General features: G+C 46.2%; 3 protein-coding genes and 1 pseudogene across 5 annotated transcripts; 2 read left to right on the forward strand and 2 right to left on the reverse strand.

Annotated features, from left to right (window-relative positions):
• Positions 1 to 11,001: 11,001 nt before the first annotated feature.
• LOC112869542 (putative testis-specific Y-encoded-like protein 3) lies at positions 11,002 to 16,406 on the reverse strand (annotated as a pseudogene).
• Positions 16,404 to 30,234, reverse strand: PLAGL2 (PLAG1 like zinc finger 2). Of its 2 annotated transcripts, none has more exons than XM_025932461.2 (3): positions 30,105 to 30,234; positions 24,341 to 24,717; positions 16,404 to 21,525 (listed from the first exon to the last, which is right to left on the reverse strand). In XM_025932461.2, the coding sequence occupies exons 2-3, from the start codon at positions 24,598 to 24,600 to the stop codon at positions 20,295 to 20,297; spliced, it is 1,491 nt and encodes a 496-aa protein (XP_025788246.1). In that variant the 5' UTR covers positions 24,601 to 24,717; positions 30,105 to 30,234; the 3' UTR covers positions 16,404 to 20,294. The 2 variants fall into 2 exon arrangements, with proteins under 2 accessions (XP_025788246.1, XP_086558079.1); XM_086701953.1 differs by lacking the exon at positions 30,105 to 30,234 and adding an exon at positions 27,460 to 28,854.
• Positions 30,235 to 30,307: 73 nt separating this feature from the next.
• Positions 30,308 to 57,349, forward strand: POFUT1 (protein O-fucosyltransferase 1). Of its 2 annotated transcripts, XR_015249435.1 has the most exons (8): positions 30,308 to 30,538; positions 32,189 to 32,310; positions 36,624 to 36,806; positions 38,186 to 38,298; positions 48,691 to 48,883; positions 50,701 to 50,943; positions 51,916 to 52,143; positions 53,753 to 53,892. XR_015249435.1 is itself a non-coding variant. In XM_025931917.2 (7 exons), the coding sequence occupies exons 1-7, from the start codon at positions 30,406 to 30,408 to the stop codon at positions 53,939 to 53,941; spliced, it is 1,176 nt and encodes a 391-aa protein (XP_025787702.1). In that variant the 5' UTR covers positions 30,309 to 30,405; the 3' UTR covers positions 53,942 to 57,349. The 2 variants fall into 2 exon arrangements, 1 of the variants encoding a protein (XP_025787702.1); XM_025931917.2 differs by lacking the exon at positions 51,916 to 52,143 and having other exon boundaries at positions 30,309 to 30,538; positions 53,753 to 57,349.
• A 25,113-nt stretch (positions 57,350 to 82,462) lies between these two features.
• Positions 82,463 to 124,171, forward strand: KIF3B (kinesin family member 3B). Its single transcript, XM_086701954.1, has 9 exons — positions 82,463 to 82,628; positions 105,568 to 107,036; positions 110,029 to 110,130; positions 110,345 to 110,467; positions 110,586 to 110,704; positions 116,588 to 116,701; positions 117,379 to 117,484; positions 119,666 to 119,844; positions 120,732 to 124,171. The coding sequence occupies exons 2-9, from the start codon at positions 105,633 to 105,635 to the stop codon at positions 120,826 to 120,828; spliced, it is 2,244 nt and encodes a 747-aa protein (XP_086558080.1). The 5' UTR covers positions 82,463 to 82,628; positions 105,568 to 105,632; the 3' UTR covers positions 120,829 to 124,171.
• Positions 124,172 to 124,405: the final 234 nt, after the last annotated feature.

Below are 124,405 nucleotides of genomic sequence, written 5' to 3' on the forward strand. Positions count from 1 at the left end.
AGAGAGAGACAGAGTATGAGTGGGGGAGGGGCAGAGAGAGAGGGAGACACAGAACCCAAAATGGGCTCTAGTCTCTGAGCTGTCAGCATGGAACCTGATGCAGGGCTCGAACCCACGAACTGTGAGATCATGACCTGAGCTGAAGTCGGTCGCTTAACTGACTGAGCCACCCAGGTGCCCCCCGATTTTGAATTTAATGCTGTTATCGGCAGAGACCATAATGGACAAACACTGTGTATGACTTGAATCCTTTTGAATTTATTGAGATTTGTTTTATGGTCCAAAATATGCTCTATCTTGGTCCGTGTATACTTGAAAAGAATGGGTATTCTGCTGTTCTTGGGCAGAGTGTCCTATAAATGTCAGGACAAGTTGGTTGGTAGTGTTGTTCAAGTCTATGGTACCCTTGTTGACTTTCTGCCTGCTTGTTGCATCAGTGATTGAGGGAGGGGTATTGAAATTTTTGACTGTAATTTAGATGTGTATATTTTTCCTTGCAGGTCTGTTTTTCTGTATGTATTTTGAAACTCTTTTAGGTGCATATTGTCCTCTGGATGAATTTGTTTCTGGTAATAGTCTTTGCTTTGAAATCTACTTTGATATTAGTTGAGCCAATCCCACTTTCTTTTTTTTAAAAAAAATCTTTTTAATGTTTATTTTATTTTTGAGAGAGAGAGAGAGACAAAGCACAAGCGGGGTAGGGGCAGAGAGAGAGGGAGACACAGGATCCAAAGCAGGCTCCAGGCTCCGAGCTGTTAGCACAGAGCCCGGCATGGGGCTTGAACTCACGAACTGTGAAATTATGACCTGAGCTGAAGTCGGCGCTTAACCGACTGAGCCACCCGGGTGTCCAGCCAATCCTACGTTCTTCTGCACATCTTTTTCTATCCTTTTACTTTATTTTTTTTAACTTTTATTTTTAATTCCAGTGTAGTTAACACACAGTGCTATATTCATTTCAGGTGTAGAATATAGTGATTCAACAATTCTGTATATAACTCCATGCTCATCAAGATAAGTGTACTTTTTTTTTTAATTTTTTTTTTAACGTTTTATTTATTTTTGAGACAGAGACAGAGCATGAACAGGGGAGGGGCAGAGAGAGAGGGAGACACAGAATCGGAAACAGGCTCCAGGCTCCGAGCCATCAGCCCAGAGCCCGACGCGGGGCTCGAACTCACGGACCGCGAGATCGTGACCTGAGCTGAAGTCGGGCGTTTGACTGAGCCACCCAGGCGCCCCAAGATAAGTGTACTTTTAATCCCCTTCACCTATTTTACCCATCCCCTCACCCACATCCCCTCTGATAACCATCTGTTTATTCTCTATAGGTAGAAGTCTGGTTTGTTTGTTTTCCTTTGTTTTGGTTTTGGTTCATCTCTCTTTTTTTCCTTTGTTCGTTTGTTTTATTTCTTAAATTCCACATATGAGTGAAATCACATGATATTTGTCTTTCTCTAACTGGCTTATTTCACTTATCTTAATAGTCTGTAGATCCATTCATGTTGTTGCAAATGGCAGGGTTTCATTCTTTTTTATGGCTGAATAATATATAACTGCATCTCCTTTATCCATTCTTCTATCGATGGACACTTAGGTTGCTACCGTAATTTGGCTATTGTAAATAATCCTGCAGTAAAGATAGGGTGCTTATGTCCCTTTGAATTGACATTTTGATATTCTCTGGGTAAATACCCAGTAAGTGGGATTACTAGATCATAGGTACTTCTATTTTTAATTTTTTGAAGAAGCTCCATTTTGCCTACCGGCACCAGTTTGCATTCCCACCAACAGTGCATGAGGTTTCCTGTTGCTCCACATCCTCACCAACACTTGTTGTTCCTCGTGTTTTTTATTTTAGCCATTACAACAGGTATGAGGTGATACCTCATTGTGGTTTTGATTTGCATTTCCCTGATGATGAGTGATGTTGAACATCTTTTCCTGTGCCTGTTGGCCTATCCTTTTACTTTTAACCCATTTGCATTTTATATTTAAACTTTTTTATAGGCAGCATATAGTTTGGTCTTGCTTTTTTTTCAACCTTATAATCTTTGCTTTTTATTTAAAAAAAATTTTTTTTTCAACGTTTATTTATTTTTGGGACAGAGAGAGACAGCATGAACGGGGGAGGGGCAGAGAGAGAGGGAGACACAGAATCGGAAACAGGCTCCAGGCTCGGAGCCATCAGCCCAGAGCCCGACGCGGGGCTCGAACTCACGGACTGCGAGATCGTGACCTGGCTGAAGTCGGACGCTTAACCGACTGCGCCACCCAGGCGCCCCAATCTTTGCTTTTTAACTGGAGTGTTTGGACTATTTACATTTAAGGTGATTGTTGATTTGGCTAGGTTTAAGTCTATAATCTTGCCAGTTGTTTCCCATTTGTCCTAACTATTGTTTCCTTTTTCCTCTTTTTCTGCCCTCTTTTGGGTAAATCAAGTACAGTAGCTACCCCCCCCCCCATTTGTGGCTTTGCTTTCTCCAGTTTCAGTTACCTGCAGTCAACCATGGTCTGGAAGCAGATAATCTTCCTTCTAACATACCATCAGAAGGTCAATGGTAGCCTAACACTACATCACAATGCCTACATTATTCACCTCACTTCATATCGACATGTAGACATTTTATCATTTCACATAGAAAGGTGAGTATGGTACAAAAAGATATTTTGAGAGAGAGAGAGAGAGAGGCTACAATCACATAACTTTTATTACCGTATATTGTTATAATTGTTCTGTTTTATTTTTAGTTGTTATTATTAATCTCTTATTTTGCGTAACTTTAAAAAAAATATTTTTTAATGTTTTTATTCACTTTTGAGACAGAGACAGAGCATGAGCAGGGGAGGGGCAGAGAGAGAGGGAGACACAGAATCCGAAGCAGGTTTCAGGCTCTGAGCTGTCAGCACAGAGCCTGACGCGGGGCTCGAACTCACAGACCGTGAGATCATGACCTGAGCCGAAGTCACACGCTTAACCAACTGAGCCACCCAGGCGCTCCTACTTTGTGTAACTTTAATTAAACCTTATCATGGGTATGTATGTGTAGGGCAAAACATAGTATATATAGGGTTTGTACTCTCCATGGTTTCAGGTGTCCATTGGGGGTCTAGGAATGTATCCCCTGCAGATAAGGGGGAACTACTATATTTTTTTAAGTAAGCTTTACACCCAGTGTGGGGCTTGAACTCACAAACCCAAGATCAAGAGTCATATGTTCTACTAGCTGAGCCAGCCAGGCAGCCCAGGACTACTGTATTTTAATCTCCTTCATTGGCTTATTGGATATTCCTTCCTGATTTGGTATTTTAATGATTACTTTAGGGTTTGTATATATATCTAACTTATCACAGTCTACCTTCAAGTGATATTATACCACTTTACATAAAGTATAAGAACATTAAAATAGTTGCTTCCATTTCTCCCTCCCCAGTGTTCATATTATGATTGTCATTCCTTTTTACTTTATAAATCCCACAATATACTCGTGCTGTTTTTATTTAAACAGTTGTCTTTTAAGAATTTAAATAACAATAATAAAAAAATCTTAGCTAAGTACCCAGGTAGTTACCATTTCCAGTAGTCTTTGTGCTGTTGTATAGATCCAGATTTCCATCTGGTATCTTTTTCCATCTGCCTGAAAGACATCCTTCAATGTTTCTTATAGTGAGGATTCGCTAATGCTTAATTCTTCTAACTTGTGTATGTCTAAAACATCTCAATTGTACTTTCCTTATTGAAAGATATTTTTGCTGGGTGTAGAATTCTAGGTTGACAAGTTTAACCGCCCCCCCCACCCCCTTCCTAGTACTTTAAAGATGTTACTCTGCTCTCTTTTATTGCTTGTATTACTTCCAACAACAGATCTGATGTCCTCATATTTGTCCCCTCTATATGTAACAAGTCTCTTTTCTCTGACTGCTTTTTCTATATCACTGGTTTTGAACTATTTGATTATGGATATTGATGTAGTCTTCTTCATATTTCTCATGCTTAGAGTACATTGAGCTTCTTAGAACTGTGTGTTTATTGTTTTCAGTAAGTTCAGAAAGTTTTAGACCATTATATCTTCGAATGTTTTTTCTGTCCCCCATCTCTCTACATTCCTTCAGCAGTTCTTTTTTTTTTTTTAAAGTTTATTTATTTTGAGAGAGACAGAGATAGTGCAAATGGGGGATGTGGAGACAGAGAGAGAGAGAGAGAGAGAGAGAGAGAGAATCCCAAGCAGGTGCCACGCTGCCAACACAAGGCCCGATGCAGGGCTCAAACTCCCAAATTGTGAGATCATGACCTGAGCCAAAACCAGGAGTTGGAGGCCTAACCAACTGAGCCACCTGGGCACCCCTCCTTTAGCAATTCTAATTGTCCAGTATGTTAAGCTATTTGAAGTTGTCCCACCGCTGATGCCCACCCACTGATGTTCTTTTCTTTTCTTTTGTTTTTTAAATTATTTTTTCTGTGTTTCATTTTGAGTAGTTTCTGTTGCTATGCCTTTAAATTCGCTAATCTGTCATGTCTCCTGTGCCATTAACCCCATCCAGTATGGTCTTCATCTCAGACATTGCCTTTTTAATCTCTAGAAACTTGATTTAAGTGTTTTTTATATCTTCCATACGTCTACTTAACTTTTTGTGTAGAATATGCAAAGCATACAACAATTTACCATTCTAGCCATTTTAAAGTGTATAATTCATTAAGTACATTCATAATATTGTGCAACCATCACCACTAGCCATCTCCAGAACCTTTTTTTAACATTCCAAACTGAAACTCTGTTCTCATTAAACACTAACTCTTCATTCTCTTCTCACTGTAGCCCCTGGTGACCACTACTCTACATTCTGTCTCTGAATTTGGAATTAGTGGAATCATACAATATCTGTCCTGTTGTGTCTGGCTTATTTGACTTAGCATAAATATCTTCAAGGTTCATCTACATTGTGGCACATATCGGAATTTCACTCCATTTTAAGGTTTATATTCCATTGTATGTATATACCACATTTTGCTTATCCATTTGTCCACCAGTGGACAGTTGGGTTGTTTCCATTTTTGGCAATTGTGAGTAATGGTGCTATGAACATGGTATATAATGTATACAATGGTATATAAATATCTGTTCAAGTCCCTGCTTTCCAATTCTTTTGGGTATATACCTAGGTGTGGAGTTGCTGGATCATGTGGTAATTCTATGTTAAAGTCTTTGAGGAACCACCATACTCTTTTCCCCAATGGCTGTACCATTTTACATTCCCACTCTGAAAGTTCCAATTTTTCCACATCCTCACCAACACTTCTTTTCTTTTCTTTTTTTTTTTCTTTTTGATAATACCCATCTTTGTGGGTGTGAAGTGATATTTCATATTTTTTATTTGTATTTATCTAATGATGAGCAATATTGCACATTTCTTTATGTGCTTATTGGCCATTCGTATATCTTCCTTGGAGAAATGTCTATTCACATCCTTTGCCCATTTTTTAGTTGAGTTGTTTGTGTTGTGTTATTAAGTTCTTTATATATTCTGGATATTAATTCCTTCTCAGATATATGGTTTTCAAAATATTTCCCCCCATTCTGTGAGTTCTCTGTCCTTTCTGTTGATAATGTCCTTTGAGATACAAAGGTTCAATTTTGATGAGGCCCATTTTATCTATTTGTTTTGTTGCCTGTGCTTTTGGTGTGACATATGAGAAACCGTTTCCAAATCCAACATCATGAAGCTTTCCCCCTGTTTTGTTCTAAGGGCTTAATAGTTTCAAGTCTTACAGTTGAGTCTTTGATCTGTTTTGAGTTCATTTCTGTATGTGGTATAAGGTAAGGGCCCAACTTCATTCTTTTGCATGTAGATACCCAGTTTTCCAGCACCATTTGATGAAAAGACTGTCCTTTCCCAGTTGAATGGTTGGCATTTTTTTTGTCAAAAATCATTTGACTGTATTTGTGAGGGTCTATTTAACTTTTTAAATGCATGAAACACAGCTATAACTTCTAATTTTATTTTAACATCTGAATCTGTTGTGGGTTGGTTTTGATTGCTTGTTTTCCTCATTATGGATCATGTTGCCTGCCACTTCATCGACCTGATAATCGTTGATTGGATGCCAGACACTGTGAGTTTTACCTTGTTAGGTAGTGGATGTTTTTGTAATCCTGTAAACACTCTTGAGCTTTGTTCTGTGACAGTTAAGTTACTCAGAAACAGTTTATCCTTTTGGGTCTTGCTCATAAGATTTTTTTTAGGCAATTCCAGAGCAGTGCTCATTCTAGGGCTAATTATTGGCTGCTTTTTTTTTTTTTTTTTTTTTTTTTTTTTTTTTTTTAATGTAGACTTCATGCCCAAGAAGGGGCTTGAACTTCATGACCCTGAGATCAAGAGCCACATGCTCTACCGACTGAGCCAGCCAGGAAGCCCTTATTGGCCACTATTAAGGCAAGACCTTTCTCAGTATTCTCCCCAATACTTCATGATACTCTCCCCGGTGCCATAGCTGTGGGAATAGACACTATTCCCCACTCATGTGAGCACTAGGCACTAGGCACTAGTCCCTTTAATCCCTCCTGATGGTCTTTACCTGGCCCTAGTTAGCTTCCTCACATGCTTGTGCTGGTTAGTATTCCGATGAACACTAATTGGTCAGTGTTCAGAGCCTTGAAAACCACTGTTTCATGTATTTTATCTGATTTTCTGGTTTTTTCAGGTGAGAGGATAAATCTGATCCTTGTTATTCCATCTTGGCTAAAAGCAGAAGTCTACTGCTGCTTTTTTTTTTTTTTTTTTTTTTTAATACCTGTAAGACCACAGGGTCTCGGTGAAGGACTGTATCAATTCTGGTAAGTGAAAAGGTCACTCACACAGTAGGTTCTCATTTATCCCCTTTTCACCTACCAAAGGTGATTCTAAAGACCCTGACTCTTAGGAAACTTAGTTAGGCAGTGAGTTGGGTAGACTTAAGGAACTCTCAGGTCCAGAAACCTTACATTTGAACCTGCACTAGCCCAGAAGTCAGCGCCCTTGAACCCGGAGGGCCATCATGGGGTGAAAGTGCCACTGGGGGCATCCCACACGAGGGCTGAATTATGATTGTGAGCTCCCAGAGTTAATCCCACTGGACATCGTGGACATCCATTTCACTTTCCTGCTCTGATGCTTGTCCCGAGCAAGCCGTGACATTGTGCTTTCTCTTGCCATAACTCATTCAAGAGTGAACATGTTGTACCCAGCTCTGGACAATTAGATGCAGGATCTGGAAAGTCTGGAAAGATGCAGCATCACAGAAAGTTTCTGTGAAAGGTTTTCTCCATTTTTTAAAAATTTTAAATGTTTATTTATTTTTGAGAGAGAGAAATAGAGCGTGAGCAGGAAGGGGCAGAGAGAGAGGGAGACACAGAATCCAAAGCAGGCTCCAGGCTCTGAGCTGTCAGCATAGAGCCCGATGCGGGGCTTGAACTCACGAACCTTGAGATCATGACCTGAGCCAAAGTCAGACGCTTAACCGACTGAGCCACCCAGGTGCCCCAAGGTTTTCCCCATTTTAAGGGAGTCATGGGAAGACACAATCAGCCTTCTCCGGAGTTACTGTTTCCTAAAATGAGTCTTGGAGCTAGTGCAACCATCTTGGTACCACGTTGAAGATGAAACCAACAGGAAAGACAGCAGATCAGAGAAGAAGTCTTAAGTCCTTGAAAACATAATTGAGCTGCTGAATCACACAGCCCCCAAAGCCCGTCTCACCTCTGGATGTCCACGTAAGGAAAAAAATCAATTAAGGTCAGAGTTTCTGTTAGATGCCACCAGAAGTATTGTTGCTGAGCCAGCCACCTGGCGGGCTGGAGGTATACATGGAGGTGGGACACCTTAAAGGAACTTTCTCCCTCTCCTAAGGAACTTCAAGTTCTTTGTTAGATGAGAAACAGGCTGAAAACTGCAGAAAGACATGCCCAAGGCCACACAGTGGGGAATCAAGAGCACACAGGCCTACCAGCCTTCCAGCTGGTGCCTGGTGCCTACTCGACCACAGCCCTGTGCCCTTGAGATCCTGAGTCAGCATTGATGAGGGGGCTTGTAGGGTGGGGGCCTCAAAGTTCACCAACCCAAGTCAGTGTTCAGTTCTGCTGAGCAAGGGCAAGCAGATACCAGAGACTTCCTTGAATTTTTGTGTTGAAATCACGTCCTTGGAGGAAAAAAATCAAAGTCCCCCAAACCGTAATCAGGGCAGTTACAGGTAACGACTGATTGCAATAGTTTCGGAACAGATTTTTCTGATTGTAAAAACTTGTCCAAAGTCCCTCCCCAGGCCAACAAAGTGGGCGGACTCCTGAGAGCAGAGGCGAACAAAGACCTGAGGTCAGAGGTTCCTGGTGCTCTCCATGCCAGAGCAGGAAGCCCCTCCTCACATGGACCTCCTTCCTCCACCCTTGGAGCGTGTGTGAGGCAGGCAAGCAGCTCTGTAGGAGGAACCAGGAATGAGCCCAGACACTGCCTAGAAAACAGCTACAGTGGCCGCACGGAGTTCCTATCCCCACAGATATCATCTTCCCCTTGCCCATCTAGAAGACCCTTCTAAACTCTGAGGATGTTAAAGTACTTACTGATCCCACAAAGAGTGTCTGGACCCTGAGCTGTGCCGGTTGAGGGGTATCCAGCAGTGAATAAAACAGGTCCTCACATAGGTAGAGAAAAAGGCAGGTACATAAATGAATAAATGCCTATAACGTTAGGTGGTTGTAAGTGCCCTAACAAGAGCCAAACCACAGAAAGGGAGGGACAGCCATGGTGGTTTTGAGAAGGGGTCATCAGGGAAGACTTCCCGAAGAGGTAAAATTGTAACCGATGCGCTGAAAGACCTTAATGAATCGAGAGCCAGCCATGCAAGGAGAAGGTTCCAGGCAGAGGGAGGAGCAAGCAACGTTCTGAGCCTGGTTTGAAGACCAGAGGGAGGTGGTGTTGTTGGAAAGTGATCTGGAGGAGGCGAGGCAGAGGAGATGAAGTTAGACAGGTGACAAGAGGTCAAATCATGAGGCTCTTGAAGGTCATGAGGAACATGTTGGTTTTTCCTCTTGCATGAGGTGGCAGCTTTGGAGGGTTGGGAGCAGAGGAAGGACATGGCCCAACCCCGGTCCTGAGCACCACCCTGGCTGCTGTATGCATGTCAGCCCATGGGACATAGCAGGTACTCACTAAATGTCAGTGGTTGGATTCACTGCTTTCAGCCTCACCATTGGACTCTTGAAGCCACAGAGGGCACAGATCAGAATAATCCTCTTGTGCCCCCCAGTGCCCCGTATGGAGGGGTACTCAGACACGTGAATGAGTGAGCAAGCAGGAGTAGGTTAAGACAAGACTCATGCCCCAGATGGGTGGCTGGGACACATGGTAGCCACAGCCCTTTGCTGAGGTCAGCCACAGGGTGAAAGAAGGGTGCCACCGGCCGTGCAGCAGGAAGATCAGGTAAATGCCTGCTTTGGTAAGCACCATCATCTAGGGCCTAAGAATGTGCAGGATGCAACTGGGCCCAAACTTAGGTTGCAGGAGCCAAAGTTGCACCTGTCAACCACCAGTGCAGGGCAGGCAGACGACATGGGGCACCAATTTCTAGGATCACCACGATGTTTAGAGGCTCACTCTAATTCCCCTGGGAGCATCACAGACAGGTGTTTGGCACAAAAAAAGAAACCCAGAGAATGTAACCCAGCCAGGCACTGGTATCCAAAATTTGGGTTCTAGGCTGTACTTGGAAGGTGGCAGATTATTGTGGTCAAAGACGATCATGGAGGGCTTCCTGGAAGAGCTGCAGCCTGAAGTTAAACCGAAGACACTAGAGAGCTGGAGTTGCAGACACTCCCCTCTCCTTGTGTCCAGCTGCCCTGTGAACTCTCTTACCTCCGAACCACAACTAATATTCCTCCTCACTATCCATGGGCTAATTAATGCTAATGAATTCAAAGTTCCTATTTCCAGAAAATGGCCTTAACTTACCCCCCCCTCCCCACCCCAGCCTTGTCTCTTCCAAGCAGCCACATCCAGGGCACACACTATGCCCTGAACACATCACGCATCTTATACCCCAGTGCCTTTGGTCAGGTCATGCCATTTGCTCTCTCAGGAATTCCCTCTCCAGCCCCACTTTACCTGAACTATTGCCTTTTCCTCATACCCCAGCTCCTGTGTCCCAACTTCAGGGAAGTCTCCACCCTCCGATCTATCACACACACTTGGGGTGAGCTGCATGCCAAGCTCGACTTGGTTGGGTTTAGTCTCTTTGGGGTGATCATTCTGTACCGGTTAGGCTACAGACTAATAGCGTAATTGTTAGTCGTGCCTCTTTCGCCCCCAGATGTGTTCCAACTCAACAACAAATTACATGGTTACCCTGCACTGCCCTCGCCCTTCTCTGCCCAGCTGAAATCCTTTGGGCAGGAACTATGCCTCATTCTTTGCTCTGTCAGGGCCCAGGGTAATACCCTGACACATCTGGATACAGTCATTCACTCACACAAGTGATTTCTGAGGTGTGATGGGGGCAGAGCAGCAGATGGAAAGGCCCCTGTTCTCCTGACCCATCAGAGGTGGAAGGAAGAAGAGAGGAAAACAAGACCATTCCAGGGAGTGACGACGATAGGGAGAAGGCCACGAAGAGGAGGAGAGAAGATATAGAAGGGGGTAGATGACTTTAGACAGGCAGGGTGGGGAAGGCCTCTGGAGAAGTGGCATTTGAATGAGGCCTGAAAGAACTGAGGGAGCTAGAGATGAGAATATCTGCAGGTAGAGAATTCCAGAGAGAGAAAGGCAAGTTCAAAAACCCTGAGGCCAGGACGTGTTCAGTGTGTTTAAGGAACAGCAGAGAGGCGGGTGCAGGGTGAGTGAAGAGGAGATCAACGGGAGATGTCAGCAGGGGCCAGACAATGCTGGGCTTTGTCAGCCATGGCAAGGAATCAGGACTTTTTTTTTTTTTCCTGCCAATGGAGGGTTCTGGATCGGGGAATATCATGATCCAAATCATTTTTTCCCCAGACTGAGAGGTCTTTATTTTTCAATCACGCAGATAGAAGACAGAAGTGCCAGGACTCCTCTTCTGATTGGATAAAGCCACCCCATGAACATTTCTCTGTTTAGAGGCAGACACGTCAGTTACAGCGATGTCAGTTACAACATGGTCACCAGGGACCTCATCATCAAGACCTTACCGGTATCTTTCTGGAGGTTACCCTCAGAACATGGTAACAGCTTCTAGTCGTAAGTCCTACAAAACCCTTATTCATACTACTTCTAAGTACAGGGCTATGTTAACAGGCCACAACAACTTGATAACAACCACGAATAGCCATCTGAGTTTCCAAATGGTGTGGTGTAGAAACATTACATGCACATTCTTGTAAATGCTCTCAGCTAAAAGCAACAAGCAGGCCTGGACAGCTCAATTTCTCCACTGAATGGAAAAGGGGAAGGAGATGCCTAGGGTCTTACTTAAAAGCAGTGAAATGAAAAACACACAGCATTAACTTTATACATGCACAGGTCATACCTGGGCCAAGAGAACCTCTAAAGTTGCAGTGTTCAGTTAGTAATTCTTCTAATTCAAAAAACATCTTGGTGAATCAGACAAGTTCAGAAGAATCAGGGGGCTCTCCTCCCTACACCCTGTGGGCTCTCAGCCACCCTGCCTTTCCAGCGGGCTCTGGCTTCGATTGCATTCCCCTGCCTAAAGCATCCACCACTGTGTTTTGTGTCAAGCCCTTCCCTCCCCATACCCAGGTCCTGGAGAGCAGAGGATAAGGCCTTCCAAGGGAAGGGGGACTCCAGGAGGCAGCTAAGCTCTTCTACCTATACAATCCCACCATGGGCGGTTAGACCCAGTGGAAGGAGAAGAAAGGAGACCGGGGCTAGAGTTGGTCTAAAAGAACCCAGCACCAAACAAAATGATGAAACAGCCCCGCCCCTGGGGACCCTTGCTGAAGGGGGTAAAGAGGCTGCAAAGATCCAGCCCAGGGGTCTACAGCACAGCCCTCCCTCTCTGGAGCCAAAGAGGGGCAAATTCAATAAGAAAGACAGTCTCCTTAGCTGTTCTTAAGAAGCTTGCTCCTTCAGTTGTTTGTTTTTGAGCTGTCATTTTAAAGAAAATGAGAAGAAATATGTGAGATCCGAGCAGGTATGGACAGGTCCCATGACTAGAAACAGCCCTGCTGTACTGCAACCTGGCAGCCTAAAGATGGGCAGAGACTGGAGATGGGGGCAGGGGCCCAGGGGATTCTGTGTGGGCCCAGTGACTGGGGAAGGTAGGCTTCTGGGAAAGAACCCCCATCATTGCCCCTGCCTTGAGCACATGCCCGGATATGCCAGTGTGGCAGAGTTCCTAGGGGGCTGGGGGTTTTCTTGCGCATTGGCAGGCGGTTGTTGAGGTCCTTACAGACCTGGGAGCAGGCAGCACCGGTGGGAGCCTGGGTGGAACTCAGAAGGGATGATGGCCAAACACTGGCAGGATATCACAGATCTTGATAAGCGGATAGCAGGCCGTGGGGTAGTACCAATGCAGGGGTAAGAAAAGCAGTGTGATCACAAAGAATGCCTTGCCCACTGCTTCACAGCCTTGACCCCATCATGTGGTCCTGCAGTCCTGAGGCGCTGAGGCGCTGAGGCTATGGAATGTCCAAGACTGGCTGACAGGCAGCACCAAATGCATCCCCTTCTTGGATGATGAGACTCAGCTTGCCACAGCCAATATTCTGGATGCATAAATACGAAGCCCAATGTGTTGTGGCCTTGAAGTAGTGGGCCTCCAAGAGGCCCTGGTCCTCCTAGCGCTGACTTGTGGGTGCCCTTGTCAAAAGTGGGTGGGAAGGGGGCGCCTGGCTGGCTCAGTCAGTAGAGCATGAGACTCTCGATCTCAGAATCACTGAGTTCAAGCCCCACATTGGACATAGAGGTTGCTTTTAAAAAAAAGAAAAAAGGTGTGGAGTGGGAAGGCCATCATCAGAAGCAGGCTGGGGCCACAAAGATAATGGGAGTACACATCCATAGCACTGGGTGCCTGGGTAGAACTGTGGCATGTGACAGCTATGTGATGCCCAAAGGCCGCATGGAAACAAAAGAGCTTGGCCATGGAGGCCACAATCTTGGAGCAGAGTCCACTGAATGTTCGGAGGGGCCAGGGTGCATGAAAGAGAAAGCAGACAGCAGAGCTATGTCATCGGCTTGAGCACAGGTCCACAAGAAGCAGAAGGCAGTCTTATGTAGGTGCCAGGTCCTAGCGCAGGGCTTAGCCAGACTGGTACCTGCAGGACATAGGAGGGGCCTCTGTGCGCCACCTTGCTAGACCTCTGCTGGCTCCGCGGGGGGTGAGGTGGGGGGGTGGGGGGGTGTCTTTCCCCCAGTAGGTAGTACTGCAGGAGTTGGGGCCACAAGTCCTCTAATAATCTGGGCAACCTTGTCAGCCTCTGGGAGGTTGTTCTGTGAGAACCCGCTGAAGAAGCTGCGAATAGTGTCCCAGTTCCTGTGTACCAGAACAGGGGGTTCCTTGGCCCTGGTGCCATCGGATGAGACTTGCAACTGACACCACCGGTCCTGAGGATCTGCACTCATACTCCTTCACGAACACCTTGTTCCAGAAGAAGGGATGGTTCCAAAACTTGAAACTGCAGCGCGTCCTGGCATGCCTGAGCTCCCTCACCTCCAAATTCACCAAGTACCAGGGCACGTCTTCATCACGAGGACTGATCATGTCTGACAGATGCGGGTGGTTCAGAAAGGCAGTGACCCAGAAGCCAGAAATATTCTGGATGATGAAGCGCCTACGTACCAAGTGCAGACGGCGCATGCGTCCAAACCTGCGCTCCAGCCGCAGGTAGGGCCAGTCCGCCTGGGCACTCACAGCCTCCAGCTCCCACTGGATGGCCTCCGGCAGGTCCGCGGCTGGGCGTTCCAGGTTTATGGGCCCCGCTGCACCGCCACTCCCACCTCCGGGTCCTCCTCCCCCACCAGCCCCTCCGCTCCTCCGCCCCTTCCAGGAAGATGGCGCCCTGCCCAGGCGTCACTTCCTCGGCCTTCCCGCCGCCTCTCGACCGCGACCCCGCCCCCCAACCTCGGAGCGGCGGGTCCCAGGGGCCTCGGTCCGACTAGGCCCGGTGACAGGCGGGGCGGTCCCGGGGGCGGGGGCGGGGCGCCCGCGTGCAGCGGCTTCGCTGACCCAGCGGCGAGGTCGGGCGACGGGCGCGTGGCGGTTCTAGGCCCCCCCCCGTCTCGTCCGCCATCACCTGAGGTAGCCTCTCGCCTGGAGGGGCTCGGGGTGCGTGGACGACACCGCGGGTCCCGCCGGAGGGGCGGTACGGCGGCTACGGGACCATGGCGGGAGGTGGGAAGGAGCGGTCTCCTCCTCGGGGCGCGCTCCGCTCCTCGCGCCCTCCTTCGGGGTGTGATTCGCAGAGGTCCCCCTAGCTGCGAGGGACGAGGGTCTTGCCGGCCTGGCTGAGTGGCACGGGGCTGCCTGAAGGGGATGCAACCGCAAGCGCCGGACGGAACTGGCCCCAACATTAGTAGGACAATGGCGATAAAGATGGGGTGAATTGCAGGGGTGTACCAAGCAAGGAATAGTTCCGAGTGGGCACCAAGGATCAGGCACAACTCCGGTCCCGGACACACAGAACTTTCCATCACAGTGACCACGCCGGGCGATTACTCTTCCCGGCGGTGGACACTGGCGGCCACCGGGCACCCACACTCGACTGTGGTTTGGGGCAGCTGTAGACTTGCAGCTTTGCACAGGGTAAATTATTCAAGCATATGCAGAAAAGACTATGCAGACTCAAACTGGAAGCCGCAGATGATGGTAATTACCTGGCACGTGGAGGTGCCGGAAGTACTTCTATAGAGAAAGGAAGAAACAAACTTGGGAGTACGAGGATCTGGGGCAAGGGAAGGTCTCAAACGCTGGCAACGGGGAGCATATTGGCATCTGTATGTACAAACTATCTTCCTGGGCTTGTAGACTGAAAGATGGACATTGTTCCACCTTGCCCAATGCCCAGAGGCTGCCTCTTGCTCTATACCAGACATTTCACAAAAGTGAACCTGTCTGAAATGCAGGGAATGTGCTTGGATAGGATAAGAGCCTGGATGGACCAGCCTTGCAGCCCTGATCCTGCAAATGCATCTGCACTCCTGTGGTCTTGGCTCCCAAACTTGTGGCTTATGGAGGTCAACACACCTAATTCCCCCTATGCCCGGAAGTCCCTGCTACCTCCTCCAGAAAGCTTTCAGTCTCCTCCCGCCCGATGAATAGGGTGGCGCTGAGCCCCCAGACCCATCCTGGGGTATACACTCCCTAGAGAGCAAGGTGTATTCCCTTGGGGCTCTAGCCAGGGATCTGACCCATTGGGGTGGACATTCAATCTTTGTCAAGTAAATGGAAGGCCAAAGAAATGAAGGGCTAGCCCACTGCCTTTGTGCACAAAACACCCGTAACACACATTAACAGTTGTTAACGTCCCATGGACTCTTGGGCTGGACTCAGGACTGTGTGGCTGTGGACAGTGGCTCCAGACCACAGAATAGTTACTCAATCTGAGCCCTGGATAGGAGCATCTCAGTACGAGTTGCAGGGCCTATGATGATGAGGACTACCTTCGTTAGACTGGCAAAACAGCAAGGTCAGAAGCCACGTCAGCCTTTCAACAGTTTGTCTGAACCCAGTGAGTAGGTACAAGTGTGACAAGGTCAGGTCCTAGCTCTGTCACTTGCCAGCTGTGCACCTCGGGCAATGGATGACATCTTTTCTCGGACAACCAGTATCCATTCTTCATCCTAACAGAAGCCCCAGTTTCCTTTGAGAAACCACTCCTATCTCAGCCTTGCAATTGCTGGCTGGCTTGGGGGAGAGCACAGAGCCCTTTCAAGGCCAGTGAGACAGGAGATGCCTGGGAGGTGGGGGGCACTTCTGTGAATACAAGGACTCCTCTCTCCTTTCTCTTCCTGGTCAGCACTGAGAATGACGGATATGGAGTCATGGCAGCAATTTACTCCTACACCAAGGGATGAGCCACTTTGTAGGGCCTGAGGATGAAGTCCCGACTACACAAGAGGGTGGAGAGAAATAGGAATGACCAACCATGTTTGAGTTGCTGGATCCATCCTAAAGACTGTGCTACATCTGTCATTTTTAGTTACATGAAATTTTCGTGAGGCCAATGAGAGTTTCTTCTTGCATCCAAGTTTAAGTGATAGCATGATGCCACTTAGCTCAAGATCTTTCATTTCAAAGTATAAAGTCTGTAGGTGCTAATGTGAAGGCTTGCTACTGTCTGCCCTACACTCACCATCCCCTGGGATGCTAAAGATGTCTGTTGTTTCCAGTTCTTCCCCAGGCACTCTCCAACCCTTTCCCAATCAGACAGGTTCACAACTTCCAAACGCATCATTCAGAAGTTTTTAATAAACAACTTCATTATAAAAACTTTTTTTGAAAATGTAATTCTGTAAAACATTGAAAAATCTACTTTAACAAAGATACGCCCTGTGCATTTTCTAATGGCACTTATATTTTACAATTAAAAACCTTGTTTTATATAAAGCCAAAAATACTCCAAGAGGTTATTCACTGTGTTTACAAAGTGCTAGAAGGTTTTTGTCTTGTATTTTTCTCTTTAAATAATCTGGCATTACGAAAGAGTGGCCCCAAAGCCTTGATCACCAGGAGGGAGGGAGGCAAATGAGAAGTGGTGTCTCAGGAGTTCTAGTGCCAAATATTTAGAGGTGGAGAGGGGCAGCTATGGAAGTGAGCTTGCATCTGAAGAAACTGGGCTGGGATACTTCTTCCAGACCCCACCACAGAAGCACTAAATTATCACGGTGAATCCTTCTCCTGTTAGAACCGGGACACCCCTTCCCTTGCCACAGACCCCCCTCTCCAGTGGTGAAGGTCATAGCCAATTCCTTCCACAGCAGGTTCAGAGCTCCAGGAGAGGCCAGGGTGAGGTCCCAGAGGAATCTGGACTTTTCTGGCCAACACCTGCCTAAGGCAAAGTTTCTTATTACATAAATATCCTTGTTAAAAAGCAAAATATTGATCCTGTACAATATAAACTGTTAAAAAAAATCGTGCTTAAAGACAGCTCCTAGATAAGAGGGAAGGTAGAGGGAATGGGGAAAACAGCTACCAAAAAGAAAGGGGGTGGGGGGCAAGGATTCAGACTACTAGGAGAAGTTTAGGGCAGTGGAAAAATTTCAACTTAGGACAATATCTACGAGCAAAAAAGTAATCACACCTGCTTCCCGGATTTCCATTAAATGCCATTTGTATAAGGTTGGGGGGAAACTCATTGGTGCTCCTTTTCCCACCTCTTCCCTCTTTAAAAGATGTGCACAGATCCTGAGCTGACACAGCTGGGTAGGTCATCCCCTGGCCCCCAGGACCACACTCAACCTTCACCAGCTGTGTGCAGGATGCGAGGTGCCTGCCCCCTGTTCAAGGCAACTCATCGCTGACAGAGGTTGGAGGTGGTGGGGAAAGGGGTCATTACCCCTTTTTCCTGGTCCCTGTTTGGTCTCTGCCACATGCCATGGCTCCTGTTGTGGGCAGACACCCCTCAGGCTCTCATGGCCTCAGTAAAGGTACTGAAGTGGGTTTGGTACTGAACGTAGGATAAAGCTATTCTTATCCTTTGAACAACCAGGCCAAGAAGGCTTTTTTTTTTTTTTTTTTTAAATTTTGGGAAGGGAAGTTTAAGAAACAGCTGGGTGGCTATGGTCCAAAAAAAGGTGAAGGCAGATGTTCCTCTGTACCAGCAAAGTTCACAGTGATAGGGAAATTCCTTGTGTGGGGTGAGAGTACTGACGGAAGAGTAAAGGAGAAACAGGATGGAAGGAGAGGGGAGAAGGGGCAAGGCCCCACTTACAAGGCTTTAAATAGTTGCTCTGCCTGTTCTAGGAGTTTCCCAGCATCACTAATGGGGGAGAGAATTCAAGGAAGGGACAGGAAAGGACAGGCAGGGAAGAGTGGACTCTTTAAGCCTGAGATTTTATACTCCATGGCCAGAGGCCCACTTGCCTCTATAAATGAGGTGTGCACGGAAGGTGGCAGGGAGCGGATGAAGGGTTGCTGGGTCTAGTGATGAAGACCAGAGACAATAAGGAGAATGGCAGCACTGAGTCCTGCTTGGATCCTCACGTACCATTTCCTATAATACGAGTCCCAATAACATGCACAGCATGCAGGAGGTGGCTGCGTACCAAGGTGGACGCTTTTAAAAATAAACCTTAATTAGTCCCTGGGACTCACTGAAACGAATTTTTAGAAGCAAATCACCTAGTCTGATCCTAACCTTGCCAGACATTTTTATATCTGGTTTGTTTTTTCAAAAGTATCCCAAGCTACCCTGCCTAAATCAAAACATGCTTATTCACTCCACATTGCTTCCAATCGAGGGCCAGGGAGCTACATTTTAAGGCTTGCACCTCAAAGAGTACTGGCCTGGGCTGAAGCAAAAGCCTGGGTCTTGGACCTGCTCAGTTCCTGATGATAAAGCAAAGTGATGTCTAGAAGGAAAGAGGGGGTGTGAGGACTGGGCGGAGGCTGAGGCAGTTCCTTGGTAGTTTGTCCTGAAACCCTAGTGGAAAAGCCAGCATGAGGCACCGCTGAGAAAAGTGCCCAGAAACTACTGGCTGCATGTGTAGAAGTTAACAGTAAAGAGGTAGAAGTGTGTTTCTGAATCAGACTGGAGGTGTCTCATGAGGGTCCCACATTGGTGGTCCCTGAGCTGCCTCCCTTCTGTGAGTGGTGAGAGTAAAGCCCGTGCGGAACTGAGAAATGAAGCAGGGATGGGGTTCGGCTGGGCAAGGGCTGTGCTTTCTGTGGCAGGGAGCCCCACAAGCCAGAAGAGTCATCTGTTGCGAGAAACCCTGCTAAGTACTGGGGGCAAATTGAGGGGGGGGCCACAAGAGGAAGGTGGGATTACTTTGATGGGGAGCAGAGAGGCCTATGCACAGTGGCCCTGAGTCCACTGTAACTGCAAAGTAGAGGAGTGGGGAGACTGTGGATAAGAACAAAGGTTGGTATGGGAGCCAATGACGTACCCACAGGTTAGGACTCAACTATCTGCCCAGCCCTAACTTCCTGAAGACTGTTCTTGCAACAATTCCACAACTTCCTGGAAAAGGGACAAGCAGGAGACACACATCAGGGGTTCACACCCTCTCCTTTGATAGCCAACCAGGTTAGAACCCGAGTCCCTCCTTCCAAGACTAAGGATAACAGCTCATGTTTGGGGTGGGGGCTGGGGAATGGGGGCGATAGAAGCGGGCATGCCTTTCATTTCTTGCCCTCTCCTGTTCAAGAGGAGGAGGAGGGCTCATGATGTACTTGGAGAAAAACAGAATTGCAGACCTGTGAGAAACCTGCTCCAATCTTCTTGCCTGTCTCGCAGACACTGCCGAGGAAGGCAGGAACAGACAGTCATGGAAGATGGCAGAGACTGAAGCAGTCCAAAGTCAGTTTATTTCCCCACAGGGGAAAAATGTGACCTCAAGTGAAGAGAAGTCAGTGAGACCCGACTCCGCCTTGTAAACAGGGCTCCAGTTAACACCGGGTACCAAATGGTTCCGGCTGGTGCCAACTGGACTGGACTGGTGGGAATGAATTCACGGCGTGTAAACAATGTTCACTGCAATCATTCTAAGGCTAACAGCTTGGCAAGGGAGGTGAAATGGTGTGTCTGAGGCGACTGTGTAAACGGTACCGTTGCTGGACAACACTGACTGGAAATGGAGGTGCTGCTACAGGAGGGACGGGGCTGGTGGGCAGGACAGAGGCCCTCTCTCCTGCCTATTGGTGGGAAGCAGGCGACGGAGCCAAGTGACCCTTTGCAGCAGGGCCTGACCAACTGCCGTGGGGTCTGCAGGTTGGGACCAGAAGGCGGGCTTCTTGGGCTATTTCTCTCGAGGTCATCCAAAGTGAAACCCTTTGTGTCTCCAAGAGGCCTCCCCCTTCTCCAAAGAGGAGGAGGTTCTGACACTTTGGAGAGGGAGAGGGCGAAGTGTGGCTCCCGATTCAGATCAAAAAAAGTAAAAGTAAAAATACCTGAAGTTCTATGGTATGAGATCTTTTCATGGGGTTGGGGCTCAAGGCTCCTCCCAGAACTGATCCTGGAGCTTGAGCCCCCAAACCAAGTGCTCCATACAGATACTGGAATTTTTTTCTTTTTGAACCCAGCTCTGAAAGCTCAGCTGCCTTCATGGGAGATGCAGATGGGGTGGGTACAGAGGCTCCCTGACAGAGCCTAAGACTGGGCCGAGGGCCTCCCTGGGGGCTACTGGAATGCCTGGTGGAAACGAGGCAGGGTGGTGGTGCTCAGGCCAGAGGTGAAGACAGGAGGCAAGGAGTGCAGAGGTCCAAAGTTCAGTGGTCCACCAGCTCCCGGGGAATCTTGAGGCTGAGCCTGCAAAGTGGTGAGTAAGGGCTGTGCCTCGGCCTGGGAGTAGCCCATGACCAGGCCTCCGGTGGCCCCGGGTGGGTTACACGGGGGTAGGTTGAGTGGAAGAAAGCCCAGTAAGTGGGAGAAGTCCACATTAGCAGCGCAGAGGGCCTCAGAGAGGTTGGCGGGGCTCTTGGTGAGCAGTGCTTCATCTAGGAGGGCCGCAGCTGCCGCCGGCTGAGGTGAGGCGGGCTGGGGTTCAGCGGACGAGAGAGACAGGCTTCCAGGAAGCTCCGCCAGAAAACTATCCACCTCCACTTTGGGCAATTTGTCGGGCAAGTATGAGGTAGATCCAAGCTGGTATTTTGGAGGAAGCTGAGCTGGGGAAGAGATAGGTGAGGATTCCAGGGGGTAGCTCATACCCATGGGCAGCGTGTTGTGCACCAGGGAGTGTGGCATGCCCGTGCTGGGCATGGTAGGGATGTGGGCGCCATACATGCCCATGGGCAACATGCCAGGGAAGGCCTTGGCCCCCATCACGTCCCGAGAGGCCATGCATAGCACAGGGCTCAGCTCTTCCTTCACACTGACTGTGGAGCTGCAGCTGAGGAGGCCTAACATGTCCACTGGCTCTGTCTTGATTTTGAGCAACTCCTGCGAGTGGCTCTTCTTGACATGACGTGTCAGGTGGTCCTTGCGGCCAAACCGCTGGGCACAGTACTGGCACAGGAAGTCCTTCCGGCCTGTGTGCACCACCAGGTGCCGCCGCACATCCTTACGAGTATAGAACCGCCGGTCACAGTGGTCACAGGGGTGCTTCTTCTCTTTGGCACCACCTGCTACTCGGCGTGAGTGGGCCTTCAGGTGCTCTAGCAGGGCCTGGGTACTCTCAAAGGTCTGCAGGCACACCTTGCAGCTGAGGTCACCGCTGCTGGCGGCATGCATAGCCAGGTGGCGCCGGTAGCCTAGCTTCGTATTGTAATTCTTACCGCACTCAGAACAGTGAAGGGCCTCTTTGTTGGGGTCATGGGTCTGCAGGTGGTTCCGCAGATGGTCCTTGCGGTGAAACATCTTATCACAGTACATACACTGGTGGGGTTTCTGGGCTGAGTGGGTGGCCATGTGCCTGGGGGTAGGGATGGAGGATAGAGGAGAAACAAAGGAGATCACAAGGGCTGGCCAGACAACTGAGGTGTCCATTAACAGGGAAGTAAATACAAAAATTATGGTAGAGACACGCAATGGAATACTATGCCAACTATATTCCATAGATATCCTCACCCACCTGCAAAATCACATATGTACTCCTAGTCTTTGCAGCACTGTTTGTAGTAGTAAAAAATCAGCAACAATCTAAACGTCCATCAATAAGGAATCGGTGAAATAAATTATAAGTTCAAAAAATGACTCAAATAAAAAAAAAAAAGGCAGCTTTATATGTACCCACGGGGAACAAACTCCTAGGATACAATGAAGTGGTAAAAAGCAGTGGGACAGGACAGTGCATGCAGAATGGTACTACGCATAAGAAAAGAGGGAAAACAGATGTATGTTTGCTTGTATGTGCTTAAAAATATTTCTGGAGGGGGGCGCCTGGGTGGCGCAGTCGGTTAAGCGTCCGACTTCAGCCAGGTCACGATCTCGCGGTCCGTGAGTTCGAGCCCCGCGTCGGGCTCTGGGCTGATGGCTCAGAGCCTGGAGCCTGTTTCCGATTCTGTGTCTCCCTCTCTCTCTGACCCTCCCCCGTTCATGCTCTGTCTCTCTCTGTCCCAAAAATAAATAAACGTTGAAAAAAAAAAAAATTAAAAAAAAAAAATTTCTGGAGGGATATATAAGAAACTAACACTGGTTCCTTATGGGGAAAAGAGATAGGGAAGCTTATGGGTTTGATGGAGAATTTCCATTTATACCTTTTGACACCTTGTGAATTTTATGTGAATGTATTTCCTTTTCAAAAAATTATATTTAAAAAATTTTAAATGACACCGTAAAAGAAAATTGAAAAGAAAAAATCTAAACTTCTCTATGTGGAACAATCCCAAAACATAATGACGGGTTAAATCAAAACGGGAAGTTCAGTTTGGTGTGTGTAATCTAATCCCTTGTGAAAATAAAAAGGGAAGGGAATACATATTTCAATGTCTTAGCATGGATACACAAGAAACTGACCCCATTGGATACCTCTGGGGAGAATGGTAGCTTCCAGCATAAGGACAATGCATTTTTCACTGAATGCTCATTTGTACCATTTAAAGTGTTTGCCGTGTAAACCAGCAACATTTAAAAAAGTGTTCCCATGGTATAGTACCTCAGTGTTCCTTGGTTTACCTGCTCCCATCTGGAGGGACAGGAGCTCAGAGTGCAGGAGTTACAATCCAGAGCTCTACGGGACTTTCAGAATCAGTAAGACTTCGAGGACCCACCATCTGCCAGGCCCTGTGTGAGTTGTCATTAACCTTGTTCTCCACAAGAGGCCGAAGCACAGGACAGCCCCACCCACGTCAGTAAGTGGCAGAAACTGAATTTGAACACAGTCCTTGAAACCTGGGTTCACTCAGGTATACCACAGCTGTCTCTAGTATAGCACCCAGTGATCCTTCCTACCTGGAAGGTATCGAACGTAGCCATTACCCTCAGGCTACGTGTGAGTGCTCACACCACCGAGAGCTACTATTAACCTCCTGTGACATATCAGACATGGTAATGTACGAGAGGGAGGTGCTGATGGACCCACAGTCCATTTTCCTCATTTTACAAGCGAGGAAACGAAGGCACTAAGAGGTTTAGTGACTCGCCTAAGCTCACGCAGTGACTAAGGTTGGAGTCAGAGCTCCTGCCTCCCAGACCCTATAGGACCTTTCCTGTAGCTTCTCGCAGACACCCAGACTGTCACTAAGGAAGTCTAAGAGGATGGCCCCAACTGGAGTCCACCTCAGACACAGGAGCACACAGTTATCAAAGCATTCCTGAGGACCACAGAACTGTCATGAGGGCAATCCTGGTCACGCTGCCCTATTACCTGCTTTAGTTCCTTCCTATCAACTGTTTTCCAGACAAGAACTGAGGCTTTCTTTGGTCATCTTGTTCATGCATTTACTTGTCTGCGGTCTGTCCCCACTATTAAGATAGACTCAAGGAGCACCCCCATCTGGCTCACTACTCTGTCCAGGGCACTTAACACCATGTGTGGTATGCAGCAGGAGCTCAATAAATTATAGTTGGCTAGATGAGTGGATGAAGCAGTGTGCATCAGGCAGTCTATCTCATTTGTAAAGGGCATATTCCTGTTCCTCTGATGGAAAGGCAAGGATAAAGTCAAAATCACTTTGGGGCAGGCGCCCCTCCCTTCCAAGCTGCTCTGCCATATCTACTTTATACTAGCACTTTCACATTCTATTTCACTTTATGTAGGGCTCTTGGGCTTAAAGTTTCAGGAAAGCTGCTGACCGAGAGGACACCAGAGATTCCACAGAGACGGAAGTAATCATGTGAGTAGCAGGCTGGTTCAGAAGAGGCACTGCAGGACCAAACATGCTATGGGACTTTGGGTAAGTTACTACCCCACTCTGAGCCTCCACTTTAAAATTTACAGATGGGACCAGAGGGTCTCCTTTTCCTTCTCAAGTTAAGACTGATTTCTAATTTCTGGCTAACATTACCTGGCATTACCTGGCAAAGGTGGGGAGAGTAGTATTGAAAACATCGTTTAATCTAGTTTGTTCATGACGGTCTGATATTTCCCCATCAGAGTCTAGTGTCTGAATACAAATACCACCAGTAGCTTTTAGTGAGGGATTTCAAATTGTTGGTGTTCAGGGTACACTTATGGGCCAATAAACGTCTACTCTTCTGTCACAATAAAGCCTCCCACTCAGTGGAGTCTTTCTGGCTTTGTCCTCTGGGAACCTCAGGGCAGGAAGAGGTATGGGAGCGTCACCTACCTATACAGCTTGTACTTGGAGGCAAAAGCCTTGCCACAGTGCAGCTGAGGGCAGCTATACGGTCTCTGCTCTGGATGGGGGAGGCTGTGAGGCCTCAGCTTCTCCCCATTTGAGAAGGGCGTCCCCGAGATTTCGCATTGGCACTTCACTTGACTCTCCGCCTCCCGGCCCCGAGGCCTGGGAACTAGTTTCCAGCCCACTTCCTCCTCCTGCTTTGCATCTTGAATCCAGGGGGGGACGCTGGTGAAAAATGTGGTCATGGCAAGACTAATGGCGAAGGGCCATGTTATTCAGAAAGCCTCCCCATCAGCTCCACACGGGCTCTCTGCTCTGTCACAGCCTCCAACGCAGCAGCCTTCAGAAAACAATCTCTTCACCTGAAACATCAGAACACCTGGTGTTAGGGAGCCCAATACCATGAAAACATGGGCTCTGGAGGCAGACAGATCCTGTTCCGATCCCAGCCCTTCCACTTCAAAGCCACGTGACTTTCAGCCAATTACTTCCCTGAGCTATCTCATTTACAAAATGAGTTTAATAATCTCCTAAATCATAAGGATATTTCGAGGATTAAATGAGATAATGAATACACAGTATTCAGCAGAAGGCTGGGCACCTAATAAGTGCTTAATGGTAACTATTATTACTAGTTCTACCTAGGCTAATAAGAAACGAGATAATCTAAGGAAGTAAAAGCCCTAAACTCCAAATATTCTCTTCCGACTTCACTTTGATATCCTTTCCACTAAATTTAGAGAGGGCAGCTCCTCCTCCTTCTCCTCCTCCCCCACTACTTTCCACAATTCTCCTCCTCATGAAGGTGCTAAAGAGCAATAAAATGCCCAAAAGGCAACAGAGAAGGAAGGAGAAGCTTTTGCTTAGGAAATTTACACCCTGGAAGGACAGCCCCTGAGCCAGATGTGTTTCTCAGTAGCACATCAACAAGAGCTTCTGCCTGAGGAGGCAACAGCAGACTCAGCATTTCTCCTAAACCAGTCCTGGTCCCATCCCACCCTCCACCACCTCTCTGGGTCTCCCAGGCCATGCTTCTTTAGCAAAGCCGTCCAACACGCCACGTGCCGAGCAGCCCCTCCTGCAGACCTTTGTAGCACACATACATTTCTCCATTATGAGCAGGAAGCATACTAGCATTAGAACTCCTCCACCAAGTTGATTCTTTGAAGGCTCAGATCACAGTTCTTTCATTTCCATACACTTAGCATCTAGAAAAGGACTCTCAACTTTCTTACCGTTCGATGAGTAAATTAGTCACTGAATGCAAGTTGATGCAAGGCTCAGTTATGCTCACAAAGTTCTGGTTTAAACTGGTGTCACAGCTCTTCCAAAGTGGGGAGCCAATACCTTGAAGTCTGATCCTCTCTCTTGTTGAGGCAGGGGGAGGGGAGGGGTGTGGGAAAGGGGAAAACTGGAGCAAAGATGACAGAACTTTTCTCCTGACATCAATTCAGAGAGGATGGAGATTACTGTACTGACTCTCCAAAGGGGGACAACAGACCCACATTCACACTAATAAGATTACCAACTGCAAAGCAACTTGCTACAACAGGGGGATTCCTTTTGAAGAAGTCATGCCAAAATTTGGTCATGAGGCTTTCCCATGTGAAGGGAGCAAAGGACAGTGGGGACTGTCCACGAGAATCTGGGGAGGGCTCCAACCGCACAAACAGCTGTGGGCCACAGAATGCTTGCTCAGCTCATTAGCACCTGCTGCTTACAGTGACCATTCATCTAACAGACTGGCGGTGAACGAGATGATGGGATCAGCGGGTTCATGCCCCAGAGAGCTTTGCTCATCATTAACGTGAGCTACGTCCTGTTCAGGAACCATTCCTCTTGTTGAAGAAACACTGCAGTGTAATATGATAAACATTTCCCCATCACGAGTGGAGATCTGCCTAGAAAGATCTGCACAAAGGTGGCTGCATTTTGCATGAGTCACATGCCGGGGAGGGGTAGGCAGTGCTAAAAAGTAGTCCCACTTGAGCCTTCAAGTCATCGTGGCATATCTGCCTGCTTCACTATAAATCTCCAAGGCCTCTGACGTCTGCCTTTCATGGGTTAAGTCCCTCCTTCTCAAGGGTGGAATCACCTGTTTATAAAACCAGCGATTACTACGCTACCTTGGAATGGGGCAGAGAGCAAGCATGAATTCGAACATCTACTTTGGAGGGAATTTACCCCACCCTCAAAGTCAAGTTCTGCTCCCCGCTGCTATCTAAAACCGTGCATCTCAGCCTCTGAAAAGCTGGGAACGGCAGCCAGAGGGAAGCAGGTCGCATCACTTTGGCCGACATGAGAGGGGAGCCTAGCCCTGGAAATTCCACACAAACTCAGAAAGAGAACAGTACGTCCCCCACCTCCCACACATACACCTCTTCTGTTCTCCTGAACAAGCACAAACAAGACAGAGCAGTTTAGTATGCTGCTTCTGAAAGAGTGAGTAATGGGCTTCTAGGAAAGAGGCTGGTGGTGGCTAAGGAGAGCTCAAGAGGTTGTAATGACAGAACCAAAGGAGGGAGGCAGCCATGTGCTTGCCTTGATCTGCGTTTAATGGGGCTATGGCCCTAAAAAGAAAACAGCCAACACCCTGATCCTATTCCCCCTATCCTTTCAAAAAGGCACAGGGGAAGCCCTCACCCATAGTCACCGACAGGCTGCTGCCGGTGTTACCTTAGGAACCCTTTTGGGAATCTAGTCTCTCTCCCTCTGTCCTTTGTCTGCAAAGTCCTCTCCTCTAGGAAAATTCCTGGGCCTCTCTCCTTCAGACTTCCTGGGCAAAACTGAAAGAACCCTGCTTCTCTTTCAAAGCTGCTCTTCTGGTCTCACACTCTAACCTTAACAACTGTAGAGAAGCTGACGGAACCTGTTCCCATAAAACAAACACAATCAATCCCTCCCAGTTACTGGTATAACTCGGTGTATTTTCATCCAAAGATCGCTTCTGGCGCCTGATCTGAAGAGGGAGGTAGTGTGGAGAGAACCTTGGACTTGCTATCCGAAGAGCTGCCACTTACTGGCTGTGAAAGCAGGTGCAGGTTACTTTGTTTCTCTGAATCTCAGATTCCTCAGTTTCTAAGATAAAGACGTCTTCTCCTTACCTAGAATGGTCTCACAGAGGACGAAGCGTCTGACACAAAGTGTGCGCACACATGCAGTGCCGTCTACACCGTGTCTGCCTCTTTTCCGCACAGGGCCCGAGCAGTACTTCTTTTTCTTCCCCCTTTAATGTTACTTCTCAGGCCTCTGAGTGAGTTTCCTTCCCTTCACATCGCCCCAGAACGCAGCCTTCCCCTTTTCCCTCGCCATCAGCCGCCAGCACATCCCCTCGAGCCAGTCGCCCTTGCGCTCCCTTCCCTTCCTCCAGCACCGTATCCCGGCCGGAGCTCTCTCTCTGAGTCCCTTCTGTTACTAAGGCTCCGCGCCCCCAACACAAGTGCTTTCTAAAAACTCCCGAAGGCCCTCTTTGGCAGCCGAAAGGAGACAAACTGCTCTCCAGTCTGTCTGTCCTGCTGTGTGCCATGATGCCTGCTGCCCTCTGACGAAACTATAGTTTTTATGGTGTTACATCATCTCTATAGAAACTGCGTTCTTTCTCCATTATTAGCCTGTTTCCTCATCTGTAAAGCTAAAAATACTTACCTCACAGGCTTGTTGTGAGGATTATTTTAGTCAGGTATGCAAAGGGCTCAACATAGGGCTTGGCTTGCTGTAAGTCCCCAACAAAAGGCAGCTATTATCTTTGCCTTTGTACTGAGTTGCACGTTCCCACCTTCTGCTGCCACACTAAATTGTCCCAACCCTCCCCAAACCGTGGAGAAGCAGCCCCCCTGCAGCAAGGAAAGCGTTAATCTCTAAGTGTTCTTAACTAGAGAGACCCATAGAGGATTAACAGCTCCACTCCAGTGACTACCCTAAAATAGCTTTTATCCCTCCTGCCCAAGAGCTACTTGGGGATCTGAAGAACTCAATTCAACACCTGCCCAGGAGGAAACGTACCCGGGAACACACCCTGGAACGTTCTTTAGGGTGGACAGACTCTTCCCTTAAGCAGAGCCCAAAATAGCAACTGGGAAATTATAAATAGACCAAGAAAAAAAAAACCCAGGTCTTGACCCCAGCACCAGAAACAAATCCAAAAGACACACCGACTGGCTGGAAAACAGTGAGAAAGGGGAAATGAGCATAGCTGCCCCCCTCACTCACTCTCTCACACACACTCCAGAGTGGTGGGAGAATTAAATTACAGGGAGGCTGGAGAGTCTCAATGACTTGCATCATTCCAAGAGACATCAAACAGGATTAGCAGGGGTTGGATTTACTCTCGGGCTGCTAGTTCTTCTGTCACTGTAGATGGGCCCTCTTCGGAGTCCCTTTGATTCACTATTTCCTCTGAATCCCGCTGCCTCCCACTCCTGCGGAGGCCTTGAGCAAATGGCTGCAGCTCACTACAGCCCCATTTTCATTAAGAGGAAACCTGGTTGGACACCCCCTAGTATTCCCACCCCCCCCCCCACGCAATCTAGCGGCCTCACCTTGGGGGGCAGGGTTAGAAATCCAAGGCCAGACTCTATCACAGTCCCAAGCTAACAAGATGGAAAAACACACAAGCCAGGAGATGGGCTACTCGTGCAGGTGAAAGCACCAGCAACTTCTCCCCCCCCCCCCACCTCCCCAGTTGTCCCCTCATCTTCCACCTTACAGGTCCCTTTCTCCCACCAAGCTGGGGCCATAGCAGGGGACTGGATTTGCAGGGAATAACCAGGCTCCTCCGGCAGCTTCTAGACCACTCCACTGTGTGGTGGGAAAGGTTAAACTCCCCGGGAGCTGGGAGAGATGGGAGTGGACGCCTGCCGGAGAAGGGAGAAGGCACAGAAATTCGGGGAGAAGTCTAGAGGAAGTCTCAGGGATGGGAAGGAAGGGCAAGTGTGATGAATCATTAGCAACTTAACTGGGTCTCTAAGGGACCTCCCCCTGGCCGAAAGAAAGAAAGAAAGAAAGAAAGAAAGAAAAAGAAAGAAAGAAAGAAAAAGAAAGAAAGAAAGAAAGAAAGAAAGAAAGAAAGAAAGAAAGAAAGAAGAGATGGGTTATAAAGGCTGGAGGATTCCAGGGATTGAAGATAGAAGTGAATTCTCTGAATTTCAATGGTCTCAAAACGGGTAACCAAATAGATAAGGTTTGGAAGTGTAGTCACTGAGGAAGGAATTATAGGTAGGGCTTATCTGGGTTCTCCAGAACCAGGTATTTGAGGTAAGTCTCAAAATGGGCTATGCGGTTCTGGAAAACGAAACAGAGAGTAAAAAGCGACTATTTGGAGCAGGAAAGGGGGTTCTGTGGGTCCGAGTAGGCGTGTCTGAGGGGAGGGAGCAGGTGCAGCTTATCTGCGTCCCCCAGACCCGGGTCCCTGGTAAGGTCAGCAGCGTGTTATCTGGGTCTCCAGGGAGCCTGGGGGTCAAGAGTAGGGGACCCTCAGGGCTGCGTCTCCAGGTCTCGGTAGGGAGGGAGCCAGTGGGGTTTCTTCCGGTCCCCCAACCCAGGTGTCGGTTCCAGGGAGAGATTTCGTCACCCTGGGGCCTATCTGGGCCCGAACTGGCGTGGAGGGGGCCCCCGGTCGGGGGTGTAGGCGACCGCGCCGTGGGGCCCGAGAGGAGAGGCGCCGCCGCTCCGGGTGTCGGGCGCGCGGGCGCAGCGAGACGGCCTCCCGCCCCGCTCCCCGCCGTCCCCCGGGGCCCTCGCCGGCACTCACCGCGCTCGGGGCCCCGCGCCGCGGGCCGGGCCGCGCTCGGGCTCCGCCAGGCCCGCTCAGGCCCCGGTAGTGGCGGCGGTCGGGCCATTGTGCGGTGCATTGTGGGAGCCGCGCGAGCGGGCGCTCGGGCCGTGGAGGGGGCGGTGCCGCGGGCTCTCTATGGTCCCGCCCGCCCGCCGGCTAGAGAGGCCGGGGCGGCGCGCGGGCGGCGCGCGATGACCGCCGGGAGCGGGGCGGACGCTCGCGCCCCTCCTTCTCTCCCCGCCTGTGGGCTACCCCGCGCTCGGGCTCCGGAGCCGTCATGGGCGCCGCCGCGTGGGCACCGTCGCCCCTGCTGCTGCGTGTGTCTCTCCTGATTCTGATTCTGCCGCTCCCGGGGCTGCCCGCGGGCTCCTGGGACCCGGCCGGTTACCTGCTCTACTGCCCATGCATGGGTAAGGCCTCCCGAGCCCTCTGCTCAAATAGGGAAACTGAGGCCCAGAGAAGCGAAGGCCCTCTTCTGAGGCACTCAGAGATACCTTGACATGTCCAGGACAGAAACCCAGCGCAGGGCATGGCCTGCTCCTCGCCTCCCTGCCCCAGTTGCAGTGGCCCTGAGGGACCTCTGTGTCCAGCCTTCCAATGTGGCAGATGAGGAAACTGAAGCCGGAAGAGGTGATGTGTCTTGTGCAAGGTCTAAGCCATCCCAGAGTTCAGTAAATGGAGTTTGCTGGGGCAGAACTTGATATGACTGACTCAACGTTGGCTCTGGACGATTTTTTCACCAACCAATAGTATTTATAGGACCCTTACTCTGTGTCCAGCCCTGTTTTCTGCTCTGCGGATACAGCAGTGATAAGCTAGAAAACGCCGTGCCCCTGTAGAACCTTCATTTTAGCGGGGGAAAGACAGACAATAAAAGATACACATAAAAAATAAGTAACTATGTGGAGTATCATAGAAGAGGATGAACACCGTGGGAAAATAAAATAGAGAAGAGCAAGGGGGAATCTAAAAGCTGGCTGAGGGGTGCAATTTAAATGGGGTGGTGGATCATCGTAGAAGTCATTTCTTTTTCAGACCCTGCAGATCTTGATGATTTGGCTCTCTGCGCATCATTACCACCACTCCCTTCTCCCCAGGTCCTCCAGCTGCAGCCACTCTTTATTCCCTCTCTGTTTTTCACACATAATCAGGTCCTGAAGCCTGTGCTATTCCCTCTGCCTGGAACACCTTCCCCTTCACTTCTGCCAGATCAACTCCTTCCCATTCTTAGGTCGCATCTTAAATGTCACCAGAAAGGGCTTCGCTGACCTCGATGCAAATAATCTCCACTTTATTGTCTATCAATCACCAAACTTTTCCTGTCTTGAAATCATCAGAATGTGTCACTGTATACTTGTTTACATGTTTAATGTCTCTGTAGCTGGACCGTGATTGCCTCGAAGGCAGAGACCTTATCCTTCTTGCTCAATCCCGTATTCCAGTACCAAGCAGAGAGCCTGGCACATTGTGGCGTCTCTCTATTTGTGGAATGAATGAATGGATGTCATGCTAGGGACATGGAAAAGAATCAGATAGGGTCCTCACCCCAGGCCCCCAAGGTATTTACAGGCTGAAGACACAGCCAGTACAAAGGCCAGGAAGTGAGAAAGGACATTTGAGGAAAAGTGAAGAACCGGAAATAACTCCAGTCTGAGGTGGGAGACAGAGGAGGGGATTCAGGATAGCAGAGGATTGGTGAAAGGATCCCAGTGAATGAGGCACTGGAGTTGCCCCTTTCACGCACAAGTGAGTGGAGATAGAGGTGGAAAGGCAATCCTGGATGAGAGAACCCCAGGAGCAAAGGCATGGGGTGAGGATGGAAAGTGTAGAGCATGTTTGGGAACACCAAGGCACCTGGAAGGTCTGAGGCAGAGGGGTAGGACCTAAGGGCCTTGATTGTCAGACCCAGGAGTCCACACCTGGATCCTATGCTGCCAGCTCCCCTGGCTCTCCTTGGTGTCCCGGTCCTCCTCACCCCTGGCTCTGCGTCCTTTCTGGACCCTGCATGCCCCATGCCCTCCATGCCCCAGGCCTCACCTCAACCACCATATACCATCCAGGGCGCTTCGGGAACCAGGCCGATCACTTCTTGGGCTCCCTGGCTTTTGCAAAGCTGTTGAACCGCACCTTGGCTGTACCCCCTTGGATTGAGTACCAGCATCACAAGCCTCCCTTCACCAATGTGAGTACCTCCCACTGACCTTAGCCCTTGTCCATCTTACCCCAATCCTGCTTACCTCCTCCTGACCCCAAGTCCTTCTCTGGGCTTTACCTCCCACTCCTCTGAGCCTGCCCTGCTCCCCACCCAGAACTGTCTTCCCTGGCTACCTGGCTAACACTTATCCAGTGCCTTCGGTCTGCCAGGCACTGTCCTGAGCACTGCAGGAGGACTAGCTCTTTTCTCCCTCGTTACATGCCTATGAGGAAACAGGTTCCCAGAGGTTAGGTAACTTGCCCAAAGTCACACGGCTTATAAGTAGTGTAGAGCTGGAACTCAAGCTCATGTCCGTCTGACTCCAGAGCCTGTGATAGGAACTTAAAGCTCCATTTCCACCACTGATTGGTCCCACCCTCTGGGCATCCCATTGGTCAAAGGGTGATGGATGCTAGTGTCAGTCTGAAGGAGAAACTGAGGCACAGGTTAGTTAATAATGTGTCCAAGGCCATAAACCCAGGCGGTCTGGCTCCAGAGCTGCCTCACCCCATCACAGTGATACTCAACACCCTCTAATTCCTTGCTTTTTATTTGTGTCTTCCACTGATCCTGTGTCTGTCTTTGTTCACACTATGTCCCCCAGAGGCCTGGCAGTAGGAATTAATCTGATGAACTGACTTTAAAAGTTTTTAATAAACTTTAAAAAACGATATTTAGTATGTACAAAACACTGTATTTCATTCTTACAGCTTTTTCTCTGCGTAGGTTTTATTTATTTTTATTTTTTTCTTCTGCATGCCTATATTTAGAGAGGTTTTTATCAGAAGTTAAAAGCCAGAGTACCTGAGATCATAGTTTGGCTTTGCCACTTACTGGCTATGTAGACTGGACAGAGTACTTACTTGATCTCTTTGTGCTCAGTTTCCTCATCCTTAAAAGAGGCTGATAGTAATTGTGGCCACCTCCCATAATGAGTGAGTGATTGTAGCATGCCTTGAACATTGTATGCCTCTCTCTTAGAATCAACTAAGTTCATAGGGGTGCCTGGGTGTCTCAGTCAGTTAAGCGTCCAGCTTCGGCTCAGGTCATGATCTCGCGGTTTGTGAGTTCGAGCCCCGCGTCGGGCTCTGTGCTGACAGCTCAAAACCTGGAGCCTGCTTCAGATTCTGTGTCTCCCTCTCTCTCTGCCCCTCCCCCGCTTGTGCTCTGTCTCTCAAAAATGAATAAATGTAAAAAAAAATTAAAAAAGAATCAACTAAGTTCATCAATGCAAAGTGTTTAGGACATAGGAAGTCCTCAGTAACTGGGAGCCACTGATGTGCTGATTTTTTGCACTCAGTGTTATAGTTTAGACATTGTCTGTTCATCTCACTCTGGCTTGTTTTCTTTCTCTGGCTTTGTCTTCTCAGCCAAAAATCTTTCCGAGTCTCTACTTCTTGCTTTTTTTGGGTTACTCAACCCGTCCAATTACTCTCCTCTTCCCCACTGGGGCTGTTCTCACAGAGGTCACCAGGGACCTCAGAATTGCCAAATCTAGGTGTCATTTCTCAGTCTTTCCCTCAGGTATTCTCCTGGTGACACCTGGTCCTGTGAGCCTTTCTCCTTCCTGAACGTCCCTACTCTCCTGTCTTCTAAGACACAGCCTATTCCTGGGGCGCCTGGGTGGCGCAGTCGGTTAAGCGTCCGACTTCAGCCAGGTCATGATCTCACGATCTCACGGTCCGTGAGTTCGAGCCCCGCGTCAGGCTCTGGGCTGATGGCTCGGAGCCTGGAGCCTGTTTCCGATTCTGTGTCTCCCTCTCTCTCTGACCCTCCCCCGTTCATGCTCTGTCTCTCTCTGTCCCAAAAATAAATAAACGTTGAAAAAAAAAATTTAAAAAAAGACACAGCCTATTCCTGCTTTAGCCCTGACCTCTCAGCATTTTCCTCTTTGTGTTGTATTGGAGGCTTTTCTCTCTCCACTCACTGTTTAAATATTAGTGTGTCTCCTCCTCCTGTTTGGGTATTAGCTCTGTGACCTCAGTTGAGTTATCTGGATTCTGTCTGCCTGGGTTTCTTCATAAGTACATTGGAGATAGTTATATTCCTACCTCTTAGAATTAGATGAGCAAGTCCATGAAATGTGATGAGCATACTAAGTCAGCACTCAATAAATATTAGTTGCTGTTATTACCATCATTTGCTTTGTTGTAAATTTCTGTTAAATCTTGTGGCTTTCACTGTTTTCCACGTACCTCCCAATTTACCTGAGGCCCAGATCCTCCTCTGATCACAAGCCTGTGTTTCTAATTCCTAAGCCCTTGAGTCTATTTGGATGTCCCACAGATACCTCAAATTCACAAAGCCAGAACTGAACTTGGCATCTTTCCCTCACAAACCTGTGTCACCTCCTATATTCCCAGCCTTAGTTTATGTTACCTCCATTCACCTGGATACCATGCCAGGAATCTAGAAGTCATCCTGAATACCTCCTTTTACCCGCTACTTCATCTTCCTTTACCTCTCCTAACCTGTCCATGCCTTCCATCTTCACCTGGACTTATGCTCAAAAATATATGTTGAATGAGTACTTGAACAAATAAAGGGATCGCTGCAGTACCCTCCTGATTCCTCTTCCTCCTCTAATCTTACCATCTATATGTTCTCTTCTCTGCCACTAGAGTGATCTAAGAGGCAAATCTCCTATTATTTCTGTTTAAAATCCTTCAGCAAGACCTAGTTGCTAATGGTTAAGTGCCCCAAAGTCTGTTGGAATGCCAATGGCTTGTGAAGGAAGGGTGCAGTGGTTAAATCAGCTTGGGAAATTATATTCTCAATACCCCAGCCTCCCAAACTGGAGATTCAAACTACGTATTACCATACTGCAAAGTCCTGTAGTAAAGAAATCAGCTCAACACAGTGTTTCCCAGGTCTGTGTAACTCTGGAGCCTTTTGACTGCAGAACTCTTTATTCTCCTGAACTAGTGGAACATGCTTGGGAACCCTGAGCTATAGGATAAAGTCTACATTTTTATTCCATGGTGTTCTAAAAAGCTTTTTTAAATCCAGAAAAATACAGAGATTAATACAGTCACCATCCATGTACTTACCACTAGAAGTGATCGTTGTTAACATTTTCTTCTTTGCTTCATCTTTCTTTTTTTTTTTTTAATACAAGAAATAAAATATTATTACAGATGAAGTTGTTAAAAGATAAAGCCTCACGTGGCTCCGGAGGCTAGTCCCGCTCCCCTCCCAGTCCCAGAGGCAACCACTGTCATGGATATAGTGTCTTCAGTGTGACTCCTTCCAAGGTCTTTCTTGTACTTCTGCTGCGGCACTGAGCATCCTTACACCCATCTCCTGGTGCAAAGTGGGAGAGCTTCTCTAGGGAAAATACATAGAGGTGCAAGGAGCATTTTAAATTCTAGTAGATGCTGCAAAATTGCATTCTAAAGTGGTTGTTCCAAAACGTATACTTTGACTACCAGCCAGGTACAGCAGTCCCTGTTTCCCCACATCCTTTCCAAAAACTAAAGTTAAGTTTTTAGGTCCTGGGTGGCTCAGTCAGTTGAGCGTCTGACTATTGATTTCGGTTCAGGTTTCACGGTTCAGAATATTGAGCCCCATGTTGGGCTCTGAGCTGATAATATGGAGCCTGCTTGGAATTCTCTCTCTCTCAAATAAATAAACGTGAAAAAAAATTTTTAATAAAGCTTTTTAAAAATGTTTATTTATTTATTTTTGAGAGAGAGAGAGCACAAGCTGGGGAGGGGCAGAGAGAGAGGGAGACACAGAATCCAAAGCAGGCTCTAGGCTCTGAGCAAATTACTGTATTTGCCCAGAGCCCCACACGGGGCTCAAACTCACAAACCGTGAGACCTGAGCTGAAGTCAGATGGTTAACCAACTTAGCCACTCAGGAGCCCCTAAAGTTAAGCTTTTAAATCTTTGCTGGTCTAATGAGTGAGAAGTGGTCTTGTAATTGCAATTTGTTTTTTTCTAATTACTAGTGAGTTTGTATATCTTTTGAGTGTATTGGCTATTTGAGTTTTCTTTGCTGTGTAAGTTTTTCACTCCTCTCCTTTGCTCACATTTTCTTTTACAGCCTATGTCTTTTTTCATCTAGATCAGCAAGCATTTTTGAACACAAGGGGTGTTACTATTTCTTTGTTAGTTTGCAGATAAATTCTCCCAGCCTGTTTCCGTTCTAAGTTTGGTGTCCTTTCCTAAAAGTTTTTCATTGGCTCACAGTCTGAGTTATCTGGGTCTTGGATGCATGCTTTTATTAAATGTCTTTAATAGAGCCACTAGGATACTGAAGAGGGACCTCTGCCTCTCCTTTTCCATCTTTTCCTGTAGCTCCATGTGTCTTACCAGAAGTACTTCAAGCTGGAGCCCCTCCAGGCCTACCATCGGGTCATCAGCCTGGAGGACTTTATGGAGAAGCTGGCACCCACTCATTGGCCCCCTGAGAGGCGAGTGGCATACTGCTTTGAGGTGGCAGCCCAGCGAAGCCCTGATAAGAAGACGTGCCCCATGAAGGTGGGTCTGGGGGACCCTTTATGCCTGTTCCACGTCCTTTAGGCCCCTGAGACGCTGTGATGGCAATATGTGGGGGATGGCACTAGAAGGGCTTAGAGTAGAAAGATGGAGATTTAAGTCCCATTTGTGATATTTGTCAGCAGTGTCACTTTGGGCAGAGTACCTTGATTCCCTTGAGACTTTATTTTACCAGCAAAATAAAGACACCAATCCCTGCTCTGTCTCACTCATAAATGTCATGAGGGTCAGGTGTAAGAGTGCTTGTAAACTGTGAAGTGCCACATCAGTAATAATAACTAATACCCATATGGCACTTACTACGTGCCAGGTACCATGCTTAGAGCTTTACACATGTTAACCCAGTTACTCCTCAAACTGCTCCACTAGGGAAGTACGATTAATATCCCCATTTTATAGATGGGACATGAGCGTAACACAAAGAGGTTTGGTATTTTCCCCAGGGTTACATTAGCAAACAAGTGGTGGAGCTGGGATTCAGCCCCAGGTGATTTGGCTCCATTGTCCACCCTCTTAACTTGTATACTTTCCTGCCTTTCAGTGGGTAAATAAGAAGCTGTCATATTTTATCAGGAGAAATTTATAATTTTCTGGCACTTTGGGAATAAGACAATCCCCAGTATGTCTGTAGGTGCTTATGCTAAAGTCTGGGGAGGGTGGTTGGTGGAGCCACAAAACTTGAGAAAGGAAGACTTGGCTTACAGCCCCAGCACTGGCCTCACCTTGGGCAAGTGTTTTACCCTGTCTGGACCCTGGTTTCCATCTTGAAAATACAGGCATTGAGGGGCACCCAGGTGGCTCAGTCAGTTGAGCTTGATTTCAGCTCAGGACATGATCTCACACATGGTTCATGAGAGTGAGCCCCATATCTGGCTGTGCTCTGACAGCCTGGAGGCCACTTGGGATTCTCTCTCCCTTTCTTTCTGCGCCACCTTCTCTCTTCCTCTCTCTTAAAATAAATTTAAAAAGCATTTAAAAGAAAAGAAGAAGGGCGTTGTATTAGCTGGTCTTAAAAGTCTCTGGAAGCTCTAGTCCAAGATCCAAGGCCCAAATCCAAGGTTCACTCCCTCCCCACTTACCCCACCAATGCTGCTGCAGCTTCAGTGGGATATGGCATGTAAAGGAGGAAAGACTCCTTTAGACACTGGTGAACATTTCCTGCTGAAAACCAGGTTGGAGGCCCAGCTGCTCTCCTCAGGTCTCCAGCCCAGGCTTTACAAAGTGGCATTCCTATTGGGCCATCCCATGAGGTGTTTCAACCTGTGTCCAGTCCACCAGAGTTCCCCCACCCACAATTCCTTGGCCCCATCCCCAAAGGGCTTTCCCTCCTCAGTAAGCCTTTGATCACTCTCTTTCTGCAGGAAGGAAATCCCTTTGGTCCATTTTGGGATCAGTTTCATGTGAGTTTCAACAAGTCGGAGCTTTTTGCAGGCATTTCCTTCAGCGCCTCCTACAAAGACCAGTGGATCCAGAGGTACTTGGAGGGGGCAGTGTTGCTGGGTTTAAGGGAGGGGCCTGGGGCCCATGAGCATTCAGCACCTTCCTGACCCTCTTCCCCTCCACCACACCCTGATGTATGAGACCAAAGGTGCAGCCGTTCTATCTGTTGAACTTGGGATCCTGTGTGATCTGTTCCCATCTCAACGCCTGACACGGTGGGACGTTGACCTGCCACAAGGTTGAGCAAGAGTTTATCAGCCGATAAAGGATGTCATAAAAAGATTATTGTGCAGTCACATGGGTCCCGATTTCCTCCTCTAGGCATGAGAATCATTCCCCTCTTAACCTTCCTCCTCACAAGGTGAAAATTGGAAGCAGCGTCTAGAGAAAAGCAGCTTCAGGTGCAGACTGAGAGATGATGTCATCCAGATAATAATTGGATGTGCTTTATTAATTGTGCTACGGTAGGCCCTATTAAAAAAAAAAATAGGTTAGCAGGGCACAGGCACAGGCTGTGAAATATTTATAGAGCGTCTGTCATGTATGAGACATAGTGCTCAAAAGCCAGAGGTGATATATAAAAATGAAGAAGACCCAGCCTCAGCCCTCAGGGAGCGACAGGCTGGTTACAATGATGATAACTATCAGAGTGCGCTTGCCTTGATGCTAGAGCATGGCAGGAATGAACGTGGGCTTGAAAGTCAGACAGGTTGGGAGCTGTGAGGGACATATGAATTCACACAGGGTCACAGCACTTGGCATTCAGTAGACCAAGGACAGACTGATGTAGAGAAAGGAGTCACGCTCATGATAAGTCAGACCTGGGCTCTGATTCACCCCTGCCTCTTTCTCAGGCGACCCTGAGCAGCCTCTCCAGCTGTCTGGCCTGAATGGAAGGAGCACTATGGTATCTGCTTCCTAGAGCTTAGAGCGCATGGCACATAGTAGGGGGCCAACCAATGTTAGCTGTTACTGTTGTTATTCACATGCTTTATTTCATACAAGCCTTTGAGAAACTTCATGAGGTGGGTATTATGATCAATTTCCATTTGGCAGGTAAGGAAACAGCTCAGTGAGGTAACATAACTTGCCCAGGGTAACTGAGCTGGTGAGAGGGCAGCTGCAGTCCAAATGTAACTCTTCAATAGATGAGAAAGCTACTGTTTATTTAGTGCCTGTTGTGTACCGAACACTGTTCCAAGTTTTCCTTTTCACTACCTAAGTCTCCTAAGGTTACTTACTCGATACTTCCACAAGTCTGTATGACAGGCATTATTGTCTTCTGCGCTTTACACTTAAGGAGATTGAAGCAGAGAGGAGTGAAATGTGTCCAAGGTCACACAGCTTGAAGTGGCAAAGCTAGGATTTGAACCCAGGCAGTCTAATTCCAGAGCACCCATTCTTAATCACTATGGAGAAAACAGCTGTGCCTGGAACAGGTGGCAATTCCCATTTGGGACTTCCGAGCTAATTAAGGAGCTACTGAGGACACTTGGTCATGGCAGGTTCCACTCCTCCCTCATGGTTGGTCTAGGACATTCCCATTTGATCACCTACTTGGTTCTTCCTATTCAGTTCTGAGTGACCTGGAGCTATTGCCAAAAGGTAGATCTGCCCTCCAAGGGTGGAGATTTTTCTCCTATTGACAAAGTGCCAGGAAAAAAATATATGACACCAGCTCCAAAATAGTTCCAAAGCAAATTCCAGAAAACCAGAAATATCACACAAGCCTGGTTGGAAGAGAAGGTACAGTGCTGCATGGATGCATCAGTCAGGGAATGTTGCTAAAACACTTGCTCAGTGCCTCACCATCTTGTTTGAGTTCACTGAGTTGTAGGAATTGCATGATGGCTTGGGAAAGCTTGGGCTTTACAGCCAGATTTCCCTCCCCTCCCCTCCCTCCCCCTCCCCTCCCCTCCCCCTTATTTAAGAAGCACCTGCTGGGTGCCAAGTACTGGTCTGGACACTGGGGTTACTGGCAAGAATAAGACAGATAAGGTCCCTGCCCTGATGGAGCTGAGTCTAATGGGAGAGACAGTGAATAAGCCTTTACAGAAGATAATTCCAGAAGACAAAGTACTATGAAAGACACACACAGATGTTGTGTGTGAGACCTTGTCTCAGTCAGCTCAGGCTGCTATAACAAAATAGCACAGACTAGGGGTTTAAACAGCAGGTGTTTATTTCTCGTGGTTCTGGAGGCTGGGAAGTCTGAGACAGGATGCCAGTATTGGGTTCTTGCATTGGGTTCTGGTGATCTCCCTGGCTTACTGCCTTTCTGCTGTGTCCTCACATGTTAGAGTGAGAACAGGCTCACTTATAAGGCACTAATCTCATTATGGGGGCTCTACCCTTATGACCGCAACTAAACTTAATTGCTTCCCAAATGCCCTACCTCCTAATATTATCACCTTGAGGGTTGGTACCTCAACAATGGATTTGGGGGGACACAAGCATTCAGTCCATGAGAGACCTGAAGAAAAAGACCCATCCGTGGAAAAAGCTGGAGAGAAAGGTAGTTCTTCATGGTGGGGACATGGAGAGCAGAGGCTCTGAGGCAGGAACAAGCTTAGTATGATCAAGGGGCAGACAGAAGACCAGTGTGGCTGGTGTGGAGTGAGCGAGGAGGAGAATGGGAGACTGTGCCGTTGTCTTTTGCTGCATAATAAACCATTCCAAAACTTAGTGGCTCAACAGCAGTGTATTATTATTTCCCAGAGTTCTGTGGGTTGACTGGGCTCAGCAAGGCAGTTCTTGTGTTCTTTGATTTTCCATGTTCTTTATAGAATCCCAACTGTACAAAGTTTCAATTCATGTTAAACATCAAATTTCTTGGTGTAAGTATCCTTTAGAATATCCACCACAGATTTGGTGGGAGATTTTAAAAAAATTTTTTAATAAAGAAGAAAATTAAATTTACTCCTAATCCACCACCCTGTCAAAAAACACTCTTTGCATTTTGATGTATGTACTTCCATTCTCCAGTGCTTTTTTTAAATGTCTTTTTAATTTTTATTTTTGAGAGAGAGAGAGAGGGAGAGCACGTTGCATGAGCGGGGGAAGGGGCAGAGAGAGAGAGGGAGACAGAGAATCCCAAGCAGGCTCCGCGCTGTCAGCACAGAGCTCGAACTCCTGAACCAAAGATCATGACCTGAGCCAAAGTTGGATGCTTAACCGACTGAACCCCCCAGGCACCCCTCCAGATACTTTTATACAAATCTACTTACCTATACAGATTAACTTAAAACGAAATTACTGCATATAGTTTGTAATTGAGTATTGTTTATCATTTCTGAAGAGTAATTAATATCAGTATTCACTAGGTTAGTAAATATTGCTGGCAGGATTAGTTCTAAACATAAAAATGTGAGATTTCAAAAAATGGTTACCTTGGTGTATATATGTGTATTTGTGCCACTGGAGTGTGTCTGTTATTTATTCATTTACCATTGTAACCACTTTTTTAAGTGTACAATTCAGTAGCATAAGCACAGTGAATTGTGTGACCACCACCACCGTCCATCTCCAGAACTTTCTCATCACCCCAGACAGAACCTCTGTACCCATTAAACACTACTCCCCATCCTTCCACACCTCTGCCCATCCCTCTATTCAATTTTTCTGTCTTTGAGTTTGCCTGTTCTAGGTCTCGTATAAGTGGAATTATATGATATTTGTCTTTTCATGCCTGGCTTCTATCACTTGGTATAAGGTCTTCAAGTCTTGTCTGTGCTGTAGTATATATAAAAATTTTAGTCCTTTTAAGGCTAAATAGTTCATTGTATGTACAGACCACATTTTGTTTATCCATTCATCTATTGATGGACACTTGGGTTAGCTGGGCATGTCTTGCTTTTTGGTCAGCTTTCAGCTGGGGCTGGAGTCTGAAAGCTCAGCTGGACTGTGCGTCCACAAGGGCTTGCTCATGGCTAGCAAGCCGGTAATGCTGGCTGTCACCTGGGAGCTCGACTGGGGTAGTTGATCGGTGTGAGTACACTTGACCTCTCCATGTGACTTGGACTTGTGACAGCATATCAGCCAGGTTGCTGAGGATGCATCCAAGGGAATGAGTGTTCCAAGAGGTGGGCAGTAGAAGCTGCTGGCCCCCAAAGCCTGGGCCTGGTGACCGGGACAGTGTCACTTCTGCTCCATGCTGTTGGGAGGAGACATAGAGCCCACCCAGTGAAAGGCGATTTGAAGAATTGATCTGCCACACACAAGGAGATTGGAGAAGCGGGCAGGGGTCAGACTGTGCTGGGCTTTGTAGGCCCTGCTGATGCGGTCTGATAAGAAGCCTGAGTGCTTTGTAGGGGTGAGCTGGCGAGTATACATATTTTAAACATTTTTTAAAATAGCGGACACTTGCTTGCTGTAGAAAGTTGTTCTCTGGGCCCGCGGGTATGAGTGTAGGGAGAACGGCATTGGAAAAGGTCAGGCTCTTCCCTGGCTTACTGTATGAGTAGGCAGATTGCTTCCCTTCCCTGGCTAGTGTTCTAACTGTAAAATGAAGGAGGGGAGCAAGATCAGTGGCTTCCATACTGTTCCTCAGAATTCTTAAGAAGTGCCTGTAGTCCCACGAGGCTGGCAGTGCAAAGCCTGCTTGGATGGGCTCTGGTCCCCTCCCCCACTGCCTTTAACCAGTAATTCTCTTGTGTAACAACTGACAGTTTGGATGGCCACAGATCTAAGTGTATCAGGCATAATTTAAGCTACATGTTACAGAAAACCCCAAATAACAGCAGATTAACAAGATAGAAATGTATTCTCTTTTTTAATGTTGTATTTATTTTTTACTTTTTTAATGTTTATTTTTGAGAGAGAGAGAGAGAGGGAGAGGGCAAGCAGGGGAGGGCAAAGAGAGGGCAGGGGAACAGAGGATCCAAAGCAAGCTCTGTGCTGACAGCAGAGAGCCTAAGGTGGGACTCACACTTATGAAGCATGAGATCATGACCTGAGCCGAAGTCGGAAGCTGAACCAACTGAGCCACCCAGGCACCCCAGAAATGTATTGTTTTCTTAAGTAAGAGAAGCACTAGGGTATGCAACCCACGGCTGGAAGGCAGCTCCCGTCTCTCTGCCCAGCCGTCCCAGTACTGACTTTTATCCTCAGTGTCCCCTCACAGGGCTGTTGAAGCTCCAGCCATTACATCCTTGCCCCAGGCAGCTGGAAGGAAAAAAGGGCAGAAGGGGGCCACAGCCTCACCTTTTTAAGGAACCTTTCTAGAAGTCCCAGACAACCCTTCTTGAATCTCATTGGCTAGTCTTAGACACATGGCCTATACCTAGCTGCAAGAAGGACAGAAATCTTATTTGGGGCTCCCATATGTCCAGCTAAAAATCGGGTTCTAGGAGAAGGGATAAGAGGTATTTCTTCCCCACTAGGTGATTGCTGAGAATCCTTCTAGCTCTGCTGCTTCTGAACTGAATCCCCTGGTGGAGGTTTAATTCAACAGACATTTATTGCACGTCTGCTGTTGGAAGACTGTGGACCATCATGCTGAACCATTCTCGTGGCATGAAGGTAACCAGTATTTGGAGCTCTTAGGAAATCCTATCACCGTCACCACCATCGTCGGTATATTGCGTGAAACCCACTGCAACTTTTTAGAAATTCGACTTTATGTTTTAGAGATTTGGCCACATTGATTGTGTTAGCTTCTCTTGAAATTTTCCATTTTGCACGAATAAACACAACAGCTGTGGTGGGCACGCCCCTTTCTTCACACCCAATGCAAACACCTCCCAGTTCTCCAAGACCAGTCGCCACTCCCAAGCCACAGCTCCTACAGGAGGGCTCCCTGTCCCACTTCTCCTCTGCTGCCTTCTGCACACTGATGTGCTCGACAGCCGTCTTCCCTGCTCTCACGTCAGCCCTTATTCTTCCAGGCTGCAGCCTTCCTGAGAGGCCCTAAAGAGGTGACATGTAATTGGCAGGTCGGAGACTCGAAGGATGAGGAGCCAGCCAGGCAAAGAGCGGGAGAGAAAGATAGTCCTTCAAGATAGGAACATTAAGAGCAAGGCACTGCCTCGTTCATGTCCCTGCATCCTCTGTACCCAGCATGGTGTTCATCCACTGTCCCACAGATGTAATCTGGGCGCATAAGTGGATGCTGTGCATACAGAAACCCCGGCTTGGGGGAATCTCAGTAGAGTAGGGTGAGGGGTGGCGGGGGGGAGAAGAACCCCAGACGTTTACTGCACCCAGCAACAAGAGCATATGCCTTGTTCAACTGGACAGTGACCAGGCTAAGGGCCTGATCTAGGGCACTCAGGCATATGGAGCTAGTCAATCTTTCTTTCCAAACAAGATCCCTAATGCTCCCTTGCTTTCCAAACAACACTTTCCTCTCTCATTGGGAGTAAATAAACACATCATTCTCGGCCTCTTGGTGCTTTGACTGCTCAGAGCTGATGTCCCAGTGGTGCAACCATGTGCCAGTCCAGTTCTAAGGAGAGGGGAGGGACATTCCAAATCTAGAAATCACGAAGGGTCAACTGCAGGTTCTCTCCAAGAGGGCAGAGTGAGCACAGATCCTGATTTATCCTAGTGTTCTAGCCTCCCTGGGAGATCACAAACTCTGGCTTTCCTTTTAAAATCTTTTGAGGTGACATCTAAAAGGAGTTTGGCTGAGGGCCTGGCAGTAGTAGGTGTTCAGCTCATACTCACTTCTTTTTCCTCTGACCCCTGACAGCCTGGCCTGGTCTTTCTGGTAAGACCCTTGAATTCTTCCCATCCACTCATTCATTCATTCTAAAGGTATTGATTGTACCCCCTGTGTTAGGGGTTGGTGATCAGAAACAAGACCCAGACCTGGCCTTTGAGGGGCTCGTTGATGGCACTGGGGGGCTGAGAGAGAGGTGCATAGTTAACACAGGTTCTGGGGACACCTTGGTGGCTCATTCGGTTAAGCATCTGGCTCTTGGTTTTGACTCAGGTCATGATCTCACAGTTTGTGAGTCAAACCCCGCGTCAGGCTCCATGCTGACAACTCCTCATGTGCTTGGGATTCTCTCTCTCCCTCTCTTTTTGCCCCTCCCCAGCTCGCTCGCTCTCTCTCTCTCTCTCTCTCTCTCTCAAAATAAATAAACTTAAAAAAAAAGGACAAGCCCTACATCAAGGCATCAGCGCAGAGCCCACTTCAGATCCTCTGACCCCCTCTCTTTCTGTCCCTCCCCCACTCACACACACTTGCTCTCTGTCTCTCTCTCTCTCTCTCTCTCTGTCTCTCTTTCCCTCAAAAATAAGTCCCTCAAAAATAAGCAGACTGCCCAGACTCAAATCCCAGCTTCACCAGTTCCTAGCTGTGTGACCATGGGCCTGTTACTTAACCTTTCTGTGCCTCGATTTCCTCATCTGTAAAAAGAATAACGATAGTGCTTACTTCACAGGGCTCTTGTGAGAATCAAATGAGTTCATACATGTAAAACAATTAGAACATTGCCTGTTGCATAATAAGGCTCGATAAATGATCCACATGCACATATGTATAAAATTATTATTATAACAAAGAGCCAGGATGTCAGCAAACACTTGATTGTTGCTTCCTTGGCATAGGCCCTGGACCAGAGTGTGTGGGGCTCACGGTGAGCATGACTGCCCAGGCTCCTACCCTCGTGGGCTGACGTGAGAGCAGGGAAGACGGCTGTCGACCACATCAGCGTGCAGAATGCAGCAGAACAGTGGGACAGGGAGCCCTCCTGTAGGAGCTGAGGCTTGGGAGTGGTGACTGGTCTTGGAGGGTTGGGAGGTGTTTGCAGAACGAGGTGTTTGGGTTGGGTGTGAAGAAAGGGGCGTGCCCACCACAGCTTTTGTGTTTATTCGTGCAAAATGGAAAATTTCAAGAGAAGCTAACACGATCAACGTGGCCAAATCTCTAAAACATAAAGTCGAATTTCTAAAAAGTTGTGGTGGGTTTCGCGCAATATGACAATAATGATGGCAATAGAATTTCCTAAGAGCTTTCTATATGACGAGTATTGTTCTAAATGCTTTGCTTATGTTAATCCATTTAATCTGCTCAAGAGCACTGTGACTTAGGAGCTATTATTAACCCTATTATACAGATAAGGGAACTGATGTACAGAATGGTTAAGTCACTTGCCTAAGTTAGTAGGTGGCATAGTCAACATTAGAACAAGGCTGTCTGGCTCGGCAGCCTGTGCCTTTACGATTACACTGTGTAAAAAGCACACAAAATAATACCTTTTTGTACAAATAGTAAAAGTGTAGTCATGCACAAAACCACAATATCTTCTGGGAAGAGGAAGTAAAGGAGGGAAAGAGATGACAGGATAGACCTTTTATTTTGGTCTTTCTTTTTTAAAAAAACCTGAAACAGAGCAAAGTAGTAACATCTGCTAATTTGGGTGGTGGGTTATGTGGGTTGTAAAATTATTCTCTGTATTTTCCTGTATGCTTTGAAATACCTAATTTTTCATTGAGATTTTTATGGAGGTAATTATAGAGTCACACATCGTAAGAAATAATACAAAGACAAGAAAACAACAACAAAAAGAAAGACCACAAAGAGGTCCCAGATCCCGTCCACCCAGTTTCCCCCAAAGCTGGCGTTTTGCAAAACTGTAGTGTAGTGTCACAGCCCACCCACTGTATCCGGATTTTCCTAGTTTTACTTGTACTCGCTTCTCTATGTTCATGTTTGTAGGTTTGTGCGTATGTTTAGGTCCATTCAATTTTACACAAATTTTACACATAGGTAGGTTTGTGTGTCTACCATCACAGAACACCTGAACGATTCTAACTTCCCAAGGATTCTCTGTGGTCAGTTTATAACTGCATCCATGTCCCTAAACACGCACGCACGCACGCCCACATGTGCACGCACACCCTAGCCCCTAGCAACCACTAATCTCTTCTCCACTTCTGTTCTCTATTTTGTCATTTCAAAAATGTTATGTAAATGCAGTCACACAGTATGTAAGATTGAGGGCTTGGCTTTTCTAACGCTGCCTAATTGCCTTGAGATCCATCCCAAATTGTTGCCTGTCTCAGTGGTTTGTTCCTTGATATCTCCGGGTCGTATCTCATGGTGGGATATCCCACAGCTTATTTAACCTTTCACTTGTTGGATGTTCGAGTTGTTTCCAGTTTGGGGCTAATAGGAGTAAAGCTGCTGTGAACATTCATGTACTGGTCCGTGTGTGAATATAGGTTTTTGTTTCTTCGGGATAAATGCCCAAGAGTACAATTGCTGGGGGATATGGTAATTCATGTCTGTCTGTCTGTCTATTTGTTTAATGTTTATTTATTTTTGAGACAGAAACAGAACATGAGTGGGGGAGGGGCAGAGACAGAGGGCGACCCAGAATGCGAAGCAGACTCCAGGCTCCGAGCTGTCAGCACAGAGCCTGACACGGGGCCCGAACCCACAAACCGTGAGATCATGACCTGAGCCGAAGTCAGACGCTCAACCAACTGAGCCACCCAGGCACCCCGCATGTCTGGTTTTATAAGAAACTGCCAGACTGTTTTCCAGAGTGGCTGTGCCTATTTCATAATTTTAAGAAAAGGTTTTTGGCTGACAGAGGAAAGGCAGTCCAGGTCGAGGCAAGAAACATACAGAGATCTGGAGCCGGAAATTGCATTCAGGCTTGTGGAACCAGCAGGATGTGTCGTGTTGCTAGGACAGACTCTGGGGTTAGGTGAAGAGGGAAAACAGGTTTGCTCCTCATTCAGTCAACAAACACTTACTGGGCTCTTCCATGTGCCAGACACTGTCCAGCACACGGAAGCACCGCCTTCAGAAGCCTGTGTCTAGCAGAGAAGACAAGGTGAAATAATTACAAGGTCCATAGTTGACAAGGGTGAAGGAGAACCTTCGGGAGGGTGTGACGAGGGCATCTGCAGACATCAGGTGCTTTCTGTGCAGGTAGGGACGTGTCTGTCTCGTTCTCCCCCTGGGCCCCAGCACATAGTAGGCAGTCAGCATATATGTGTGAAATGTTGAGCGGATGCTCTCACGCAGTGTACCCACTCCCTGTGAGCATGTCCTGTCCACGGCCCTCTGTAAGCAGCTGTGTGTCCCAGTCCCGCCGTGTGGGTAAAAGGGCAGAGGCGAGGCCCAGACACCCCACCCCGCAGTGAATTACCACACCACAGATTGGAAGCCAGCGTGACATACAAAAGGTTGGAATGCTCTACTGTAAATTTTTAATTGTTAAACAAGCAAAGAGGGTTGTAAATTCCGTGCGACGGGACAGTATTACATATTGTGCCTGTTGTCGCCGCCACGGTTTCTTATCAGCCCGTTGGGGTTTCACAGCCTCTCGTGCTTCTTGCATGTTAGAGGGGCCCCTCCGCAGGGTCTCTGGGGCATGGTGCGACACCATCCTCTTTCCTGTGGGGGTGGCGGCCAGCTCTCTGTGCATCCTCCATCTGACTTCCCCTCATTCCGTCTCATGTCTAGATTTTCTCCAAAGGAACATCCAGTGCTCGCCCTCCCAGGGGCGCCGGCCCAGTTCCCCGTCCTGGAGGAGCATAGGCCACTCCAAAAGTACATGGTATGGTCGGACGAGATGGTGAAGACGGGAGAGGCCCACATCCGCGCCCATCTCATCCGGCCCTACGTGGGCATTCACCTGCGCATTGGCTCTGACTGGGTAATTTCTCCCTTCCTCCCATGGCTGGCTTGACGTGTCCCTGACTAGGGCCCATGCCTGTGGGCGTTGAACACTGAGCCCACTGCACCAAGTCCCAGGCAGGGCAAAGAGGTCTCATTCAGCCAAGTCTGTGGTACTGTATTCCATGATCCTGCCATAGGCACATCAGAAATGTGGCTCCAGAGTGCTTACTTGCCAACCCTCATTTTGACAATTGCCATTTTTGTCCGTCCTTTGCAGATGGAAAAAGAAACATCAAGGTAGACTCCAAGTCAGGCAGTAAGCCAGAGAGAGACCCGCAGCTCAGGAGTCCTCTGGTCCAGCTCAGCGTTTAGCCAGTAGACTCTGTTGAAAAACAAGCTCTGGAGATTGGGTGGGGCCCCCAAGAAATGAAGATGTCATCCTCCAAATTCGGAGGCTGCTTAAATATGCAGAAACCTCATCAGATTATCTTCTGTGTGGAAATAACAGAGCAACGTAGACAGTCTCCTTAATTTACACCAGAAGATGTATGTGTGTATGTATATTAGAAATGCTCATTGTGGAAGACTTGAAAAATACTGACGAGTATAGAAATTAGATCAAAATTCACTCAGAGTCCATTGAGGAAGTACAGGTGACCCTTGAACAACTTGGGTTTGAACTGCGCAGGGGCACTGAAATGCTGATTTTGTACAGTGCAGTGCTGTACCTGTGTTTTCCTTACGACTTTCTTGGTAACTTTTTCTTGTTTCTAGCTTCCTTTGTTATAATACAGTACGCGGTACATATAACATACAAAATATGTGTTCATTGACTATTTATGTTATCAGTAAGGCCTTTGGCCCACAATAGCCCATTAGTAGTTATGTTTTGGGGAAGTCAAAAATTATATGCAGGTTTTTGACAAAAATTATAAGCATAGGGTCAGGGATAGTGTCCCTAACCCCTGTGTTGTTCAAGGGTCAACTGTAGTCACACGCGTATGCCCTTGACTCCCTTCCTGCTCTCCTTCCACAAAGAAAAGAAGCCAGGCTCGGAGTATCTTGGCCCAAAATATCTTGTGAATGGTTTCAGCCAAACCTTTAAGAAACAGTTTCTGTCCATATGTGCTTAGAACATAAAAAGATATAAGATGCCATTTTTTATAAAGCTAGCATAGCACTAAAGCAAACTCAGATAAGGTCAATTCAGAAGAGTAGATAGTGCCCATTGTCACAAACACAGATGCCCAAATTCTAAGTAGAATATTAGCAAGTAAACTCCAATAACATATTAAAGAGCATGTAACACAAGTAAACTTCATCCCAGGAATGTAATTCACCGTATTAGCACCCAAAGAGGAAAAATCACATAATCATTTCAATAGAGGCCAAGAAAGTATTTGATGAAAGTCGACACTCATTCATGATTTAAAAAAAAAGCAAGGAAAAGAAAAACTTCTTAACTAACCGGGAAAGAAGGGACCCACCTTAACTTGATAAAGGCTATCTCTCCGAAACCCACAGCAAACATGTACTTCATGGGAGCTATCAGAAGTGTTCCCACTGAAGTCAGAAATCAGATAAGGCTGCCCATTATCACCACCATGGCTCAGAATTCTATTGGAGTTCCCAGATAATATAGTAGAACTAAGAAAAAAATATTTTGTAAAAAGCCAGTACGCCACTACACGGCAGTAACCGCTGTTACTGTTTTGATGCGTTTCCCTCTTCCCTCGGTGCTTTTTTAAAAAACACAATGCAGCTTCTGCACAGCCTTTCTCCACTTAGTGGCTCCTGCCCCTGGGGTCCCGGGCCGTTTGCAGCCTTTAACCCTGTCCCCCTTCAACACTGCAGAAAAACGCCTGCGCCATGCTGAAGGACGGAACCGCAGGCTCCCACTTCATGGCCTCCCCGCAGTGTGTGGGCTACAGCCGCAGCACGGCGGCCCCTCTCACCGTGACCATGTGCCTCCCTGACCTGAAGGAGATCAGACGGGCCGTGAAGCTCTGGGTGGAAGCGCTGAACGCCCGGTCGGTCTACATTGCCACGGATTCTGAGAGTTATGTGCCCGAGATCCAAGAACTCTTCAAAGGGAAGGTGTGTGTGGGCCCGGTGGGGGTGCAGCGGGAAGGGAATCAAAGAAAGCTCCAGGGTGGCCCCACGGCTCCCTCTACGTGCTTTATGTCCTTCTGACACTTAGGCATTACCGCTCCGGTTCCTATCCTTCCTTCAAACCCTGGCCCAAACACCTTGGCCCATTCTCTCCAGTTTCCCCTGCATTCTTGTAGCTAATGTGTCCCTACTGGAGCTGTCACAGTATTTTATCACAGCTGCTCTCGCGGCACTGTCTAGTCTGTGTGAGACTAGAAACACGTCCCACTTCTTCCCAAACGTCGTGGCTTCTTGAAGGCAGGATCAGAGGCTGACTCACCATTCTGTTCCTCAGCTTGTAGAGGCCTTGCCGTCACCATTGTCTAGGTCAGTGCTTAACACAGTAGACACTTGGTGACTGTTGAATAAGGGCTTAAAGAGTGGGCCCTTGGGAGAAATCCAGTGTAACAGATTAAGAGCTGGACTCTGGAGCCAGAGAACTTGGGTGCTACTCATTGTGCAGTCTTGCACAAGTTACTTTAGTTCTCTGTACTTCTTTCGTTTTCTGTAAAATGGGACTGAGAGTAGTCCTGTTTCATAGGGTGATTGTGAAGATCAGATATGAAGAAAATAAAACCATTCCGGTGCAAAACAAGTGCTCAATAAAGTTAGCCATCACTGATAGTAGGAGTAGGTGGTTGATGAATAAAGGGAATGCTCTTTTGTACTTCGTAAATGCTTAAGGAAGTGGTGAATAGTAAATATTGAGTGTGTGACTAAAGAGTGGGATGTGCTTGGTGCTCTATCAGTGGAGGGTAGGTAAGAAATATCAATAAAGTGACTGAATTAATACCAAGCATTCAATAAGGTTTTGTGGAATGAATGAAAGCCCTAAACACCTGCACAGACCTTAAAAGGTTTGCTTTCTAACAGTGGGAACCCTTGGCTTTATGTGAGGGGCTCCCTTCTCTCTTTTAGCCCAGACACCAGCAGGAAGCCCTGACTTGAAAAGAAGGTGCCAAGTCAGCGCATCCTGGCCTGCCTCCCTCCCACCTGCTTTTTAGAAGACCATCAGAGCTGGGAGACCTTGGGGCTCCTCCAACTCAGCCCCTGCATGTTATAGCTGAGGAAACCAAAGTCCCAAGAAGGGATAGAATTTACCCAGGAGGTCTCAAAGCTAATGATAGTGGGTATGACACGGAGCGGGTAAGTTTCAGGGCGTGGGTGGAATTATTCGGGGGATTTTGGCCATGATTATACTAGTATTATTTCTCTGCTACCATCCAAATAGCAAGATGATGATTTTTGTTAGATCAGAAATCTCTGTGTGACAGCAAAGCACTTTCAGCCCCAGCTCTGCCCACACCCCCACTTCTGTACTAAGTTGAAGCATTTGGAGAGTCCCTGGGAGTTTTTTCGTGAGTTTTTAGAGTTGATATATTTGTTACACGTTAAGTCTCTTGCCATTTTCTATTTCCTGTTCATGTGCCACTGTTGTCGTCCTTGCCTACTTCTCAACCCCTCTGTCCATGGGGTCAGAGCCCACCCTTGCTCCTCCGTTAGGCTGGGCCACTGCTGAGCTGAGGATGCTGATAAATAAGATGTAGTCTTGCCCTCCAAGACTCCCAGTCTAGACTCAGGAAAAGAGACTTTGCACAGAACTCTAATATATGCTGCAAGAGAGGTCCGGGAGCTTGAGGAGAGGCAGGGGCTCATTCATTCCTGTGTCCAGTCAACAGATATTTATTGAGACAGGCCCCAGCCAGCAGTGACAAGAAGACCACCACAGCCTGGCCCCATCAAGTGCAGGAGGCTGATCTTAATCAGAGTGAAAACTACAAGCTGAGATGTGTGCTCCAAAGTAAAGGAATGTGGTTCTGTGAGAGTATAGAGCAGAGGACCCTGGCCTAGACCAGGGTCTGCAGAGGTGAGACTGGAGCTGCAGAGTGAGGGTCAGGTAAGAAGCAGACAAAAAGATGAATGCCTCAAGCAGAGGGAGAGTGCATGCAAAGGTCCTGAGGCAGGAAGGGCCTGGTGGATAGTGGCTAGAGCTCAAGGGATGATGGGGGAAGGTATGAGAGGTGGAGAGGTGGCTTGGACAGGGCCTTGTAGGCCACATTCAAGATTTTTCATCTTCATCTGAAGAGAAGTAGGGCACCATTTAAGGGTGTTCAACTTGCAGTGGAGGGAGGGACAGAGAAAAAGTTTTTCCAGCTGCTCTGTGGTTAGCACACAGAGGCAGTGAGGGGACCCATGAGGAAGTAAGAGATTGTGGTGGCTGGGCCCCTGGAGTGATGGTCCACCAAGGGAAGGGGTCACTTTTGGGGAGTATCTCGGGGACAGACTGAACAAGACTTTGGGGCTCAGAGGCATCCAGGCAGCAGAACAGGATGGGTGGAGCCCTATGTGATCAGATCACAGTTTGATGGGGAGAGCCACACCTGCTGGCCTAGGGCTTCATGAGAATGGTGGAACTCGAGCTGAGCCTTGAACTAGAATAGGAAAAAGACACTCCAGGCAGAGGGAACCACACCAGTGAAGGAACCACACTAGAGGGTGAATGATGCTGTATTTGGAGCTGAGGCTGGCAGTGGGGGAAGGGTGTGTGCCATGTGGGGGTGTGCTAAGACAGCATCTGGGCAACACTGCCGGCGGAATGCCCGACCCCATGTCTGAATCCTCTGTGCACCTCCTTTTGTGTCTGGCACTTCTGTGCAGGGGAAGAAAGCTGGGGGTATGGCGGCAGGCCTTGGCCAGACTGGCCACCTTTGCCTGCAGCCACCCTGGTGAAAACGTTCTGCCCTCCCTCCTGCAGGTGAAGGTGGTGAGCCTGAAGCCCGAAGTGGCCCAGATCGACCTGTACATCCTTGGCCAAGCCGACCACTTTATCGGCAACTGTGTCTCCTCCTTCACTGCCTTCGTGAAGCGGGAACGGGACCTCCAAGGGAGGCCGTCCTCTTTCTTTGGCATGGACAAGCCCCCTCAGCTGCGGGATGAGTTCTGATCCTGGCTGGAGCATGTCACCAGTCTAAGCTGGTCACACTTGCCAGGCCTGACAGCCAGCAGTGCTCCCAGGACCGATTCCCAAGGATGCAAGCTCTTCCCCCTCGCCAGAGACAGGAAAGCACCAGGGACTTCTGGAGGAGGAGGACTCCATCTCCCGGGGCACAGGGCTTTCAGGCTCCCCAGCCAGAGCGTCTCCAGTCCCTGTGTGCCTCTGCTGTTTCTCCTGGGGATTTCTCACACTGGCAAAGCAGTCTGACCTCCATCTTTTGGTCTGCCCTGCTCTGAGCAGCCTAGGGGGCTGAACTCTTCTCAGTGATTTTTTTATATAAAGAGAGACAGAGGTTCTTATAGTTTTGATATGAGGTCATGACTACACTAGAACTCTCCCTCATTTTTAAAAATCAGTGAATTTCATTACCGTAGGTATCTAAAGTGACCTTGAATGAGGATGAGGCCAGGGGTGGAGCGGTTGTATTGACCCCTTTTCCAGCTGACCCCCAAAGTAGCCCTTAGACTGGGCCAGAGCCAACCCCACTGCCTGGCCAGAGCCATCATCTACCCCTCTTCCGAGCCCATTTCCATGCTCATTGGGGCATGAGCACTTGTCTCATTATAAACACTATGCAAGTAGAAGTTAGGAATCATGATGCTGTGCACTGCTCTGCTGCAGACACGGAGTGCTGCCCCCACAGCACGTTCCAAGTAAGGAGCATCTGCCATCAAACGAGACCATCATGCTATTGCTCTCAGAGTCTCCTGGTGCTTGGTGACTTGCCACAAACCTGGCTCCATCGAGATCTTAGAGCGTATCACCAGGGACCAGCAGTGGATGGCCTGGTGGCATCCTTCTGAAGGCTGCCCTCTCCTCCTTCATCTGTGTCCTAAGGGGCCTGGTTGTAGAATTTTGCCATTAAGTTGCTATCCAAAACCTGTCCCCGCAGCCTCCTGCCTGTGGCTGGAGCTCTGAGGCCATATTCTCACAAGGGAGCGTTTGCTAAGCCTCTGACCAGGTAGGAGATACCCCTGACCCAGAAGCCATCAGATTCCCAATTTGCCCTTTCCTGTCCGATAAAATCTCTGCCAACCCCATGAGGCTTAAAGTATTACATTCTGCGGTTTTTTTGTTTTTGTTGTTATTGTTGTTTGTGGGGGTTTTTTGTTGTTTTTTGTTTTTTGGGGGTTTTTTTGACTTTCAGATGCTACAGTTGTGATAATCCATGACTCCTAAGATTCTGTGATGTTTTGGCCTTGTGGTTCTAAAATTCATGTCTAACACCTGCTGGTGTCTTCCCTGCCATGTGCCTTCCCTTGGCCTTCAATCCTGGGAAGGTGGAGGAGAGTCTAATGAGAGCCAAGCCCAGAGCTCCGTGCAGGGCTTCTCCCTTAAGTTACCTTTGGGAAGAAACATTGTCTTTGTCAAGGCCAGAGGTTGCAGAGCAATAAGGATTTCAAACACCAAAGGTGGCCTTTGCTGCTTGGAGCTGCTGCCCGACTTGAAGCAGAGAAACTAGAGAAAGGGCTTGGGAAATGTGAGATGTTCTAAATCCTGGGTGGACCCTGAGAGATGGCTTGTCTGTTCAGACTTGTTCACAAGCTTCACTCACGGGTGCAGGGGCCTGTGCACGCCTGCCTCTGTGGGGTCGCTGGGGAGGGGCGGCTCACTTCTGGTTTTGTGTGCTGAATTTGTTCGCTGTTCACAGCCTCACACTAGGCACACGCTTTAGAGTCTGGGGCTCTGATGGGCCATCCAGATCACTTTGATTAGCGTTGGCAGTGGTAACAACTCGTGTTTCTGGCGAGAAGATGCCAGCGTTGTAGTCAGATTCAGTTGTGTTCCACAGGCAGGCACTCTATTCCTCTTTGACCCAGTTGCCTCACCTATAAAAATGGTGATAAAAACCGACGGGGTTGTTGAAAGCCTCAAATCAGATAAAGCATGTATAAGAGGACGTTGTAAACTAGAAAGAACCAAAGGCGCATATATGGCTGCTGATTAATTTGATGGCCTGTTGTCGCACACCTACTCTGTGCCAACACTGTGCTTGTCAAGTGCTTTATGGGAATTTAGCCCCCACTCCAGCCCTGGGCGTAGGAACTGTTAATATCCTTCTCTTGCTGCACAGGGAAAAACTAACACTCGAAAAAATTCTCATAATTTTCTCAAGGCCACATAGCTGGTGGTGTTAAGCCAGGATCTGACCTCCCAAAGCAATTACTATTAGCCCCACACCCCCCCCCTTACTGCCACCAGTTCACAGGATGTACTTTATGCAGTGGGGGGGGGGGGGGAGCGGGGTTCAGATGGGAGAATGATCAGCCACTTTAGTTCCCACTGGGCTCCTGCTATGGGTCTGTTACTGCCAGGAGGTTTTAGGGAAGGAGAAATCACCCAAAAACAAAGCCCACATGAGGCTTGTAGTTATTTCGGTATTTATTCCCACATTCTTTCATTCGAGTCACCAACTATGTGCCAGGCTGTGTGTTAGGTACTAGAGACTCAGCAGAGAATCAGACATAAAGTCTGTTCTGAAGGGATTTGCATTGTAGTAAGTACACGACCCAATGAAGACATGTCCTGGGGGAGGTACTGACCAACTGCAATGAAGAAAAATAAAGGGTCTGGGGTGTTCGCAGTGCTGTTCTGGATGAGGAGTTCAGGTAAAGCCTCTCCCAAGAGCTGCCAGAAAGAAGGAAGGGGCCACTCATTCAGATATCTGGAGGCAGCACATTCCAGGCAAAGGAAACAGCAGGTGCAAAGGTCCTGAAGCTGGAATGACTGAGTGAAGAGTGGCAAGGAGCTTGCATGTTTGGAATGGCAGGACTGAGGCAGGGAACAGAGCAGTAGATCAGAGCAGGCAAGATCCTATATCCTGGAAGCCAGTGGTAAAGTCCAAACTTTTATTTGGAGAGATGGGGAGCTTTTGCAGGGTTCTGAACAGAGAAGGATCAAGATCTGCTTATAGTTTGAGGGACCCTTCTAGCTGCATGTGGAATAAAGGTGGGAGGGTGGAAGCATGGAGACCAATGCAGGGCTGGTGCTGGGATACAAGCCAGGTGGTGGGGCTCAGGCAAGGACCATTGCATTGAAGGTGATGGGAAGTGGGCAGATACTGGATATATGAATTATTTTTAAATTTCAAGCTTTTTTATTTTTTTAAGGTTTTATTTTTAAGTCATCTCTACCCCAATGCGGGGCTCAAACTTAGAGCCCTGAGATCAAGAGTCACACACTCTACTGACTGAGCCAGCCAGGTGCCCCATTAAATTTCAATCTTTTTTAAAGATAGGAGTCTTTGTATATTTTAATAATGCAATGTATACAATTTCATATGTTGTTTTTCACTTAATAGTATATCACATTGTCCATGTTGGTACACATCCTGAATAAACGTTTTTAATGACAAGATTCTATTGAGGGGCGTCCCATAGTTTAATGTCCTATTAGGAGAACTTAGTATGTTCCCAATTTTTCACTATTATTATTTGAATAATATTTTTATTTACTTTTTTTTCCTGTAATATGTTCATGAAGATAAATTCCCAGAAATGGATTTTATTTTTATTTTTTCATTTTTTTAAGTTTATTTATTTATTTTGAGACAGGGCGCGTGAGTGGGGGAAGGAGCAGAGAGAGAGAACCCCAAGCAGGCTCTGCACCATCAGCACACAGCCTGATGCGGGGCTCCAACTCACGAACCATGAGATCATAACCCAAGCCAAGGTCAAGAGTCAGATGCCTAACTGACTGAGCCACCCGGGTGCCCCGCAGAAATGAATTTTAGATCAAAGACCTAAAGGTAAAAATTTTTATTATGGAAAACCTTAAATCTACATAAAAATTGTGAGTAATGAACTCCCAGATCAGCGATTCTCAACATTTCACGGGTCTTGTGTTATTTGCTCTTCCACCCCCAAGTCCACATGCTGGAGTCTTTCAAAGAAAATCTGAATATGTTTTGAAGGAAGAGCCAACAGAATTTGCTGAGGCACCGAATGGGGGGTAAGAGGGAACCAGAGTCCTAGGATGCGCTAAGGTTTGGGGCCCAGGCAATGGGAAGGAGTCGTCCCCGACTTACAGGCTGGCCTTGAAGGTGGGCCACCTCACCTCCAAGTTCCAGGTGCTAATGGTGGTCCAAGCAGTTTCTTCGAGGTGGTCTTCAGAGACTCCTTAGCTGGTTGACAAGGCAGATTCTGGGGACCCGCCCACATGAGGAATCAGAATGTTTTATAGGTAGCGCCTAGGTATCTGCATCTTTTTTTTTTTTAATGTTTATTTATTTTTGAGACAGAGAGAGACAGAGCATGAACGGGGGAGGGGCAGAGAGAGAGGGAGACACGGAATTGGAAGCAGGCTCCAGGCTCTGAGCCATCAGCCCAGAGCCCGACGCGGGGCTCGAACTCACATACCGCGAGATCGTGACCTGAGCTGAAGTCAGATGCTTAACCGACTGAGCCACCCAGGCGCCCCTCCAGGTATCTGCATCTTAAGAAGCACCTACAAGTGATTTTGATGCCCAGTGGCCCAAGATCTATCTACTCACTTGTGGTCCTCAGACCAGCAGTATTGACATCACCTGGGGCAGCTTGTTAGAAATGCAGACTCCCAGGGGTGCCTAGGTGGCTCGGTTGGTTGGATGTCCGACTCTTGATTTCGTCTCAGGTCATCTCACCGCTTGTGAGTTTGAGCTCCATGTTGGGCTCCGAGCTGATGGCACAGAGTCTGCTTGGGATTCTGTCTCTCTCTCTGCCACTCCCCCTCTTGCTCTCTGTCTCTCTCAATATAAATAAATAAACTAAAAAAAAAAAGGGCAGACTCCCAGGCCCCATCCCAGACCAGCTGAGTCAGAGAATCTCTGGGAATGTGGCCCAGGATTTTTTTTTTAAAGATTTTATTTTATTTTTAAATGTTTATTTTGAGAGAGAGAGCACACATGAGCAGGGGAGGGGCAGAGAGAGAGAATCCCAAGCAGGCTCTGAATTAGCACAGAGCCCCACATGGGACTCCCATCTCATGAGCCATGAGATTATGACCTGAGCCAAAATCAAGAGTAGGACACTTAACTCATTGAGCCACCCAGACACCCTTAGATTTTAATCTGTCCCCCCTACCTGGGTCTTGAACTCACAACCCTGAGATCAAGAGTAGCATGCTCCACCGACTGAGCCAGCCAGGCACCCCTAGCCCAGGAATATTTTAATAATCACTCCAGGAGCTAAAATCTGAGCAAAGCTGCCTGCGGCAGGATGTGGGGATCATGCACTGTGATCAGCCAGCAAGTGTTAATGGAGGGCCTTCTCAGCAGGCCCCTCCCTGACAAGCCTTGAAGTTCCCACCAAGCGTGGTCAATGGGGTAGTTTTAAGTGCCTGGTAGTTCTCAGTTTGGGTTGTGACTAGACAGAATTTGATTTATTGAATTTCATTGTTTTAGGATGGGGTCAATTTATGTAAGTGAAACAATGGGAATTACATTTTTTAAATGTTTTATTATTTTTGAGAGAAAGAGCACGAGTGGGGGAGGGGCACAGAGGCGGCGGGGGGTGGGGTGGGGGGGCCTGTGGGGACAGAAGATCCGAAGTGGGCACTGCACTGACAGCAGTGAGCACTCGGATTCAGGAACTGAGACCATGACCTGAGCTGAGGTTGGACACTCAACCGACTGGGCCACCCAGGTGCCCCACATTTACAAAAAAAAAAAAAAAAGTAACTCCGGTAGAGGCAGGTTGTAGATTAGGCAGAAATGAAAAAGCTGGTATTCAAAGGAACCAAAGCTGGGAAACGCTGTCCTGATACATCATAAATCCTTCAGAATATATGGAATGGAGTGAAAAGGAAGGGAGGAAAGACAAGGAAGGAGAGAAGGGATAGAAGGAAGAGGTGAGTTCTCATTTCCATGTTCCGATCACTTCAGAGAAGCTTAGTGAATAATAAGATTTGCCTGGCCCCAAAATAAAGATCCCTTTTCCTCCTCAGTTTTCTCTCTTTCATTAGTGGAGTTGACAGAAAAAACCCCGTAGCCTAAAGGCAAATCCTGCAGTCTGGATTATGTTGTCAGAATTAATTCAAATTCTTACTTGAAACCTGGTTTATTTCAGAGCTGGGACGTTTCCCTTGAAATAACATTATTTAAGGACAAGCAGGTTTAGTTTGTTTTTACGTCTAATCCTTTATTGATCATCAGCTCAGGGTGCCAAGCCCAACCAGGTGAACAGCGGGACTGGATGGCAAGGGACAAAAGGCCTGCCCCAGAGACTGTCTCCTTCTCAGGTACGGTGACTCAGCACAAGTGAGGAACAATGCCCACCCAGGGGTGGCAGAGGAGGAGCCTGGGAAGATGCCCCATCCCTCTCTGAAAATCTGCCTCTCTTAAAAAAAAAAAAAAAAAAAAATTGGCAGTGCACCTTGCCATTTGACATGTGTTCTCTCGAGTGTGGGGGATATTTTCCTCTCTAACAATGTGCTCAATGGCTTAGGGGGTACAGGGCGCTAGCAAAAGAGAATTATCTTCTTGTTTTCTCACTCCTGCTAACAATGCCAAAGAGAAAGTCTCAGTTCAGTGCCAGCAGGTCATTAATTTCTGTACCACTTGCTAATAATCTGCCCGGGCAACAGAGAGCAGACCTCAGAGTCAGACATTAGCTAGCTAGAATTTAGTGACACTGTTTTGCTTTCATTTTGTTTATGTCAGAGATGCTTTGTATTTGTGTTTTTTTCATTTACAGATGTGGTTGACAGCTTCCTTTTAAGAAATGTATTTAGTTTACAAAAAGTGAGTTGATGTAGAGAAATGTATTAAGTAAATGATGTGGTGTGGATTATGAAGGTGAAACCTGGGAGACCTCACTGAGCCTCATCTTTATGCCAGGCCCTGGAGACCCTCCGAATGAGACCCACAGGGCTGTCAGAGGGGAGAAGCAAGTGCTGAAATTACTGTGAGAGAGAAACTCCACTGTGCATTCGTATTCCACTCGCCCTTCATGTCTCCTCGCTACTGTTTAGGCTTTCCCTCTGCTTATATCACACTCAGTAGTGTTTCAAGATCTTACTCTAAGAAATTTTCCTCTTCTGAGCTCCTAGGACCTTGAAATTGTAGTAATACCCAATATGTATCGTTTACCACTTGCCAGGCCATGTTTAAGCACTTTATATAAGCAACCATCTAGTTCACAGACTAACCCTATGAAGTTGATCCTCCTATTATCTCCATTTTACAGATAAGGGCACTAAAGCACAGAGAGGTGGAGTAACTAGCTCAAGGTCACACAGCTTATGAGGAACCCTGGAAGTAGGAGATTAAGAACCAGTGTCCTTGGGGCGCCTGGGTGGTTCAGTGGGTTAAGTGTCTGACTTCATCTCAGGTCATGATCTTGTGGTTCATGAGTTCAAGCCCTGCATCGGGCTCTGTGCTGCTCAGAGCCTGGAGCCTGCTTCGGATTCTGTGTGTGTCTCTCTCTCCTTCTGCCCCACCCCCGCTCACACTGCACTGCCTCTCTCAAAAACAAATAAAAAACATGAATAAAAAAAATTAGTGGCACCTGGGTGGCTCAGTCAGTTAAGCGTCTGACTTCAGCCTAGGTCATGATCTCACAGTTTGTGGGTTCGAGTCCCATGTCGGGCTCTGTGCTGACAGCTCAGACAGAGCCTGGAGCCTGCTTCAGATTTTGTGTCTCCCTCTTTCTCTGCCCCTCTCCCGCTTGTGCACACTCTCTCTCTCTCAAAGATAAACATTAAAAAATAAAAAATAAAAAAAAACTGAGGGGAAAGACTGTGAAGTGAAAACCAGAAAGAGAGCTAAGTTTGTGGGGAGCAGTGAGCAGTGTTGTGTGGGGATCCAGGGAGTTGGAGAGCAGAGATGAGGTTGCACAGGAAGCCTTAGCCTTTTCCCTCAGGGAGCCAGAGAAGGCTTTTCAACCTAGAGTGTTTGATCACATTTTAATCAGGGCTTGTCTCTGGGTCAAGGGCAAGCAAATAAGGTGATGGTGGAAGGAGGGGCTTTTCAGGGCTCACTAAGGGCCCCCTGAACCATCTATGTGCAAAGGGGTCCCCGTGGTGCCCCTTGAGGGCAGAGCTCTGACTATGGAAGTTATTCAAAAATTTTATTGAAAATAAATTCATGGGGGCGCCTGGGTGGCTCAGTCAGTTAAGCGTCCGACTTCGGCTCAGGTCATGATCTCACGGTCCGTGAGTTCGAGCCCCGCGTCGGGCTCTGTGCTGACAGCTCAGAGCCTGGAGCCTGTTTCAGTCTGTGTCTCCCTCTCTCTCCGGCCCTCCCCCGTTCATGCTCTGTCTCTCCCTGTCTCAAAAATAAATAAAATGTTAAAAAAAAAAAAAAAAGAAAAGAAAATAAATTCATGCTCAAGGTAAAGCATTCAAAAAGTACAAAAGAATGTACCTGTAGAGTGAAAAAAAAAGTGTCTGCTCCTAGCCCAGAACCCTCCCCAGAGGCAAACAGTGCTAACAGTCTCTTGTAAGCCTTTCAGAAATTTTCCATGCTATCTCTGGAGCTATGTCTATGTATATATCCTCTAAAAAAAAAAAAAAAACCCACAAAGTCGTACTGTCTGGCTTTTGCTTTTTTCACATAACACATTTAGAGCTTTTTCAGTATCAGGTGTGCAGATCTTTTTCATTCTTTTTTCCCTCCTCATAATATCCCACAATATGAATGGAGCATAATGCATTTAACCTATTCTGAGATATTCGAGTTTGGTGTTTTGGCCACATGTGCAAATACATCAGTGGGATACGTTTCTGGTAGTGGACCTGGTGGGTCAAAAGGGGGTGTGTATGAGTTGGTGAGTTGCCTCAGTTTGTCTCCATAGGATTGTTTGCGTGTCCTATCAACACTGGCTGGCTTCCCCCAGAGTGAGTGATTCAAGAGACCAAGGCAGAAGCTGCAGTGTCTTTTATGACCTGGCCTCATAGACCATAAGTCATACATCATCACATCTGTCACTTTAATTGCTCACACACGCCAACCCTCTTCAATGTGAGGGGCAGAGGTAGGAGGAGGTGAGGATCATTGTGGGCCATGTTGGAGCCTGACTACCACAAGCTGTTTGTTTGTTTCAGTTAACATGCAATAAAATTAACTCTTTTTTTTTTTTTTTTTTTTTGGTGGATAGGTCTAGGAATGTTAACACGTGCCTTTGTGTAACCACCACCGCAGACAGGAAACAGAACAGTTCCATCACCCCTCAAAAAACCCTTGTGTTTCCCATTGTAGTGACACACTCTCTCCACCCTTAACCTGTGTTAACCACTGATCTATCATTATAGTGTTTGTCTTTTGGAGAATGTCACATAAATGGAAGCCTGTAGCATGGCACCTTTTGAAACTGGCTTCTTTCGCTCAGAATAACGCCATCGAGATTCACCTAAATTGTAGCAGGTGTCAATAGTTCATTCCTTTTCGTTGCTGAGCTGTGTTCCGTTGTATGGATGGACCACATTTTTGTTTATTGATTTACATATTGCAGGGTAAATCCAAATTGGGAGGGGAGATGAATAGAGCTGCCAGAAACATTCATGCACCAGACCCTCTCTCCCGTCCTTCTACTCTGATGACGACCGCTGTGTTAAACCTTTTAACATTGTGCCACAGGTCCCATAGACCCTGCTTATCTTTTTTTCAACCTTTTCCCCTCTGCTGTTCATTTGGGGCAATTTCTACTGACCTGTCTTTGAGTTCATAGTTTCTTTCTTTCCTGTGACATCTCCATTCTGCTGTTGAGCTCACCTATTGAGTTTAAAATTTTTGTTTAGGGGCGCCTGGGTGGCGCAGTCGGTTAAGCGTCCGACTTCGGCCAGGTCACGATCTCGCAGTCCGTGAGTTCGAGCCCCGCGTCAGGCTCTGGGCTGATGGCTCGGAGCCTGGAGCCTGTTTCCGATTCTGTGTCTCCCTCTCTCTCTGCCCCTTCCCCGTTCATGCTCTGTCTCTCTCTATCCCAAAAATAAATAAACGTTGAAAAAAAATTTTTTTTAATTTTTGTTTATTGTATTTTTCCATTTCAAATCTATATTTGGTTGGGGCACCTGGGTGGCTCAGTTCGTGAAGAGTCCAAGTTCGGCTCAGGTCATGATCTCTTGATTCATGAGTTCAAGCCCCACATTGGGTTCTGTGCTAACAGCTCAGAGCCTGGGGCCTGCTTCAGATTCTGTGTCTCCCTCTCTTTCTGCCCCTCCCCTGCTAGCACTCTGTCTTTCTCTCTCTCAAAGATAAACATTTTAAAAAATTGTTTTAATAAAAAAATAAGATAAAAAAATCTATATATTTGGTGTATATCCATATACCAAATGGAGATCTTAATGTATATCTGCTACTTATGAAAAAACTGAAGAAAGCCCAGAGTCTCCATCCTTACTTCTTGGAGTCTTTTATTTTTTTTTAATTTTAATTTTAATTTTTAATGTTTATTTATTTTTGAGAGAGAGAGAGAGAGGGAGAAAGAGAGACAGAGTGCAAGCGGGGAAGGGGCAGAGAGCACAGGGCCTGACGCGAAGCTAGACCTCACAAACTGTGAGATCATGGCCTGAACTGAGGTTGGATGCTTTAACCAACTGAGCCACTCAGGCGCCCCCCGCCGCCCCTCACCCCGCTTTTTTTTTAAGGAAGCTCCAGCCCCAATTTGGAGCTCGAACTCATGACCTTGAGTTCAAGAGTCACATGCTCTACTGACTGAGCTAGCCAGGCCCCTCTCAAATTTACCGTTTTAATCAATTTTAAGCATACAGTTCAGCGGCGGTGAGTACGTTCCCATGGCTATGCTGCCATCACCACTTAGCCATCTCCAACCCTTTGTCTTCTTCCCAAACTGAAACTCCATACCCATTAAGCACTAACTCCCCCTGCTCCCCCTGAAGTATTTTTACAGCAGTTGCTTTAAGGGCTTTTCCAGATCTTTCCAGCACCTTCGAGTTGGCATCCTTTCATTGTCTTTTCCCGAGCAAGCTGAAATATTCCTGCTTCTTTGTGTTGTGAGTCATTGACCCTGGACATTTTTAATATCATGTTATGAGCTCCGGGTTACATTGAAATCCTGCAGAGACAGTCGATGTGTTTGTCTCAGCAGGTAATTGGCAAAGTGGGTTTGAACCGCAAGCTCTGCCTGCCTTCTCTGGGTTGTGGTTCCAGTGTCAGCCCTGTTTTCAAACCCTCTGTGACGCCACATACATCTGTCCCGTGCGAGTGTCACTCACTGGGCAAAACTCCGGCATCAGCCTAGTTCATGATTCAGCTTCTCAAAGTGTGCGGTGAGCTGTTTAGGCTAGATCCACTCATGCGCAGCTACTGGGTGAGCCCAGAAGTCCATAAATAACTTTGTGGGGTCACTTTCCCAAAGTCCTCTCTCCTGGCAACTTTGTGGTTCCCTGAAGCTTCATTTACCTGACTCGGATGCGCATTTCCCACAGCTGCACCCACATCTGGGGCCAAAGCAGTATGGGTTCATCCCACCATCTTGGGAGTCACAACTCTTGGGCTCTTGGGAGCCACAGCTCCTGCAGCTAGAGAGGAAGGTTCTTCCTCATAGTTTCAGGCTCCTGTAGGCACCGGCCACTGCCTCTACCACCAGGAAAGCCTGAGGGCTAGGATACAAGAGAATGGGGAAAAGAAATGGGAATCAACCTCATCTCTCTGATGGTTAAGAGACCTCATTCCTGTTTCTGGAGCCAAAACTAGAAGGTGTCTCTCTTTTTTCTTTTCTTTTTTTTTTTTACATTTATTTATTTTTGCGAGAGAGAGAGGGAAACAGAGTGTGAGCAGGGGCAGGGCAGAGAGAAAGTGAGACTCCAGGCTCTGAGCTGTCAGCACCGAGCCCGACATGGGGCTTGAACCCATGAACCATGAGATCATGACCTGAGCTGAAGTCCGATGTTTCACCGACTGAGCCACCCAGACGCCCCTAGAAGGTGTCTGCTGTCACCCCCTCCACTTGCACTGATGCCCACCTCTAGGTTCGGGGCTTCACTGACACCAGCCCAGGGAACACCAGAAGGAAAACCAAGTGTAAACTCACTGCCAGGTTGGTGGTACTTCTTCCCCGGTCTGCCTGCGACTGTTGACTTTTCAGAGCCTGCCTGAACTGCTCCAGGCCTCTGTCCAGAGTTTGGAGCTACCTTCAGCAGCAGAGGTCGGGTGGAGACTCCTCACCATCCTACTGGAAGTTGAGGCATGACCTGGGTTTCATTACATCAGCCCCTCTGGCTGTCGAGCATACCGTGGACTGACACGGCTGGGTTGGGCACAAGGAGGCCTGTGGGGCTGACAGGGGAACCGTCACAGAGATGCCCCATAGGTTGAGTCTTAAAGATGGGTGGTTGTTTTCAGAAGGCTGGATTGGGGATAGAGCTTGCAGGGCAGAGGGATCAGCGTGAGCGATGTCTTGGAGGGGTTTAAGAGCAGATCGGGGAGTCTGGGGCGATGTCTGCAAGACTGAGGCAGGGTGAAGGGGGAACACCATGGGAGAGAAGTCTAGAGAATAGGGTGGGACTCCATGTTGGGAGGTGAGTGGTTGGTTGCTGATTTCTATGTGTTGAAGAAAAAGGCCAGGTAGTGTTTTCCACTAGTGTGCACAGAAAGGAAGCCCCCACCCCCAGACCCGAGACAGGATGTGGGGATGCGCGTGGGCGTCTGAGGTCTTGGCAGGGAAAAATGGCATCTAGGCTGAAAAGGCCAATGTCCCAGTTCCTGTGGAGAAAGAAGGGCACAGTCTTACAGCTGCTGAAAGGGACATCACGCTGCTGCAGACTTTCTTGGGTCAGATGATCTGTGAGAAGGGCGAGGGACATGTCTGCTTCTGTCCCCAGGATGATAAATCTAACATTCCCCAAGGCCTTACTCCAAATTAAGTGGGGGTGAGAGGAGAGGATAGAGGACCAGGTGAGAGTTTAGAGGTGATAGTGACAAAGAGTTTCTACTACATCCTTTTTAAAAAAATTTTTTTAATGTTATATTTATTTTTGAGAGAGAGAGAGAGACAGTGTGAGTGGAGGAGGGACAGAGAGAGGAAGACACAGAATCTGAAGCAGGCTCCAGGCTCTTAGCTGTCAGCACAGAGCCCGATGTGGGGCTGGAACTCACGAACCGTGAGATTATGACCTGAGCCGAAGTCAGACACTTAACCGACTGAGCCACCCAGGCCCCCCCACTACATCCTTTTTTATATATTTTTTAAAATCTCGAACCGCACACAATAATATACTGTTGCAGATAAATTACTCAGTAATATATTAAACTTGGTAGCTTAAAACAGTGGACATTTATTACTTCATGCAGTTTCTGAGAGTTAGGAATCTGGGATCAACTTCATTGGGTGGTTCTGGCTCAGGGTCTTTCATGAGGTTGAGTCAAGATGGCCGGGGTTGCAGTCATCTGAAGGCTTGACTGGGGCTGGGGGCACCTACTTCCAAGATGGTTCATCCATGTGACTGTTGGCAAGAGTTATTCCCCATGTGGGCCTCTCCGAACGGCTGTTCATGATACAGCAGTTGTTTTCCCCAGAACAAAGAGAGAGAGAGAGAGAGAGAGAGAGAGAGAGAGAGAGAGAGAGAGAGAAACTGAGCCAAACTGAGCCAAAGCTGCAGTGCCTTTTAGAACCTAATCTTAGAAGTGGCACACCAACATTTTTGCCATATTCTATTAGTCATACAAGCCACTGCAGTTCGGTATGGGAGAGGACTATGCAAGGATTTGAATTCAGTGTGTGTGAGGGGGTCGTTGAGGGTGTCCTTGGAAGCTGGCTACCACAACATGTGAATGGATCACTAACAATTCAAGTTTTTTTTTTTTTTTTTTTTTTTTTTTTTTTTTAAATTTAAAAAGATCACTGAGACTTTGTTATTGAGAAAAAGCAAGTTGAGTTTTTCTATTTTCTTACTTAAAAAAAACCCACAAAACCTATATCTTTCTATTATACCCACATATGTAAATGTATAGAAAAAGGTCTGGAAGGATACACTTAAAACCGCTAACTGCATTACCTCTGGGGAGTGAGATGGAATGAAATGTTGTGAAAAGAAACATATCACTTTTACACATATTTTTCTTTATGGCTTGGATCATTGGGTTACTGTTAAAATTTTATGTTGCTGGAGATCAAACCACCCCAAACTTAGTGATACAAAGCAACAATCCTTGGGGTGCCTGGGTGGCTCAGTCGGTTAAGTGTCCAACTTCAGCTCAGGTCATGACCTCACAGTTCGTGAGTTCAAGCCCCACATCGGGCTGTCTGCCATTAACACAGACCCTCCTTTGGATCTTCTGTCCTCCTCTGTCTCTGCTCCTTCCCTGTTCACATGCACTCTTTCTGCCTCTCTCAAAAATAAACAAACATTAAAAAAAAAGAAACGTGCCACAGTTTTATAATTTTAAAATCTATTTCAGGTAAAAAGTGGGAAATAAAACTTGGAGGCTGCCTTTCCTGGGAGCATCTAAGCATATACTCACAGCTGCGGCATCTAGACTCTTAGGTCCTTCTGTTCTTTGTGACCTTGAGCTTGAGAATTTCAGAGAAATTGAGATAACTTGACAGTTACAACTCATACAACTTACAAGCTATACAAGCTATTCAATGCACAATTCTTTTCTGTTGTTGTTTCTTTTCTATACCGGGAACCAAGCCCGTTATGTAAGTATTTATTATAGATTTATTTGTTCCCCATGCCTTGTTCCAAAAAGGATTTGAGGAAGCTTATAAGAATTCATACAGCATACTCATATGATCAAAATATATAAATAGATCAAGAAACTAAGGTGAAGGGAAAGGAAAGTTGAAACAGTAAGTTGAGACCAGAAGGGGAAGTTAGTTCTTAACAATATATGCTGCAAAGTCGTAAGTAAATATTTGACATTGCAGGGCCAGAAGGGACTAGATGTTATTTGACTCAGTTCCTCAACTGGCTCTTGAAATCCCTTCCCAACACCCCCAGTGAGTAGCCAGCCAGCTTCAGTTTGCACACCTCTGGTGATGGCAAGCTCACTACATCCCAAGGCAAATCCAACTACTAGGAAGTGTGAACCCAGTAGTCATAAACTCAAATGCTTCCAGGGGCTGGACAGGCAACAAAAATGAATGAGGCAGGTCAGTGGGAAGCTGGGGAGCATCTGACAGAATGGAACACACACATCAGTTGTCCCTGGGGCAACTGTGACTCCCTCCAGCTAATGATTGCCACATGGAAACCCAGGTCCAGTGTGGCCAAGTCTTGGAGATCCCAATTTATATGGGATCTCCCAATTTATATGGGTTTTTTAACATTCACAACTAATTCTCTATAAAGTGTTGAGTAGGCCAAATAAAACACAACTGCAGGCAGATGTTGCCTGTGGTCCTCCACTTTGTGAGTCCAGAAAAGGCCAAAGTTGTGGGCTTTCAAGCTGCATTAGAACAGACTTTGACTCTGGCTCTGCCCCCTTATTCATTTGGTAATTGCTCCATAGCCTCAGTTCTCATCTGTAAAATGGGGATAATAATAGGTCCTACCTCTTAAAGAGATAGCTATGTGGTAAGAAAGATAGGCTGTGAAGTACTTACCACAGTGCCTGGCAGAAAGGAAGCACCCAATAAATGAAGTGCTGTAAATAAATAGTTTATAAATAAGAGAGGAGGGGAGGGAGGGAGGGAGGGAGGAAGGAAGAGACGGAAAAAGAAAGAAAGAAGAAAGAAGAAAGAGGATATTTATAAATAAACACGCAGTGCTAAATAAATGCAATAAATAAACACACTATGAGGGACTTTTCTGGGCTTCCTTTCATCCACTATCTCAAGTCTGCCTATGAAGGTTATTTTTTTTTTAATATTTTTTTTTAACTTTTTTTATTTATTTTTGAGACAGGGAGAGACAGAGCATGAACAGGGGAGGGTCAGAGAGAGGGAGACACAGAATCTGAAACAGGCTCCAGGCTCTGAGCTGTCAGCACAGAGCCCGACGCGGGGCTCAAACTCACGGACTGCGAGATCATGACCTGAACCGAAGTCGGCCGCTTAACCGACTGAGCCACCCAGGTGCCCCTGGTCTCTTCTACTCTTAAAACCTCTCAAGCATTGAATTCATTTTCTTTTTGACAATTATCACCAAGGTAAATACCCGCAAATTATTTTTTCAAAACAAAACCAAAACAAATCACATTGTCCACAAAGGCTTTTAACATGAAGCAACTGCTCTCATTCCTCTTTACCTGAGGCCTCTCCTCAGAGGCATCCTCTTTTTTTTTTTAATGTTTTATTTATTTTTGAGACAGAGAGAGACAGAGCGTAAGCAGGGGAGGGGCAGAGAGAAAGTGAGACACAGAATCCAAAGCAGGCTCCAGGCTCTGAGCTGTCAGCACAGAGCCGGATGCAGGGCTCGAACTCCAACTCACAGACAGTGAGATCATGACCTGAGCCAAAGTTGGCCACTTAACCGGCTGAGCCACCCAGGCGCCCCTGAAGGTTATTTTTTGATCAGGGTTGTTGAGAGGTTTTTGTGTCCAAACTCTGGGGGACTTTGTTTTAATTTTAATTTAATTGTTTTTATTTAATTTAATTATAATGTAATTGTGTAATTGCATATATTTTCCCATCAGGTGCTAGAACACACAGCATATTCCTATGTCCAGGTGGGGGTGAGGAACGGATAGGGACAGAGATGTGCCGTGTGTGTGTGTTTGCGTGTCCATGTGTAGACGGGGTTCAGGGGAGAGAGCGTTCTGGCAGGGAGAACCCCTAAAACAAAGGCACAGAGAGGCCTGTGAGCTGGTAGAGCCAGGCCAGAGAGAAAAGAGAAGGAACCCACCGGCAGTGACAGGAGGAGCCTGGGGCCTGTTCCTTTGGAGAGGAGGAGGCCTCAGAGAGTTGTGGGCAGGGGCAGGTCTGCAGGGGCAGGGGTAACTGAGAATTATCATGGTTTGCCAATCACTGAATGTGCTGAATGTGCTTCTGTGGGCCTTACCTCATTTCGGAGTAAAGCGTTTGTGTCTCCTGTCCACAAGACTGGCAGCCTCCGAGGAGGAGGGGAATAGAACATTTTTTAAATCTTGCTGCCTTAGAGACATGCCCATTACCTGCAGAGGGCTTGAGAGAGTGAAGGGCCTGCATGGGGGCCACCAGACTGAGTGCAGAGGTGAGAGTGTGGGCTCCGGGCTCACGTGGGGACTCTGTCCCCTTGGCTAGTTTTCCCATCTGTAGGGGGGTGATGTAATCATACCTTTATGCTAGGGGATTGTAAGGATTGATTTCTTTTTTTAATGTTTATTTATTTTTGAGACACAGAGAGGGAGGGAGGGAGAAAAAGAGAGTGGGAAAGGGACAGAGGGGGACAAAGGATCCGAAGCAGGCTCCGTGCTGACAGCAGAGAACCTGATGTGGGGCTCAAACTCACAAACCATGAGATCATGTCCTGAGCCAAAATCAAACACTTAGCTGACTGAGCCACACTGGCGACCCTGATGTTCTTGACTTGTTGTAAATGCTCCATAAATGTCTCTTCTGGAACTTTCAGCTCTCCCAGTGGCCTTCCCCTTGGTCTCCTTACCATAGGCCACCATCTTGCTTCTGTGGATTATCTGTCTCCCTCCCCATCTCATCTGCTCTTTCTCATTTCATCCCTTGATCCCACCACCCTGAGGTCTGTCTCTGTAATTCTGACTACTTTAAGTACCTCCTGTACATGGGATCATGCAGTACTTACCTTTGGTGTCTGGCTTACTCATTTGGCATCATGTCTTCAAGGTTCATCCTGCTGTAGCACATGTCAGGATCGCCCTCCTTTTTTCTCCCTCCCTCCCTCCCTCCCTCCCTCCCTCCCTCCCTCCCTTCCTTCCTCCCTCCCTCCCTCCCTCCCTCCCTCCCTCCCTCCCTCCCTTCCTCCCTTCCACGTAATTTCTAGACCCAAGGTAGGGCTTAAACTCAAGACCCTGAGATCAAAATCACACGCTCTACCAACTGAGCCAGACACGCACCCCAGAATTTCCTTCCTTTTTAAAGCTGAATAATGTTTCATTGTGTGTTTATATCACATTTTGTTGATCCATCCAAAGGACCCTTGGGTTGATTCCACCTTTTAGCTGTTGTGAATAATGCTGCTGTGAACATGAGTGTGCAAATATCTCTTTGGGACCCTGCTTTCAGTTCTTCTGGGTATGTGTCCAGAAATCCAATTACTGGATCATATGGTAACTCTATTTTTAATATTTTGAGGAACTACCATACTGTTTTCCACAGTACTGGCACCAGTTTATATTCCCACCAACAGTGTGCAAGGGTTCCACTTTCTCCGTATCATGACCAACACTTGTCCTTTTCTGTTTTCTGGCAATAGCCATCCCGATGGGTATGAGGTGATATCTCATTGTGGTTTTGATTTGCATTTCCCCTAATGATTAGTGATGTTGAGTTTCTTTTCATGTGTTTACTGACCATTTGTACATCTTCTTTAGAGAAATATCTATTCAAGTCCTTTCTTTGCCCCGTTTTTGAAATCTTTTAAATTTTTATTAAAAATTTTTTAATGTTGATTTATTTTTGAGACAGAGACGGAGAGTGAGAGAGAGGCAGATGCAGAATCTAAAGCAGGCTTCAGGCTCTGAGCTGTCAGCACAGAGTCCTTCATGGGGCTCAAACCCACGAACTGTGAAATCATGACCTGAGCCAAAGTTGGATGCTTAACTGACTGAGCTCCCCAGGTGCCCCAGTTCCTCCTGAATTTTTTTTTTTTAATTTTTTTTTCAACGTTTTTAATTTATTTTTGGGACAGAGAGAGACAGAGCATGAACGGGGGAGGGGCAGAGAGAGAGGGAGACACAGAATCGAAACAGGCTCCAGGCTCCGAGCCATCAGCCCAGAGCCTGACGCTGGGCTCGAACTCACGGACCACGAGATCGTGACCTGGCTGAAGTCGGACGCTTAACCGACTGCGCCACCCAGGCGCCCCCTCCTGAATTTTTAAACATTGGTTGGAGTTGTACCTTCAGCAGATGAGCAGGAGGGCAGTCAGAGGAGTGAGGGGAGGGAGAACTCAGATTGAGGGCCAGGAACCCCCCAGTTCTGGTTTGTTTTCCACCACTCAGTTGTCCCTGAGATTCTGGCCATTCCTCTTCTGTAAGTGAGGAGTTGATCCAGAAGGTTCCCTTACATTTCTGGCATTCTTTCAGAGTGCCAGTAATCATGAGTTTTTGGAGGGAGGTTGGGGTTCATGGGGTTCAGAGATGACAGCCAAGAAAGAATTCTTGAAGACATTTTTGGTGCAAAATGCGATTTTATTAAAGCATGGGGACAGGACCCATGGGCAGGAAGAGTTGCCTTAGAGAAATGTCTATTCAAGTCCTTTGCCCAGTTTTTTTTCTTTCATATTTATTTATTTTTGAGAGAGAGAGAGAGACAGACAGACAGACAGACAGAGCGTGAGTGGGGGAGGGACAGAGAGAGAGGGAGATGCAGAATCTGAAGCAGGCTCCAGGCTCCAAGCTGTCAGCACAGAGCCCAATGCGGGGCTCGAACTCACGGACTGGACTGCAAGATCATGACCTGAGCTGGAGTCGAACACTTGACTGACTGAGCCACTGAGGTGCTCCTCCTTTGCCCAGTTTTTAATCAAGTTGGTTTTTTGTTGAATCATAGGAGTTCTTTATATATACTGGTACGATTTGCAAATATTTTCTGTAGGTTGCCTTTTCATTCTGTTGATTGTGTAACAGACTGTTTCTCAGTGACCACCATGGAACATTGAAAGTTTTCCTAATGGGGGGCGCCTGGGTGGCTCAGTCTGTTGAGCATCTGATTCTAGGTTTGGGCTCAGGTCATGATCTCACGGTTCATGAGTTCAAGCCCTGCATTGAGCTCCACTCTAGCAGTGTGAAACCTGCTTGGGATTCTCTCTCTGCCCCTCCCATGCATGCTGTCTCTCAAAGTAAATACATGAACTTTAAAAAAAGAGAGAAAGTTTTCCTAATGGATATAAATACCCTATCTCTCCCCTAATTCTATTTTCATGAACATTTCCCCTTATCATTAGATGCACTTCAAAAACATCATTTTCAGTGGCAACCTAATGTTCCTTCTTACTGACAAATCTTAGTTTATCTGACCATTCTCCTAATATTGGACACAATATTTCCCTATTCCAAATTAAGCTGGGATGAACATGTTAGTGTCTAAATCTTTAGGAGCATCTCTCATTATTTTCTCAGAATTGATTCCTTGGAGGGGCGCCTGGGTGGCTCAGTTGATTAAGTGCCTGACTTCGGCTCAGGTCCTGATCTCACGATTCTTGGGTTGGAGCCCTGCGTCGGGCTCTGTGCTGACAGCTCAGAGCCTGGAGCCAGCTTTGGATTCTGTGTCTCCCTCTCTGCCTCTCCCCTGCTCATGCTGCCTCTGTCTCTCAAAAATAAAGAAATGTAAAAAAGAAGAAGAATTGATTCCTGGAAGTGGAATGGGCTGACTCAGATGGTTCTTAGTCACCGTGTTAATTTTCCTTACAATTTGCCAATTTCATCCCATCAGCAGGGGATAAAAGTAATCCTCTCTCTGTCCTTGCCAACATTGAGTATTATGCTTTTAAAAATCTGCTAATGTGAAATATTAACATTGATATTATATCAACATTAATTTTTTTAATGTTTATTTATTTTTGAGAGAGAGAGAGAGAGAGAGAGACAGAGCGTGAGTGGGGGAGGGGCAGGGAGAGACAAGAGACACAGAATCCGAAGCAGGCTCCAGGCTCCGAGCTGTCAGCACAGAGCCTGATTCAGAACTTGAACTCACAAACTGCGAGATCATGACCTGAGCCGAAGTCGGGCACTTAACTGACTGAGCCACCCAGGCGCTCCTAGTATGTTTTTTAATAGTGTGTTGTGTGTTGCTGTGCAGAGATGATACAAATAACTATGACAAAACCCAATCCTGGGACTTTAATTCAGGTCCTAGTTCTGTCACCAGACATCTATGACCTCCTTAGGGCTCTGAGATTTTAATTATCATGGTTTTTTCTTTTTTTTTAATGTTTATTTATTATTTTTGAGAGATAGAGACAGAGCGTGAGCGAGGGAGGGGCAGAGAGAGAGGGAGATCGTGACCTGACTAAAGTCTGATGTTTAACCGACTGAGCCACCCAGGCGCCCCTGTTTCCCCGCCACTCCCCCCCCCCCCCCCCCCCCCCCCGTGATTTAAGGTGCCTTACAGCTGGGAGAGCAGTTTCCCACCCATTGTCACAGCAACCCTCCAGGAGGCAAATGGGGAAATGAGGTTCAGAAAGGTGAACTCACTTGCCCAAGGTCATACAGTCAGTTAAGGGCCTGAGGAAGAAGCAACTAGCAGCCAACTCCATCTGGCTTTCTTCATAAAACATCAAAGATGGAAATTTAGAAGGCATTAGCTTGATTCTCAGCTGATAGAGCCTCCCTCAGGTTGCAGGCCTTCATCCAAACAACCCAGGCACTCAGCCAAGTGAGAACCATCCAGGGTATCTCAGATGCTTGGCCTTGGTCCAAGCCTGCCATCTTATTTCTTCCTGAAAGGGGCCCTGGGATGCCATCTCCTTGCATGCTAATAAATCACTCCCTTTACAGTCTTTTTTTGAAAATTGAGGTATAATTGACACTATATTAGTTTCCAGTGTACAATGTAATGATTTGATATTTGTATATGTAGCAAAATGGTCATCACAATAAATCCAGTTAACATCTAGTCACCATGCCTAGTTACAAGATTTTTTTTCTTGTAATGAGAACTTTCAAGATCCTCTCTTTCAGCTACTCTCAAAATGCAATAGAAAAATCATTGACTTCACTCATATGAGGACTTTAAGAGACAAAACAGATGAACCTAAGGGAAGGGAAACAAAAATAATATAAAAACAGAGAGGGGGACAAAACATAAGAGACTCTTAGATATAGAGAACAAACAGGGTTGCTGGAGGGGTTGTGGGAGGGGGGATGGGCTAAATGGGTAAGGGGCACTAAGGAATCTACTCCTGAAATCATTGTGGCACTATATGCTAACTTGGATGTAAATTATAAAAAAAAAAAAAAAAAAAATTAAAATTAAAGGGAAAAAAAGAAAAAAAACCACTGACTATAGTCAACTGTGCTGTACATGACCTCCTTGGACTTATTCATTTTATAACTGGAAGTTTGTACCTCTTGATCCCCTTTACTCCTTTGGCCTACCCTCCACTCACCATCTAAGGTAACCAACAAGATGCTCTCTGTATCCATGAACCCACACTTTTGTTGTTGTTTTTGATTTTGATTTTTGGTTTCCACATATAAGTGTGATCATGTGGTATTTATCTTTTTCTTTTTGACTTATTTCACTCACTTTTGCAGTCTTTTCACATGACCCCCTTTCAGCCCACTTCTCCAGATGGTATTAAGTTTCCAAAAAGATCAAACTCTTTCAATTTTTTTTTTTATGTTTTATTTATTTTTGAGAGACAGAGCATGAGCAGGGGAGGGTCAGAGAGAGAGGGAGACACAGAATCCCAGAGCCTGACACAGGGCCCAAACTCATGAACCACGAGATTGTGACCTGAGCCGAAGTTGGATGTTCAACCAACTGAACCACCCAGGCGCTCGAACCCATAAACCATGAGATCATGACCTGAGCCAAAGGTGGACACTTAACCAACCGAGCCACCCAGGCATCCCAAGACAAACTCTCTTAACCAGCAGAACTACTTACATTTGCAATTATTGTTTCCCTGGAGGACACTATAGCCCTCACTCAATAAAAGAAAGAAAGAGATCCACCATTTACAGAGCACCTAAGTGCCAGGCATTGTCCCACACCATGCCTCAGTAATCTTTACAACAAATCTGCCCAGTAACATTAATAGCCCCATTTTGCAGATGAGGAAACTGAGTCCCAGAGAGTTAATGTGACTTGCACTGGGTCATTCAGCTATCTGGTGAGACGTGGAGCTGGGATTCAAACCTAAGACCATCTGGACCCCACAATCTAGGCTTGTGATTTTTCATAGCCCAGAGCTGCACTGTCCATATAAATGGACATTACATTAATTCAAATTGAGTAAATAAAATTCAGTTCCTCAGGAGCACTAGCTACATGTCAACTGTCAATAGCCACATGTTGTCAGTGGCTACCACATTAGACACTGCAGATGTAGAACATTTCCATCGCTGTGGAAAGATCTTTTGGACAGTACTGCTCTAGAATGTCAAAGAGAAGAAAGAAAATTTGGTGATTTTCCCCTCACAAGAGGATCCAAGCCACCTGTCATTTGTCAACCCTGTGGGGAGTCCATCAGAAGTTATTTTCCCTGGATGAGGTCACCATAAAACTGTCTATGAGTGTTCATGCTGTGTTTTACATTTCTCCTGGTTTGGAAGGAGACTGCAAGCTGGATCCATTCAGTCCCATCCATGCTAGGTACCAGCAGATCCCTTTCTTCATTCTCCTCCTGCCCCCAAATCCCTAGGTATCCAGTAGTCTCCTCTGTCACAGTGCATTGGGATGTCTCCAACCATTAAAATGAGATGTCCCCACAGGACAAGACAGATGAGGACTGAGAAAAATTTCATGGCACGGTGGGCTTAGTTCTGGCTTGGATGGTCACTGGGTGACATCCTTGCTCCTGGGGAGAGGCGTCCTTACTCCATAGCGATGAGGGGGAGGACTGATGGAGCTCCTTGGCAAGGGGATGTCTGATCATAATGAGATATGTTTCTCCTGCCTACCAATAGAACTCTTTCCAGAGTTTGGGAATTCTCACTTTGTAAATAAAGGCAGAGCTTCCCGCTGTCATAGAAGCCCCAAAGTTCGGATGTTTACCTTTACAGCTTCTACTACAGGTAAGAGATGGAAACGTGATCAAAGCTGGACCAATCAGAACGTGGGTGACCAAGAAGCCGGGACTTGGGGAGGGTGGGTGAGAGTATTGAGACAGTGTCCATGGCCAGATGTCCATGGTAATAGCTGGGCACCCAGTGTCTTCACCAGCCCAGCCAAGTAGTACATACTCCCACATGACTTGGCCTCCCGCATTCCTGGCCACTTTGAGAAAATTCCTGGTGATTTTTTTCCCATTACCCTTTTAATAAATCCCATTTCTGCTGCTATCAGTCAGAGTTGGTTTCCTTTGCTTATGATGAACAGTACAACTCACTGGAATTAGACCAGATCATTTCTAGGCTGGAATTTGCTCCAGCAGGCAGGGAAGGGTCTCTGCTCTGGTCCACATGATCTTTCTATAACAGGACCCTTTGTCCCTACCCCATTGGGCTCATTCCCCTTGTTGCATTCTTGCCATTTCTTCCCTCAAACTTAGCAAATCTCTGGAATCAGGAGGTTGGAAACCCTGCTCTGACTTGTCAATACTTCTTTCATTCTGAGTCCCATCTCCAGGAATCTGGGGACTCAGAAAGTCCTATCTCTATTTTTCTGCTGAAATAATTCTTCCCTGAACATTAAATGCCCCATAGTCCAGGTTGGATGGAAAAGGGGTCTCACTGTGAAAAAGAAAGGGAACATACTAGTAATATATCAAAAATATTGTCCTGCCACACCAGGCTCACCAGACACCCCAGTTTGCCCAGATTGGGAGCTTTCTTGGGACATGAGACTTTTGGTGCAAAAACAAAGAAGGTCCTGTGCAAACCAGGATGAGTTGGTCACCCTACACTTTAGTACTGTTATTACTACTACTAATCCTGTTCTTCCACATAGCACTTTACAGCTTGCTAAGGACAGAATCAAGACCAGACTCGAATCAACACTGTTTTATCAAAGGTATTTTTTCTTTCTGATTAAGTGAAAACAAAATCTTATGGTTGTTGAATATTTCATTTTCTTCAATATGAGTGAGCAGAAGCATCTTTTCATATGTTTAAAACCATGTTTTCTATTCCTTTTCTTGGAAATGTCTGTTCATACCCTTTTATCCACCTGTTTGTTTTTGAAAATTATAAAGCAAAAAGGACACCCAGTTAAATATGATGGATTGATGATACTTATATGAACCCCACTCATCTGATAATAAGGAATAAAAGAAAACATCAGCTCACAATGCTAATGGTACAGGAGGGAGATATTAATGGTCCAGAAACTTCAGCAAACTTTTTACAGACAGAGACAGAAGGGCAAGTAGTAACCAACTTAACAGGGAGGGAGTTATAACCTAGAGTTTGCAGAAGGAAGTATTGATGACTGAAAGAGAAGTCCAGAATCCTTCCATAGAAAGGATGAATGCTAAAGTTGAGGAAATCTCCCAGAGAGTAGAACAAAACAGAACAAGACAAAAGCCCAAAAGAGGGAAAATAAGAGAAAAACAATGAGAAAAAATTAAGGGCTCAGTCTATGAGGTTCAACTTCTTTTTTTTTTTTTTTTTAATTTTTTTTTTTTTCAACGTTTATTTATTTTTGGGACAGAGAGAGACAGAGCATGAACGGGGGAGGGGCAGAGAGAGAGGGAGACACAGAATCAGAAACAGGCTCCAGGCTCTGAGCCATCAGCCCAGAGCCCGACGCGGGGCTCGAACTCACGGACCGCGAGATCGTGACCTGGCTGAAGTCGGACGCTTAACCGACTGCGCCACCCAGGCGCCCCTCAACTTCTAAGAAAATTTCCAGAAAGAGAAAACAGAGGGGAAAAAATAGGGAGGAGAAAATTATCAAAGAAATAATACAAGAAAATTTCCCAGAACAAAGAGATACAAATCTCCAGATGGAAAGGACCCAGCTAACACAACAATGAGGAAAATCACTCACTGAGGGGAGTTATCAAATATTATAATATTAGAGATAAAGAGAACAGCTTAAAAGCTTCCAAAGATTAAAAAAAGAATTAGTCATAGACAAAGGAACAGGATTCAGAACAGTGTCAGGGGTCTTAAATGTAGATACCAAAAGATAGTCATGCAATGCCTTAAAAATTCCAAGAGAAAATACTTGTCAACCTAGATTTCTATAATCTGCTAAACTATTAATCAAGTGTGAGAATAGCATAAAGACATATTTAGGTATACAAGGGCTAAACGTATTTGTTTCTATGTACCCTTCCATACTGAAAGATGTGCTACACAGAAATGAGGGAGTAAATCCATGAACCAGAAGACACTGGGTCTGGGGAACAGGGAGTCCAATCTAGGAGAAAGACATAGGAAGGTCCAAGTATGACAGACAGTTCTGCATTAGGTTTGGAGAGCACCAGTCTAGATTGGAGCTGAGGTCTTCAGGAGAAAACAAAACAAAACTCATGGACTTTTTGTTGTATTTAAGCATCTGGAAAATTCAATTCTAAGCATTTACTTGATTTATTGACCCTATTAGAAAATAACAATAGCTATAAAGAATATTAATGAAAAAGAAAAAAAATCAAGGCAATTTTTAACCTCAGAAAATACAAAAGATATAGAAGAAATGAAACATAAACACAGTGAAACACAAACACATTATTTGATTCAGTAGAAAATAGCATTTGTAGTCCTTATAGGGTAAACATGATTTACTGACTTTGCTGTATTGAATAACGGTGGGTAGGATAGTAGGGTAGGTAAACAGGAGAGAAGTAAACTGGGACCCAGAGGGTGATTCAGAGTTAGGTATCTTAGTTGGGACCAGCTAACTACGGTGACAAAAGCCTCCACATCTCAATCACTGAATCCAACAAACATTTATTTTCTTGTCCACCTTAAGTGATGGAGGTTGGCTGGCTTCCTGGCCAGCTGCCTTTTTTTTTTTTTTTTTTTTTTTTTTTTTTTTATTTTGAAAGAGTTCGAGCAGGGGAAGCACAGACAGAGAGGGAGAGAAAGAGAATCCCAAGCAGGCTCCACAGTGTCAGCAGGGAGCCGATCCTGGCTCAAACTCAAATCCATGAGGTCACAACCGGAGCTCAAATCAAGAGTTGGGCGTTTAAGTGACTGAGACTCCCAGGCGCCCCCAGTGGTTTTTAAGGAGTTCCTTCCATTTTGCAGCTCACTCATCTCCTAAGCCTTGGAGTCCTTCACTTTTTTTTAAAGCTTTTATTTATTTTTATTTTTTAAAATGTTTATTTATTTTTGAGAGAGAGAGAGAGAGAGCAAGCAGGGGAGGAACAGAGAGAGAGGGAGACACAGAATCTGAAGCAGGCTCCAGGCTCTGTGAGCTGTCAGACCAGAGCCCAACCGGGGGCTGGAGTCCACGAAGTGCAAGGTCATGACCTGAGCCCCACGCTGGAGGCTTAACCAACTGAACCACCCAGGTGCCCCTAAGCTTTTACTCCAATTCCAGTTAGTTAACATACAATGCTATACTTGTTCCAGGTGTAGAGTGGAGTCCTTCACTTTAAAGCAGAGACAGTGTGAACAGTGTATGGGAGGTTTTTATGGGTCACGCCTGAGAATGTACACATCATATTCAATTGGCCGGAAATTGGTCTTACCTGCAAGGAAGACTGAGAAATGTAGTCTAGTTGTGTGTTCAGGAGCAAGGAAAAAAGTTCTGGGGAGCAAGTAGCAATACCTGCTACCGTAGGCAAAAATAGGGTGTGGGATGAGGAAGAAGAGCATCTCAGAGCATTCATGCAGCACTCAACACATATTTACCGAGCACCTACTATAGACCAGACAGGGTTTCAGGCATGGCAGCTGTAGTGGCAAATAGAGACTCTGCTCTCATGGAGCTTCTGTTTAGTGGGGAATGGCACATGGATTCTTACTTGGGGGGGGGGGGCTGTGAGGGGTGCTGGAATCTTGCCTTCTAAACCAATGTGGCTGGAACAGACTTTTAGCAGTTTTGTAGGGATTTTGGATTTGATTCTAAGACCAGTGAGAATTCCATCAAAGAATGTTAAGCCAGGAACATGACATGATTTAGTTTACTATTTATTTGTTTGTTTATTTATTTATAGGCTCCATGCCCAACGTGGGTCTTGAACTCACTGGCCAGATACCAAGAGTTGCATGTTTTACCTACTGAGCCAGCCAGGAGCCCCTGTTTTACCTTTTGAAGTGATCACTCTGGCAGCCTTGGGGAAAAATGGCTTGGCAGAGCAGGGCTGGACAGGAGTAAAAGCAGACGTTTCAGGCAATCTAGAGGGGAGGGGAGACCCGCCTGGCATGGTGCGGCGGTACTGAAGATGGAAAAAGGTGGAGAGACAGGAGAAATATTTGAGAGGTAGACTAAGAGATACGGTGACTGAGTGCATGTGAGGGCGTGAAGGCGAGGGAAGAGAAAGGAATGATTCCTAAGGTTTTTGGGTTTTTTTTTTTTTTTTTTTTTTGGCCTGAGTGCGTGACCCTAAGTGGGAGCAGTCTCAGTAGCGGTTTGGGACCCAAACCAGATAATGGATGTGAAAGCGCTTTAGGAAAGGTCAAGCGGCGGCTGAAATCGCATGGTGAGCCCGAGGCAGTGAGTTCCATCTTACATTTGGGGAAATTGAGGCACGAGAGACCGGCAGGTGGGGTCAGGCCACGTCCCACACCTCTTCCGTGGATGAAAGGACAGAGGCGCGTGAGGTACCTGCTAAGCGCCCGTACTGTGCCCCGCCCCGCCGGCTTCCCTGTCCGCCGCTCGGGTCCCAATAAAGTTATTGAAATTGACACCGGTTGCCAAGGAAGTGGGTCGCCGAGCCGGGTTGCTAAGGAAGTGAGCGGCGACCATCTCTCCCCATCCGGGGCAGCGGGGAATGGCTGAGCCCGGGGCTTGCCGCCGCCCCCGCCCCCGCCGCCGCCGCCGCCGCCGCCGCCGCCGCCGCCCGCTGTCGGCTCGCGCCTCAGGTGAGTCGGGAGGGGCCCGGGCGCCACCGGGGCAGGTCCGTCGCGCCCGCCGCCCGCGATCCGCCCGGAGGCCCGCGCCGGCGCCGCCGCCTGGCTCTGCTGCTTGGCGAGCGGGAGCATCCTCTGCCCTGACTCCCGGGCATCCTCCGGCCGTCCGGGCGGCCTCGCCCCTCCTCCTTCGGGCGGAGGCGCGGCCTGACCCTCAGACCTGGCCGCCAGGGGCCGGGGGCCACCCGGGGGCGTCTGGCGCCGCGGTCAGGGACCCAGCACTGGAGAGAGGCAGGGGAGCGAGAGCCTGGGGACCGAACCTCGACCGCTGCCCCGGTTCACTGTATGACCTTGGGCCAGTCCCTTTCCCTCTCAGGCTGCAGCCGAGTGTTTGTTCAGGGGTCTCCTAACACTTGCTGCTCAGAGTGCTTAAGAGGATGAGGTGGGTACGTTGAAAGAGCCCTAAATGGGGCGAGGGAGAATTCTTAGGGCCCCCTGACTTGGGGACCAAGAGTCCAGTTTTAAATCGGGAGTGTCTGCGTTGGAGACCCTGCATCTCCATTTGGTGATTGTTTGGCCTCGTCTTGGGCAAGTTGATCTCTGAGCCTTCATTTTCTGTAAAATGGGTTAATGAATCTCTGTGGAAAGCCAATGAAACAGAGTATTTGTCAGGTAGCTTGGCACATAGTAAGTGTCCCACAAGCCATTAGGACATTAGGAGGCATGTGGGGTGGTGTGGGCAAGGCTTCCAGGAGGTGACTTTGAGACTGATGGGATTTAGGTGTGTAGAGTGCCAGCCTGTATGTGTACTCCTTCCCTGTTGACACCACCCCACCCCCCATTCCCAGTTTTACTTCTCCATGCTGTGCAGAGCAAGGAAGGTGGTGTGGACCTGCACAGGTAGCCCTGGGGGTGGAAACCCAGAGGTCAAGTCCTTGTAGATGGCTGAGGTTAGCTGTCGTTTTCAAATACTTGGACCCTGTTGGCCCGTCCAGAGCAAAAAGGTATCTTATGTCTTTTGGGACGTGCTTAAAGCTTAGTAGCTATTTGCAAGTGTATGATTAAGAAGCACTTTTCAGGTACATTATCTCATTTAATTTTCACGGAGGCTTTGCCAGGTAGGTGGTGACGTTATCCCCATTTCACAGATGGGACTGAGGCTCAGAAAAGGGAATGACTTGCCTGGGAATCTTACACCTATTAAGTAGTGGAGCTGGACACATTTCCAGGTGAATCCTGTATTTTCTCCCCTGTACCCTGATGTCTCTGCTTTCTCAACCATAACTGTTACAAAGCCACAGAGTATTCTTTTGTTTCTTCTGATTTCTATGGTTAGAGGCTTTTCTTCCAGTGGCGAGGAGATAAGATCTTATATAAAACTTCATTTAAATAGATGTCTTCCAGGGACGCTTGGGTACTTAGTCCGTGAAGCATCTGACTCTTGATTGTGGCTCAGATCACGATCTCACCGTTTGTGAGATCATGCCCCATGTCAGGCTCTGTGCTAACAGCATGGAGCCTCCTTAGGATTCTCTCTCCCTCTCAGTCTGCCCCCCCCTCCCCGGCAAATAAATAAATAGATACCATCCAAAGTGTGGACCTCAAAAAAGAGCTGGAATTTTTTTTTTTAATTTTTTTTAACCTTCCTTTATTTATTTTTGAGACAGAGAAAGACAGGGCATGAATGGGGGAGGCTCAGAGAGAGGGAGACACAGAATCTGAAACAGGCTCCAGGCTCTGAGCTGTCAGCACAGAGCCCGACGCAGGGATTGAACTCATGGACCACAAGATCATGACCTGAGCCGAAGTCAGCTGCTTAACCGACTGAGCCACCCAGGTGCCCCAAGCTGGAATTGTTTTAAAATTTTTAATGTTTATTTATTTTTGAGAGAGAGAGAGACAGAGTGCAAGTGGGGGAGGTGCAGAGAAAGAGAGAGGGAGAGGGAGACACAGAATCCGAAGCAGGCTCCAGGCTCCGAGCTGTCAGCACAGAGCCCAACGCGGAGCTCAAACCCATGAACCATGAGATCATGACCTGAGCTGAAGTCAGACGCTCAACTGACTGAACCCAGGCGCCCCTAGAGCTGGAATGTTTAAAAGGCGACTTCTCTGTCCTTCAGTTCCCTCCTCTTTAAAATGAAAGAAGCAGGCTAGATAGTATCTGAAGGCCCTTTCAGTGTTCTTGTGCAACTCTCCTTGCAAGCTACTGGTTTTAAAAGCATGGAATCAGGCTGTCTGGGTTCAAGTCTCAGCTCTGCCACCTCCAAGCTGCGTGCCACTGAGCAATTTACTTCCATCTCTGTGCTGCAGTTTCCCCACCTGTAAAATGGGGATAATGAAAGTATCTACTATGTATGGCTGTTGTGAGGATTCCTTGGAGCCTAATACGTTAAAGTGCGTGGCCTGTTTGATAAATGTTAGCTCTTATTATTTGGGCTTCACCTATACTACATATTATATTTATATACTTTATATCCTGTTTATGCTTGGTGAGTGAATAAATTGAAGTATGTGCATACTACCAGGCTTGTCAACTTCAGAAGGTCACTGCAAGCTTGAAACAGTAGTTGTCACGGTAGAATATTAATGTCAGTATTATTATAGGGTCGCTCCAGGAACGTGCAATCCCCTGCCAGAATGGGTTGCAAAGAGAGATGAAAGCCGGTGGTAGGATGTCAACTCCCAATTGAGTAAATGTGTACTAAATCCCTCTGTGCCAAGCACAATAGAAGATGTGGAAATCAGTCCTGGGGTGTCCGGGTGGCTCAGTCAGTTAAGCATCCAACTCTTGATTTCGGCTCAGGTCACGATCTCACAGTCTGTGAGTTCAAGCCCTGCTCTGGGCTCTGTGCTGGCAACATGGAGCCTGCTTGGGATTCTCTCTCTCTCTCTCTCTCTCTCTCTCTCTCTCTCTCTCTCTCCCTCCCTCCCTCCCTCCCTCCCCTGCTTGCACTCCCATACAGTCTCTCTCAAAATAAACATTTTAAAAATTAAAAAAAAAAAAACCCAAAATCACTCCCAATGCCATATACTTCAAGGACCTCAGAACGTAGTTTGTAGGTTACTAGCTTTTGAAATGATTTGACTTCTTTAAATGAATTCATGACTTGTGTTTAGCCCTACCGCAGAGTAAAGCTGCTTGTTCAGATCTCTTCTTTTTTGTCCCTAGGCTTCTGTTGGGTGTCTGGGTTAGCAGCTTCGTTTTATCCACTGGTGTGTGGGGCCCTGAGAAAGATCCTTCTCTTGTGCCACTTAATAATACAATGCTCTCCGTGTGGTTTACAGAAGTGCTTAAGTGTGCCTTCACTCATTTGGTCTTATAATAACCCTGTGAGGAAGGTAGGTTACAGATTTAATTTCCCCATTTTGTAGTCCAGGCACCTGAGGGAAGAGAAGCCCCTGCTACCAGTAAGTGGCCCATTTCACATGGGAATTGGGTCTTCCTGCTCCAGGTTCAGTGCTGCTGCCCTATGCAGCCTCAGTTTGATTCGCTCCACATTTGCTGAGCACCTGGTATGTGTCAGGCCCTGTTCTAGCCTGGAGATACGATGGTTCCGAGATGGATGAGATCCTTGCTTTATGCAGCAGACATTCCAGTGGCAGCAGTGGAAAAATAAACCAAGGCCACCATTTGGAAAAGTGGCAGAAGGAACAGCAAGGGTAAACTGCTCCAACAGTGGCTGGAGCAGGTGAGTTGGGGTGGAAGGAGACAGAGAGAGGAGAGGGGGGCTGATGGGGAGGGGTGAGGCCTCAGATCATACAGGGCCTTGTAGGCTAGAGTAAGCACTTGTGGTTTGATTCTAAAAGCTTGGGAGGCCAGTGAAGTCTTTAGGAAGGGGAATGACCGTAGTCGATTTTGGGTTTTTTAAAAAATCGTTCTGGCCTCTGTGTGGCCAATGGATTTTAAGGGGAATAAGCATGGCGGCCAGGAGGGTAGTTAGGAAACTGGTTGAGAAGTGATGAAGGCCTGCTGCAGGGGTGGCAGTGGAGGTGGGTCCAAGAGGGTGGACTGGGGATATATTTTGGAGGCAGAACCAGCAGGATGGTGGTTGGGAGAAGAGCTGAAGGAATCAAGGATGATTCCTGGGTTTTTGGCCTGAGCAATTAGGTAGATGTTGGGTGGTGCCATCTGCCTTTAAAATGATGAAAGGACTTTTTGGCAAGGTGCCCTGTGGGGAAGCATTCGCAGTGGTTCACTCGGAACCTGTTGGAGGGGCAGAGGTATAAACATCATACCTTACAGTTCGTGGGGACGAGATCCCAGATTATGTGCAGGAGCGCAGACAGATGCATCTCCCTGAAGCCCTCACCTTGGACTTCCGCAAGCCCTACTTTTCTTGCACTCTGGCTCTTTGCCGGCTAGTGGAGTGGCAGGCATGGGCTTTGCCAGGGCAGTGCCCATCTGTCTCATGCTGTTGGTGTTGATGTCCTGACTCGAGATCTTGGCTGATGAAGGCTGGAAGGAGGCTAGCCAGCTCTGGGAGAGAGTGAAGCTCACTGTCAGGGCCTCACACGGCCACAGTTTCCCTGCCAAAGTGGTTCTTTTCCTGGGCCCTCAAATGACATTTCTAAAGTTTCAGAGCTTTTGATTTGGGAATCCCTTGTGAAAAGCTGTTGTGTTCTGCCAGAATTCCTGGAGGATCCTTGAATGGAGTATCTCTTCTGAGCAAGAGAATTCGAGCCTTTTTTTCCTATAGGCTAATACTTGCACTGGTAAATGTAGGCTTACGATGTTGCAAGTTCCACATGGTGAATAGAAGACTAATAATCCCACCGCCTCCACTCGTATAGCCTTGTTTGCTGTTTAAAATGTTCTTTCCTCTGTGTTCTTATCCAGTAATGCCAGTCCATGGAGGTCATGTGGAATATGTACCAATCCCCAGTTTACAGACGAGGCATTGAGATGCCAAGAGGTCGTTGTTTTTGTCAGTAACGTTAGGCACCTGCTAGGTGCTGGGTGAGGGAGATTCTTGCAGCTCAGGGAGTGTGTTTTTCATGTCAGAAGTACCCTTGTCCCCTGGAGCTTGCTAGAAGCGCAGAATCTGGGCCTAGATCTAATAAACCGGGCTGCATTTTACCAAGACCCCTGGGTGTCTCCTGTGCAAGTTAAAACTTGAGAGGTGCGCTTATTTGGTACTAAGTGGCAAAACTAGGGCTTGCCTGTGATAACGATAATAAAAGTGACAGGAATAGTTAACATTCATTGAGCCGAGCACTGTTGTAAGTACTTGACCCACGTTGTCTCATGCAGTCCTCATAGCAACCCTGACCATGGGTACTGTTACGAATCCCACTTTCCAGAAGAGGAAAGCAGAGGCACAGAAAATTCCCATAATGTTCCCGGATCCTTTGCTCTTTCTGCCGCTGGGTTTTCCAGGTGGGCAGTCCGTCCCTGCTGCCTTGTCCAGAGCCGTTCTCTTCTGTACGTGATACTAATGTTACATGCTGCTGAGAAAGTGACTTGAAAGAATGTTTGAGGAAATCAGGGGAAGAACCCTTGAGCTATTTTAACTGAATGAGATGGATGTCAGTCACTTGACCCATAGTCAAGAAACATATGCAATTTATAAGATAAGCACCTCTCACACTTCTTAACAGTCCAACACTCAAGGCCGTAACAGCTGATGTGGGTAGGAACTGCCAGCCTGTACTGAGTCATTTGACCCTACACTGTTTCTTGATGGTGGTGATAATATCTGTGCCAAGAAGAGGGCAGCCAAAGTCCCATACCACCCGCTGACTGGCTGCAAAGGATGCCTCAGTTTTCCCTCTCTGCCCTGTGGCCTCATTGTTTTCCTTTCAACATCTCCTTATCTCAGAGCTTAAAGTCTTAGAAAGATTTCTTGGTCAAGGTATGCCCGTAGAATCTTAGGTTTCTTGGTCACAGGAAATTCTGGTGTGAAAAGGCAGTGGGATCAGGTGGGGTGGGGCAAGGATTCTGGTAGCAATTCTGCCACTTGCTGTGTGACCTGAGGCAAGTAATTCAACCTCTCTGGCTCTCAGTCGCAGTCTCTCTCCCTCTCTCTCTCTCTCTCTTTCTCTCTCTCTCTCTCAGTCTCAGAGTCTCAGTCTCAATATATACAAAATAAGGACCTGGAACAACTTTCCAAGGCTCTTCCAGCCCTGCCTGGAAGAATGAGTGTGGAGTTGAGTGGTATTTTCTTTCTTGGCGACTTCATGCTGGGCTTTCACCCAGACCTTCCAGGGTGGGGCTTTTAAAGCACATTTCTGGGCCGCCAGAGATCCTTGATTGCCATCAGCTCATCTTATCAGCCTCACACATCTGCATTGCAGCTGGGGATGTTTCTGTTTAAGGCTCAACTAGTCCTGGTGACACATTGTGTCTCCTCACTTTGTCACACTGCAGGCATTGAGCTCTTCACACACAAGCAGATCTATCTTTAGTATGCTGATTTATTTAAATCAGAGTTTGCATTAGAGAGCACCAGTGATCGTTATGGTGGGTGTGGTTTTATTTTTACAGTTTTTGGCAGGATATTTGCAGCACTTGCATTTTGTCATATTTGAACATGGTGTATAAGTGGAAGCGGGTCCAAGGGAACAAGGAATTAGAGCAGATTATCATGCTCTTACCTACTCTGGGGTCCTTCACATCACCTTCAGCAGAGGTTCCAGGAACTGCCTGCTTCGGGGCTGTTGTGTGGGAATAAAGTCAATGGAAACTAGAAGCTCATGGAATGGTCTCCAGCAGTGTAGTGGATTGCAGTAATCATTACTTTATAACACATTTCAGTAACCTAAGCAAAAAAAAAAAAAAAAAAAAAAAAGAAAAGAAAAATCTAGCTAGTAAATCACAAAAGATTCCATTCAGGTAAGATAAAATATCAGCTCAGGTTACTTAAGATAACCACAAGAAGATTGTTCTTCGTGGAAATAGTTACTGGTTTTGCAAGATCTGCAGTAACCAGTCAAATTCTAGCCTAAGAAATATATCGTGTTTTTCCTTCCTTATTTCTTCAGCTGGCAGCATTTTTTAATAGCATTTTTTTCCTGTTTATAAAAATAATGAATTTCTGTTGAGGAAAAATGAGGAAAGTCCTGAAAAGATCCAACTTAAGATTCACTTTGGGGCACCTGGCCGGCTCAGTCAGTGGAACATGGGACTCTTGATCTCGGGGTTATGAGTTCAAGGCCCATGCTGGGCATGGAGATTGCTTAAAAATAAAATCTAAAAAAAAAAAAAAATGCTTTGAAAGATTCACTTTAGGTGTGTCTGGGTGCCTCAGTTGGTTAAACGTCTGAGTTTGGCTCAGGTCATGATCTCGTGGTTCGTGAATTCGAGCCCTGCATCAGGTTCTGTGCTGACAGCTCAGAGCCTAGAGCCTGCTTCAGATTCTGTGTCTCCCTCTGCACCTCCCCTGCTCGTGTTCTCTCTCTCTCTCTCTCTCTCTCTCAAAGAATAAATAAACATTAAAAAAAAATTTTTTTTAAAGAGTCACTTTAAGTCTTACTGCCCAAAACTAATCACTGTAACATCTTACTATCCAAAGGCAAAGATATCCCTAAATATATTTTATCTAGTGGATGTACAATTCTTACCTATTTCCCCTATTGTCATTTAGGCTAGTTTCAATGTTAAATATTATAAATAATGCCACAGAGAACATCTTGATGATTATCTTTGTGTAAACCTTTGTCTGCATTTCTGATGATTTCTTTAGATTATTTAATTAAAAAATTTTAATTACAAAGGCAGCCTCCTTAAATCACATTTTTAACAAGGCAATGTCTAAATAAAGTTGGAAAGGCAGACATTTTACTACAATTTGGTGGAGAGGAGTTGCCTATGAAAATGGTATTCTAGGGGCGCCTGGGTGGCTCAGTCGGTTAAGCGGCCGACTTTGGCTCAGGTCATGATTTCGCAGTCCATGAGTTCGGGCCCCGCGTCGGGCTCTGTGCTGACAGCCCAGAGCCTGGAGCCTGTTTCAGATTCTGTGTCTCCCTCTCTCTGACCCTCCCCCATCCATGCTCTGTCTCCCTCTGTCTCAAAAATAAATAAACGTTAAAAAAAAAAATTAAAAAAAAAGAAAATGGTATTCTAACTCAATTTCGGCATTCTTGTCTACTTGCAGATATGTTCTTAGATAAATGTACACTCAAAGCGTTACCTTTCATGTTGCATCTGGAAATGTTCATTTCATATTTCAGAACCATGTTTCCATGTTTAGTAGTTATGAACTAGTAAACTTTCCCTGGCATTGGGCATTTGTTTCCAGACTTTTACAATGACATAGCGGGCTCTAATGAACATCTTTGCTTCTCTCTCTCAGCCTCATAAGAGAACAATTCTAATAAATAAATAGATGGTTTGGGGAAGGTTAGAATTTTCAAAGTTCTAAAGGAGAACCGTATGTTTTCCTTCTTAAAATTTTATTGGGACCCTCCAAAAGTGTTAAAAAAAAAAACAACTTTATTGAGATATAATTCCCATACCATAAAGTATCTTTTTTTTAATTTTTTTTTTAACATTTATTTATTTTTGAGACAGAGAGAGAGCATGAACAGGGGAGGGTCAGAGAGAGGGAGACACAGAATCCGAAACAGGCTCCAGGCTCCGAGCTGTCAGCACAGAGCCCGATGCAGGGCTCGAACTCACAGACCGCTAGATCATGACCTGAGCTGAAGTCGGCCGCTTAACCGACTGAGCCACCCAGGCGCCCCATAAAGTATCTTTTCATAGTTTTTCTCAGCCTTCTTTGCTCCTTCTCCTGCATTTTCTTTTTGATACAGGATTCGCACTGTATAAGACCCAGAACACGGGCCTATGTAAACCCTCCATTCCCTGAGCAGGCTGTTGGCTGGTGACATTGACTGGAAATACTGTACATACATTATCAGGTTTGTGCACTGCACGAGCTCTCACTATGAGAGCAAACATATCATTGTGGAATTGGACAGTGCACCATGACAACTGGACTTTTGGAGAGGGATTTTTAAAAAACATTTAACTCATCAATTACTGAAATAAGTTCTATGATTTATGGGAGATTCTGCTTCGTCAGCTTTGGGAACTGTTTGCTATAGAGGTGGCACATGTAGGGCGAGCTTCTCCAACATGAGTATACACGCAAATCATCAGAAGTCTCAATACATGGGATTCTGATTTGGGGGGATCTAGATGGGGTTAGATTCTGCAGTGTTAAACCAGGTAGAACAGGAGAAGATTTTAGGTCGCACTCAATACAGCATCCAAAATTATATTGAATGACATGGATTAGGATGAGGTTGTTAGCGTTATTCCCTTTTAAACTTTCTTCTGGCTATGTCAAGGAGAACATTTGTGTGCTTCCTGTCTGTTTATTAACACTTGCTAAGTTGGTTTTCTAACCACGAGAGATCAGACCGTCAGCCCTTAGGTAAGCCATAGTATCTAGCTAGAATTTAGTGACGTTGTTGTGTGTCCTTATATTTATTTTCATAGTTACCTTCTGTGTATAGTAAGTGATACTGATTTTCTATTCATGCTAGTGATACAAAGTTTCTTTGTGTTAGAAGAAAGTAGATTTAAAGAAAAACCTTGAGTAAATAATAGTACAGGTGGTTCATGGAAATGGTAAAAATTGTGAAGAGACAATCAGATGACTGATATTTAGGGCTGGTGTAGGAAAAAGGCCATGAACTTTGGAGCCAGGCAGACCTGGTTTCTGCGTATTTTGCCACTTATTAACCCGGTGTGCCATGTTACTGCCCTCTCCCCTGCTCAGGGCTTTTCTCCTCCAGATTGGGTCAGGGCAGAAGCACCTCCTGTGGGCCAGGCCCCGTAATGCTTGTCTCCTCTGATGCTCAGACAACTCCATGTGGCAGGGTATTGGTGGTCTTCCCATTTCACAGACAAGCAAATAGCCTCAGAAGGAACTTGTGCCGGGTTCCAGAGCTAGGAATGGTAGCACTGGGTTTCAATCTCACGTGTACCTGAATGTCTCTTTTCATTACTCCAGGCCACTTCCCTCTTTTAAATGTAGATTTTGCTCTGGCTCTCTACCCAGCTGAATGGCAGTCTGATTAAAATGAAACGTCACTGAGGGGCGCTTGGGTGGCTCAGTCAGTTAAGCCTCTGACTCTTGATTTTGGCCCAGGTCATGATCTCCTAACTCATGAGTTCGAGCCCCACATGGGGCTCCGTGCTGGCAGTGTGGAGCCTGCTTGGGATTCTCTCTCTCCTCTCTCTCTCCTCTCTCTCTCTCTCTCTCTCTCTCAACAAATAAACTTCAAATAAAATAAACAGAAAATAAAATTGTTAAAAAAAGAAAAGTCATTGCGCACACCCATGTTCACTACAGCATTACTCACAATTGCCAAGAGGTGGGAGTTGCCCAAACGTCCCTGGACAGACCAGAGGATAAAGAAAATGTGGCATATACACACAATAGGATATTATTTAGCCTCAAAAAAACAAGGTGATCTTGTCACATGCCACAACACAGAGGCAGAGTGGTGGTTTGCAGGGGCTGGGGAAAGGGGGAAATGGGGAGTTTCTGCTTGATAGGTATAGAGTTTCAGTTTGGCACGATGAAAAAAGTTCTAGAGCTCTGTTACAATGTGGATGTAGTTGGCACTGGATTGTACACTTAAAAGTGGTTCAGAGGGTACATTTTGTATATAAGTGTAGGGTTTTTTTTACCACAATTAAAAATTTCTTAAAAGTAGAAAAAGAAAAAAAGCCATTGGTCAGAAGGCATTTTTTTTTTCATTTTGGAAAATGTCAAGCGTACATAAAAATAGACTAATATAATGAACCATGAACCCATTACCCACTTCCAGCAGTTATCAGCACACGGCACTTCTGTTCTACCTACAACCTCCCGTGCACCCCACCCCACTCTGGCACACAGTACGTAACTTTATCTGAAAACGCTTTTATGTGTACGCCTAAAGTAAGAACTTTTTCTAAAGAGCACCATTTTCACACCTAAAAAAAGGTAACGATAATTCTTTAACCACCTAATATCTGGTGTGCAAATTTGCTCGATTGTCTCATACATTTTGTAATAGTTGGTTCATTTGGCTCAAGATCCAAAAAGGGCCCCCGTCAAGCACCAAATGTTATATTTGGTTGATTTAACTGTCTTACATCAAAAGAGTGTATACATTTTTATTTTTATTTATTTTTTTAATTTTTTTTAACGTTTATTTATTTTTGAGACAGAGAGAGACAGAGCATGAACAGGGGAGGGTCAGAGAGAGGGAGACACAGAATCTGAAACAGGCTGCAGGCTCTGAGCTGTCAGCACAGAGCCCGACGCGGGGCTCGAACTCACGGACTGCGAGATCATGACCTGAGCCGAAGTTGGACGCTTATCCGACTGAGCCACCCAGGCGCCCCAGAGTGTATACATTTTTAGCAGAGAAACAACTTCATTTCTTTCCTGGATGAGTACTTGGAATGAGAAGTTCCTGGAAGGAAGGCTGTTCTGGCTTCATAGTCTAGTGGTGGTTCAGAGTGTAAGTTATGTGTGTTGGGCTGGTGTGGGCAACAGGGTGCACTGGCGGTGGGGGGATTAGTGAGACAGCCTGGGGAGGGGGTAGATGGTGCCCTCTGTCAAAAAGGAACCTGCATAGCTTTTACAGCTCTAGGAATGGATCCTGCTAATTACTCCTACCTGTAGCTAACGGTGTATGTTCAGGATATTCACTACGGCATCGTTTGCAGTAGCAAAAGACCAGGAACCATGAGAAGACGTCCCGGTAGTGGAATAATCAAACACCTTAAAAATTTATTTTATTTATTTATTTTTTTAAGTAAAGTCTACACTCAACTTGGGGCTGGAACTCATGACCCTGAGATCAAGAGTCCCATGCTCTACTGACTGAGCCAGCCAGGCGCCCCATCAACCACACCGTGACGTCTAGGCAGCTGTTTGAAGGAGGGGGGTGGTGGTAGTGCAGAAATTGCTTCCAGGATCTATAAAGTAAGATGGAGAACAGTACGTCGTATACTTCCACTTGAGTTAAAAAAAAAAAAAAAAAAGATGGGCGAGCAATACAGATACATTAATGCTTAGGTATGCATTGAGTATTTCCCCAGGGGTCGGGGGAAGATTACTTGCTCATTACTGTACACCCTGAATTGTTTTAATCTATGCATATATTGATATACACATGTACATATGCATATATATGTGTGTATTAAGAATAAGTTTATAGGTAGGCCTTTAAATAAGATAAGCCTAGTTTTGAATCCTGATTGTTCCACTTAATTGCTCTGAGACCTTGGGCAAATTAATTTCTCTGAACCTCCCATCCTTATTTTTAAAATGAGGCTAATACCTTTTCCTCATAAGGTGATGTTGAGGATTAGAAGAGGAATATACGTTAAGCTCTTGATATACTGTGAATTGCAAGTGTCAAATATGACAAAACCTCAGACCTACACTGATCCTAATAAGAAGTAGCCTCTAGATTTGACTATATTTTTATGAATGTATTTTCTGAATGTTTCACAACTGGATTAAAAAAAGAAAGGATTTCTTTCCCACTTTTTCCCTCTAAATAAATGCTTTCTTTGTCTGCCTGTTTGGGTTATCAAATGACAGGGCATGCATGGTGCCAGTTTGAATTCAGGGCAGGAATTTATTTGTTCAGGGTTCTTGTATGTAACCTTTGTAGGTTTCTTTCCAGATAAGTAGCCTATCTTCCTAAAACACTTAATCTGAAATCAAGTTGCTAGACTTTTTCCCTCCAAGGAAACAATAGCTCCATTGCCATCCCCCTTCTTGATTATAAGAAACAAAATATATGCAGCTGTCAAAAAGGCCAAAGGAAGCAAAAAAAAAAAAAAAAAAAAAATCACTTGCAAGCTCAGTCCCAGAGTAAATTAACTTTACTAATCTTGCACTAGGCTAAGCACTGAGCATTAATTTATTGGTTTATTTGATCCTTAGAACAGTTCTTTAAGGTATGTGTTATTAACTGCATTTTATGTAAGAAACTATGACTTAGGTAACTTTGTCAAGATTTTGTAGCTAAGTGGCAGTGCAGAAATTAAAACCCTGACCTGTTGGACGCTAAAGCTCATGCTTTTAGCGCAGAGCCTGCTTGGGATTCTCTCTCTTCCTCTTTCTCTGCCCCTCCCCAACTTGCACCGTCTCTGTCTCTCTCAAAATAGATAAATAAACTTAAAAAAAATAATAAAGCTCATGTTTTTAACCATGACTTTACCCTGTTTCCCTCACATCTTTTTCTGTACATGTGCGTGTACACATGTAAACATAAATCACGTCACAGTAGCTCTTCTCTTTGGTAGTCTGCTTTTTTTTTTTCACTCAGCCAAATGTCACGAATATCTTCCTAGAAGTAAATACTTAGAGGTTTATTGCCATTCTTAATGACTGCATAATTTCCCATTGTAGAGATATTTACCGATGAGTAGTTAGGTGGTTATAGGTGGTGCTGTAATAAATATAAACATGTGTGTGCATCTTGCATATATATTCAGGGATTGATGTCCTTAATTAGATCCTTAAAATAATTCCAAGAAATGGAGTTGCTGTTTGAAGGGAGTGTTACGTTTTGACTATTACACTTCAATGGATTGATTGACTGATTCAAGATATTGATTACTCAACTGTTAGCAAATAATCTGTGCCAGTTTGAGATGCTGTGGCTCTTATACGTACTGTAAGGGACAGCTTGAAAGTTTTTAGACAATTCACACAATTATGTGGTTATAAACAGTACCTGTAATAACAACAGACTGTATTTTATTAACCTTTGCTCTAAATGCCTTTAGGGCGGAGACTACATGACTTGCTACAATGACATTAGAATGTTAAAGAGTCTAGTACTGTAGACCTCATGGAAGCTCTTTTAGACACTTCACCATAAAGTTGAGATAAGTATTTTTACTCCTAGGGCCCTTTGTTCATCAGTTAAAACATTGCCTTTCCCTTCCTGCCTCTCTTTCTTCTTTCCTTCCTTCCATCTTGACGCCCAGCTTGGCTCTCAGACCCACGACCCTGAGATCAAGAGTCACATGCTCCACTGACTGAGCCAGCCAGGCACCCCAAAACATTTTTACTACCTTATATTCATGGTGGTCAGTAAAACTGGGTAGATGAAAGGAAGAAAATAATGAGTTTTAACAATTGGATATTACTTTACTAATTAATTTCACAAAATTTTTCCATCTCCTTTTTCCCCTAATTTTATTTTTCTGACCACACAGTATATTCCCACTAGTCAAAACCCAAGAGGTCTAAAGGGTATACATGCAAAGTCTCCCTCCTGCTCTTACCCCACGCCGTATAGCTCTTTCCTTATAGGCAGCCAGTGTTGTTATCTGGCTCATGAACATCCCTTAAAATGTATCTTATGCACATATAAGCAAATATAGAACTGTTCCCTCAACACAAATCCAATGTTATTTTTTTTTAAAGTTTTTTTTTTTTTTTTTTAAATTTTTGAGAGAGAGAGAGACAGACAGACAGAGCGTGAGCTAGGGAGGGGCAGAGAGAGAGGGAGACACAGAGTCCAAAGCAGGCTCCAGGCTCTGAACTGACAGCACAGAGCCTGACATGAGGCTCAAACTCGTGAACTGCGAGATCATGACCTGAGCTGAAGTCTGGCTTTCAACCGACTGAGCCACCCAGGTGCCCCAAATCCAATGTCCTTTTAAACATTTTTAAACATGTTTAAACATTTTTTTTTTTTTTTTAAGGGGGGAGAAAGAGAACTTGCACATGCATGTGAGCACAGGGGAGGGGCAGAGAGAAAGTGGGAGAGAATGAATCCCAAACAGGCTCTGTGCTGTCAGTGGAGAGCCTGACTCAGGGCTCAATGTCACAAACTGTGAGATCATGACCTGAGCCAAAATCAAGAGTTCGATGCTTAACTGACTGAGTCACCCAGGCACCCCCCAATGTCCTTTTAAAAGTTCCTCAGTGATGTTATTTTTCAACAAGAGATGAATAATCTTGTTTCAAAAATTGTGTAACTCCCATTAATGGGAGACCCAGAATTGGGCTTGCTCTCTGATACTTCAAAACAGCGCTGGTTGTGAGAGTAGTGTTGATGGTGATGAGGTAGATACAGAGTAGAAAACAGCCACTTCCCCTGAGAGAAACTTGCACAGGGAGTTGGCTTAAGCCTGGTTAATAGGGAGCTGCTTTATCTTCTTGCCCGAGAGTTGCAGTGTTTCTCAGATGGCCCACGTGATCTGTGGTTTCAGCTGCCTTTCAGATCCTCTGAGTCCTTGAACTCCAGGCCAGGGCGGTTGGCAGGTGGTTGCCTGGTCTGATCTTAGAGGACACTGCATTGGAATGCATTGATTAAAGATGCATTAGCATGCACTCTGTACACCTGCAGATTGCTCCGCCTTGCAGGGCTGTTTCTGGTAAATTGTCAGACCTTTATTTTTTTCCACTTTGAAGATACCGCATGCTCACTAAAGAATAGATCACTATTGATGTTTTGATGGGACTTATTTTTATATAATTGTGATTGCATGGGTTCAGTTTTGTAAACTGCTTTTTCATTTGTGATAAGCATTTTCCATGCCATTACAGACCCTTGGTAAGTGCCATTTAAAAAGATCGATTAGGGGAGCCTGGGTGGCTCAGTTGGTTAAGCATCTGACTTCGGCTCAGGTCATGATCTCTCGGTTCGTGAGTTCGAGCCCTGCATGGGGCTCTCCATTCTCAGCGCAGAGCCCACTTCAGATCCTCTGTCTCCCTCACTTTCTTCCGCTACCCTGCTCGGGTACTCTCTCCCTCTCAAAAATGAATGAAAACATTAAAAAAAAAAAAAAAGATAAAGGTCTAGGGGCACCTGGTGGCTCAGTCGGTTAAGCATCCGACTTTGGCTTAGGTTATGATCTCGCAGTCTGTGTGTTCAAGCCCCGCGTTGGTCTCTGTGATGACAGCTCAGAGCCTGGAACCTGCTTCGGATTCTGTGTCTCCTTCTCTCTTTGCCACTCCCCCACTCACATTCTGTCTCTCTCTCTTTCAAAATTAAACATTTAAAAACAATTTAAAAAGATAAAGGTCTAAAGAAAACCTCCTCTTAAAAAAAAAAAAAAGACTTGCATGGCAGGACTTTTTTTTTTAAAGGTTTTTTTTTTTTAAATTTTTTTTTTTCAACGTTTATTTATTTTTGGGACAGAGAGAGACAGAGCATGAATGGGGGAGGGGCAGAGAGAGAGGGAGACACAGAATCCGAAGCAGGCTCCAGGCTCTGAGCTGTCAGCACAGAGCCCGACGTGGGGCTCGAACTCACAAACTGTGAGATCATGACCTGAGCTGAAGTTGGACGCCCAACCAACTGAGCCACCCAGGTGCCCCCAGGCCTTTCTTAATCAGATCATGTATACGTGAATTTGGTTATAGACAGAGATGCCTATAGGAGCTAGGCAGGAAATACAAATGGGCAAAGCATGCTGGGTGTGACTGTAGAGAGCGGGGTTGGGGCAGATTGGAGAGGCTGGGCTCTCCAAAGTGGCAGGTGTTTTCTCAGTTCCCATTGCTACCATTTGGGTCATGGGCTAGGGGCTGTCAGATATTCCTATTCTTCAAGAGAAGCAGAAAACCTGTTTTTTTTTTTAATTTATTTTTATTTTTTATTATTAAAGAAACTTAAGTTTATTTACTTTGAGAGAGAGAGAGAGTGTGAGCATGTGTGTGCAAGTGTGCACATGAGTGGGAGGGTGGGGTAGGGGAGGGAGGGGCAGAGAGAGAGGGAGAGAATCCCAAGCAGGCTCCACACCATCAGTGCAGAGCCCGACACAGGCCTGATCTCACAACCATGAGATCGTGACCTAAGCTGAAGTCAGGAGTTGCATGCTTAACTGACTGAGCCATTCAGGTGCCCCAAACCTGGTTTGTTTGTTTTTTAATGTGAAGTTGGTGGGGTTTTTTTTTTGTTTGTTTTGAGAAAACAAATTTTTACATATTCAGAGAATAATATGGGAAACAATCAGGATTGACAGCAGTTAACATTTTCTCTTATTTTCTTCAAGCCTCATTTCCCTGGGGTTTTTGTTTGTTTGTTTTATTTTGTTTTTTGTTTGAAGTAAACTCACCTCCCAATGTGGGGCTTGAACTCATCACCCTTAGATCAAGAGTCGCATGCTCCACCAACTGAGCCAGCCAGGCACCCCACCCTGTTCTATTTTTTTTAAGAGGAATGATAAAATATTACAGATAAAATTGAAATATCCTTCCCATTATTTAAAATTTTTTTTCAATTTTAGAGAGAATGAGCGCATGAGCAGGAGAAAGGGGCAGAAGGGGAGAAAGAGACAGAGACAGAGACAGAGAGAGAGAAAGAGAATCCCAAGCAGGCTCCATGCTCCAAGCAGAGCCCTCTGTGGGGCTGACCCCACGACCCTGGGATCATGACCTGAGCAGAAATCAAGAGTCGGACGCTCAATTGACTAAGCCACCCAGACGCTCCAAAATATCCTTCCCAGTTTTAATCCCATTCTCCACCTCTCACCCTGCCCAGTTTGGGCAGCTGCTATCATAAATTGTTGTATATCTTTCCATCCCATTTTTTAATACTTACAAATGCAGCTCTATGAGCACCATATTATTTTATAAATTTTTTGTTGTTGTATAAATTTTTAATCGTAATTATCACTCTGTACTTGCTTTTTCACTCAGCCCGTTTATTTATCCATGTAAACATATATAAGTCTAATTCAGGCTTGGCAGACTTTTCTGTAAAAGTTCAGGCAGTAAATATTTTAGGTTTTCTGAGCCAGACTGTCTCTGTTACAGCTACTCAACTCTGATATTTTATAGCTAATGCAGCCATAGGTAATGTGTAAACAGAGGAGGTATGGCTATGTTCCAATAAAATTTTATTTACAAAAACAGGATGTGGGCCGGATTTGGCCCCTGGGCTAGAGCTTGCTAACCCCTGCTCTAATGTGTTCCTTTTTCCTACTGAATAGTATAGTGTGTATGATATGATTACACCATATGCTATTTTTCAATTCCCCTGGTTTAGGTTGTTTCCAGCTTTTCTATTTTAACATGCTGCAGGAAGCATCCTTGTCCATGTTTCCTTGTGTACACATTCAAAGGTTTTTCACTAGGACATACACATAAATAGAAGTGGAATTGCTGAGGCTTTTTTTTTTAATTTAAACAAATAAAATGGACCAAATAAAATGCTTCAGGTAGAAGGATGTAACCAGTTTGAGACCTCTGTCCTAGAATCTCTATAGGAAGCCAATAGTTAGTGAGAATCCAACCCACACTTACTTCTAGAATTTGAGGTAAGAATCCGTGACAACCAGCAAAGATGAGGGTGCATTCACCCAAGTATAAGAGCTGGAGAATGATCTGGAAGCGTGTGACCGCCATGAGAAATGCGTAACTGACTTCCTCAGCGGACAAAAGTGGTGAAGTTAGGAAGAAACTCAGCTTTTCGTGGGTAGTGGCCATTCAGATGGTGGTTGTTAACGTCGGAATGATCAGTTCTAACAGAAAAGCTATTCAGGATGAAGGTGACGAGCTGCTGACCTGTGGTTGCTTCTTTCCTGGCAATGCTGAGTTCCTTTAAAGATTTATCACTGCAATTAGACCGCCTAGAAGAAGAGTAAGGAAGGTAATAAAGCAAAGAAAGAGCGTCAGGGCATCCTTCCAAGAAAACCCTCTCCTCTGAGGAGGACCCAGAGCAAGTTTTTAAGCCCTGGTGGCAGGAAATTAAATTAGCCCATCTTCCTGAAACAGTATGGCAACAATACGTGACTCATGCAGTCGAGCTCAGCGAGCTCAGCAAAGAAATGGTATTATTCTGTGTTCTGAGTTGAGATTTAATTAAGAGGACTCGGGCTTTGGGAATTCCTTCTTTTTGAAACATTTTAAGCATGATTGTAGGTCATTATCGTTCCTTTGTTTTTATCATTTGGAAGAGCGCAAAAAATATACGGTCACCCTGCGGTGGACCTTTTCATTTTTTTAAACAGGCTCGGGGCCACCTTGTTTTGATAGGTAAAAGCTGGACAGCTCTGCCTCTTCTGTAATGCAGAAAAATTGGTCTCTTCTCTGACCCATTCTCCTCTTACCCCCCTTATGTTTCCTTTAAAAATTTTTTATTTTATTTTATTTAAAATTTTTTTAAAAATATTTATTTTTGAGAGAGAGAGAGAGAGAGGCAGAGCATGAGCAGGGGAGGGGCAGAGAGAGAGGGAGACACAGAATCCGAAGCAGGCTCCAGGCTCCGAGCTGTCAGCACAGAGCCCGACGTGGGGCCGAACCCATGAACTGTGAAATCATGACTTGGGCCGAAGTCGGACGCTTAACCGACTGAGCCACCCAGCTGTCCCTTTTCTTTCTTTCCTTTTTTTTTGAGTTTTATTTATTTAAGTACTCTCCACCCAACATGGGGCTCAAACTCATGACCCTGAGATCCAGAGCCACATGCTCCTCCCACTGAGCTGGCCAGCCTCCCTCCCTTACGTTTCTTACTCCAAGTCTATGGGATCTTGTCTAAACCATCCCATGTGCTGCAGCAGAGGCCTCCCCATGGGAGGCTCAGGGGCTTGGGGTTTGAGCTTGGCCCCTGACTTTTGCAGGTCTCTGCTGACATGGAGGTAGAGACAGGCAAAGGATCAGCTGCAGTGGTAGCTTGGGGGCCATTGCCCTGGAAAAGAAAGGGAGAACAGACCGGCCATTCTAACGTCTAGTTCTTTCTTATCATCAGACAAAATTGTAATAGCGTATAGAAAGTGATGAACGAGGGGCTGTCTACATGCTTTTCTTTAAATGGCTGGAGCTTCACTTCTAATTGAACATGGATTAAGTATTTGGATCTCAGTTTAATCTGATTTTTTTCAGGGTGATAACTATAAAACTGAACAAGAGAATAAAAGTTAGGGCTCACTAGTCATCTCTGGAATGATCGTTTGACAAAGGTTTTGGATGAATCTGTATTAGTTAATTTTAATTCCGCTTTATGTTAGTTCATAAAGTGCTTCCACCTTTGTAAGTACTGCCTAGTGTCACGATCATCCACCAGGAAGGAGCATTATCCCTCTTTTACCAATTTTACAGAAAATGGGTTCAGAGAGGGTAAGAGGTTTTCTGGTTCTTCATTCTAGACATTATTTTATTACATCTAACAACTAGAGAAGTATGAAAAGTAAATTTTCGTGTTCCCGTGTGCTTAGCAGCAGAAGAATCTTTTATAAAAGCTTAGTGGGGGAACACGTTGACTCTCTATTAACCTGCAGCACATTTGCCTAGAATGGCCCGTCACTGCTTCACATTCTGCCACTCCTTTGTTGGCAGGGAATAGGTCATCCTCACAACTAAAAAGAAATTGTTATCACTGTTCTAAGTGTCTATTAATATTACAAATGCATATATCCTGTGAGCCGGCAGGTGCACACCTAGAAATTTAACTTAGAGCTATACTTGCTCACACATGCAAGGATGTGGTTCCAGTTTTTTCACAATAATACCAGAAACAGCTTAAATTTTTTTTTTTAACATTTATTTATTTTTGAGACAGAGAGAGACAGAGCATGAATGGGGGGAGGGCCAGAGAGAGAGGGAGACACAGAATCTGAAGCAGGCTCCAGGCTCTGAGCTGTCAGCACAGAGCCTGATGCGGGGCTCGAACTCACGGACCGTGAGATCGTGACCTGAGCGAAGCCGGACGCTCAACCGACTGAGCCACCCAGGCGCCCCCAGAAACAGCTTAATACTAGAACTTAAGCTGCCGTACGGTGGGATATTTTGCTGCTGTCATAAGGAATAAGGCAACTCTCTGTCTACTGAGCGAACAGACTCCAAGTTATGTTGTTATTGAGGAAGGCAAGGTGCTGGACACTGTTGTTCCTGTGTATAACCTTCTATGCTTGTGTTAAAAAGGAAGGGGGCAAGTGGGCGCCTGGCCGGCTCGGTTGGAGGAGCGCGTGACTCTTGATCTTCAGGCCCCACGTTGGGTGTGGAGATTTGCTTGAATAAAGAAACTTAAAAAAGGGGGGGGAGGGTAAGTATGTATTAAACATATTTGCTTGCTATGCATAAACTGGCTCAGGAAGATTAAAAAGCTAATAATACTTGCTGTGTGGGCAGGGACTTGGGTGGCTAGAGAACACGTGAGGCGAAGGGACTTGTCACTGAAGAGCGATTTGAATCAAGAAGCATGAGAATTACCTATTAAAAAAACCCCAAAAACCCACACCAAGGTTTTTGGGAATTTGAGGTCCTCATACATACCTCTTTACTCTGATCTGTTTGCTCTCTTCCCCTTCCCAGAGGACCCACTTAATCATCCTTTCTCTTGTTCCCCGAGTTTTCTGGCACCACCAGATGAAGTTACTTAAAAAACATTCTTTTTTTTTTTTCTTAACGTTTATTTATTTTTGAGACAGAGAGAGACAGAGCATGAACAGGGGAGGGGCAGAGAGAGAGGGAGACACAGAATCTGAAACAGGCTGCAGGTTCTGAGCGGTCAGCACAGAGCCCGACGCGGGGCTCGAACTCACGGACCGCGAGATCATGACCCGAGCCGAAGTCGGACGCTTAACCGACCAAGCCACCCAGGCGCCCCTAAAAAACATTCTTAACACCTATTTTCTTATTTGCATTCAGATTGTATTAAGTTTGTTGATTGAATAAGTGCTTTCTCTGTTTGAATACATTTTGCACAAGCCATAGTTTATGATTTTAGGGTGGAAGAGAATTATGGGCACGAGATGGGAAATTCAAACAGCACAAACAAGTGCACAGTGAAGTTTTTTCTCTCTCTTGACCTGAGAGTCCTCTAGGCCCACAGTCCCCCTGCTGAGGCTGCCACTATTACCACTTTGTTGTTGTGGTCACCGCTTTTATGTGCATACTTCTAATAATATTGTTTTGCCTATCAAACATAAACGTGCATCCACGTATCCCCATGCTTACACAGTGTTAACCATTCTGTACACACTGTTTCCCATCTCCTGTTTTCAGTTAGCAGCACATCTTAGTATAGGGTTACATTTAGTTTAGCACATTCTTCTCAGTAACTGCATAGGATTCCCCTGTATATACTATTATATATGTTTAATTTATTTAATCAGCCCCTTCTTGATGGGCGGTCCCAGGCAGTCTGTAGCTGTAGTCTGCCGCTACCACAAATGATGCCACAATGAATATCCTTGTATCTGTGGGATAAATTCTTAGAAATACAAGTGCTACATCAGAAGGTACTGCTAGATGGTTCCAAATTGCTCTCTGTAGATGCCATAGTACTTCTTCAGGATGGAAGATCATCCAGGCTTTGAAAAGGTTTTGAGCTGCCACAACCTGTAGTCTGAGATAAAGTGCCAGGTGGAGGGAGGACGAGCTTGTGCACACTACTGGTGGGCTAAAGTTTTTCCTTTACCGCTGCAGCTCGTTAAGACCTGGTGAAGAACTACAGTGTGCATTCAAGTCATCAAAAAAATAAAAAAAAATCTTTTTAATGTTTATTTTTGACAGAGAGAGAGAAACATAGTATGAGTAGGGGAGGGACAGAGAATGAGGGAGACAGAATCTGAAGCAGGCTCCAGGCTCTGCGCTGTCAGCACAGAGCCCGACGCGGGGCTTGAACTCACAGACCACGAGATCATGACTTGAGCCGAAGTTGGACGCTCAACCGACTGAGCCACCCAGGCGCCCCTAAAAAATTTTTTTTTAATGTTTGTTTATTCTTGAGAAAGATAGAGACAGAGCATGAGTGGGAGAGGGGCAGAGAGAGACAGAGAGAGAGGGAGACACAAAATCTGATGCAGTTTCCAGGCTCTGAGCTATCGGCACAGAGCCTGACATGGGGCTCGGACCCACGAACCGTGAGATCATGACCTGAGCCTACTGAGCCACCCAGGCACCCCTTCAAGTCATTTAATGTAGCCATCAGAAGCTTGGTAAGACAAAGGTGATGTGGGTGTGTCAGGTGCTGTTGAGCAGCCCCTGGTGACAACTGTACTGTCCTTACTTACTTTTGCTTTTTTTTCTAGGACCTTAGCCTCCTGAGACATTTTGGATTCATAGCCCTCAGGGGTTGACCCGGCCAGAGTTCATCATGTCAAAGCTAAAAAGCTCAGAGTCCGTCAGGGTGGTGGTTCGCTGTCGGCCCATGAATGGCAAGGAAAAGGCGGCTTCATATGATAAGGTGGTGGATGTGGACGTGAAGCTGGGGCAGGTATCAGTGAAGAACCCCAAAGGAGTGGCCCACGAAATGCCCAAGACCTTCACCTTCGACGCAGTCTATGACTGGAATGCCAAGCAGTTTGAACTCTATGATGAGACGTTCCGACCACTCGTGGACTCTGTCCTGCAGGGTTTCAATGGGACGATTTTTGCCTATGGACAAACCGGGACTGGGAAAACATACACGATGGAAGGAGTCCGTGGTGACCCTGAGAAAAGAGGGGTCATCCCTAACTCCTTTGATCATATCTTCACCCATATCTCTCGATCTCAGAATCAACAGTACCTGGTCCGGGCTTCTTACCTGGAGATCTATCAGGAGGAGATCCGAGATCTGCTCTCAAAGGATCAGACCAAAAGGCTTGAGCTCAAAGAGAGGCCTGACACTGGAGTGTATGTGAAAGACCTGTCTTCTTTCGTCACCAAGAGCGTGAAGGAAATAGAGCACGTGATGAATGTGGGGAACCAGAACCGCTCTGTCGGTGCTACCAACATGAACGAGCACAGTTCACGCTCTCATGCAATTTTTGTCATCACCATTGAATGCAGCGAAGTGGGCCTTGATGGAGAAAACCATATCCGTGTAGGGAAATTGAACCTTGTGGATCTTGCTGGCAGCGAACGGCAAGCCAAGACTGGTGCACAAGGAGAAAGATTGAAGGAAGCGACCAAGATCAACCTGTCCCTTTCAGCCTTAGGTAATGTCATCTCTGCCCTGGTAGACGGCAAGAGCACTCACATTCCGTATCGGGACTCAAAGCTTACCAGGCTCCTCCAAGATTCTCTTGGTGGCAATGCTAAAACTGTAATGGTGGCCAACGTGGGACCTGCCTCGTACAACGTAGAAGAGACTCTGACCACTCTGAGATACGCCAACCGTGCCAAAAACATTAAGAACAAGCCAAGGGTCAACGAGGACCCTAAAGATGCCCTCCTTCGAGAATTCCAGGAAGAGATTGCTCGGCTCAAGGCCCAGCTGGAAAAACGGTCCATTGGCAGAAGGAAGAGGCGAGAGAAGCGGAGGGAAGGTGGTGGCAGTGGTGGGGGTGGGGAAGAGGAGGAGGAGGAGGGAGAAGAGGGTGAGGAGGAAGGGGATGATAAGGATGATTACTGGCGGGAACAGCAAGAAAAACTGGAGATTGAGAAGCGGGCCATTGTAGAGGACCACAGCTTGGTTGCAGAGGAGAAGATGAGGCTGCTGAAGGAGAAGGAGAAAAAAATGGAGGACCTGCGACGGGAGAAGGATGCGGCTGAGATGCTGGGCGCCAAAATCAAGGTACTGGACCCTCCCTGAGGCCCTTTCCTCTTTCAGTGTGTTCTGTTTTCGCCAAAAAAATGAGATGAGGGATGATGTCCCTTTCAGTTTTACGTTCCCAACAGCTTCCGGTGTCCGGTGTCCAGTAAGGATTTGTGGAACTGAAATAAAAACAATTTCTTCAAATTTAAAACACGAAATATTGAATGCATAGGAAGAATAATTTTTATATATGTGCAGGGTATAGAAACCAGCAATAAAACCGACGCCCATGCCCCCCTCCCCGCCCCGCAGTGTGAGAAATAGAACATAACCTGAATCTTTACGAGTTCTTCGTGTCCCCCTCCCCCAGAGGTAAGCATTGTCTTAGGTTTGGTGTTTATTATTTCCTTACTTTTCTTTATAGTTTTCCCATTTATGTATATATGTCTAAAAAAATAGTTTCGGTTTCACATAATTTTTTACCTTTATATGAATGGAATCTCACGGCTGCAATTTGCTTTTACTTGCTCAGCCTTACGTAATGAGATTTGTCCATATTGATGCCTGGAGCTGTGATTCATTCATTATTACCGCTCTGAGAATCATGTGGTATTCCATTCTCCTGATAGTGGGTTGTTTCCATTTTTTGCCACAAATGTTTTTGTACTTGGCTCCAGGAGAACGTGTATGAGCAAGAATTTCTTATCTGGCGCCATTAGGTCCTTGGGTATGTGCAGTCCTAATTTTACTAGATAATCACAAATTGTTCTCGGAGGTGGCCATGTGAATTGAAGCTTCTGCCAGCACATTATGAGCTTTGGTTGTGCCTCATCCTTACTGGCACTTGTGACTCTCCGACTTTTAATTTTTGTATGTCTGGTGTATATAAAATGGTATCTCATTGTGGCTTTAATATGCAGTGACCTTGTGACACAAGATACAGAACAGTTCCTTATGCCCTTGTAGTCAGCCCCTTCCCTCAACCTCCAACCTCTGTGAGTCACTGGCCAAGTAGCATTCTAGAACGCGGGGACTCCTGTGCATTTTCTTTCTGGTGCCAATGGGCTGGACTCTGGGCTGCCACGGGGCTTTAATGGCAGAGGAGGGGACAGAGCTAACCCTGGCAATCTGACGACCATTGCCTGACCACAAGCCAGAACTGCTCTGAGGTGTTGGGTTCTTTCTTAGTGAATTCACGCAAAATCTGGTTTCAACTCTCAAATGTTTATTAATTTAAAAATGACAGTGACCTCTTCCTCTCCTCTCCTTTCCCCATCGCTATATGAAGCCATGCTTTATCTGTGGCTTCACAGTAGCCATTTCACAGAGCTGGGTTCTGTTTTACTTCAGAAGCAGGGGTCTTTTCTAGAGCTTTCAAGACCTGATATGAACATGGAGTCCTATACAACACAAATAGAAGGTCACCTTGTCCTGTGGGTTCCTTCACTACAAATGCCACTTCATGCCTCTTCACTCCTGCACTTGAAGTGTTAACAGGGTGTGCCCGTGTTTGGTTTGCATGCTGGGTTTTAGGATCACATCTATTAACCAAGCCAGGAACACCTAGATGCTCTAAGCAACTTGGGTTATTTGGGCGACTCTCAGAGGCCAAGTGTGGCAAGACTCAATATAACCTCAAGGTCACATTGTGTTTATGGCAGAATGGTATTACTTCTGTCTCTTGAGATCTCTAGATGCTGTAAAATCATAGGACAAAAGTACTTTAGAGCTGGAAGGAGTGTGTGTGTGTGTGGGGGGGGGGCAAGGGGATGGTTGATAATCCAGTCCAGTCACTTCCAAACAGGCTCAAGGGCTCACTGAAAGATGGCTGTCATTAATGTTCATAAGTTTCTTTAAAACAAGGTTGTGGAGTTTGTGGATTCCATGCTTTTCAGGAGCAAATCATTCCCATGGCTTCAGGTACCATCTAAATGCTCAGGGTGTCCTATCTGTATAGCCAGCCCAGAGCTGTCTAACATCCAAGCCTAATGTCTCTGCCTACTGGACATTTCCGGAGATGCCCACGGCCACCCAGAGCCTATTCCTGCCTACCTTTTCTCAGTCAAGCCAGAGCCCTAGGAGTTGTCCCTGCTGGCTGTCCCTCGTTCTCCCTTAAGGCCCAGTCAGTCCCAAGGCCTCTGAGTCCTGTGCCATCAGCTCTCTTGGACCCATCATCCTCTTTGTTCTCTCCCACCACTGCTGCCCTAGCCCAGGCCTGGATCCTCAAAACAGCCTCCTGTTCTGGTCTCCCTCCACCAGGTCTGTCCTTTTCCAGTCACCCTTCCTGTGGTAGGGGAAGAATGTTTCTAAAACACAAATCTGACTGTGTAACGTTATGCTTAAAGAACAGTCAGTATGATTTGTGTGCTTTGCAGGATCAAGTTTAGTCTTTGAGGTTTTTGAACTGACCCGTAGTTGCTTTGCCAACTTCACGTATCAGTACTCCCTACCCTACCCTCTCACACACATAACATTTTTGTTTTCTTAGCTAATTCCTATTTTTACCTCAGCGCTCTTGAGACAGGAAGCTTTTCTTGACTCCCTCCAAAAGCCTGAATTCTCTCTCTCCCATGTGCCTCTCCCATTATTATTGTGTTTTCCTCATGATGGCGTCTGACTCCATAGGGTAAGAGCCTGCTTACTTGTCCGCGGCTCTCAGTGAACTCTTTAGCCTTGTGATTTGTATTCAGTTGCATCCCCAGTACCTAGCACGTAGGAGGTACTCAATATGTTTTAGGTAGGGTCAATGCTTGGTCCATACAAGCCAAAAAAAAAAAAAAAAAAAAAAATTTTTTTTTTTCAAAGAAAGCTGAAATTCCTGTATGCCTGGGGAAGCTACATCTTCAGTGTTTCTAAGGTAAAGCTCCACAGCGGTGATAGTAAGGACACTGCCGAGCACAGTCTGTGTTCCCCCAGAGTTCACCCCTTTGGCTCAGTCCTGAGCTCGTTATGTTTTACAGGCTTCCCCAGGAGGAGATATGTTCTGAGGGAGATCAGTCACGAGATGGATTCTACTTTTTCTCTCACTCAGGCCATGGAGAGTAAGCTGCTTGTTGGAGGGAAAAATATAGTAGATCACACAAATGAACAGCAGAAAATCCTGGAGCAGAAACGGCAGGAAATCGCAGAGCAGGTGACTTTTCATTCCTTTTTGAGGAGAAGGGGGTGGGATACGGTGCATTAACGCTACAGAGAAAATGTCTCTTGTATTAGATTCTTCAGAAGGGGTGGAAACGAGGTGCTTAGCCCCTTCCTAGCGGGAGACTCTGATCTGGAGCCCCCCAGCTCTGTGTTCTTGTACAGACATTGTCTCTAGGCAAGCTGATGAATTTTGTGATGTTGCTCAGAAACGTCGAGAAAGAGAAATCCAGCAACAGATGGAAAGTCGAGATGAGGAGACCTTGGAACTTAAAGAGACATACAGCTCATTGCAGCAAGAGGTGGACATCAAGACCAAAAAACTCAAGAAGGTATAAAGGAACGAGGCCGGGCAGAGGTGTCTTGAGACTTGGCGGTGGGGAGCGGGTAGGGAAGAACTCTGTTGTCTGGAGGGCTGCCCTCCTCACCGGCCTCTGGCCTCGCTTCCAGCTGTTCTCCAAGCTTCAGGCGGTGAAGGCAGAGATCCATGACCTCCAAGAAGAGCACATCAAGGAGCGTCAGGAGCTGGAGCAGACTCAGAATGAGCTCACCAGGGAGCTGAAACTCAAGTAAGTTCTGGGCCTTTCGTGGCACCCCCAGCCATTTGCCGGGTGGTTGCTTGTTCAGTACGAAACATGTCTCTGAGGACGGTGCCCCTGCCTACTTCTCTCTAGATCATCCCCTGCCACCTTGTCTGTTTTCTGTTTATTCTTGAGAAAGTCACTTTCTGTCTCTGAATCCCATCTGTTAAGTGAATGACTTCACCAGATGATCTCCAGGTTTCCTTCCACCCTACTTCTTGAAGCTTTTAAAGGCTCCAGCCTCTGTTGACAAGAAGGGATCTTTTATTAACTAGAATTTTCTGAATGGTATAATGAATACCCACCACCCAGATTCATCGATAAACAACCTTTTTTCATTTATCTTTTCATCGAAATATTCTAAAACCTCATGTAATGTTAACCTCATGTTATCTCACTCCTGCATACTTACATATATGATCACAATGCTATTTTAAATTTTTAAAAAAGTTATTTATTTATTTATTTTGAGAGAAACAGTGACAGCATGAGAGGGGCAGGGGCAAGAGAGAGGGAGAGAGAGAATCCCAAGCAGGCTCTGCACTGTCAGCACAGAGCCCACCATGGGGCTCAAACTCACAAAACCATGAGATCATGACCTGAACCGAAAGAGAGAGTCAGACGCTTAACCGACTGAGCCACCCAGGTGCCCCCACAATGCTATTTTTAAAAATGCTTTATTGAGATGTAATTTACATACCATACAGTTCACCTATTTAAAGTATACAAGTCCGGGGGCACCTGGGTGGCTCAGTCGGTTAAGCGTCTGACTTTGGCTCAGGTCATGAGCTTACCATTTGTGAGTTCGAGACCTGTGTCAGGCTCTGTGCTGACAGCTCAGAGCCTGGAGCCTGCTTCAGATTCTGTGTCTCCCTCTCTCTACCCCTCCCCCACTTGCATTCTGTCTGTCTCTCTCTCAAAAATAAATAAACATTAAAAAAAAATGTTTTTTTTTTAAATTTTTTTTTTTTTTCCAAGTTTATTTATTTTTGGGACAGAGAGAGACAGAGCATGAACGGGGGAGGGGCAGAGAGAGAGGGAGACACAGAATCGGAAACAGGCTCCAGGCTCCGAGCCATCAGCCCAGGGCCTGACGCGGGGCTCGAACCCACGGACCGCGAGATCGTGACCTGGTTGAAGTCGGACGCTTAACCGACTGCGCCACCCAGGCGCCCCAAAAAAAAATGTTTTTTAAAGTATACAAGTCGGGGTGCCTGGGTGGATCAGTTGGTTAAGCATCTGACTCTCGATCTTAGCTCAGATATTGGTCTCAGGGTTGTGAGTTCAAGCCCCATGTTGGGCTCTGTGCTGGACGCGAAGCCTACTTAAAAAAAAAAAAAAAAAAAAAAAAAAGTATATAAGTCTACAGGATTGTAAAACCATCATCACAGTCTGATTTCAGAACATTTTTGTGTCCCCCTTTCTCCCCAAGGAAACCCTGTATCAGCAGTCATTCCTTATTACCTGCCTCCCCCACCCTAGCCCTAAGTACCTACGCATCTACTATCTTATAAATTTGTCTATTCTGGACATTTCATATGAATGGAATCCTATAATATGTGGCCTTTTGTGACTGGTTTCTTTCACTTAACATGTTTTCAAGGATCATCCTTGAATGTAACATGTCAGGACTTCCTTCTTTTTTATGGCTGAATGGTAATGGATAGTATGAATATACACACATTTCATTTATCAGTTGATGGACATTTGGGCTCTTTCCCTTCTTTGGCTATTATGGATGCTGCTGCTGTGAACATTCATGGACAAGTTTTTGTATGGACATGTTTTCATCTCTGGGATATTTACCTAGGAGTGGAATTGTTTATGTCGTACAGTAACTCTGTGTTTAACTGTTGGAGGAACTGCCAGACTGTTTTGAATGGCTGCATCGTTTTATATTTCTACCACCAATTTCTCCACATCCTTGTTGACACTTGTCACTGTCTGTCTTTCTGAGTGTAGCCATCCTAATGGGTGTGAAGTAGTATCTCTCTGTGATTTTGATTTGCATTTCTGTAATGACTAACCATGTAGAACATCTTTTCATGTGCTGTCTAGCCATTTGCATACCTTCTTTGGAGAAAAGCCTGTTCAAATCCTTCACCCATGTTAAAATTGGGTTATTTATTGGGTCTTTTTATTATTGAGCTACAAGAGTTCTTTATATATGCTGGCAAAAGTCCCTTATCAGATACGTGGTTTGCAGGTATTTTCGCCCATTCTGTGGGTTGCCTTTTCATTTTCTTTATGGTATTTTGTTTGCGGCACAAAAGACTCATCATGAGGTAGTCCAATCTATCTGTGTTTTCTTTTGTCGCTTTAACTTTTGGTATTGTGTCTACATTTTCCTATTTTGGACATTGTGTATAAATTTATAATGGAATAAGGTGGCCATTTGTTGTTGTTCTTGTTTTTTTAATTTTTTTTTAATTTTTTTAAGATTTATTTATTTTTGAGAGATGGAGTGTGAGCTGGGGAGGGGCAGAGAGAGAGAGAGACACAGAATCTGAAGCAGGCTCCAGGCTCTGAGCTGTCAGCACAGAGCCCGACGTGAGGCTTGAACTCACAAGCCGCGAGATCATGACCTGAGCTAAAGTCAGACGCTTAACTGGCTGAGCCAACCAGGCACCTCATGTTGTTGTTGTTGTTCTTGTTGTTGTTGTTGTCGTCATCGTTGTTGTTTTTTAATGTTTATTTATCTTTGAGAGGGGGGAGGGGGAGACACAATGTGAATAGGGGAGGGGCAGAAAGAGAGGGAGACACAGAATCCAAAGCAGGCTCTAGGCTCTGAGCTGTCAGCACAGAGCTGGATGCAGGGCTCAAACTCGAGAACCATGAGATCATGACCTGAGCCAAAGTCGGATGCTTAACCGACTGAGCCACCCAGGTGCCCCACATGTTGTTGTTTTTTTAATGTGGCCATTTGTGGCTGGCTTCTTTCACTTGGTATAGTGTTTTTAAGGATCATACGTGTTCTAGCACATACCAACATTTCATTCTTTTTTATGGTTGAATAATATTGTATGAATATATCACATTTTAGTTTTTCATTCACCAGTTGATAGACCTTTGGACTGTTTCTGTCTTTTGGCTATTGGGAATACTACTGTTACGAACATTTGTGTACAAGTTTTATTGTGGACTTATGTTTTCAATTCTCTTGGGTCATCTTAGAGTCCTAAAGTCTTAGGTCTTACATTTAAGTCTATGATCCATTTTGAGTTAGTTTTTGTGTATAGTCTGAAGTAGGGTTCCAAGTGCATTCTTTTGCATGTGGATATCCAGTTGTCCCAGCACCATTTATATAATTTTTTTTTAAGTTTGTTTATTTATTTTGAGGGAGCATGAGCAGGGGAGGGGCAGAGAGAGAGGGAAAGAGAGAGAATCCCAAGCAGGCTCCACACTGCCAGCGCAGAGCCCGACTTGGGGCTTGAACTCACAAAACTGTGAGATCATGACCTGAGCTGAAACCAAGAGTTGGACACTTAACTGACGGAGCCACCCAGGTGCCCCTCTAGCACCATTTATTGAAAGGGTCTTCATTCAGCGTCTTTGAACCCTTGTTGAAAATCAGTTGATTTTCAAATGTAAGGGTTTATTTCTGAACTCTCAATATTGTTCCATTGATCTTTTTGTATGTCTTTATGCCAATACCATGCTGCCTTGATTACTGTAGCTTTGTAGTAAGTTGTCCTCCGACTTTGTTGTTCTTTTTCAAGATTGTTTTGGCTATTCAGGGTTTCTTGCATTTCCATATATATTTTAAGATCAGCTTGTCAATTTCTGTGAAAAAGCCAGCTGGGATTTTGATAGGGATTGTGTTGAATCTAGACATCCATTTAGAGAGTATTGTCATCTTAACAGTTAAGTCTTTTGATCCATGAATATGGGATGTCTTTTTATTTATTTAGATCTTCTTTACTTTCTCTGTTTAAATATAATTTTAATGTTTATTTGTTTTTGAGAGAGAGAGAGTTTGTATGTGTGTGAGCAAGGGAAGGGCAGAGAGAGAGGGGGGCAGAGGATCCGAAGCGAGCTCTGCTATGACATTAGAGAGCCCTATGTGGGGCTCGAACTCATGAACTGTGAGATCATGACCTGAGCCGAAGTCAAAGCTTAACCAACTGAGCCACCCAGGCGCCCCAAAAAGATAGTCTTTTTCTGTTAAGAATGTTTTGTACTTTTCAGTGCAAAAGTCTTTGTGCTTCTTTTTTTATTTTAATTTTTGTTTTAATCCTAATTTTTCTGTGAGAGAGAGAGACAGAGTGTGAGTAGGGAAGGAACAGAGAGAGAGGGAGACACAGAATCCAAAGCAGGCTCCAGGCTCTGAGCTGTCCGCACAGAGCCCTACCTGGGGCTCAAACTCACAAACCTTGAGTTCATGACCTGAGCCAAAGTCAGATGCTTAACTGACTGAGCCACCCAGGCCCCCCTGCACTTCTTTTGATAAATGTATACCAAAGTTTGTTTTTTTCTTTGTTATTGTATACGGAATTGTTTTCTTTAAAAACATTTTTTTAACATTTATTTATTTTTGAGAGACAGAGACAGAGCATGAGTGGGGGAAGGGCAGAGAGAGAGGGAGACAAAGAATCTGAGGCAGGCTCTAGGCTCCGAGTTTCGGCACAGAGCCTGATGGGGGGCTTGAACCCACAAACAGTGAGATCATGACCTTAGCTGAGCCACCCAGGCACCCAACCCCTGGGGTTTTTCTTTAAAGACCTCTTCAGAGGGATTCTTTTCATGACCAAGTTTTAAATTTGGAAGGAGCCCTTAAAATTAAGTGAGTCTGCCCTCTTTCTGGGTATGTACCCCTAGGAAAAAAAAATCAGAACAGGATATGTCAAACTATTAATAATAGCTACCTCTGGATGGTGAAATTATATGTAATTGTATTTTTCACATTTTCTACTGTAAATAGAAGCTTTAAAATCAGAAAAAAATACAATATATGTCACGAAAAACAATTTCTTACATGTGTCAAATAAGATGAATAGAAAATTTAATCTCTCTGAAATATTTTTTCCCTAGGGAAGCCATTTTCATTGTTATTTCTCTTATTTATATCTTTTGAATAAACAGTGAGTCAGCCTCTTTCTCAAGGTCAGTACCCTCCACCTCCACCTCAGTGGTGTTTGTTGTGTGTCTCTCCCAGTTAACACCCCTTTGGCATTGTTCTGTCCTGAGGTTTTGAAAGCCTGAATACAGAGATGTGGCAGGGGACAGTTATCACCATGGAGAGACACAACCCAGTGGGTTCCAGTTTCATTGTTTGCCATGTCCCCTGGCACTTCTGAGGCAAAGACTCTTCTCAGGAAGAGGTCTTTATTCTCAGTGCTCTAAGGGACTGAAATCCACTCAGTCTTGCTCTGTGTCCTAGTGATTGGAACGGAGAGCTTTCTAGCTTGGGCAACAACCCATGGGATTAGAAGAAGGCCGTTTAATTCCTAATCGGTTTTCCGTGTTTTGGAAGTTAATGTGCTGGGTTGGCAGTCCCAGTGGCCCTCTAGAAGACACTTCAGATAGCACACGTTCACTCCGATACGGCCCAGGCATGGTCACTTTTCTGCAGTCCTTTCACCTTCTCAAGCCGCTTCTCCTCGGGCAGAAGTGGCCTCCCTGTAGTCCTAGGGCAGCCCACTGTCGGGACCTGTCACAGCTAAGACGGCTGCACCATTACCTCACCAAGTGTCATTCATCTGTGTATGCCAGCTCTCTGTATGATGGTGGGCCCATCGTGCCTGCCCAGTAAATGTTTGCTGAGTGGCTTGACTCTCATCTAATGACCTCCTACACATGGGACCAGGTAGCCAGTACTCCATCTGCATTCTTTCTCTACCTGTGTTCACTCATGTATGTGTGTTCTTACAGGCATCTTATTATAGAAAACTTTATCCCCCTGGAAGAAAAAAGTAAAATTATGAATAGATCCTTCTTTGACGAAGAGGAAGACCATTGGAAATTACATCCTATAACCAGACTGGAGTAAGTCCCTACTGACTTTAAGGTGGGGAGGTGGGGAAGAATGTTGGCAAGCTGGCCTTGGCCCAAGGGGTTTGGTGAGAACACAGTGTGAATCATTTGAATTGGAACCAGCCGCATCTCCGACTCTGTGACTGCCAAAGTCCCCGAAGTAAAAGACGGCAGAGTGGTGTTAGGAATTGGGAGACTATCCCAGTGAACTCACACCCTTTCCCAAATTCCTGAATTTCCGCTTCCTGAGCTGTCAAGTGAAGTGTGCTAGGCCAGGTGAGGGGCAGTACCTAGGTGCCCTCTTGTGTGGCAGTCTGGTGGTGTGTTGGGGGGGATTTTCAGTCTGAGCCTGGGTCTTGCTGGAATCATAGGAGACTGTCTGCTGGGGACACGGGGGCGGGGAATATTGACAGCCATGTTTTACGCCTGCCACCTAAGAACTGGATGATGACTCACCCCTTCCAGCTTAAGAGATGCAGGACACTAAGCATTTGGATCGGAATGTGGCTCAAACAGAAAATAGCAGCAGCTCCTGCCCCGTTCGCCTGGCAGCCTTCAGTCCAGGGCTTCACTTGGTTCAGGTTCTGTCTAAATAGGCTCAGTGTCTTCTGAGAGTTGGTTCCACAGGATGATCCTGGGACTGTGGGACACACTCCAGCCAGGCTTTAACCACTGCAGTCCATTTCCAGGAACCAGCAGATGATGAAGCGGCCAGTCTCAGCTGTGGGATATAAGAGGCCATTGAGCCAACACGCAAGAATGTCCATGATGATTCGTCCAGAGGCCCGATACAGGGTGAGAAGATCATCCATGTGTTTCTCCCCTCTCTCTTTTCGAGGAGTTTAGATTTATGTAAACTCTTACGCACCATTCTGCAAAGTTACAGAGTTTGTATCCTGACTCTTTGCAGAGGTTTCTGAGGACATTTATATTAACATAACAATGATGCCAAATAGTAAAGCAATATACTAAATAAATAACAAGTAAAAAGAACAAATTATTATGAATAAAAAGGTAAAATCAAATGAGATTTAGAAAACTGGGACTAGGGAAGGAGGAGAGTACAAGCCCACTGTCCTAATGGCCGATAAACATCAACACTAAGCCTGCAAATGGTTCTGTGCGAATGCTGGAGGGAATGCAGGTGTGTAATGACTGGAGATGAGTTAAAGAACTTCTGGTACGTCCATTTAACGGAATGTGGCTCAGTCAGGTAGTCATTTCAAGTGACATAATTGAGGACTATTTAACGACCCAAACATATTTTACAATAATAATACTGTACGAGCTGCTATTTATAAGTGCTTGCTGTATGCCAGGCATGTACTCAGCGTTTTAGTGGTTTCTCTCATTGAACCCTCCCACCTCCTCTACGCAGCAAGTCCTGTGGATGAACCAGGAGACACAATGTATTGTTAAGCTGTAAAACAATTGGTGCTAGAGGTTTACATATGAATCAAACCAGCTGCAAAATATATCAAAATGTGAACTGATTACCTCTGGTTAATGGAAGTGCACTCAATTTAAATTGCCTTCTTTTTGCTTATCTGTATTTTAAAGTTTATTTATTTTGAGAGAGAGAGAGAGAGAGAGAACAAGTATGTGTGTGTGCGCGCACGCACACACATATACACACACATACACACACACACGTGAGCAGGGGGAGGCACAGAGAGAGAGGAGAGAGAGAAAATCCCAAGCAGGCGCTATGTGGGCCTTTATCTCACGAAACGTGAGATCAGGACCCGAGCCAAAATCAAGAGTCGGCTGCTTAACCGACTGAGCCACCCAGGCGCCCTTGCTTATCTGTATTTTATATTGGTGGGGAACCTGTATTATTTTTTTTTAATGAAAGATTTTCACTTGAGAACTTTAAACTGTTTTTGAGTCCCTTGGCCGCCAGAGCAAAACAGATGGGAATTAATTAGTTCATCAGGTGCTGTTTCTCCTGGCATCGAGTTATTTAAAATAAAGGAAGCAAAAGCAGAAAAGATACATCAGGTGGGGTTTTCTATAGTGGAAGGTGAGTGATGTATCAGGTGGAATCCTCAGAAGCGTTTTTTTTTTTTTTTGTAGCAGTTTCAGAGGGTGTACACCTTGTCCATTATTTCATGTCTCAAAACAGCATGATTTCAAAGCCTACAAATCAAAACATGTGGGTTTCCAGGGGCTTAACCTGATCCAAAGGTAGAATTTAAAGCAGTGGCTCTCAGATGTTGTTAGCAATGGACCCACTCCATTAAGAGAGATTTTAAGCAGCATCTCCATATATAAAGTGGATTGAGGGAGCCACTCCATCTCCCCACCTTCTCCCTGCAGTGGCAACCTCCTGCCCCCTCTGGGGCTCTGGGGCTTGGACTCCACTGGGTAGGAGGACCTGGAGGAGGAGATGTGTACCATACGTGTTCTTCCCTCTACACACTCATCTCGGTGTGTGGGAGCCAGGGAAAGGCCCACCACAGGACATCAGCTGAGGGAATCCAGCCATAAGGCCAGTTATGAGGCAGGACCCAGTACGACTTTTGAAATGTGGTTATATATGCCACACAACTGCCACACACTCTCCATATATGTGCTCCAGGCCTGTCTCCTCCCCAAAAGGTTCATCAAAGCTGCTGTGGGTGGTGAGATGATCAGTGATTATGATCTTCTTTATATTTCCTTATATTTTCCCATTGTTTGCAGTAAATGGGTTCTACTCTTTTCCCTGATTATTCCCCTTAGGGTATAATATATGTTCATTGTTTAAAAAAATTCTTTTTTGAGGAACTAAAGGAAAGCCTAGAGAAGAAGATAAAAATCATCTGTACCATCACCAGGAAAAAAAGTTATAAAACTGTGTCTCTACAGGCTCTTGGTAGGCTCTGAGTAGCAAGAAATGTGCAGTTCTGTTTTTTGGAGGGGGGGGCGGTCTAGATTGCTTGCGCTGTGTCTGATCGGAAGCCAGCCTCACTGGTTATGGCTCTGTTTCTGCAGGCAGAAAACATCGTGCTGTTAGAGCTGGACATGCCCAGCCGGACCACCAGAGACTATGAGGGCCCCGCCATCGCTCCCAAAGTCCAGGCTGCCCTGGACGCAGCTCTGCAGGACGAAGATGAGATACAGGTGGATGCGTCATCCTTTGAAAGCACTACAAATAAGAAATCCAAGGCCAGGTGAGTGACTTTTGATGACCTGTGGTTAAACAGAACATGTTTGAACAAGGACAAACGAAGGCTGAGGTTTATCGTGGAAGGCTTCACAGAACACGCCAGAAAGTATTGCCATATTGCTCCTGTGTTTATTATTTGTTCCACAAATATTTATGGCTCAGGCATTATGCCAGGTGTTATGAATACCAGAATGCCCGATGTGCCCAGTTCCTGCCATAAGGATCGTGGGTTCTAGTGAAGCAGGGGGCAGTTCTTTGGTCCCCACCAGGTACTAGGCAGTTCTGAGTGCTTAAAAAAAAAATTCTCTTCATGATTTCCTGCAAAGACTTAAAAGGGAAATATTATCATCAATCCCATTTTACAGTTTAGAAAACGGAGTCTTAGAGAGTTTGAGAAAGTAGCCACATTCAAGGATGTAAGTACAAAGCCAAGGTTTAAACCTCGGTGTGTCTGAATCCACCCAGGCTCTGAACCTCAGTGCTGAATTGACTTCATTTAAATAACCTGTTGAATAACCAAGTACTTAATTTGATGCTAAATTAGAAATGCTACCTTATTAAATTTTGGATTAGAAGTTTAAGGAAAACAAATGGGTAAAAAAGCAAAAATGGAAGAAATTCTACCTGCACACTTAATATTTTTTACCAATTCGGAGAAGACAGTCAAGATCTGATTTAAATGGAAGAACAGTTTCTGAGAACCAGGTCCCTTCCCTGAGCTGTCACACCCTGGCCACTCACCGAGGGTCAGGCGCTGCCTGACAGTTGAAAGTATACCGGCTCTCAGGCCATTAAGAAAAGGCTCAGGGTCCTTGATGAGGTAAGACATCTGATCTGCGTCGAGGATAGAGGCAGGGACGTGAAATGTAAACATGTGCTTGACCTTTGCAGGCCCAAAAGCGGAAGGAAGTCGGGACCCTCCTCCTCTTCCTCAGGAACCCCCGCATCTCAGCTTTACCCACAGTCTCGAGGGCTGGTTCCAAAATAAAGCCAGTCCCTCCTCTCCCAGGGTGTAAATAGCATTTGCCTTCTGAGAGAAGAGACAAGCAAAAACCCGCCGAGAGGACTCAAGCCCAAACTCAGAACCGTGCCCCTGGGGAGAAGCTATGGCCTCTTTGCAGATGAACCACCTGAATCTGGTTGAAATGTGCTGGTCCTCATCTGGCACTCAGCAACTCTGGGAAACGCCCTTTAATTAGCATCTCAGAAATGCATGGGTAAGGTAAAGTGTGATAGTCCAAGTGGAAAGCAAGAGAATGACCAGTGACCTTGCTTCCCCTCTCCCTTGCCTTCTCCTCTCCCTTTGCTTAACCTCCCTTCCTCTCACCTCTCCTTTTCTAGCTTATTCTTTGTACTGAGCTCCTTTCTTAGTGAACATCAGGGCAGAATCGGGAGTCACCTGAGCAGGACCAAGTCTTTGGAGCCTCAGGATAAAATGACAGTGAGGTTGAAAAGTAAACGCCCTAGAACTCGAATAGGTGCTTGTTCCTGTGGGTGGAATGAGAATTCTCTTATGGATCCAAGCCCCCGATAGGCATGATCCGAGCACCTCAGTAAGAAGGGGATCTGTCGTTCAGGAACTGCTGAATAAGGAAACGTTTTCCAAGAATGTTGGAAGCAATAGAAATAACATTCCCTTTGCCTCCTTGGAGAGTTTAGGGAAAACAGCTTCTTAAAAACCTTAAAACCACGACCATCCTGTCAAAGACGTAAATCTGTAAGCTGATGCCACATCCATACACTATGTCACTTTACTCTTCATCTGTCACCATCTTTTCCCTTGCACGCATCCTCTGAGTGTCCCTGCCCAGGCCCATCCTCTGCCTCCAGAGCATGCTCAGCCGTGGGCCTGTTTTGTGGGAAAAGGGAGGTTGGCTCTGCTTTCTCTGGTGGGACAAGAGCTGGGGGAACGAGACATACAGTGGCACTTTTGAATTCCCCATTTTGTTCCATATTTGCTTAAGGGTGACCAGGCAGTGCAGAGACAGAGACGTGAGACTCGGGGCAGTGGGAGAGGAAGATATAACGGACGGGAGCAAAGGAGTCCTGCCTGCCTTCAGCAGAACACCTAGAACTGTGGCTCCCTGCAGCCAGAGCCCAAGGTGGGGGCCAGGAGTGGCGGCGCGATTGAATAGGCTCAGAGGAGAGAGTTAGGAATTCCCCTTTACATATACTAGTTTGGTCTGTAAGTTTTAGTTCTTTGTATTATTGAAATTCAAAGCTTCATTTTATGTTGGTCATTAGGTGAATGTTACTCATTTCTGCCCGCGCCCCTCCACCCCAGGGCGGCTCATAAGTGTGTGTGGGTGTGCAAGCACAGTGGTGCCTGTGTTCTTTGCGTGTGTCCATGTGTGTCTGTAAGAGAGAGACCAAGGACTTGTCCAGTTTTAGAAATACACTAATGTGCAGTTGTTGCCTTTGTCTGTATTAAAGGCCCATTGACTGACTAATCCAGGCTGGATGCGCTCCCATGTGAGCGTCTGAGTCCACGAGCCAAGCCTAAGGAGACAATAGGAGTCCCCAGGTTGGCCACCCTGGTGCACCTTGCTGGCACGGTGCCCCAGGAAAGTGGCGACTCAGGTGGGCCTTGAGTTCTATTTTAACTCTGCTGCTGAGTTCCCAGGGCACATTTCTGGATCAGAGCCTGTGGGAAAGAGGAGGTACCAAGTGCAATGTCTTAGCAGTCTACAAATGGAGATCTGGCATCTGGCAGCTTATCTCCTGTTTAGTTACCATTCTTTCTGAACCTGGGGCCCTTGTCAGCAATTCCCAGAGCATAATGGAGCCTTCCCTCATCTTTCTCGGGATCAAACCCTGCTTCCTATTTACTAAGATTTACCTGTTTGAGTAGGAACCAAATGATGAGGTGGATAGTCTAAGATGGTTGTCTGCCAGTTACACCTGTCTCTTGCACCACATTCCCTCACAGCTAGTCTGAATTCCATAGGCAGAAAATATTCATCTAGCAAATCTGAGACCTGAACACCGCAGTTAACACTGTACCTTAATACTGATGTCTCAAGGTGGTTGTTCTGAGCAAGGGTGGTTGAGTGACCGTGGGACTCTTCTAAGAAGGTGAAAGAAGAAAGGCAAGTTGACAGGCAGGATTATTAAAACAAGCTTGCCTTACACGCAGCTGTGTTCGTCTGGCAGCCTGTGAAAACAAAGTAGAACACCTGTGAGGAGGCGAAGCTGTCCCTCCCCAAGCAGTCTCCGGTGCTTTTCTTCTCTCCAAATGGATCCGATAAATATTTGAATAGAGCAGACAGGAGAGTGTCTTATTGCTACCAGGAAGCTGCTGCTTTGGGCTCTGAACTGAGCCAGCTGTGTAGAGGACCGACCTGGTTTTTGCGTCTGTAGTCATGCTAGAATGTTCCCAGCCATCTGAGGGTCTTCACGCCAGCAGCAGCTAGTGAAGTGTGGAAGCAAGTCTGAACAGGATCTAAGAAGATCATCTGGGAGAAGGAGTTTGAGACTGTGTGCGCAACCCCCATCCATCCCCCTTTTGCTCTGATCAATAGGAATGTATCTGGCTTCATATTTTCAAGTCCCATGTCTCCCAGGTCCCTGGATTCAGAGCCCACGGCCACAAATCATAGGCATGAAGCACTTTCTTGAGACTCTGACCTAATGTTGGATTGTTCCCCGTCGAATGCCTGCATGCTGCTTGAATTGTACCACCCACACCTCCATGACCAAGGGCGTCAGAGAGTTCTGCAGTTCAGGCCTGGGCCACTCTCTGCTTTTCCTGTCTGACTCTTGTAAGTCCTCCCTCACTGAATGTAGAATTGTCGCCAAGTTTTTGAGAAGTGTCGATTCCCTGTGAACATGGGATATCAGTTCTGCCTCACGTTTCCCACTCAGGGTCGAGGCTCGCTGTAAACAACACCTTGGGCCATCGCAACACCATCAGTGGACAAAAATGGGGCTATTAATACACTCTAAAAGCCATAATCAAAATGCTCAGAAGGAACTGGATACGGACAGTGGGCCTGGCTATTGTCTACTGCGCAAGGTTTTGCCTGGCACTGTTTGGAAATCTGCCACCTTTCTCCCAGCCCTTGTTTTCTTGAATGAAATGCTTTTGAGATTATTTATGAAAAGAGTGATCCTGGAGCAGGCAGGAGGCAGTGGGCTTTATGGCTCTTTGGAGTTGCTATTGATCTTGACCTTCTCTTTGGCTACCTTTAGACAAAGAATATGCCAATACTTGGGGCTCTAAGTTTTACAATTGATATTTATTTGTATCATCTCTTTGTCTAGGAATGTAAAAGTGATTCTAAACTAAGATGTGTAATAAAAATCAATCAGATTTATTGTACCTACAAAAAGGTGTCCTCATAAATGACTAACGCTTTTGAAAATGACAAGCCCTTGGCTGACACACTGCCACTTTCTTTAAACATTTAAAATTTTCCGGTGAAAGGAGGGTGGGAGTGGAAAATAAAGATTGAGTTGGAATGCTGGCATTACAAAAAAAATAGCAACAGGTAAAGGGACATAAAATGAAGAAAGAGCGACAGAGAAACGCCTCACATGGTTTTCCATGGAGGCTCCTGAGATAG

Source organism: Puma concolor, chromosome A3, assembly GCF_028749965.1.
Source record: "Puma concolor isolate L17-30 chromosome A3, mPumCon1.1.hap2, whole genome shotgun sequence".
Taxonomy (NCBI): domain Eukaryota; kingdom Metazoa; phylum Chordata; class Mammalia; order Carnivora; family Felidae; genus Puma; species Puma concolor.

Excerpts from the sequence above, each read along its gene's own strand:
- KIF3B (XM_086701954.1), top strand. The coding sequence starts at position 105,633 with ATGTCAAAGCTAAAAAGCTCAGAGTCCGTCAGGGTGGTGGTTCGCTGT. Across the intron at positions 110,131-110,344 it reads GGCAGGAAATCGCAGAGCAG|AAACGTCGAGAAAGAGAAAT; the intron begins GTGACTTTTCAT and ends GATGTTGCTCAG. Across the intron at positions 119,845-120,731 it reads AATAAGAAATCCAAGGCCAG|GCCCAAAAGCGGAAGGAAGT; the intron begins GTGAGTGACTTT and ends TGACCTTTGCAG.
- PLAGL2 (XM_025932461.2), bottom strand. The coding sequence starts at position 24,600 with ATGACCACATTTTTCACCAGCGTCCCCCCCTGGATTCAAGATGCAAAG. Across the intron at positions 21,526-24,340 it reads TCCAAGTACAAGCTGTATAG|GCACATGGCCACCCACTCAG; the intron begins GTAGGTGACGCT and ends CCCTACCCCCAG.
- POFUT1 (XM_025931917.2), top strand. The coding sequence starts at position 30,406 with ATGGGCGCCGCCGCGTGGGCACCGTCGCCCCTGCTGCTGCGTGTGTCT. Across the intron at positions 36,807-38,185 it reads AGAAGACGTGCCCCATGAAG|GAAGGAAATCCCTTTGGTCC; the intron begins GTGGGTCTGGGG and ends CTCTTTCTGCAG. Across the intron at positions 50,944-53,752 it reads AAGAACTCTTCAAAGGGAAG|GTGAAGGTGGTGAGCCTGAA; the intron begins GTGTGTGTGGGC and ends TCCCTCCTGCAG.